Source organism: Pelodiscus sinensis, chromosome 1, assembly GCF_052426305.1.
Source record: "Pelodiscus sinensis isolate ZL-2025 chromosome 1, ASM5242630v1, whole genome shotgun sequence".
Taxonomy (NCBI): Eukaryota; Metazoa; Chordata; order Testudines; family Trionychidae; genus Pelodiscus; species Pelodiscus sinensis.
The window spans coordinates 186169082-186274162 of NC_143052.1; the positions used below are offsets into that span (position 1 = coordinate 186169082).

General features: G+C 41.6%; 1 protein-coding gene across 1 annotated transcript; it reads left to right on the top strand.

Moving 5' to 3' along the window:
- The first annotated feature begins 10855 nt into the window (after positions 1–10855).
- On the top strand, positions 10856–71617 carry MAP3K7CL (MAP3K7 C-terminal like). Its single transcript, XM_006126076.5, has 5 exons — positions 10856–11255; positions 14624–14732; positions 36360–36421; positions 53437–53552; positions 69585–71617. Exons 2-5 carry the CDS (start codon positions 14663–14665, stop codon positions 69763–69765), a joined length of 429 nt encoding a protein of 142 aa, XP_006126138.2. The 5' UTR covers positions 10856–11255; positions 14624–14662; the 3' UTR covers positions 69766–71617.
- The last annotated feature ends 33464 nt before the right edge of the window (positions 71618–105081 follow it).

Here is a 105081-nt window from a genome sequence, read left to right on the forward strand (position 1 = left end):
GTCCATTTATCCAATCTATACTCCCTTAACTTGCTGGCAAAAATATCTTCCTCTCCTCCCCCTCTCTTGCTGCATCTTTCTGATAGAGGCAGCAAGGAGGTGGAGGGAAGTGACTAGTCAAGTAGCCTGTCGATTATTCAATAAGCATTTACTTATCGGATAGTCCACTAGTCAGCTAGTCATTCACATCCCTAGGAAAAATGGTGCATTTATTGCTTAAGAAGAAATATGACTGTTCATTATAAGTAAAGACAGTAGGCATGAAGCATTGTGACAATCTGGTCTATAAATCACATATGCAACTGTCATTTTCACCTATTAATGGTACTTACCTCTGTAATGGAAAATGACAGCCATTTAATAGTGCAGAGCTATAACTTAGAATAACATAATTTAGGACAGAGAGTGATGAGTATATTAATCAATTAAAATGAAAGGGACATTTTGGAAGGCAGAATGTAACTGTCTAATTGGAAATTAGCCAAGCTATAATGTGAAGCAGTGATTTTGAGGAACTGAAGTGTAAAAAGAGGAGCAGATATTCATGTATTTTATTATACAAAACAAGCAACCACAGTAAAGAAAGAAATCAATACAATTCAGAACAAACTAGATAGTTTAGGAACCTGCAGTTCAGTACAGAAAAAATACGAAATAAAAATGAAGTATTAGGGTTGATATCTGTGGAAATACTGTCAAACTGTGTTTAAGAATTATAGACAAAATCCTATTCTATGATACATAAATGAATTTATTAAATTGGAAATAATTTGTAATGAATAATAATAAAAAAAAAAGCATTGTGAAATATAAGTTCAAACAGAGAGAGCTACAGACTGTAGAAGGACTTCACATATGGGAAATGATATGCAGACTTCTTGCTACTGAAAGTAGCAAGAATAGGATAAATAAGACAGATTAGCCATGATAATAATTGGTGTAAACAGGGTTTTGTTCTTCTATGTATATTAAGGAAGTACTTTATTAGAATAAAAACTGCTAAATGAGGTGGTTTAGCTTCCTCCTGTTTTGCATTTTTTTTGAGTTATTGTGTTGAAGAACTAAGTAATTCTCTATTCAGCTGATTCTTGTAGTCCTAAGGTAATATAGGTATATGTTGGATAATTAGAATCACAGCCAACTCTGGAACAATGGAATGAACGATGAAAGATGGAGCACATGTTGTAACTGTGTGCTATATGTTTTTACCCCCAAAAAACCCATAGAAATTATACAAAATTATTGATAAGGCTTATTTAGTAATTCTACAGCCATGCCAGTTGCAACAAGGGCTATCATTAGAGTGAAAACAAAGGTACTCTCAAGTTTGAAGGTTTTGGTCATTTTACACTATGGTCTATAAAAATGTTCTGATTTTCAGAGGTTCTAAGCACGCACCGCTCTTGTTAATTATTCGGCATTCGTGAGATTCAGGGCACTTTTATGAAGGTGCCTAAAATTAGAAATTAGTAAGTTTAAAACTTTTGGTCACTTTAGCTCCCTAACATATGCTAAAAGAAATGGAGCCTTGGATACTAAATAAAATTTTATAGACTCTTGGAAATATGTTATTTTAACCCTTGTGTCTATTTTTGCAAATTTTAGGAGGCAAAGGTAAGATTAGGTGAGTAGTCTAAGTCAAGACAGTATGATAGGGTGTGTCTACACTGCACCATAGCTTGAAATATGATACACAATTTAAGCTATGCAAATTGCATATCTTATTTCAAAATATCTTATTTCGTAATTTGGCACTATCTACACAGCACCAAATTTCAAAATAACCCGCTATTCCAAAACTTCCCTTACTCATCGTGGAATGAGGTTTACAGGAATGTTGGGATAGAAAACCCATTATATTTCAAAATAATGAGCTTTCTCTGAAGACGCAGGATAGCTATTTTGGGATACTCTGGTATCCCAAAATAGCATTGCAGTGTAGACGTAGCCAATGAGAATGAGGAAGGAATTTATAGCAGAGGGGAACTAACTGGATATCTTAATTGTTCATTTCCAGACATTGAGTGACATTTGTGTATTTTAAAGATGTAGCATTTGTGGAAAGAAAGTGTAACTGTTTTGGGGCATTAAGTTCATTGCTACTTAACTGACTCACATGCTCAACCTTTATAAACAATTTTTGTTTGCAAATATGACCTTCAAAGTTTAGTTTTTTTACAAATGAATATTTAAAATAGATTATTTCCCCCATTTTATAATTTCAAAACAGAGTAGCAATTATTTTTTTTAAAGTCTGGTATTTTGTGTACCACACTGTTAGACTGTAACTCCTAAAAATAGTCATTTATAATTGAAATACCAACACTTAGCCACGGTGACACAAACAATCTTAATATAATAAGCAGTACTCCATAATGAGGTTCACAACAGAGTTCCCTGTAAGTTCAGCACTTCGGTGGTCATCCACTATCTATTCAAATTCTAATTACACTGCTTATAATGTTAGAAAGCATTAATTTTATTTTTAATATACTGGAAGTTGATTTGGGGACATAAGGTTTTCTTCTTTCCAGAACTGTTGAACCTTTGTACAAATTTAAAGCTTCAAAAATTCAAAATGGTTTCATTATAAGTGTAACAGGATCTGTTCCTTTTCTGTGCTTGCATGCAAATATAAGGCCTCATGCTGCAAAATAGCCTGGCTGTGCAGTTCTATTGAGTTCAATGAGGTTCTGCAAAGGTGTGGAGATCCACCTATACAAAGCTCCTCCCAGAATCAGGGCATTATACATTATGAATGGGTACTTTCCTATCTGTTTCAGATACTTAGAGACAAATCTTGCTTCCATGTCCATGTGGACAGGGAAGACACCAGTTGCACCTGCACTACTGTGATATCATTACCATCTCCTACACAAGAGAGGCAGAATTTGGGGAACATATGTAGAGACTGTACAACACCATCATGCTACAGGACGTGGTTTATAAACAAGTTCATTTTAAAAGACTCAGCAACTCTTACAAATTATATACACAGGTTTAGCTCAGAGATTTTATTGTGTTGCTATACTACTTTCTTAATGAGTACAGGAACAAAATAACTTATCGGTCAAAAACTAGTTTTCATTAAAAAGTGTAAGTCAAAAGTGGGAAGGAAAATCAAGTTGATGCACCAAACCATAGGAAGAAATTAAGCAAAGGCAAAAAATTTTTAAAACAAGTGATCTTATATGAGTAGTTACTGTATATGTGAACTTTCTTTTAAAATGGTCCCAAACCTACATTGTGCCGAGAAACTTCAATTTTTGTGTTCTTCAAGGGTCTTCCTGATTTGCCCTTTTGATATAATGAACTTCTAAAATGTCCTCTAAGGGGCAGCATTGGGGAGCAGATATGTTTCGATAAACACTATTTATGTACATGATTCAGTGCGGTGTGTTTAAGCAACCTATTCTAAGTAAATAAATTAGCACTCAAAAGAATGATGCCTTGTGTTAAATGGTGAGTTTTCTAAGTGTAACTGTATATATTTGAGGATTATAATTGCTGATGTATTTAATAATGTAGTCAACTTTATTAAAAATTGTTCACATAAAACTCTAAAACCATTGAAACCGGAATGTGAGAGCACATAGGAAAACTGCTTTTTGTGGACCTCCCTAATTGGGAAACAGTGCACTGGTACCTTGCATTACTTTTCTCCAGGAAGCATCAAGATAAGTCATGTCTAGAAATAACATCACAGCTCACTAGTCTGGCACCCTGGGGATCTGACTGGTCCCAAAGGAGGGAGTTTGCCGTACCAGAGAAGGTCGGCTCCTCTGCTGACAGACTCCAGGCTCTCCTGGGCTCTCTCAGCAAATCACCAAGCTCCGTTGCCCCTGGGCCACCAAACTCCCAGCTCCTTGGCCAGTCCCAGAGCTACAGGGGTTCCATTGCCCCATGGCTGCCAGACTCTGCAGCCCTGGGACTGCTGGGGCTCTGCTGCTCCAGAGCTGCTGGAGCTCCATGGCCAGCCCCAGGGCTGCCAGCACTCTACAGTCTCGAGGATGCTCCAGGGTGCCAGGACTCCATTGCCCTGAGCCAGGGCTCTCTGGTCCAGGGGCTTTCTGGTATATATACACACACACCATCTAGCATTTTATTTTATAATGATGCTCTATTAAGAATTGACTTTGCAACTTTAATACAGTAGACTTCCGATAATCCGGAATTTATGGGACCAGGATGGTGCCGGATTATCAAATATGCCAGACTATCAGGAGGTACTATTAGCTGGTTATATATATATACTGTATACATTATATACTGTATATAAAGTGTTCTTAACCCTTTTTATTGTACATACTGTATACAGTATACTGTAATGTTTTAGGGTTTTTTAAGCTTTTTTTACCCTTTTTGCTCAGTTCAGCTGCTGCTGCTGTTACCTTGTGACTCATTTTTTGCCGAAGCTCACTCACTAGGCTCTTGCCATTTTGATGCCAGACTATCAGGAGTGCCGGACTATTGGATGCCGGACTATTGGAGTTTTACTGTAGTATGTTTATAATAATTTTAAAAATAACAAATCTATAGCTATCTTTATTGTACGTGTCACTTTATGGTAGTTAGATGCCAAATACAAGAACTATAAGCTGCTGTATCCTTGGACCATCTTTCCTGTTCTGCTCTTGCTGGGGGAGCAGTCTATATGTTGTCTTTTCCTGGGGGAGGCAAGAGAATGGGTATATACAGAAAAGGCAAAGAGTTTGCTGGGATGATAAACTGCATTTTTTCAGAACAGACGTTTGCAACTAGATTAGTCTCACACTTGCCTACACTATGCTTTCCCCCTTTACAGTTCTGACTGGTGCAGAAGCAGTTCCAGACTAGTATTGGTAACAATAGTGGCAGTTCTAATGTAGGCAGGGCACTGGCTTCTGCTGCTGGTTGTCTCTTTTGCCTTTGTGTCCTGAAAGAAGGTGATTACTTCTTTCTGACAGCAGGGAAACTTACTGACTGCATTTTCTGTTTAAGATTTTGTGTGTTTGTGTGTATACATTTGCTTGTTATCAGCATAATGTATTGAGTCTATAATATCCAATTCAGTGCAATACCTGAAAGTAGGAATAAGAGATCCTCCGGAAAAGGGCTTTATTCCGGAGGATCGCGCCAATCTAGACGCTTTTTCCGGCTTTTCCGCAAGCCGGAAACAAAGCGGCGGACATGTTTATTTAAATCCGCGGGGGATATTTAAATCCCCCGCAGATTTCCCTATTCTGACTTACCTGCTTTGCATCCCTTTTCCAGAATTTGGGGCCAGTGTAGACGTAGCCAACATGAAAATGGATGAGACCAAAGGTCCATCTAGCCCAGTATTCTGTCTTCTGACAGAGGCCAATGCCAGGTCCCCCAGATGGAATAAGCAGAACAGGTAATCATCAAGTGATCCAACCCTTGTCACCCATTCCCAGCTTCTGAACAGAGGCTAGGGACACCATTGCTGCCCATCCTAGCTAATAGTAATTGATGAACCCATCCTCCATGAATTAATCTAGCTCTTTTTTAAACTATGTCTTCACAACATTCTCTGGCAAGAAGTTCCACAAGTTGACTCTATATTGTATGAAGAAGTACCTCCTTTTGTTTGTTTTAAACCTGGTGCCTATTCGCATCATTTGGTGACCTCTAGTTCTTGTGTTATGGGAAGGTGTAAATAACTTATTTCTTCAGCTAGGCTGAAAAATCCAGAGGCGAAAGAGAAGATACTTTGTCTCATGCTGCCCATCCTTATTGAGTAGCTTGTTAGGGAACTTGACCTACTGTAGGTTACAGTTTCTCCCTCAACCCAGTCTGAGTGGTTTCATCTCAGTCTTCCACTCCCTTAGTAGGAGAAAAGCCAGACAGGATTGAACAAGTCAGCTTTGCTGGAAATTTGCAGGCATTGTTTTAGTAGCCCAAGTCGGGTCAGAGGTTCAAGGAGAAGAAGAGGAAGCACATCACAGGCTCCTCCTTCAGTCAGGAAGGGAGCCACACAGGATTGGGAAAAAAACCTGGCACTGTAGCCAAGCAGTCCCCTTCTTCCATATTTATGAGGGGAGTGATCTCAAAAGGATCCATCCAGTGGATGGAAAATCCCTAATTCAGCCACCCCTCTGAAACTGGAGCTCAGTTGCTTCTTCTCCCTCTGCTTCCTATGGGTCGTGGCTGGAGAGCACAGGACACAGCATGGACACTGGTAACATCAGATGGAGTAGTAAGGGACCTTTAGGCCAATCTTCCTCTTTGATTCAGGCACAAGCTAATACCAACTGGCAGAGGACATAGGGATGCATAGGATTACAGGAATCTCCTAGGTCTGGTCTTTGCGTAGTAGATCATCAAAGGATATCATGTAACATCTCCAGTGAAAGCCTGTGGGCACTGGATAGCATAATCACTGTGAAAGGTGTGAACAGATAGTATGTAAGGAGTTATGTATCTATACTAAAAATCATGCTCTTAAAGTCTCTGAATTGGGGTTGGGAAGTGATAAAAAGATTTCTTAGACAGGAGGGACACTTATTTACCTGTTTGGCTGTATGTAAATTAAATGACATATATACCATTTTATTGATCTAAATATATATTCATTTCACACCGAGCACTGACACTATTTACAAATTAATGAAGTTTTAAATGTTGTAAGCAGAAAAGTTGTTTATGAATGTTTTCATCAGTAGTATCTTGAACAGTTTTCATTACAACCATAAACTTCTTAAAGTTAAATTGCAAAGCTAAAATAAAAAATGATGTAACATCAAAGTATGTGCTAAATGCACAGCTTAAGTTTTGAGGGCATTTAGCACAGAAATAATGCAAGTTTAACTTTCTTATAATGGGTTGCATCAGATTAAGTGTCAGAGAGATCACAAAATAATGCATTGTGGGATTTCTTTAGTGAACTAGAAAAGGATTCATTGATACAAAACAACGAATTTATAAAATAGTGAATATAAATGTATTCAGTGTTTGTCCACATGGAAGAGTGGAGGGAGATTTGTCACAAATTGCTGGCTATAACCCAGTTTTCCTATGAATTTGGTTGGTTTTTTACTTCTGTAGAAATTTCTCTAGAGTATTTTTTCTTACAAATGCAGTTATAATGTCTTGTTGCCATTTACTTCTTCAGCATGCAGTCCTGTGGGGTATAGCACATCCTTAATTTCCATCAACATCCATTAGAAATAGAATCAGAGGTGCTCTGCACTTGCCAGGACTGGACTCAACAGTTTTTTGCTATTAAAACACAAGTTAATTGCTGTTTGTGTTCTCTTTTGTATTCTTTTCAGTGGAAACAGTTAAATAAAATTTTCAATTTATTTCCTGTTAGGAAAAGTTTATTTTTCAATATCTTCTTTGAACACCATCCATGTGTTAGAATATTTTAAGTATATTTTTAAATAATGACTGGCAGCTTCTGAAACACCATTTCAGCTTGAATGAGATCATATGCTACCAAAATACTGTCATATTAGGAAACTCAGATGAATTGAATGTAGCATGGCTATAAAAGGGAAGGCAGGATGTGTTTTTTAGGTAGAAAATACTGATCATTTTACTGCTGTTTATACATGTATAAAATAATTGATACTTCATATTTAAAAAATTACAAACTTGTACCACATATCAATAAGGTGCAGCGTTTCTAGTTTAAGGAATGATGACTTTAAAATCTTTTGATGACTAAAACATGATATACTTTGTGTCACTCTTCTAGAGAAGTTCAGGTTTCATAATGTGATACAGAATCAAAAGAATTTTGCTTGGGTACCAAACATCTGTTGACTAACACCAGGCTGGCAGGAAAACAGTATAGAGCACCCTACTGTGCTTCTATAGGAAAAACTGGAGGAATTATCAGCATTCTGAACTTTTCGTTGCTGTAATGTGTATATTCAGTCTGTTATGAACAAGTATTTACTGTACTGCACCAAATGGTGGAGTAGTTTTCTTGGGCGCAATGGAATGTGAATAAGAATTATGGAATTGGGTGCAATGGGATATGAATAAGAGCTATGGCAGGGTTTTCAAACTGAGGTTTGAGACTCTTCATGGGGTCACCAGGTTATTATATGGGGAGGGTCATGGGCTATCAGCCTGAAAACCAAACCTCACTTTGCCTTTAGCATTTATAATGGTGTTAAACGTATAAAAAAGTATTTTTAATTTATACAGAGAGTCATATGCAAAGGCTTGCTATGTGAAAGGAGTCACTAGTACAAAAGTTTGAGAACCACAGTGAGCTATGGGATTGAGCCACTAGTCTGTTCCCAAGTTTTACAGTGCATTAATAGGAATTTAAGTGACCTAATTTCACTAAGCCTCAGTTTTCCATTTTTGTAAAATAAGGATAATGATTCTTGCCTACCTTTATAAAGTGTTTTTGTGAACTTTACATGAAAATTGCTATATGAGTGTGTGTTGTTGTTTGATTTCAGATTTAATTGGATGTTCTGTAATGTTATATCCCCAATAGTAAATGGGTTATAATAATAATTACAGAATGATAGTAATTATTCAGCCTAACAGTTCAGATACATGTTTATATGTAAAACGCTTTAATGTTAAGGTTTGAGAAATAGGGTTTCAGAAGAACCAGGGAATACTCTTAAAATATGACATCATACATTTGAAAATGTATCTAGAAATCAGGTTTGTTTACAAGCTCTTTAGCTGGATGAGCACATGACACCAAATCAAGATCACTGCCATCACAGAAATCCATGTAATTGTGTGTTTGGTTTCAGTGGAAAAACTCACACGAGTAAGAGCTGGAACATAAGGCCCTGAATTCAAGACTCCCACTGTTGTATTGAAACATTTGGACAACAATGTCATCCACACAGTACATACGGCAAGTATTCTGGGAGACTAATCAATGTCTGAATCACTGAGACTTAAATGTAAATGTGGGTTGATGTAGTTTGTATAGTTTGTGTCCCAAACAGTGACTTGCAATCCTACATTGTACGAAACTGACTGAAGGAGATGGGCGAGTATTTAATGTGGTGAGAGTTAAGCACTGATAAGACTGCCTTCTTTTGAAATGTATGAAGAGTAATATGGGATTTTATCAGAAACGCTGAGATATAATAAATTCAGAAGATGATATAACATGCTTACAATAGGTAGAATATACCAAAATATTACATATTGAATTTACAGATATAAGTGGTAGCTGTGCTGTGTCAGTCAACTGTTTTGAAAAGTATCCATTTGTTATTGATGTTTCCACTTTTGGGCATGCCAGATAAATTGTAATTGTATGATCTATGTCAGTGAATGATAAGGAATCCAGCTGTCTTGGTTAGTGAAGGTAAGTCTTGGTGCTTATAAACTAAGGTTTTATGCATCTTAGAAATACCTTATATAGGGACCATTCATCATTACATTGCACTTGGGAATTCACTCAGACCTATTTTATATTTGTTTTACATCTGCTTTCGAAAGGTTTAAATGACTACACATGATGCAAAATAAAAGAGAGTCAGGCTCTGTGAGAGAAACCCTAGTATTGAAGTCCATGGGAGTTCCACTATACAGTTCAGTGGGGTCAGGATTTCATCCTATGTTCATAAACCAAATACATCCTTTAAAAATAATTAGTTCAGTAGCTGGAGAAAGATTCTGTCATTGAGATCCATAGTAAGTGGTGGTACTATTTTACCATAAAATTTCAATAGCAACTGTAGTTGTAAACAAAACGAATTCTTCCTCTAAAATGAGAGAGAGATTATTATAAATATTCTTTCAGAAGTATATTTACAGAAGGAAGGAAGGAAGGAAGGAAGGAAGGAAGGAAGGAAGGAAGGGCATGTTCACACTTTGAAATTATTGACTGGATTCCCTTGGCCAGATTCTTTTTCCTGCTCTGGTGGCACAGTGAAGCTAGAAAGTAGGCTTAATCGCTAGCAGGGGAATCCCTAGGTAATGTAGGACCTGTGTGGTGCTTCCACCTCACCCCTTCCTACACCCCAATACAGGGGTCTTTCCTGGAGGAAAGGGAGTATAAGCAGGAAAGCTCTAATTTATGCTGAGACTGGTTCAGTTCCTGGCCAATGCCAGGATATATATATATAAATTTTGTTGTAGCTGTGTTGGTCCATGGGTTCTAGGATATGAGAGAGACAAGATGAGGTCATATCTTTTATTGGACCAACTGCTGTTGGTGGAAAAGACAGACTTTTCTTAATTTAAAAAAACCCACAGTATAATGATAAATGCAGCAGATATACTGCTAGTCAACTTCCTGTCCTGTAATACCCTTTGCAATTTCAAGGATCACACTCATCTAGAAGAAAACATACATCAAGAAGGGTGTTTAAGCTATACTTCTTGTAATTGCGTCAGTCTGGATAACTGCTGCTTTTTTCACAGCATTTATTCCAGATTCAGTTACTAATTACCTTGTTTATAGTTACAAAAATGACTGGGAGTGGAAGAATCTATAAGCTCTTTGTTTTGAGTAAACTGTGATTTCAATTCCTCTCTAAAATATTTGTATAAATACATCTGCCTTCAGAATGTACTTATACTGAAAGCTTATCAAGATTCTAATATACTACTAAAATTAATCCATTGCCTCTTTCGTCTAATATTTCTATCATTTGTTGTTAGTCTGTTTTTAGATACTTTACCAAACCCACTACAAATCTAGCCTAAAACATCAAATCTCATCTTTGTTGTTAGCTTTGATAGTTACTTCTATCATTTAATAGTTTGCGTGTAGCCAGTCCAAGTTGGCAATGTCACCCCAGGCTGATTCGAGCCACAGACATTTTTGCTGACTGGAGTCATGCTATCTTTGCCAGTTTGCTGGAATAGACACAGACACTGATTGGGTCATGCTGAAAACATTCCTGTCCTGTGAAGCAAGTCTGTTTGTATTTTAGGTTTGCCAGGACTAATGAATTAAAAATCTTGAACTCTCCACAGTTTGCTGCTTAATAATGCCTCTGACAGTAGGATTTTTTTCTCTCTGAAGCATGACAACATCATAAATCTCATAGCTGGAAAGGAAAGGAAGGGAGAGTGGAATTGTGAAGAAAAGCGGAAAAGGGTGGTCTTGTGGGACAGCAAAGCCTATGGGAAGTGCAGGTAGCAGCATGTTGCCTTAACAGCTGTCTCAGCTTCTCAGACTCTTGTCAGTTGGTTGCTATGTAGCAGGTGCAGCCTTTTCTTTTATTGAATCTTTACTCCATAAAGGCAACGACAAGCCAAGGCAGTGGCTGGCCCTGGATTATACAAGTGCAGACTCTCTACTAAGTGAGGTAAGGCAACAGGTGTGAAAACTGAACTAAACTGATAGAGCTGTAACACAGTTAATCTCAGTTCTGCTACAGATTTTTATAAAGAAACAACAGCTAGTTCCACCGACAGTCAGCTTTCTGGGAACCTTTTAAACACCTCATTATACTCAAAGTTGCCCACTTCCATACCCTTCTAGCTACAGAATGATTATCTTTTTTATGTGTGAGGAAATAAGTGGGAAGTTTGTACACAGTTGGTTTATTTCATTTCCAGCAGATGATAGGAAATGTATAATCCTATTTACACACACAGCACTGAAGTGAAGGTTTCCCTATCTTATTGTTATCTTTATTTTCTTTTTGATGATGGAGAGCATTGAGGAGTCTGCAGAAAATCTGGGGAAGAAATAATTTTAATACATAAAACTAGTTAACGGGATAACTGGTTGATATACAATATGTATATTTGTAGATGGTATTTTCTTTCTGTAAATTAAAACAAAATGAAAACATCTTTTGTGTTATATATTTTCGTTACTGAAGGGAGTATTTATTTTTGGTCCCAAATTGGTGGCTAAATAATGGTAATTTGTAAACTTTGTAGACTACACAGTGTGACTGGGACAAGACCACTGATTTACTTCAGACAATGTTCAGTTATGGCAAGCATAAGGCTTCCAACAACATCCTATCACATTTGTTGTTCATTTTTGGTATTAACTTCCATGAATGTTTTTTCTCATTTCTTAGTCTGTGATATTACATATGAAGCATCTTATTATGTAGAAAAGCTATCTGATGATGGTTAACAGATGTGGTGTGTGTGCAATACAATATGCAATGATGAATTGTCTTGTTTTCAAAGCTGTGCAAATTTGTCTCTTTTGTTCTAGGTTTGTTTGCAGAAAAAATGAACACAAACCAAAACAAAAAAATCCCCAAAAACCTCATGCAAGGTCTCAAATACTTTTCACAAAGGCTACGACTAGACTACAATGTTTTATCAAAAAAAGGTACACAATTTGCGCTCCACAATTTGCATACCTTTTTCCGATAGTTTTGTCAGAAGAGGCTTTTCTGAAATTTGGCCCATCTACACTGGGCCAAATTTCGGAAAAACCTCCTCTTTCAGAAGAGCCCTTCTTCCTTGTGGCATGAGGGAGACAGGGCTTCTGAAAGAGCGCGTCTGCTTTTCCGCAAAAAAAAAAGCGGAAGAGCAGATGTGTTCCCTGGACACAGCATAGTTTTTCCGGGATATCTCTGGTATCCTGGAAACCCCCCTGTAGTCTAGATGTAGCCAAAGAGACTATGGAAGAGGGATATCGTTACTCTAGAAAAAGTTGTTACAGAAACATTCTGAATATTAAACATTGTTATTTAATGTGGAATGATGCATTTTAAAGTGAACTACCTCCATACACTACAGAGTGCTTTGGAAAAGACCCCCAAAATTCATTTTATCTGTTTAAATGACTATGTGGTCTCTCTTCCAATTGATGCTGTTTGAGTATGTGCATGTTTTTTTGTTTAGTAAATAATAGGGAAAGATGTGGTTCTCCATGAGAATCCTCCAAATATCAATATGAAAAGAGACTGCCAGCTCCAAAGTAAGGATTTTGAAATAATTATTCTTTTTTTAAAGAAAATTCAAGCACTGTAAGACAACAATTATATGACCAGCAGGCACATCAATGGATTATTGTGTAACATTGCCACAGAGTAACAGTATCTCTCTGTTGGCTAAATGCTGAGACAGACAAAACAAATAAAAAATAAATGTTGAAGTCAGTGGGCCAAATTCATGCTTGGCATTACTCTACTGCCTGCAAAGGATTGATGTCAGGGATGAATTTGCCTGAGCTTGTGCATCACCAAGCAAGACCTTTCTCTTGTAATGATGTTCTGTTGCAGTGTTTTTATTTGGTGCCCTAGTAATAAAACAGAACATAGAATGGGGTGATGCAATTATAGTGCCAGAAAACAACCACTGCTTTCTAAAGTATTATGGAGAAGCTGCCATGTGATTATCTGTCTTTTCCCTTTCCACAAACTAAATGCCACATTGTCTACAGAAGTATAGCGTAGCTTTTAGCATTTTTTGCTGTACTTTACAGAATACTTTGATCTCTAATTTTCTGTGGGTGTTTTACACTTCTATGTTTATTTAAATTACATTCATGTAGTAATCTACATAGGTGATGTAGGTACAATTCACTGCTGGATAATGTTTGAAGTTTACTTAGTTCTCATACCCCAATCCTATATTGATTCCTGCTTGGGCAGATCTTTCACCAATGTCAGTCCCATTAACTTCATTTAGGCTCCACACAAGGACAAGGCTCAGTGTAGGATTGAAGCCTCAGTGTATACTTTTTCTAAATATTTAATACAGCAGCTTTATATGAGAGATACAGAAGTTTAAGTTGGCTTTAAATATTTAATAGACTGTTTGGCCAAAAACATTTATTTGCAAGTCTAAATATACTTAGTGTAACTATAAGTGCAATAAGCTTGATCATGCTTTAAGTTTATTCTAAGTTGGTGGCAATTGAACACAATTACTGGAGCTATTTGGTTTTGTCCTATGTAAAATTAATTGGGAGTTTGGGGCTTTTATTTTTATTTTATTTTATTTTGTGGAGAGAGATCCATCTAGTTAACTGGTATTTGGAGTTGGGACACTCAGGTGTGTCTACACAGTAGGGTTTAACTTGAAATAAGCTACACAAATTGAGCTACGTTAATTGCATAGCTTATTTTGAAGTGGCTTATTTCAAAATTGGGAGCATCTACACAGCACTTACTTTGAAATAGAGCACTCTTCTGCTGACTTCCCTTATTCCTTGCACTATGAGGGTTACAGGACTCAGAATAAGAAGTCCTCCAGCTTGACAGTATTTCAACATTATTTCGAAATAACTGCCTGCTGTGTAGACACGGACTAAGTTATTTCGAAATAATGTTGCTGTGTAGACATACTCTCAGAAGAAAAGCCTGGGCTAACTAAGGCTCTGATACTGCAGCTGACTCCCTCTAGGCAGATCCTTAACATCTAAATGAAAGGGTCAGTGACAAGGCTTAGAGAGTTAAATGTGTGACTGTCAAGGTCAAGTCTGAGAGATGCTGTCATGGCAATGTGGAGAAAGTTTGCTTCGTCACTGCCTGTACCTGAACTGTGGCTAAATCAAGTATTTAGTTTCTATCACTGAATTTAACTTTAAAAGATTTTAAAACAAAAGTCAGATATAGGCCTGTGCATGTCGCTGTAAGTGTGCTTTATTAGAATAAAAAATGAAAATAGTGCAGCTATAAGTATGTGCAAATCACTAAGCGGAAGATGTAATGGCTTCATATGACCTGTAATGTATGCAATATTTATATAATTGCAGCTGGAACACACAGATAAACGCGTAGGCTCAAGTGCCCACATGATCACCACAGCAAGAGTACCTGCTGATAAGCCAGTACGAATTGCCTTCAGTCTAAATGACTCTGCAGGTACAGTTTAATTTTATGGAATAAATCAAAATGAAATGTTTCTCTATTTTATAAGTTCTTGCTAGTATTATAATAACAAATAAAGTCCAATATCATGTATGGACTTTTTCCATGTGTGTGAATAATCAGTTTTTCCTAATAACTACAATATTGTTAAAGGAAACTATCAATAAATTAAAATAACTTGTCCAACAGCTTAGATACTATATAAAAACGAGAGATTTATGTCAACAGAATATGGAATAAACACAAAACTGCAACAAAATTACCAAATTATTTGCATGTAAAACTGAGAAATTTCAGGGAAACTTTAAAAAAAAAGTTTTAATTTTTTTTTGATAAGGCGGTCAAAGCTGACATCTAAGGAAAGGACAGAACAAAAAGAGACTTTCTCATCGGTAGGAAGATTGAGAAATATCAACAGAGCTCCCAGGTTGAGGGAAAGATTCAGGAAACAGAGGCTTAACATAGCATGTTCTCCAACAAAGTACCACAAATTCCATTGCTGTTTGTCCTGTAAGTTAATGCTGACTGAGTATCAACTTCTAGTATGTAACCTGAACATATGTTAACCCTTGGATTAGGTACACATTACTGATTATCTCTTAATTTTTGAAAATGCCTAGGAGGTATTGATAGACAGTTTGAAATTAAGAATGAAATAAAGTACACCAGCAATAGGGAAGTAATGACAGCATCTCAAAGATGGAAAAGTTACTGCCCTGCTGCCAATTCTAGAGGATGGCCTAGAGGCAAGGCAGACATCTATAAGCAGAATCTGAAATCCCAGGCTGTGTCTAGACTGGCAAGTTTTTCTGGAAAATCATCTGCTTTTCCGGAAAAACTTGCCATCTGTCTACACTGGCAACTTGAATTTCCAGAAAAGCACTGACGATCTCATGTAAAATCATCAGTGCTTTTCTGGAAAACTATGCTGCTCCCATTTGAGCAAAAATATTTTTCCGAAAGACTTTTGTGCAAAAGGGCCAGTGTAGACAACATAGTACTGTTCTCCGCAAAAAAGCCCCGATCGTGAAAATGGCGATCGGGGCTTTTTTGCAGAAAACCACGTCTAGATTGGCCACGGACGCTTTTCCGCAAAAAGTGCTTTTGCAGAAAAGCATCCTGCCAATCTAGACGCACTTTTCCGAAAATGCTTTTAACGGAAAACTTTTCCATAAAAAGCATTTTCGGAAAATTATGCCAGTGTAGACGTAGCCCCAGAGTTTGTTATCATTACTTGTAAACCCACTTACCATGCATGTTTGTAGACTACTCCACTACAGTACTATCTGTCTTCCTTTCACAATGTGGATGCAATAGCTCATTTTCTGCTCTCAGGAGTCACAGAACTTTTCAGGTAAGTTACTCCATTTTGTGTATTCTTACGCAAGAGGGTAACATGGATGTTTCAAACACCATTCAGAATATGGAGTGTTATTATTCCTACAACAGTCTTAACTCTGGTCCATGATTTTGGTTTTCATCCTTGTTTTTTTTCTGCATGCTCTCTAATATCAAACTGTCTTTGTGTATGTTTTCACACACAGAATTACATTCAGACCTTGTATAAGTACATACAAGTCCACAGATATACATGTAAGCCACATTTTAATTGTATTATGGAGCATAGTTAAGTCTGTTGCAGGAATAATAATGCTTTGTTTCCTGAATGCTGTGTGAATACAATCTTAATTTCAATGTTGTCATCTTTTTTCTTTTATAATATCTTAAAAAACGTTTGTAAATAATCTTCCTGTATTTATTACTACTTAACATTACAGTAGTACATAAAGGTCCACATTACAGCCTTGAAATAATGTATAACTATGTATGGTAACTTAGTCCACGTTTGAAAAAACATACAATTTACAAAGGTAAGTGACATATAAAGGTTTTGAGAAAGATACAATTGGGAGGGGGGGCACATCTATGTAGGCTACAGGTTGAACTTCTTTAATCTGGCACTCTCTGGTCTGGCAAAATCCATGGTCTAGAATTATTTTAGTTAGCCAGATATTCACTTATCATGGCTGTGGCCACGTTTCCCATAGTCCCATAAAATTTGTTTACAGCAGTGGTGGGAAACCTCAGGCCTGAGTGTTGCATGCAGTCCCTGGCTTGCCTGGATCCGGCCCCTAAGGCTCAGGGCTTTCTCCCAGCACTGGGGAGCCTGCATTGGTACTCCAGCCCCCCCCCCCCCCACCCCCACAGTCCCACCACAGGGCTGGAGCACACAAAATCTACTAGCCTGGGCCCTCCAAGCTCTGGTGTACAAGGGGAATGTGAGAAGTGTCTTTCTTCTCAGTTGGGGGCCATGACAGTGAGGGTTGTTTTTTGCTTCTCACTTGTGTGTGGCCCCTGACTGATTTTTCTGTGGGTCAGTGGCCCTACCCCTGGTTTACAATCACCAGTCCTGGTTCTCAGTGTTTTGTGCTGTTATTTATCTTTAATTTACCCCTAAAATGTCTTTTAAAATCCCAATAAGCAGTGGAAATGACAATATGGACATCTCAAAGAATGCAGGTACTGCACCAGGTGGGTTACTATCTCATCTGCTGATTCAGCTTCTATCATCTTTGTCCATTTTATATTTAGAATTTCTTCTTTTTATATTCCTCTAACCCTTTTTTCAGTTGAGGAGAGTTGTTTTTCTCAGTTCAAGACAGAGTTCCGTGTCTCAACTCTGAAAGTTGACAGCATTTGAGAGATTTAGTATTGTGGTGGTATGTAAAAACCTCACCCAGAGCAAGGTGGTGAGGGAATTACATTCATTTAGTTTTTTTCTTAGATTTTGTCTTATTTGTCAGGCATGGTAGTGTGAGTGACACCCAGTAATACAGAATTATCCTACCAAAATAATGTAGGCAAGTATTCTAACCAGATATAAAAAGAGGAAAGGAGTGTTTTCTCTGGATGGTGATTATATTACTAGTTAGGACTGCAACAAAGCTTGAGAAATATTGAGAACAAAGATTGTTATCAACTTAAGAAAAGAGAGTTATTTAGTATGATTGATCTGCAAGAAATGATATGGCTTATGTTATCCATACAAAAATTGTATTACTATGTTCAAAGGTTGGCATTTTAGGGCCTGATAATGACCACAAAAACAATTAAAACCAGGCCAATCTTGTGCTGTATTTTTATTGGGACTGTGGGAGGTCCATAAAAAGGGTTGAGGGTAGTCTGACTAACAGTGATGCTATGTAATGCTTGTAAGAAACACACAGGACCTTTTTAGGGATATACAGCAATCTCCTGACACCTTTATGTCTGTCCTCGGCTCTTCCCTAGGACATCTGGTCCAGTGCATGCCTTCACACTTATCCTCTAACACACATTCCTCATTCTGTACACAAAAAATTACATAGTTGCTTCTGTAAAAACAAATCCAGTACAAAAACCATTCTTACACTCTTAAATTAAAGAAGAAACAATCTGAATGGTAAAAGAGTGACAAATAGATCCTTTTGGTCTATTCCTGCTTTAACATTAATAACAAACACAGATTGCTTAATGCTTTTTTACCAACAGCACTAGGCTGTTGGCTGGTAAGGTACATTGAGTGACATTACATTGCATGCAGGTACATTTTAGCTGCATGGCTACATTATCCCCCTTTTGACCTCTCAAAAATACTTCTGGGCTGTGTCTAGACTGGCAAGTTTTTCTGCAAAATCATCTGCTTTTGCGGAAATATTTGCCAGCTGTCTACACTGGCCGCTTGAATTTCCGCAAAAGCACTGACAATCTCATATAAGATTGTCAGTGCTTTTGCAGAAATACTATGCTGCTCCCGTTCGGGCAAAAGTCTTTTTCCGAAAAACTTTTGCACAAAAGGGCCAGTGTAGACAGCAGAGATTTGTTTTCCGCAAAAAAGCCCCGATCGCGAAAATGGCGATCGGTGCTTTTTTGCGGAAAAGCGCGTCTAGATTGGCCACGGACGCTTTTCCGCAAAAAGTGCTTTTGCGGAAAAGCATCCTGTCAATCTAGACGCGCTTTTCTGAAAATGCTTTTAATGGAAAACTTTTCCGTTAAAAGCATTTCCGGAAAATCATGCCAATGTAGACGTAGCCCTGGAGTGGGTCACACTTTATATAACTGTTTCAAAGCAAATTCAGAATAATATTAATATAATCAGCAATGAGTGAATCATGATAGATAATATGCCCTTAAAAGTTGGGGACCAGCCTATAAAAACATCATACCAGTGATAGGATGTCATTTCTTTTTCAAATTTAGCAGTTCTTAACTCATTCCCATTTGGATCTAATATATGAATGACACAGAATCATAGAACAATAGAGCTGGAAGAGACCTCAGAAGGTCATCAAGTCCAGCCCCGTGCTCTAGACAGGACCAATCCGAACTAAATCATGTGGCCCTATATCCTTCTGTGTCTGTTGTAAAAACTGCATAACCTTTGTTCCTTTTAGTAAATGATCAGTTAAATCATGCCAATCCAGGCCAAGGGGAACAGAGAAATTAGCCAAAGTGACAATTATAGTACAAGTGCCCTTTTAATCTTTAGTAAAGAGTAAGTGTAATTGTTAATATATAGCTCGCTGGCAATACATCTACATTCCTCCACTGGTGGCTGGCTGATACTTCCATCTTCCCAAAATACATTTTCCCAGGACATAACACATATATATTATCCATTATACAAGACACGAGTCTTATTTTCCAATTTGTCCCAAAAACATATTCCCAATGATGTATTCATACTAAATGATTCTGTGGTGACAGACAAGGATAAGCATACCCATTTCTGAGGGCCCCATTCCGTACAACCTTGAGTGTCCAATCATTTCTTTTCTTTCCCAGCCTACTGGCCTATAACCTAGGGTAGCCAAAAAGATCCCATGGTCAGTTTTGGAAGTGGGCTTACTTTCTATATTTCTGTCTCCATAGCCTGTTGGAAAGCAATCTTAACAACAATTTATCTAGTAACAAATCAGGCTTAACCATGCTGGAGACATATTGCAAACAGTCATAGCTATAAGTATCAAAGAGTGACCTTTTTCATTGTTTTTAAAAGATGTATACCTAACATTTCCAGATATTACCCATAACATCTCATGTTCAAGAGATGCTAAGCTAAGAATCTGCATGTCAGCACATCATAAGGACAAGGCAGTTTTATGTTCCATGTTGCTTTCAGGTTCCCCCAATCCATATGAAGCAAGTCCATATTAGTATGTGCTTGCTTGTGAATGAGGCTATCTTGCAGTTGTGGCAGAGAGCTTAGCTTATGCTTATGCTTAATAAACTTTAAGTCATGGTATTCATAATCCCTGTTCCATAACCAACTCCTCCTAATATAGTGTCTGCTACATCTCATTTTGCTCGGCCATTGTGGTATTGATGTATTTTTATCCAGGCCATCAAAATAGGAAGGGAGTAGGGTAAATATTTAAATTCCATTTTTAACACATTTAGCTAAGTCCAGTCCATACCAATTTTTATGTGTACTAGTAGTGGATTTAACTAGATTCTTACTGGATGACTTTGGGTCACAAATAATTTAGGTTTTTTTTTTATTTTAATCAGGGTACTTCTTTGAAATGCATAGTCTTTGATCCAGGTTTTGGTATAGGTGTCTGGGAACCATTGGTTCTATTCACCACTGGGTATGGGGCAGTATCCCACAGTGACTGTTAGTATTGTTCCTTATTTAACAAGCTCATCCCACTCATATGGTGATACTACATGACTGGTAGTCCAAAAGAACCTTCTATTCTAACCCCAACTTTTCAAGTGATTTTGTATTTCTGTAGTATTTATGAGGTGAACCTCAAGTCCAATGTCACCTTCCCAGGCATATACATTGGTATTTCCTAGTAGTCTTAAAATTTGGCTGGTGTTTTTATCATACCATTTCATGATGATCACTGGGCCACTGACTATTTGATTCCCCTCCCCTTGCTGCCTGTATCTGGGGGGGCGAGAGGGGAAGAAGGAATACTTCAAAAGGGCAGCGCTGCACAGCTGAGCCAGGGATCAGCTGTGTGGAGCTGCAGTACGTAGAGCCCGGGGTCAGCTGTGTGGAGCTGCGGTGCATGGAGCCCGGGGTCAGCTGGGGACTCCTCAGCTGATCCTAGGCTCTAGCGTGGCATTTCAAATCGGAAGCGCGGCACGAAGTCCGGCTCCATGCTGCGCTGCCACTTTGGGGACTCATAAATTTCAAAGCTGGCACGCGGCATGCAGCCCAGAGTCAGCTGGACTTCCCGGGTGGCACACAGAGTTCCATATTCCTCCTTTGAAATGTACAAGAGCCCCATCAGACTACTTTGTTCTAAAAGTTCCCAGAAACAGACCAAGGCAGACCTTACACTGGAGTTTCATTTTCTGTGAATTAAAAATTGTACGGTTAAGCAGCGCCTTGTGTTTAGGTTCCAGGAAGTCCTTTTTCTGCAAAGAATTCAAACACTGATCTACATGCAAACAGCTTAATTTGCGAAAAATGTACCCATTTCAGTTTACCATTCTTGTTTATGCAATAGACTAACGGGCTCAAGCAATCCACTATGGAATAGGGGTCAGTCCATTTTGATTCTAACACAAGGTTTTTTCTTGCCCCATTTTAGGTATATTACCTGATCTCCAGGTTCCCACATATTGGATTATATAACTTTATCCTTTTACAATTTCTGGTTCATTTGTTCAATTGCCTGAGAAATCTTATATTGCAATGTAGTCCAGTCATCTTGTAACTGTTCAAGCCATTTGAGATAATTTGGGTTATTGCAGGTACTCCCAATTAGCTGATTTAGAGTCAATCATTAACCACATAGGTTGTCCAGACAGAATTTGATATGGCTGAATTTTTGTCCTTAGTTTATTACTGCTACGGATAGCAGCCAAAATAAGTGTCAATTTATCTGGCCAATCTTTTGCTATGTGTTCTCTACTTCGGAATGTCAATAAATATACACAAAAAGGTAGAAAAATAACTAAAATTGTCACCAGTTCACAATTTCAAAGTACCATATCAGTATTGCTTTTTTAAAACATGCTTTTACATATTGAAATTACAATTATTGATCATTTATGAATTGATTTATTTTCACTTCCTCAAATATGAAATATTTTTATCAGATGCTTAATCAACAATCAGCATATATTGATGATTAAGTATCTGATAAAAATAATATTTCATATTTAGGGAAGTGAAAATCAATCAATCAATTAATTTATAATTGTAATTTCAATATGTAAAAGCACATTTTAAAAAAATATAGCATGCAAAAAGAGAGGGCAGGCAAGCAGACCAGGGATAAGTAAAAGCATTACTAGAATGGAATTCCACCCTAAGTATTTTAAAGTCACAGAGGTGTGTGTGTATATATATTAATATATACACATTAATTATTACTATATACACATATATATCAAATATGCAGCCATTAACCTAAAGAAAAAGCTATTTAAGGGTACCTGCAAAATGGATCAGCATTGCATGCTGAGCACACTACATACCAAATTTAAAGCAGTATGAAGGCTCCCTCAGAGGGATGTATGTAGGCTAATTAGCAGCCAGCCAGATGACAAATGTCCTTGACTCATCAGGAAAGCATAAAACTGGAGCTGTGACTTTAAAATACTTAGACTGGAATTCTGTTCTAGCAGTGTTTTTATTTTTTCTCTGGTTTACTTGCCTGCTCTTTTTCTCTGCATACTAAACCCACAACCTATGTGCGCTTACCTGGGTTGACTAAGGAAGTTGACTAAGATTTGCCAATTGTTTCTGATTTTGGTTTTCAATAACAAATATTTTTACGTGTCTTTCTTTTATTGGTAATTTTAATTCTGAAAATCTGTCGTAGTGGTGGGTTTAAACATCATGCACAACAATGTTGGTAACAAAATAAACAAAACACAAAATGCTCCAAACACAAATACAAAAAGCACAATACAAAACAGATTGTTTGTTGTGATTGTAGGTTCATGGTATTCTGAATTGCTTCTCAACTGGCAGGATACCAGTTGTTTTCCCCCCTAAAGTTCTGAGAAACTATAAAAATATGTTTCTACCTCTTTTGGGGAATGGAGGTGGCAAATTATTGCTTAAAATCCTGCTTTCCTTTTGCAAATGTTCTTGCTGATTACAGGCAAAACAAAAAAATTACTCCATACTCTTTTGGGTTTTGTTTCATAGGCAGATCATGTTTCAATGGATTCTACCTTTTAAGGTTTTAAGATAAATTATCCCACTGTTCAGTTATTAAATTAATGAGGCAGTATATCTCAGTTTCCCTTCCACCATGCTTGTCATAGTTTTTCTGCTGTGGTAAGCTTCAAATTTATTTACAGGCAACTGCTAAGAACCATTATTACAATCATTCTTTTTTGTTTTTGTTTTTAGTTTTCATGTACTTTCATTAGAGTAACAGTCTAATTGCTTAGCCACCTGAATGTGTAGTGTTTTTTAATATTACTTCTTTATGCCCCTTACTGCTGCTTATTCCTACTCAAAAGTTAGGATGCTTCAAAGTAGGAATAAGAGATCCTCCGGAAAAGGGCTTTTTTCCGGAGGATCGGGGCCAGTGTAGACGCTCTTTTCCGGCTTTTCTAAAAGCCGGAAAAAAGCGGCAGACATTTTTATTTATTTTATTTAAATGTCGCGGGGGATATTTAAATCCCCCGCGGATTTCCCTATTACGACCTGTCAAACTAGCATGCCCCTTTCGGAAAAGGGGCCAGTGTAGACGTAGCCTCTATGTCTCATTCTTCAGTTGTAAGCTCTTTTGGGCAAGGATTGTCTTTTTGTTCTGTGTTTGCACAGGACGTTCTACAAAGGGGTCCTGTCAGTGATTAGAGCTCCTAGTGCTATCACAATACAAATAAATAAATATAATAACAAAACTATGAAAATAAACTGGCAGTGCACTTTAGGGCATGAGAACATAAAACAGCCATATTGGGTCAGACCAAAGGTCCATCTAGCTCAGTATCCTGTCTGCCGACAGTGGCCAATACTAGCTGCCCCTGAATTATGTATTATGATTTTAAATAGTTAAACTAGCTAATTGCACAACCTGATGGTTCCAAATTATTTTAAAGAATAGGCCAATATTTGAAAATGTGAGAGCTCACAATTAGCCTCCTTAAAACCCTGTTCCTCATGAGAACTGGCTCCCACCTTCCCTGACACTGCTGCCTCTGATACAGAGGCAGCATCATGGGTGGCAGGAAGCTCCATGGGAGCCAGTACGTGCAGGACACTGGCTTTTTAGCCAGCTCCCCACATGTACTGGCTCCTGCCCCCTCACGCTGCTGCCTCTCTTTCAGAGGGAGCAGTATGGGGGTCAGGCAGATCCGCAGAAGTTGGTGCTCATGGGGAACTGGCTTTTAAGCCTCCCCTCCCCTCCAGAGCACAGGCTCCTGCCTACCTTCCCTCCCTCACCCCCTGCAGCTGCTGCCTTTGAGGGAGTCAGTGGGGAGAGGCAGCAGGGAGAGGGAGCTGACCCGTGCAGGGAGTGGGCTTAAAAGATACAGAGGCAGTGGGGGGAGGGAATGTGTGTGACTATGCAGGTTAACCAATGAGCCCAGGCTTATTGGTTAAATGTGTACATGAGTTCACGTTGGTATCCCTAGGAGACATAGGTTGTTATCTCCTTAGGGTGGGGAAGTACATGATCCTAATCAGATCTTTGGGAACAACGGTAGAACAAATAACAGTGAAAGTGAAAACAGACAGAGCAAAGTAAATTACAGAATTAAAATGAGAAGAAAATGCATCGCTAGTTCTAATTCACTAAAAAAAAAACTTATTACAATTAGTTCCTTACCCTAAAACAGGACTATGTAGCACTTTACCTTACCCTAGAGCTTGTTCTTATTTCAGGCCAATCTTCAAGTCAAAGATGATGGGTCTTGGGTGGTTCCTTTTGTTTCCTTTGTATCTTAGCATGCCAGGCCCTTCCCCAGGCCAGCTGAAGACAAAAGAATAGATAACTTCCCATTGTTTGTATATGTAACCCCCTTTTTCCTCCCCAGGTACTCGAGAGCAGGTCACACTCACAGGTGTGCCTGGTGGTTTTAACATAAAAGGAGATCCTGAGTACCCCAGTGGTGATGTTGTTAAATTAAAATAAATTAATAGAGATTGCCTATCTCCTAGAACCAGAAAGGACCTTGAATCCAGCCCCCTGTCTTAACAGCAGGACCAAGTACCATCCCTGACAAACTTTTGTCCCAAATCCCTAAATGGTCTCCACAAGGATTGAACTCACAACCCTGGGTTTAGCAGGCCAATGCTCAAACCACTGAACTATCCCTGCCCCCTTCCTGCAGTCCCTTGCTCATGACTATAGAATGGTGGTGCCTCCACCTGGCTGGCCCTGTACACACTTAATGGTGTGCCTTGGGAGCCTCCAGGAATAAAATTATTCCAGCAATAATCTGTATCTAACTCCAGGACAACAATTATAAATAATATACATCTAATTGATTAAATTAAAATGAACACACCTTTACTTAATAACTTAAAGACACAGGGTTTAACAGTGAATAACAACAATTAACAAAGCATACAGAAGTAATAGGAACTTATCTAGCTGGCATTTGCACTGTCACCATCTATCCCACCCCAGAGCGTGCACTACTCTGGACTCAGAGTCCCAGATGCTTGCGTGGGCGTGCTTGAAGTTCTGCAGCTGAAATGTGTGAGTCCAAGCTATGCAGCCAGCTGCTAAGTCCCTCTGCCTCTGAACAGCTTCCACCAAATGCCCCTTCACTGGGCTGGCCTCTCTGATTCTCTTTGGACCCAGAGTTAGTCTATATCTTGGAGGTCTGTCCTGGGCAGCACTTTCCCAAAGAGCCCATTTAGTTATAGCTTCCTTCTGTGTACTGGGTGTAGAATAGTCCTTCTGAGCCACAGCCAGAGAGTCTCTCTCCTCTAGGGCAATCAGAAGCAGCCTGCTATATCCCAGTTCCAAAGGCTCAGTCCCAGTCTGTAGCTGTAACATAACAGCTCCTGAACTAGATAAAGCTCCTCCACAGCAGCTTGGCTCCCTTTTGTTCCAAAAAACAAAGGAAAGCCCCCCAGATTGCTCAGTCCTTCTCTCCACATGGAGAGCCTCAGACCAACAACTTCCTTCCTGGTTTCCTCAAGGGCTCATGGGAATTGTAGTCTTTAGAGCTAGATTGCAGCACACAGGAGCCTCCCAGAAAAAGTCAGAGGCACCTTTAGTAAGGGGACTACATATAGATTCTCCTTCAGTGGGAAAGTTTTGTTCTCTACTTCCACGTTCTATGGAAAATTACCTGGTCAAACTGGTACCTCTCTACCAGGCGATATGATCATATGTCTTCCTAAGACCAACAACTGCTTAGACTTAAAAGACAAACAAGGCTGTTCTCAAGTCATTAAGTTGATCACTCACTAATTAAGGCTTCAGGGAGCACCACTGAAGGCTAACATTTGCACATTTAAAACCATAAACAATTTCATGCCTCATATTTCTAACCTTTCATACCAGAATGATACATGCACCCAAATAAGATATATAGATTGAGCAGATTGTAACATTAAAATTCATAGACTACGTATACCATGACCAAGAAATATGAACCTTGACAATAAAATTATCGGCTACCTTAGTATAAGGTAAAAGCACACAAGACCCATATTTCATGTTCCATGATGGGTTTTTCATAGCTGTGAATTTAGTAAGGCCCTGATCTACACTATTCTAAAAGGAGAGGTGTTCGTCATGCCATCTGTCATCGAGAACATTTGAGAATACACTGGCAGACTTGAGAAGTCTAGATCTGGGGTGGGTCCTCCAGTGGCCTAATGGATAAGGCATCAGCATTCAGAACCTGGTTTTAAGGATTATTCAGGGATATTATTATTATTAGCATAACCCATCCAATTGTGACAGTAGACATTGGGTATGTCTAAACTACATCCCTCTTTTGAAAGAGGGATGTAAATTAGGCAGATCGAAAGTGCAAATGAAGTAGGGATGAGGAGTACAGGATCTTTGAAAAAAGAGTTTTTCTTTTTCCCCAAAGAACCGTGTCTAGACAGCGGTTTCACTTTCGAAATACCCTTTTTCAAAAGAACGCTGTGATGTGATTATGCAAATGAAGCACGGGATATTTAAATCCCCGCTTCATTTGAAATTTTGATCTGCCTAATTTACATCCCTCTTTCGAAAGAGGGATGTAGTTTAGACATAGCCACACACTCAGGTTGGTCTGGCACAGGAGGCCAAAGCAGACCTGGCTGCCATCTTGCTTGTGAAGGACTTGCTGCTGCCATGGACATGTCCTCTCTGATCCACCCTCACCTCATGACATCTGGACGCAGCGTGCACTCACACCCATCGGAGAGTGCCCTGGGAGTCCATCCTCCAGATTCTGGTGGGCTGCATCCTGGCCTGCCTGCCTGGACCTGCTGGCCAGATTCCCTGAGCTCCTGGCCCGTGGGCTACTATCTTATTCCACACTCCACCTCTGGGCCGCTAACTTATTCCCTGTTTGGAGCTGCATCTGGAGCTGAAGTGGTTCCCCCCAAGTGCGCAGGCCGCTGCCTGGGCCAATTGCTGCTCCACTTGCTGCAGCCAGAGCAAGCTGTTTGCCTCTGCTGGCTTCAACCCTGGGAAAACTGGTAAACCACTTCCCTACTGTCAGCTGGTGCCAGCTTTAGCCTGGGGGAAGCTGGAAGCAGCTGCCTGGCTGCTCCTGGGGCAGAACTCAAACTCATGACCCCAGGTTCTGGAGCAAAGCAAAGTTCATAGGCGTATGTGGAAATCGGTCACTATAAAAACAGGCAAGAGCAGAAGTACTTTGGGTTGTTTTGCAATAACAATGGAATTTCAGATACAGCCAGCTGAGGCCCAGCTCCCCTACTCTTGCTCAGTTTAGCTGGCCACTAGGCTGACTTGTGCAATGGGTAAGGATGTAACTATAACAGCAGCAGCAGAACTTTTAGTTCATGTATGTATGTGGTGTGTGAATGTATACATATGCTGGTTTCTGATATCTATTTTGTACTTTAAATAAACACAACTTTCTGCCTTGTCCCCTGAAAAAAAGTTCAGTGTACTTTTATAAGCATAACACTGTGGGGGACTTTCAGTCTCACGCCCTTTAAGGGCATTTCTCATAAATTCCTATGAAATCTTTGGAAAAGTGGCATTACCAATGTTTTTGCATAACTTAATTTTTGGTAATTTTACTTTGTATTTAAAATTTATGGTTTTTTTATTTTTACTAATAGGTAAATGTTGTGTCCCTTGCATAGTTTGCTTTTAAATGTGCCTCTTCCACTTGTGGAGATTGTTTCCTCTAACAAACTACAGGTTGGACCTCCCTGGTCCAGCACCCTTGGGACCTGAGCTGTCCTGAACCACGGAATTTGTTGGACCAAGGGAGGTCAGTGCTCCCCTGTTGGCTACTCCGCTCCCAGGCTCCTCTCCCTCAGGCTCCCTGCCCTGCCGTTGGCCTGGCACAGGCTCCTAACTCCTGCTGACTGCATACTGCCCTAGGGTCTCAAGTTGCCCTAGGGTTCCCTATTATTCCTGGGCTGGGGCCACCCAGCCACTGCCAGCCCCACTGCCGCTGGGGGTTCCACATCCAGCATCATCCGGCCACAGCGCGTCACTGCTAGGGCCGGCCCACTGCTGCTGGGAACTCTCTGGGGTTCCCCAGCCAGGGCCACCCACCTCTGCCAGCCCCACTTCATTCTGGGGTTCCAAGCTGGGTCACCTGTTTGAAGCCCCATTGCAGCTGGGATTCCTCAGCTGGGGCCAGGATTCCCTGGCCACCTAGCCCAGCTGATGCCAGGGGTTTCTTGGCTGGGGCGGGAGCTTCCCCAGCCACTGCCTGGTCCAGCTGCTGCTGACCCATCTAGGGCTTTCCAACCCCGCGTTGTCTCAGCCGGCTCCCACTCCCAGCTCTGGAGCTCTTTGGTCCAGGAACATCTGTGGCCCTGCCAAACCAGAGAGGCCTGGATTTGGGAGGTTCAACCTGTAGTAATCCTTGACCTTTACCCTTCTGCAACATTTGTTTTTGTAAATACAGTTTAAATGCTTATTATTTTTTGATTAATGGAGTGTTTCTTTAAAAAACACAATATACAACAATGCTAGCAGCAAGACCAGCACCACAAAACATAATTTTCATCACAAAAGTGGATCAATCATATTCTCAGATTGCTCCTTAGCTGGCACCATTTTTTTCTGAAGCTCTGAAAGACAAGAACTCTTTTCTTACTCCATTTTTTGGGGGGAGGAGGAGGCAGATTATTGTTTAAAATACCTTTAAAAATGTTGCTGATTGCAGGCAAAGCAGAGGAATTAGTACCTTATTTTCCTGTGTTTTTGTTTAATGGGCAGGCCATGTTTCAATGGCTTCTACTTTTAAGCATTTAGAGTGAAATATTCTACTGTTCAGTTTGAATTATTCCACTGTTCACTTACTAGGTTTATGAAGTAGTTTACCTCAATTGTTTTTCTTATTACAGCAGACCAGGCTTGTTATAGTTTTTCTGCTCTACTAAGCTTTAAGTTAATTCATAGGTAACAGCTGAGAAGCATTACTACTATAATACTTTTGTGCTTACAGAGTTTTTGTGTACTTTATTAAAGTGACAGTCTGATTACTTAAAGCCACCTTAAGGCTCAATGTTTCTAAAGGGGTTTTTTTTTTTTGTATGTGTAACCCCTGCTGTTGCTTTAGGACAGTGGTCTCCAACATTTTAAACCACAAGATTAATTCTTCAATTTAAGTAAGATCTACCTCAAACCCAAATACCTTTGCCCCTCTTCCTTCTCACCCCTTCTTTGAGGCCCTGCCCTGCTCCACCCCTTCTGAGGCCTCACCCTTCTCACTCTAGCCTCCTTCTTCCCCCATATTCACTTTCACCAGGCTGGGGCAGGAACTGGGGTGCAGGCTCTGGTCTTGGGCCAAGGAGTTTGGAGTATGGGAGGGGCTGCAAGCTTAACGCAGGTGGGGTATTGGGTCCAGAAGAGTTTCAGGGTACAAGGTCTAGGAAGGAGTTTGCGTGCAGGGGGACTCACATCTGGGGCAGGAGGTTGGGTTAGGAGAAAATTCAGGGATTCATGAAGCAGGTTCTGGCTGAGCACTGTTTAACTGAGACAGCGTTTAGGTGGTGGAGCAGTGGGGTTAAGGCAGCTTTACTCCTGCCCTGGTCCTGTACCACTCCTGAATGCAGCTGGCATGTACAGCAATGGCTCCATGGCACCAGATACTGCCCTTCAACTACAGGCACTGAGCCCACAATTTCTACTGGCCACAATTCCCCGTTATTGATCAATGGGAGCTGCAGAAGCAGTATCTCCAGGCAAGGACAGCATGTGGAGACCACCTGCTTTGCTTTTCTCAGGAGCTCCAGGGACATGCCAACCACTTCCAGGAGCAGCAATTACCTCAGGGATAATTACTCCAATGCATCAGGTTAAGCATTTTAGAACAAACTACTCAAAGAATGAAATTTAAGCATAAGAGAGAAATGAAAATGATGAAATGCACAGACCAGTCACAAACCAAAAATAACACATGTTGCAAGCAATAAAAGAAGTAACAACCTCCCCCCCCCATATATGTTGGTTCAGGAGATGAGAGTGAAGGACAGTGTGTGTGTGTGAGTGAGAGAGAGAGAGAGAGAGAGAGAGAGAGAGAGAGAGAGAGAGAGAGAATGACATAGACACACAGTGTGTGAGAGTGACAGAGATTTGCATTGCCAAGCTCCCTCTGTCCCCTTCTGTCTGTGTGGAGATAGGGTACAGGAGTGGGCGTAGGGGAGACACCCTGCCATCAGCGCCCTCCCTTCTCCCTCCCCTCCCCTCCCCTGCACAGCAAGCAGGAAGCTCCTGGGCAGGTAGCTCTAAGGCAGAGGACAGGAGCAGCATGACAATGGGTGAAAGGGCAACTGAAGTGCCTGCGCTTGTTAGCTTCCCGGCCAAACCAATCGGGATCACCTGTCAGAGGCTTCAAGATCTAATGGTAGATCCTGATCTACTGGTTGGTGACCATGGCTTTAGGATATAGTGGTTTTTAATTTTTTTATATTATTATTTTGAATTGCAACTTGTACTTGTCCCTTATTGTAATAATAACTTTGATCTTTATAAAGTTCAATATATTTTTAAATAAAGTATTGAGGTACCTTAAGGATTAAATCCTAAACATCAAAGCCCAACAATATAATTACTGGTGTCTGGCAAAAAGGGTCTGTCAGTTTTGCAAGTTTGAATGAAAAATTCAAATGTATTTTAGTGGAATAATTTAGAAACCCAAACCAATTCATTTTAAACCTACAAAACAGGATTTTACAACCCAGCTTTGTTGTTTTAGGTCTTCATATCCTTACATATTTATAATATCCACATGCTCACAGGTATATGTGCATACATATTTTTAACATTCCTTGCACTGCTTTATTTTTACAGAACTGTATATTGATGACATTCTCTTTTCTACATGTGCGGGCCACTAAATTCCAATAGAAAACACTTATGTTCTTTTAGTGAATTTGACTATCTTGTCCATAGTCAAATGATTTCAGTTAGATTGTTTCTTTGCCTGTAGACTATTCCTTTAAGAAAAGGACAATTTTTCTTCAGAATCACTGCAAAGAAACCAGGATTTTTTTCCTTTTACATTTTGCCTCTAACACTTTTACAATGATCAACTGCTTAATTTCTTCCTTCCTTTGCAGAGTTAACATTTTACTTTAAAAAAAAATTACTTTCTTACTTTTCAAAATGACACTTTTCCAACTATTGTCCCAGATATCGAAATTCTCTGTGCCGCGACTTACTACTTTCTTTACTTCCACCACTATGCCTCTCAGCGCTCCCAACCTGTTTTCCAATTTCTTTATCTGTTGTTTGCCTGCTTGTCTGGACCTGGTCTTATTTTACTCACTGAGCCATTACTTTCCATGGGTACAGATTTTGTTCCACTACCAGTTTAGCAAAGAGGTGATCTTCTCAATTAGGCTATGTCTAGACTGCAGGCTTCTTTCGGAAGAAGCTTTTCCAGAAGAGATCTTCTGATATAAATTCCAAAAGAGAGCGTCCATACTGCCAAAGCGCATCAAAAAAGCGATCTGCTTTTTCAACAGATAGCGTCCACACAGAATGGACGCTATCTCACATTTAAGCTGCGATTACTATGGGCAGAATGGCCCCCAGGACACCTGTGCTTTTTCTTCTTTCCTCTTCTTGTGAAAGAACTTTCTCTTCCCTGTCCACACACGCCTTTTTCCAAAAGAGCTCTTTCAGAAAAAGGCTTCTTCCTCGTAGAAAGCGGTTTACCAATGTTGGAAAAAGCCCTCAGTTCTTTCGATTTTTTTTTTTGAAAGAATGTGATTGCAGCGTGGACATAATTGAAGGGGTTTTTTTAGAAAAAATTCAGTTTTTCCAAAAAAACTCTGTAGTGTAAACATATCCTGATACCTCCTGCTGACTTTTTCCATTTGCTTTCTTTTTTGTTGCATTGGGGTAGTTATTTTGGCAGTTAGATAGCAATCCTATCTGACAGAAGTCACAGTATTTTGCTATTCATTTACTATATTAGGCTTTATTAGTTTAGTTTATGGGCTGTGCTCAAACCCCTGTAAAACTTGTTTAAACAAAAGGTAATGTTTCCTGATCTTTAGGGGCATCTTTAGTTTGCCTTCTCTTAAACATTTTCTCCAACAATATCAAATCACACAATGATGCTCAAATTCTTTATATTAACCCTATTTCTCCAAACTTCTGTGTTCTTCAAAGTTAGTTCTTTCACTTATGAGAGTTTATGTGCCAAAACAGAGCAAGACACTCTAGGTTATTTTCTGACATAAAAATAGTATTTGCCCAAACTCCTATATCCTTCAGAGTTGGGTCTTACATAGAAAATACTAGCTGAAACACCTATATCCTTCAGAGTTTACTCCAGAACCAAAACAGAGAAATTAGCTCTACGTTCTTCTCTTTACTATTTGCTCACTATGATGAGTATGTGCACACCAATTTTACAATAAGCATGGTCTCCGCCATGTTCCCTTTCTACAATTCCTGTAGCTTAAGGAGAGAGTGTGGTGGGCAGGAAGATCATCAGTGCTGTTAATGTTTTTATGAAGTCCCTAACCTTATTATTAAACAAGTCCCTCATATTCCTGTCCTAAGGGAAGGTAATTATTGTCCTCTACCCTTTTGCAAATAAGATAACCAAGAGTCCTCACAAGGTCATTTCAGGCATAACTGGGAATAAAACCTAGAGCTCTCATATGACAGAGCCAAATTTCATCCATTTAGCCACAGTGCCTTTTAGTAAGCAATGTCTGTACTTGTCTCTCTGTAAACACTACCCTCCTAGAGCCAGGATTAGAAACCAGGAATCCTAAGACACACAACATTCCACTGCTGTCTTACAAAAAATAGTTGTGTAATGCACTGGCAAAATGCGTATAATCTCCTTCTTTAAAGGCTGTTCCACATCCAGGTAACATAAGCAGATATCTTTCCTGCACCTGGATCAGCCCTTCAAGAAAAATATGGCACACACTTTGCCAGGGCACTACACAATTATTTGTAAATCAGTATTGGAATGTTGTATCTTCCACTTCAGTTGTAAGAAGAATCCCATCAACATTAGTGGGAATTGTAATAGGCACTCAAACTGGGATTTAAAAAAGAATGCAAGAGAGTTAGGCTACAATTGAAATTCACTGAAATTGGGAACCTAACTCCCCTTAGGTACCTTTTTATATCCCAGACTTATATGTGGGGGTGGGATGAAGTGCTGGGCTTTTTACATTGCTTTAGACTATGAATATGTATGTATGTGTATGAATTTCTGATTCAATAAAATTCCTGACACTTAAGTTCTTAGTTTATGTGGTATGTTAACAGCACAGAGAAGTTGATTTTAAGTAGTCTTAAACTAGTGTGAGTTTAAAAAAAAAAACAAAAAACCCTTGCAGCTGTTAAGTAGATGCTAAGGCAGGCCCATTATAAAATGTACTATGGTATGCTTTAATGATTCAGATACCAATAAGTTCTATTTTTAGTACCATTGACTCAGACAATTTGTGTTCAGATAATAAGCCGTGAACATCTGCTTATTGAAAGAATATCCTCTGCAATTATTTCTTTTTAAATTTCATCCTTTTAAAATGTATTTAGGGAATTTGTTTTATTTTTTTGATTTGCTGTTTCTATTTATGCTGCAGTTAGTAGTGTAACATTTCTAATAATTTGAAAGTAATAAATATTCAAAGAAAATATACTTAAAAAAACTAATGCAGTTGAAAAATAGCAGCAATTCCTGATTTACTTGTTCCTGGTTTCTTTTGCAAATTAAAATAATGACGGGTCTTCCTTACTGCTACTGGTACAGTATGTTGTACTGCTGGGATTATCAAATATTACTTTAACTGCTCTCCACAACTCTGATCCAATATTGCAGTCAAAATGTTTTACAACTATTTGTCCAAATGTTTGTAGAGCAGCTGTACTACTGGTCTGACTGAGTCATATTCCTTCATTCCATTTGGCTGTGCAGTATGATTCGTCTTTCTTCTTTTAGAATATTTGTCTATTTTTAAAATTTTGCACAAGAAGGCAACAGCAACTCAAAATAAACACTTGTACTCTTCCATGGAGTAGCTTTATGCAAGTAAAAATCTTCAATATATTGCAGGAGAAGCCTTGTGAGTAGATGATGGAGAGATGTTTTTAATAATAATGCAAACTGTGCTCTTGGAATATTAGTACTTGATTTTGGTACCTAAACTTTGTTTTACTTGTGTTGCCCTTTTCTTAACTTCATTTTTCATTAGCATAGTCCTCACGTTTGTTTATTTGTTTACATCCCTTCCCCTGTGCAATACAGTATGAGTAATGGTAAGGCCAGCTCATTGCCATGGATGTCCAACTCTTTCTTAGTTAAAGCAAGGCTTTGAGTGTATACTAACAAGACAATATACACTCTGCATATTCAGTCTGAAACAAGGTTGCTCATTTTGCCTATCCCCCACCACAATCTCTGTGCTCCATGATCATTGATAGCAGAATGTGAAGGTGCAAAATACCTGGCAAGATACTCTGTGTAAGCAGACCACTGCAGCCCCTCAAAACCCAAGATATTCCATGAGGCTCGATGGGAGCACAGGGGGCTGCCAGCACAGAGCAGTTTGCAGGCTCACAAGTTTTCTGCTGCGTAAACCCTGATTTAATTGTGCCATTGCATACGACAGACTCTGAAAGCTAGCCAGTAATGAAGATCTGTAACATGCAGCAAGATACATAAAGAGTGCACTCCGATCCAAAATGTAGTGCGATAATGATTATGACTATGAGTAATGAATATTTTTCTTTGAGTGATTGCTCATGTCCATTCCAAATAGGTGTTTGTCCATCATAACAACAGGTAACTGTTTTCTTGCCACACAAGTATGCTTCACATTTCTATTCTCAGTGCAGTTCCTACTGAGCAGGGGTTTTCACCTCAAAACTGGCATACCTGGCATTCAAGGATACCTGCTTGACAGTCTATGTTAAAAAGCCTTTGATCTGATTGAGCCTAATAGGTGAATTAACCTCATCCTTGCAGGTGGATCCTTCCATGTCAGAGTAAAAGATACATAAGTAATGAGACATGGAGAAACTTGCCGTCCTGTTGTCTGTATTGTCTCTGTAACAACACAAAGAACCTGTGGGCTGCGTCTAGATTGGCATGATTTTCCGGAAATGCTTTTAACGGAAAAGTTTTCCGTGAAAAGCATTTTAGGAACAGAGCATCTAGATTGGCACGAACGCTTTTCCGCAAAAGCACTTTTTGTGGAAAAGCGTCCGTGCCAATCTAGACGGGCTTTTCCACAAAAAAGCCCCGATCGCCATTTTTGCGATCGGGGCTTTTTTGCGGAAAACAAATCTCAGCTGTCTACACTGGCCCTTTTGCGCAAAAGATTTGCGCAAAAGGGACTTTTGCCTGAATGGGAGCAGAATAGTATTTCTGCAGGAAGCACTGATTTCTTACAGTAGGAAGTCAGTGCTTTTGTGGAAATTCAAGTGGCCAGTGTAGACAGCTGGCAAGTTTTTCCGGAAAAGCGGCATTACATTTACTACTGGGGGAAACTTTCTTGTATTTTTAATTTTGCCTTAGTAAACCATAGCAAAAAAAGTCATTTTCAAGACTTTAGAAGTTACATTTATAGTTAGGCCCAGCTATGTGATGTGCTAAGTATCCCCTGCAAGGTGATGAACTCTCTTCACCTTTTAATGAGGTCACATGCCCATTGAAAGCATGGGTATGGCAGAAACCTGAATTATTTGTACTGTAATTTGGAAGCAGGAGATAGAAATTGTCTGGATTTATCGACTGATTGATTTACTGTGCTATAACACATTCTAGAAATGTGACTCTCAAAATTATTATAACACAAAGTAAGGCTCCAGTCCTGCAAAGACTTAACTTTACACCCATGAGAAGTTCCACTGAGTTCAATAGGACTGTGCAAATGTTCCAAGTTAAGTGCATCCTGTGTTTGTAGGATCAGGTCATAAGGGCCAACATACATGCCATACCATGTCAACTGAGCATGTGAAATGCCTTTATAGCAAGTGTTGTCTTTCATAATGTGTATTTACATTTCAGATGATACTCCTCCTGAAAACAACTTTCCCTTGGCTTTTCCAGAATTAGAACAGCAACTTCAGGTAAACTTCTATTTTAATTTTAAACTGATTCTATTTCATGTAGACTAGATTTTTAAAAAAATCTTGAAATAGTATATTTGTGCAGCCAGAGTTAAGTTACTGTGAGTGTTTCAGTGGTGTGCATCTGATCTCTAAAAAATTAATAGGACTGCACACTTGCATAGAGAGAGAAACTCTATCAACAAGGAAATTGGTTTGAATTTTCAACCAAGTGTAGGGAAATGTGGCTATTGTAGTGGTTTCAGGGTTGTTGTTTTTTAATTTACAAATTATTCAGGCGCAAACCCCAGCAGGGCCCATTCTGCCACCATTAAACTAAATAGGAAGGGGAGAAGGCTTGTTCCTATACTCTGTAAAATGGTGTAAAGTCCATAACCAGTCCAAGCTAGGCTCCAGGCAAGATACCTCAATGGGGCTGCAACAGTCTCCACTGCAGCAGTCAGAGATCCCAAGGATGTAAACACCTCAGCCATGCTCACATAGAATCAGACCATTTCTGTTGCTCCATGGAAACTCAAAGGTTTAGCAGGCAAAGAGCTAGCTCCCTGTTCCTGGGGCCCGTGCCCTCTACGGTAGCTGCAGGATGATGACAGTTTCACTTCTGATGTCTGCTTCAGAATATATCTTTCTCAGGAGCACTGAGGCTCATGTAAATGACATTATTTAAATGCAAAGGCAGTTTTTTTCCTTATTGGGAAAGATTTCCAAAGGCGGTATGTGATTCAATGATATTTCCTTAGTTGTTTTCTGTCAACAAAGGAAATGATGCCAGGCAGTCACTGGTCTGGAAAGTAAGAGGGATGAACTCAGAATTCAGAGTTCTGGTGCAAAACTTGATGGGGTGTATAACAGCATATTTGCCTTTCTTCAGATTGCTGCCCCTCCTGCTATCTCAGAAGGCTGTGAATATTTTCTGCATAGAGCCCTTATTTGAACAAGCCAGTAGTTTTGAATGGCTAGAGCACTCAGTGTGAGTCAGGAAAGCTGGGTTCTATTCCCAGCTCTTCAGTGACTTTCTGTGTGACCCCGAACAGTGCCTTTCTGTGGCTCTGTTTATCCTATGTAAAAATGGAAATAGTGAGGGTTACTTCTCTATGTAAAGCACTCTGAGTTCTCTGGATGAAGAGTGCTATGTATGACTATGTTTCCTGCTTGTGATATTTAAAAACAAATGTTTACGGTGTTGTAGTACCTCTTTTGGTCCCAAGGATATCAGAGACAAGGTGGGGGAGATCATATCTTTTATTGAACAAAATTCTGCAGGCGAAAGAATCAAAAAGCACACTATGTCCCATTGATGAACACTTTTCACAGTGTGATCAGATCTGACCTCTCAGTCCTTGTCTGCAAAGGAAACCTGCACAACACCGTCAAAAGATGAGCTTGGACACTTAAATTCAGAAGACTGTCACAAAGTCACCACAGGTGGCAGCTCCTCCTGGCTTCTTTGGGAGCCAGCTCTTTCCCAGTCCAAGACTTCTTTCTGCTGCTCACTGCACACCCTGCTGCTACTCTCTTATGCTTTTGGCCACTCAAGGTTCTCCCGCTTCGTGACATAGACCTCCCACCAGCTCACTATCCACGTTTCCCCCATCTGAGGTACCAAAATCAGTTCCTTACCAGCGGTCTTAGCCTTCTCATTCACTGCCCCACTGATGCCACTTCTACAGTGGCTGGTATGGGTACCGAGGCCCACCCACTACTCTGGGCTCTGGCTCAGGAACCCTCTAGTCACAACCAAGGTTGCACCATCCTGAATCTTGTTGCCTTTTTTACTTGAACCTTTCATTCTCCTCCTGGCTCTGATACCCATCCCCCTGCAGGTTTGCTAGCCTTATCTCCTCTTAGGGAATAATTGCAGGCTAATTTCTACTGCCCCAAATACATATCCCTTTCCCCCAGGGAGTGACTACAGATTACATCCCTCAAGCCGCTCTCTGCTATTAGCTTTATAGAACCCATTCCTGTTCCTACACAGGTGAGCTTCCTCTAATTAGGCTTTCTTCTCAGCCTTAGTTTCCCCAGTTTGCAGCATCATATGTTAATTGGCCCTTCTGCCTGGTATACATTAACCCCTTTAGGGTAAGTGTGGGAAACACACAAAAATCATGGACCCAATGAAGACATGATTTATGGCTGATTACAACAATCAGTAAGTAACCCACTAACTTTCCTTTGTCCTATGATTGCACAAGTGTTAACTGGACACTTCACCTTGAAACATGTTAACTTTATGCTTAACAGTACTTCTACCTTGTATTTAGCTATGATGTTCTGAGTACCTTTCCTAGACATAAGAACTGCTCTGTTTACGCTCTAAAGATTGTCTCTGTCACCAACAGAAGTTGGTCCATTAAAAGATTATCTCACCCACCTTGTCTCCTAACCTTTTTTAAGGCTTTTACAACCTACTTCTAGGTCATAAAATACACTCCCTAAATTTATACTTTCACAACAAACTGAAACTGCTCCTCAGGAAGCATTTGAGTCTGTTGCATAAATAATAGCCCTTTACAAAATATTCTAAATACACAATGAAAAATTCTACAAGGAGCCCTGCTGGTCTGTTTAGTCCATAACATTTTTTAAAGGACTGCCTAAATTTTTCCTTCTCCCTCAAGATCTCAGGATGCCATAGACAGTGGGTCAGACAGTGGTCTTTTTTATTATCTTTCAGAAATTTTTTTTGTAATGACAGGGAAGCATAAATTATGACGAATGTCTGTCTGAGTCTGCCAGATTAATTAATGCTGGTGCTTCATTCTTTGGCCATGATACTTCAAACAGTTACATACATGCTTAAATTTATACATGTAAGTAAACATATTGAATAAATGGGCAAGTGCTTGAGGGATTGCCAGATTGGGCCCTATACTCATACTTTTGTGCCATGTTAAAATTTAACAGTGAATGCAGCTCAGCCGTGATTTTCCTTGCTATTGTCAGTTTGTTTCACAACTATATGTAAATGGTTTTTTTTATTTTTAATATCTTAAACTTTATTTGTAACTATTGTAAACTAGCTAGGAAATTTTATTTTGATTTTCCTCTGAATCCAAAATGCTATATTAATTGAAGCAGAACAATGAGAAATCCTTTAACCTAAATATGCTTGTGTATATCCTCATAGTAAAAATACCAACATTTCAGGCTACAAGGCTTTCCTCACTTGGTCAGTTTGATAAGCAGAGACACTGATATTTTATGAAGAGAAACAAAGCATAGGTGTAAGTGCAAGGTAAATATATATAATGAATATATATAATGATTGATATTCAGTTTTTCTTAAGAAGTAACTGTCCTGTTGTGAATTCCCAAACTCCTAGAGGAAGACTTTGCAATTTGTAATAACTAAGAGCACAAATGACTGGAACCCTTGGGGTGGGATTTTCAAAGCCACAAAAATAATTTGGGTGTTCTAAAAGTGACTGAAAATCTCAACTTTATAGTTCGGTGCTTTCAGGCCAAAATCCTGGGCAGCAATCCATAGACCAAATATCTGTGTGTGCTAGTCTCTTTTTTGTTGGATGAGTGGCCTTTCTGCCTAGATGTCAGAGCCCCTAAGAGATACTGGGAACCTTGAGATGATCCCACCTCCACTCATCACTGCCCAGGTCCCCCCCCCCATGTGCACTTTTTTGTGGGACAACACTGCAGGACTGAGTGTGGTACTCCACAGCAGATGCTCACTTACAGAGAATTCTCCCCGCCCACTGAGCAGTGAGCTTTGCTGGTCTGCTATAAGCAGAGATTCTGCAGAGGTGAATATAGTATTGGTTCCAGAATAAATATTTCTAGATAACTAATTGCAACTATTTAATACTTTATAGCCACTCTTACAACAGAACACTTTTGACAATTCGGAGGTGCTTTTTCTGAAAAATGGAAATCTTCATTCCAGTGTTCTATTTGGTGAAGTCACAGCAAAAACTTTGTTCCATAAATGCATTTCTGAAAGTTCCATTTTCTATTAGGGTCTAAACTACACCTCTCTGTCGACAGAGAGATGTTGATTAGACATGTCGAAATTGCTAATGAAGCAGGATTTTAAACATCCCACGCTTCATTAGCACAAACATGGCCACCGGGTTTCTTTTCAAAATGGCGCTTTTTTTTTAAAAATGGCAGTCTAGACGCAGATCTGTTGAAAAATAAACCCTTTTTCAAAAGATCCTGTATTCCTCAAAAAATGGGGTTTACAGGCTCTTTCGAAAAAGGTTTTATTTTTCAACAGATCTGCGGGTCTAGACTGCCTTTTTTTTTCGAAAAAGCTCCATTTTGAAAAAAGTGGCAGCCATGTTTATGCTAATGAAGTACAGGATATTTAAATCCCTGCTTCATTAGCAATTTCAACGTGCCTAATCTAATCTCTCTATCGACAGAGAGGTGTAGTCTAGACACAGCTTTACTCTGCAATGGAAAATTTCTGAGGACTATTAATTGCTTTGTATTAAAAAAACCTACTACCCACCTTTGATGGGTTGCATCAAGAAGACATTATTTGTGGCCCTCTAGTCTCAGAAAATTTACTGTGTACTAATTATGCAGCAGGCAAAGCGAAATATAAAAGTTGAATCATTCTGACATATTACAGTTAATGAAATAAATAAATCCGTATGCAGAAATTATCAGACTGCTCAAGTAAAGCATAGTTGATATAAATAAAACTCCCTTCCACTTCCTTTTGTGTGCTGTCCTTGGCCTCAGTTCAGCAAAATACTTAAGCATGTACTAAGTACCATTGAAGTCTGATGCTCTCTGAATACAGATGGACTTGTGCACATACTTAAGTGTTTCGTTGCAGTGGGGTCCTGGGTCCAGTCCTGTTTCCCACACACTGGATTTATGGATTCTGTGGTAGTGAGGACATGCTTTCTGCATTTAGGAGTTTGCTATGGGGAAGTAATAGCAGTTGCCCCTCCCCCTCAAAGATTTTTTTTCTGACAGGGCTTTCTTGATTAATAGTCCTATGAAAGGTGACTCCATTGATTGAGATCCAAATTTTTAAACTTAGGTGTCTAACAGATATGCACCATATTTAGACGTCTACTCAGCACTTAATGCTTGAAATGGATTTTTAGATTCCTGACTACAGATGAACATGTCCAACTTTAGACACCCAAGTTATTGGTCTCTGTACTATGCCTCTCCAGTCTTTGCCACTGATGTGTTTTATTCCATCTGAAACTCCTCTCTGTTATGCTTTTCACTCTTGTTGGGGGTTCCTCGGAATGTAGTCATTGAGATTGTTCTTATAAAAATAATGTTATATATAATATAAAAAAGTTCTTATAAAATAATGAAATTGTGGTCCATTGCCTTACATGAAATCATGAGCTTGATTCTCAGCAGTTCCAGATTAATGCAGAATAACTCTGTTGAAATCAGTTGAGTTAGAGAAGCATAAAATTGATGAATCAAGAACATTTGCCTCATTTATAAAGTCACAAGTAAATTTGTCAGATTTTATAGGAAAAGCAATGAGTAGAGAAGTTCACTATTTATGCAACTCTTCTGCCAGTCAGCAGCAACAAGGGCCGGATTCAGTACTATGGGTTCCTTTTCAACAATACAACTCAAAACCGCTTGAGCCTTCATGCAGTGCTCTGGGATAATTATACATCACCCACTGGGTACTTGAAAAAAGCAGTACTTCTCCTTTTGCAAGCAAAGAATCTGAATATAGCAAAAACCTTTTAATAAAAGGAGGGAAGTAACTCAACATCGATTTGGGAAAACATGACAAACAGAGTTCATAAACATAAGTCATGAGGGGAAAGACCCATGCCAAGTAAGTTGGGCAGTGCTCCTTACCCCTGAGTTTCTTATGTCCAGCAACACAAAAATTCCTTTAGTGTGCCTGTGCCTTCTCTACACCCCTCACAGTTGCTGTCTTTGGTCAATGCAGTCCCAGAGTTCAGAGGTCCTCTGCAAAATTCTCCTCCCACCCTGAGTGAAAAGGTGTTAAAGTGTAAGGAAGCACCTTACTTGCTCCACTGCTCAGAATTCACTTGCTGCCCATCTCTGCCAGCTGCCCTACTGCTGCACCTCCATGCAGGGCTCTGCTCTGGCCCTCTCTGCCAGCCACCCTATTGACCGCTCCTCTGTGCTTCTCTACCAGCCACTCTTCTGGCTGCTCACCGTGCCTCTGCACTAGCCACCCTGCTGGCCAGTCACTGAGATATCTTCAGGGTCCATCACTTAACACAGTGACTTCAGCTGTTAATATGGGAGCCTCACAGATGGTGCACACTGGGCAGTCTCTTGTATCAGAGATACTATCCCAAAGCAGATCTAATACTTAGACATAGGTATCGGTGATTTCAGCTCTGCAGCATATAATGAGACTCTCAACTGTGTCTAAATTAACTCTTTTATTACACAGTAGAGAGTAGGGATGTTAATGGTTAACTGGTTAACTCTAAGCCTCACCTATTAACAATGAGGCTTACCAGTTACAGTTAACTGGTAGGGGCTGGAGCAGCCCCTGCCCGCCATGGGCAGGAGGTTGCTCCAGTCCCACAGGGCCCACTGAGGACAGGGGTGCTCTAGCCCAGATGGAGTAGTCCCCATCTGCAGCCGGGGGGCCACTACAATTCAGCCCCCCTCCCTTTAAATCAGTTAACTGGTTAAACTTTAACATTTAACCAATTAAGAAATTACACAGGATTTTACATCCGCAGGAGAGGACAAGCCAAATAATGTCTAAGACCATTAAACAGGGCCAATACCACCAGGTACAAGTACCTGTCTCCATCCTCTCTTAATTCACTGGGCTTTGAAACCCATGTCCCCTGCCTAGCAAATGCCATTTAGTTCAGGGTAAGTCCCTCAATCAAGAAATGCCAAATATAGTTTTGCTGCCTTGGATTCACACAACAAGGATAACAATCCTTTATTACTCCTGCCCCAATAAGAAGGAGACTGGGCAGGAGTAACACCAGCCAGAAGTGAACATTTGGCCAATCAATTCCATCATTCTGAGCCACTAAGCAGGGTGGGTATGCCCATGCAAACAAGATCAGTCCCTGAAGTCCACTTCCATAGCTTATCACTAGGGGTGTGTCTAGACTACAGGGTTTTGTCGACAAAAGTGGACTTTTGTCGACAAAACTATACCTGCGTCCACACTACCACTGAGTTCTGTCAACATAACGTCGACAGAACTCAGCAGTTTTGTTGACGCTGGTAAACCTCATTTTACGAGGCATAACGCCTTCTGTCGACAGAGTTTCTGTCGACAGAAGGTGTTATTGCATGTAAACTGTCCTTTGCGTCTACACTACCATGTCGACAAAGCAGCTTGCTTTGTCGACAGAACTCAATGTAGTCTAGACGCTCTTTGTCGACAGAAGTTTTGTCGACAGTATCTGTCGACAAAACTTCTGTCGACAGAAGCCTGTAGTCCTGTCGACAGAAGCCTGTAGACGTACCCTAGATGTCAGGAGAGAGCTCATTTAGACTTTGCTTACATGTAAGAACAGAAGAATGACCATAGTGGGTCAGACCTATAGTCCATTTAGGCCAGTGTACTGTTTTCCAATAGTGGCCAGTGTCCGAGGCATCAGAGGAAACAAATAGAAGAGCACAATTGTCAAGTGATCCATCCCCTGTTGTCCAGTCTCAGTTTCTGGCACTCAGAGGTAGACAGAGAGGTAGGGACAACTAGAGTATGGGGATGCATCCTGACCATCTTTGCTAATAGTCATTGATGGACAGATCCTCCAGAAATGTAACCAATACTTTTTTTAACTCAGTTATTCTAATGGCCTTTACATCATCCCCGGCAACAAGTTCCACAGGTTGATTGCATGTTGTGTGAAGAAGGACAGGTTTGACCTTCCTGGTCCAGTACCCTTGGGACCTCAGTAGATCCAAATCAGGGAATTTTCAGGACCAGGGAATGTCAAGGTTCTCCTCCCAGTCATCAGCCCTCCTCCTGGGCACAAGCCCTGGCCACTGAGCTCCACTCCTGTCCCTGGCTAGGGCTGCACTCCCCAATGGCAGCCCCATTGCCGCCAGTCCCACCCTAGGCTGTGCTCCTGGCCCCAACCAGGACTGCGCTCTCAGCTACACTGACCCTGCTGCTCCCAGGCATGCTGGATCCTCTGCCGATAGCCCCGGCCAGGACTGCACTCTTGGTGACTGGCCCTGCTGCCACCAGCTGTGCTTGTGAGTCTGGCTGCCCCCACTTCCAGTCAGACTCTCTGGTCCAGCAATATCCATGGTCCTGCTGACCACAGGTGTTGCCGGACCAGAGAATATCAGATTTTAGAATTTCAACCTGTACTTCCTTATCTTTGCTTGTTTGTTTTAAACTTACTACCTATTAATACCATGTGTTGTGAAGGAGTAAATAACAATTCACTCTTCACTTTCTTCACACCATTCATATTATAAACCTGTATAATATCCCCCCTTAGTCACCTCTTTTCTCAGCTGAACAGTCCCCATCTTTCTAATCTTTCCTTACATGGCAGCTGATTCATACTCCTGATAATTTTTGTTGCCCTTTTCTGTATCTTTTTAATTTCCAATATATATTTTTAGGATAGGATGTCTAGAAATACATGCAGTATTTGAGGTGGGAATATACCATAGATTTATATAGTGCCATTATGATATTTTTGATTTGTTATTCTTCTCTTTCCTAATGGTTCTTAACACTGTTTGCTTTTTTGACTGCTACTGCACGTTATCCACAATGACTCCAAAATCTTTCTTGAGTGGTAACAGCTAATTTACAATCCATCATTTTGTAGATATAATTAGGATTATGTTTTCCAAGGTGCATTGCTCTGTACTTATCAATATTCAGTATCATGTGTCATTTTGTTGCCCAGTTATCTAGTTTTGTGAGATCCCTCGGTTTGTAACAGACAAGGTTAATAGCCAATCCTGTTTGATCTCTATCTTTAATAATGACATTTTAAATGGTAGTGATGTTGAGTAAAGATGTACAAATTATCTTGCAATGATATAAAATATACAGTATTATAATTTAAAACATTTAATTCTAAAAAAGGCTTAATATCCTATATTTGGACTTTATGGTCCACAAATGTATCAATTTGTTCTGTAGTAATAACATTATGGCTATTATGTTGTTGTTAGCATTTATAAGACATCCTTACCAACAGTATTGGAGCACCTTCCTAGAACTAGAAAAGAACCAGATCGTTCACTAGCTGAGGCCCAAACTCTTTCCACTCCCTCTTGAGCTGCTTGCTTTGGAGGAATCAGAGCCCAGTTGTACAGTTCCTAGACGGTGAATCTGACCCATCCTGTTACTTTAGAAGGAAATTAATTGAAGGGCTGTGGTTACACAGTGGAAGCTACCTACCACACTCTGAGAATTAGCACTTACCTAGATGTCAGTGTAGTACCCATAGTTGCTATTGTTATGGAGTATGTTGCAGGACATTGTAATCAACACGGCAAATGCTCAAGAGGTCGTTGCTGGGTTTTCCAAGCTATATGGCATGCGTAGAGGGAACACAAATACCCATTCTGCCCCTCCACGCCAAGGTACATCTGACAAAAAGGGCTATTATGGTGATGCTATCTTAATGCATTATAGAATATGTCTATTCTGGAGCTGGTAATATAATTTTTAGTTGAAGTAGATACACTTGCACTAGTTCTGATTGAGCTACTGCAATAAAAACAGTAGAATCCATAGTGGTGTTACCTAGGGATGTGAAAAGTTAACTGGTAAGCATCACACTTAACAGGTGATGCTTACTGGTTCTCCGGTGGGGGCTGGAGCAGGGGCTTCTCAGGCCACCCGTGATGTTTAACTGGTTAACCCAGGGGTTCTCAAACTTTGTGAAACCGCGACCCCCCTCTAAGTTGCTCATGATCCCCCAGGGGGCCGGGTCCCACAGTTTGAGAAACGCCGGGTTAACCAATTAAGTGGGATTTTACATTCCTAGTGAGAACAATAGGACTGCTAGCCACTACAAGTATGATCCCATTCAAGACTCTAGGAACTTAGGAACATAGCATATTGTGCTGCTGCTGCTGCACTTCTATTATGACCTTACTAGCTCAAATTGAGGCAAAGCTACCTGAACTGGAAACTACACCTCTAGCTCTGTAGTCATATCCAGGGTAGCTGATCTTATATGTGTACACAGGCAGACTAGATAAAGTGTATGATGCAGATATTTTTGTGAACTCTAGGCCTCAAGAGTGGACACATCTATGCTGCTGCTATTCAACAACATTTCCATTAATATTCGTCCCCACATATATTCCCAGGGAGCATATATATTCATTGCTGCCTTGACACTGAGACTCCCTATTGTCAATTCTCATGATGTTATCATGAGTCTCGCAGTATTTAGTGTTTTTCTTTAAGCCTGGAGTCATGGGAAGTTCAGTTCTTATATTATTATGAAAGTTTCTAGGCCCCATTTTCCTGGTTGCAGAGAAAAGCTTGAAAACATGACATGAGTGCACTCTAGAGGCCCTCAAATGGAAGGTAAATAGAAAGAATCCGAAATTTTTATTTTATTATTACCATATTTTCCGGCGTATAAGACGACTTTTTATACTAAAAAACATCCCCCAAAAATTGGGGGTCGTTTTATACGCTGGGTATAAACATACAGGGAGTCCACGACTTGCAGGTACGAACGGGGCTTTTCTCGCCCTGGAGGACACGGACTGCGGGACCTCGCAGTCCCGCCGCCCATGTACTCCGGGGCGAGAAAAGCTGCTCCGCGTCTCCCTGGTCTGCAGACCAGGAAGACGCAGAGCAAAGCCACAGAGCAAAGTGTGCCTGGGCTGCCCCGCTGCCCAAGCCCCTCCGCGGCTTTGCAAAGTCTCGGGGGAAGCTGGCAGCGGGGCAGCTCAGACACGCTGCGGCTGTCCCGCTGCCGGCGTCCTCAGAGGCTTTGCTCCCGGTGTCCCTGGTCTGCTGGAGACGGTCCCCAGCAGACCAGGGACACCGGGAGCAAAGCCGGGGAGGCGGAGGGGTCCCGCGCCTCTGAGGCTTTGCCAGAGCTGCTGCAGCTTTGCTCCCCGTGTCCCTGGTCTGCTGGGGGGGCGCAGCTAGTGCGCCCCCCCTCCCCCAGCAGACCAGGCTTTTGTTGTGGACCCTGGGGCAGAGCAGCTGGGGCACTGCCGGTTGGCCTCTTAAGGGGGGGTAGTCTTATACGGCGAGTATAGGTGAAAACCTATGTTTTAACTAAAAAATTAGGGGGTTGTCTTATACGGCCAGTCGCCTTATACGGTATTGATTTCATGTTTTTAAGCCAGCCTCATGATTTTTGGAACACTTGAGTTTGGCAGTGCTGCCATTTACCCAAACCAGGACAATTCAGTTACAAACTTGGTGGGTATAGGATGGTGAGGTATTAAAAAGGTTCGATACAAAGGGCAGGTTGACAGGTGACAATGACGAACAATCATTGAAAGCTGCTTTCTTCAAACACCGAATACAGATTACCAGCATAAAAAACAGCCTAATCCCTTGCTTTTCTATGGAGCTTCTTTCTAAACTCTTCCTCCAGGCCCTACTGGGTGGCATTGTGTTACACTGAAAGAAACAGTGCACGTATCCTCACACAGAAGGACTGCTGACATGCAGTTATATTACAGTGTCTCTTAATATCTGATTATTGCTTTTTGTATAATGTTAGTGGAAGCCTGACTGAGTGTTCAATAAACTATGGAGGCTTTAGGCCTTGCTGCAAATTAAGCACAATTAGACAGATGGTTTAATGTCACCTGAAGTAGTGAGTTTAGTTAATGCTGCTTGTATTAGCTCGGTGAACCAAATCAGAACAGCTTTGGGCACATATTTTGGCAGTGCAGCAGAATGATGTTGGATGACGCTGAAATAAAAAGGATTAAATGTTGGCAACAGTGACTATTAAATGTAACTGTTTATATTGGTGGAGGCTTTTGTTTTGTCTTTTGCTGTAGATATGCTTTCTATATTAACTGTATGGCACAGTAAAAGTGATAATGTATTGAGAATAAACCAAAGTATGCCTGTTGGATTCAACATAAATCTGGTAAAACTCATTAAGTATACTAATATGCAGGCCAGACACAAACAGTAGCCAGTGCAACCTAACAAAACATTACTAAAGAATGCACAGACTTTCAAGACAAAGGACAAGAAATGTATGTTCTTGGAATCCCCAGTCTTTTCTGCTTTTTAGTAGTTTTGGATTGCTGTGGAAATGGATTGTTGGGGACCAACAGGACACTAATAATTACATGTCATTATACTGTGAAGGTGTGATGGTATATGCTGAACCACTGCAATAGATTCTTTGAGATAATGGCACTTCTGGCTTTTGCTCTTGCATTTGTTATTTCAGGAGTTGCCTCTGCAGACTCATTTCTTGGTGGTGATGGATTTATTCCCATATTAATTTTCTGTTTTCTTGCCTAAATCAAAAAGGTTTTCTCTTCTCTGCACATTAACATTTAGCATAATCCCTCTGCAATGCTCGTCAGTAGGTCAAGAAAGAGAACTCTTGTTTTTCCATTTCTTTCCCCAGAGATGGCACTTTTGACTCCAGATGCTTAGCATTTCTCCTGCCCAGTGATGGATTCGGTGGCCCGGTCAGCCAGTGGGCTAACTAATCCATCCATGTCCTAAAGAATACACTCTAGCTACAGGATTCCAGTCCTCCTTTCTTCAGAGATTCTCTTTTATTTCTTCAAAATAACACAAGTTTTGTGTATCAGGCTGTCCTTTTCCTCCTTTCACTCAGATTCCTTTAGAAGAATTTAACTTCCTCTACAAGATCACACTCCACAAGCTGTTTCTCTGGGAGTTATGGCAAGTCCCCCTGCTTCTGACGGGTATTTGCCTGAGAGTCTTACATAAACCAGGTTTTTTCCCCTGACCCCAGGACTCCCATAAGACTCCCCTCTCCATGTAACATTCTGGTATAACTGTGCTACTTGCATATTTGTTTTTTGTTTGTTTAGTTGGGTGGTTTTTTGTGGGGTTTTTTTGTGAGGACCAGGTGATCTTCAAGATTTCACCTCATCCCATGCCTCACAGCATCAAATGGGAAGCAGCTAATTTATTACAAGGGGTCGAACCTAACTCTCTTTAAGGAGACAGCCTATAATATGACCACTACAATGAGAAAGTTTAGCAGCTGGATTTTAAATTTTAATGGATTTTGAGGGGTTAACTTGGCATTTTATGAAAAAAGCAATGCTTTGGGGAGGAAACAGCAAGGGAAGCAGTTTTGAGAGTCAGCAACTGGTTTGAAGTGAGAAATAGCTACAAAGTCTCAGAATGACTAGATAATTTTTAGCTCTCTAAATATATCTTGAGTGGGAAGCTAGAATATGGAAACTGAATGCTGCTCTAATTTTCAAACTTCTGTAAACTGGGTAGAGTTAAAGAAACTAAACTTTTTCCTTTAAGGATCATAGTTTTAGGGGCTCTATCACTGAGTCCTTTTCAAAGACTCTGTTGTAACACACTTGTGCACTGGTTACTCTGGTGAATAGCTTTGGCTCACCCTTGCATTCCTGGAATAGAACACTGCAACTTCTATATTTTTATCTTGTTACATGTATACTCATTATTTGGGTGACTATATGGATGGTGCTGTGGCTCACCCACAGTGAAATACAATTAAATCCCTTTCTCAGGAAGCATTTTCACTGCCACCCACTAATGTAATAACTAGGAAACATGATTGATTGGCTCCGCTAGGTAACAGATGGCTTTAGGATAAAATGGGTATATATACAGAGGTAGGACCCTCCTCCTCTGAATGCTCCATTGCCTGTTGGCCAGTTAGAGGGATGTGAGCTGATTGGCTCTGGCTTACTATAGTCATTTATTTTAAAACCTAGCCTGGGGATTATCAGGCTTCTAATCCATTTGTAGTTGAACCCACTTTGAACCCACTTTGCTTCCTTATATTTATATAATACTAGAAGATTTCCCTGGCATTGCTCAAATCCTTAACTCAATTTTTGCTTTTTTTTTTTTTGAAAATAAAGTGAAAATGTACATGCATCATTTAAATCATGTCCCCCCAGCTGGGACAGATCCAGGTGTCCCCTTCACTCCCTAGCCAGAGTAAGGAGTGCAAACTGTGCACTTCCCTTTGCTCCCTGACAAAGGGAAACAGCCAGCATTTTCTGTATGTTTTTCTGAGAAGCAATCCCATTCCGGGCACATCCCATTTTCCTGGCACAGCCAAATCCTGATCTTACTTTGAGTTATGTATGATAAGAGAAAGCTGTATACCGAATTTGGTGGTCCTAGTTCTTACTGTTTAGGAGGAGTTCTTGAACAAACAGAAGGATGAACAGGCAGCAAACTCACATATATAGTAGATAAGAACTGTGGGGGTTTTTAAATTTGCTGTAGATTTTGGTCGACCACCTGTTTAAGGGGCCAGAAAGGAATTTTTTTCCCATTGGGGCCAAATTAGCTGAGATCTAGTGGGTTTTTACATCTTCCACATAGCACATAGCATGTTGGTTTAAATAGGTATAAGATTTAAGAATTTAATTGAGGAATTATAAGCGTGTTAGTTCAGACCAATTTCCAGCAGGTGTATCCAGGGCAAACAAAAGAGATATGGGATTTCACTGGTGGACCCCAGGTCTATGGAATAAGGAGGACTTAAAGTTATTGCAGACTGGAGTACCTCTTTGGTCCTTCTGTCCTCTCTCTACTGGGGAAGTGTAGGGAATTCAGCAGAGCAAGCTGAATCCATGGGATAGGCAGTGGGACATCTATGCTGAGGTATGAGCTATCTGATAGATGCCCTGTAAATCCCGAGATAGGCCCTCCTGAAATGTCTGGTATGAGGTGGGTCAGAGAGGGCCTCTCTCCAATGTTAAATTTTAATATAAGTTTTGGCCTGCCTTTTAAAATCCATTCTTGTGTCTGTCCTCATTCCCTTGTGTGTCTTGATGAATTAGAAACTCTGTCTCTGAGGCTCTGACCTCTCCTGGACTCAAAACAGTTTCTTGCAAACAACTACTCCATAGCAATATTGTTATAAACCTCTTAATTTAAACCCTCAGAACCCGTGTATTGAAAATGAATGTTTGTACATCCAAATTTCTTGTTACATACAATTAATTCAGATGACCTGTATCACACATTTTTCTTCATTAAAGTACATCTGGAAGAGACTCGCTGTTAGTAAATACCCTTTGTTCTGTCTGTGTACGTAGATTTAATGAAAACTATGTTTTATAACTTTAGCTAGAGCAAAAGATTTCAGAGACAGAAAAAGGAAAAACCCAAGTACTAGTGCTTGCCATTCCCACCATAGTCACTAAAAGCATGTTCCTCCCTAAATAGAAGAGTCTAAATAGAGCTATGAGGGGTAGAAATAGATTCACTTTTATTTCAGAGGGCAATTGGATGCTCCTTAGCTGAACAGTAGAAGAATTATTTTTAAGTGTTTCCTTTTGATTTAAACAGGTGGCTTAATCATGCTATGTGGAGTTCATGTGCAGTTGATTGATTCATGGCTACTAATTTAAAAAATATTAAATTTCCTACAAGCAGTATGGACAAAGTGTGAGGCTCATCTCTGATGTCTGAATTAAGGTGCTTTTTTTTTTTTTGAAAGAACCATCAACTTCGACTCCCCCAAAACTGTACTTTCAACACATTAGTTGTAATTAATGAAATCCCAGAATAGGGTATTTTTATGTGGTGTATTTACAATAGTGGATTTCCAAAGTTTACAACTTTACATTAGTCTTTTAAAAACAATGTGTTGTACTAGCATAGGGACAGCATACAGTGAAGTCATATAGTGCCAAAACTCCTATTACTTTCAGTGGTGAAAGACTGGATCCCTATTATCTGAGTACTGTAAAGTAAATGTTTTCATTGTCCTCATCATTTTGCACTTCTAAAGCACCTTCTATCACAGGTGCTTAAAACACTTTACAAATACTAGTGATTTAAGTTTCCCTTCACCTCACCCCCAAGGTAAGTACAGTAAAACCTGTGTTATTCAGCATGCTCGGGGATTAGGGCATTCCAGTTACCGGTATCTAAAAATTCTGGTTATCTGAGGGTCCCATCAACCTAGGAAAAGCCAATGGACAATAATAGTAAAACTCAAGTTTTTAATATTGGTAGTTTTGTAGTGTGAGGCAGTTGGTCTCACATTTCTATTTTGAGTTAAAGATGATAGTACTTCTTAAATAAAAAATTGTTAAGCCAATCATGGTAAACCAAGCCATGGTTAACAAAGTTATCTGGTTAACAAAATTCCGGATAATAAAGGTTTCACAGTACTACTAGTTTCCTTTTGCAGATATGAAAACTGAGATGCAGAGAGATGTACTTGCTCAAGGTCACATCAAAGACCTGCACATGCAGAGCTGAGATAGAGGATAGGGTTGAAATTCTGGCTCCCTTGAAATCAACTGCAAAACTCTTCCCTAGATCTTCTGGCTAACTGTCATGTTCTTTAACTATAAGACCATATTCCACAAAGAGGCATGCTAGCAATAGAGGGGAAAGCATGCATTTGAAAACAAAACTATTCAGTCAATGGTTCCTCTGTATATCATTTTATAGATTTTTATGTTTGAATTAGAGCTCTTATTCAAATCAAATTAATTTTCTGCTTGATTCTGCTGTGAAAATATAAATACTATGTTTTATATTGTGAGATGAATATAACTGGAGACCGAAATTTAGCATGATCACTTTACTGTATCTGACAAAGCTGTCATATAAAAGAGAATATTCTTCTATAAACACAAATTTCACAGATGGCTTGCAAAGGCAGCAAGGAAAATTATGAAAATACTTGGAAGATCAAAAGGCTTATGTTTACATATGTTAGATGGAAAACAACAGTAATAATATTTGGTCAGTCCAGCACTCCTTGAAATAAACAGAAGTTTTCTCTATGTAAGGGCAACAGGATTGGACCCATAGATCATATCTTGGTTTTTAAATAGGCAAGATTTTACTTTATAATATTTCAGTCACATGCAAAATAATTATATTATGTTTTCTTTTGTTTATGAAGCCTCTGCCTCCTTGTCATGACTCTAAGGAATCTATTGAGGTGTTCAAACAGCACTGCCAAATAGCAGAAGAATATCATGAAGTCAAAAAGGAAATTGCACTGCTGGAAGAAAGAAAGTAAGTAACTGTTTTTCCAGATAAACCTTAGTATATACTTATACATTAATGCAAATCACACTTATTTTCCTTTGAAGAAAAAAATTCATAATTATTTAAAAACCATTTAGAATATGATTTGCAGGCTATTGAAGGAATAGTGGAAAATGCTGCCAGAAGTAACTATTAAAGAAAAACAGCATTTTTTTATTTGAGTAAAGAAACTAAAAAGAGCAAAAGCGTGAGAGTATGTCTACACATCAAAGTTAATTCAAAATAACAGCCGTTATTATGAATTAACTTTACTAGCTTCTACACAGGCAAACCGCTATTTCAAAATAATTTCAAAATAGTGGAGCACTTATTTCGAATTTGGTAAACCTCATTCTACAAGGAATAACGCCAAATTCGAAATAGCTATTTCAAAACAAATGCTGTGTAGACACTTATTTCAAAATAGGGGGCCTCCAGCCTGGTGGCCACTCCAGCTTCAAACAAGAACACTCCTCTCCCTTCCCTCCCTCCCCAGAGCCCTTAAAGGGGTAGACTCTGGCCACAGTGCCTGTGCCAGCTCCAAGCCTGCCAGCCCAGAGCCAGCAGTCACTGCCCCCGACCCAATGGCCCCAAAACATGAGCCAGCAAGCCACTGGCAGCCAGCCCTCCACCGCTCTCCTGGAGCAGTCTGCCAGCTCCCAGGAGACTGCCAGGGCCCAGAGAAGGCGGGCGCCTTCCTGGTCCAGGGTGGAGATCAGGGTAGACCTTACTCAGGTTTAGGGGGGATGCCCCCAACGTTCATAACCTCCACACTAGACTGAGGAATGCAGCCATCTATGGCAGGATAGCTGCCAGCCTGGCCACCAAAAGCCACATGCGAACCCAGGAGCAGGTTCGCATGAAAATCAAGTTGGTCCAGCAAGACCCCTGAGCCCTGAGCTTCCCCTCCCCCTTCTTCTCCTTGCTTCCCCCTTCCACCTCCCTCCTCCCAGGTTTTCCCCTCCCCTCTCGCACCCTATTTCCTCCCCTCTCCCACCTCCTTTCTCCAGTCTCACCAGTTTCATCCCTCCTCTCACCCCCCAGTTTTGTTAAATAAAGAGAGTTTGTGTTCATGAAAATACGTATATTTTATTTGACATCAGGAAAGGGGGCTGGGAGGGTAAGTGGAATGATCTGGGGGAGGAATGAAGCACGAGCCCACAGTGGGGCAGACCAGGGCGACTCTTACGCTGTGTCTAGACAGGCAAGATTTTCCGGAAAATCAGCCGCTTTTCCAGCAAAACTTGCCAGCTGTCTACACTGGCAGCTTGAATTTCCGGAAAAGCACTGACGATCTCATGTAAGATCATCAGTGCCTTTCCGGAAATACTATGCTGCTCCCGTTTGGGCAAAAGTCTTTTTCCGAAAGACTTTTGCGCAAAAGGGCCAGTGTAGACAGCACAGTACTGTTTTCCGCAAAAAATCCCCGATCGCGAAAATGGCAATCGGGGCTTTTTTGCGGAAAAGTGCGTCTAGAGTGGCCACGGACGCTTTTCAGCAAAAAGTGCTTTTCTGGAAAAGCATCCTGCCAATCTAGACACACTTTTCCGAAAATGCTTTTAACGAAAAACTTTTCCGTTAAAAGCATTTCCGAAAAATCATGCCAGTCTAGACGTAGCCTTAGTGTTCCTCAGGGTGGAAGCTCTCCCACAGGGCCTCCTGGATACTGACAGCCCCCCGATGGACCTCCCAGATGGCAGCCTGCAGAAAGTGCAGCCAGGCTTGCATCAACGCGTTCACGAGAAACACTAGAGTGCCCAGGGGCAGCTTCGACTCCATGTTGCAGAGTGCTGTGGTGTCCCGAGTGAGGGCAACCAGAGCATGCCGAGACAAAAATGCTTTGCTGTCCCTCATCGAGGTAGGCAAGCAAGCAGGGAAAGCTGAGAAGCAGCTGTCCGGGTTGGGGGTCCCTATAAGCACAGGCCTCAGATAGCATCAGGCAGCAGCCACACAAACAGACTCCTGACCTGATGCCCTGCTGGACCTGGCTCCGGCCGGCCTTCAATGCAATTCAGTGTCCACTCAGTGTGGACGTGCTATTTCAAAATAGAAAAATGCAATTTCAAAATGCATTTTGTGTGTAGATGTGTTATTTCGAAATAAGCTATTTCAAAATAACACTGTAGTGTAGACATACCCTGAGCATGGAAGCTAACACTGAAGATATTAACCTATAGAAACCCTTCATATTCTAGGCCAGAAGATTTTTTGTGACCCCATTGTCCTGCCTGGGATAACTGCAGTTGGACAGAGCAAGCTATGTCTCTGTCCTAAGATTTGGCCATGACCAGGATAAGGGCAGAACTTTAACTTTTCAGGGGTTTCACTTATGCAATTGTCCACTGAAGGTCATCTACCAGAATCCTTTTATTGGCTGCCTTTAGGACACTGAATGGTCTTCTTCACACAAGCTTGGAGCAAGTTAGTTAAACTGGTGCAATCCCCTGTGTAGACACGAATGGGCTGGACCCCTTTGGATGTCACCTGATGAGCTGACACCAGCTGGTGTGTCTCCTGTGGCCTCCTGTTGCTTGGGGGTCCCCTCATGGTGGCCTTCTCTTCCTGCCCTCAGAGCTTCTTCTTTTGCAATGTGCTTCTCACTGCAGAATTTAGGGGAAGGGAGGAGTACAAAGCTATAAGGTAGGGGGTAAATAGGACTAACACTGACTGCTGTACTCCATAGCAGGAGCCTTTTTGCCCCATTTTCTTTGTGGGTGAAGCAGAGAGTAAGAGCACATACACCATGGGTATGTCTACACTACAAAGTTAATTCGAACTAACGGACGTCAGTTCGAATTAACTTTGATAGGCGCTACACTAGCAAACCGCTAGTTCGAACTTAATTCGAACTAGCGGAGCGCTTAGTTCGAACTAGGTAAACCTCATTCTACGAGGACTAAGCCTAGTTCGAACTTACTAGTTCGAATTAAGGGGTATGTAGCCCCTTAATTCGAACTAGTGGGAGGCTAGCCCTCCCCAGCTTTCCCTGGTGGCCACTCTGGCCAACACCAGGGAAACTCTACTGCCCCCCTCCCGGCCCCGGACCCCTTAAAGGGGCACGGGATGGCTACGGTGCCTGTGCCAGGTGCAAGCCTGCCAGCACCCAGCCAGCAGACCCTGCACCTGGCACGGCTTGAGCCAGCCACCCAATGCCCACCAGCCCTCCCCCTCTTCCCAGGACCAGGCTGGCGGCTCCCGGGAGCTTGCCCGGGACCGCAAGAGGCGGGCACCCACATGGTCTAGTGTAGACATCGTGGACCTCGTCCACGACCTCCGCACTAGGCACAGGAAAGTGGCCGTCTAGGGCAGGAGAGCTGCCAGCCTGGCCACCCAGGAACAGGTGTGCATGAAAATCAAGGTGGTCCACTGAGACCCCCGACCCTGAGCCCTGAGCTTACAATGGCCGTCCTGGGTCAGACCAAAGGTCCATCTAGCCCAGTAGCCTGTCTGCCGACAGCGGCCAACCCTAGGGACCCTGGAGGGGATGGACTGAAGACAGTGACCAAGCCATTTGTCTTGTGCCATCCATCTCCAGCCTTCCAGAAACTTTGGGCAGGGACACCACTCTTACCCCCTGGCTAATAGCACTCCATGGACCCAACCTCCATCACTTTATCTCACTTCTCTTTAAACTCTGTTCTAGTTCTAGCCTTCACAGCCTCCTGCAGCAAGGAGTTCCACAAGTTGACTCTTCGCTTTGTGAAGAACAACTTTCTGTTACTAGTTTGAAGCCTGCTACCCATTCCTTTCCTTTGGTGTCCTCTAGTCCTTCTTTATGGGAACTAATGAAGAACTTTTCTTTATGTACCCTCTCCACCCCACTCATGCTTTTATAGACCTCTATACTGTCCCCCCTCAGTCTCCTCTTTTCTAAACTGAAAAGTCCCAGTCTCTTTAGCCTCTCTTCATATGGGACCTGTTCCAAACCTCTGATCATTTTAGTTGCCCTCCCCTCTCCCATCCTCTCTCTTCCCCTCTCCCACCTCCTTTTCCCAGTCTGCCCGAGTTTTGTTCAATAAAGAGAGATTCTATTTTTGACCACACATTTTCTTTATTTGGTACATCAGGAAGGGGGGCTAGGGAGGGGTAAGTGGAAGGAGGTGAGGGAGGAATTGGGTACGAGCCCCCGATGGGGAGGACTGGGCTGGCTCTGCAGGCTTCTGGGGGTGGAAGCTCTCCTGCAACCCCCCAATTGCCCCCTCTCCCCAGATGGCAGCCTGCGGCAAGTGCAGCCGGGGTGATGGCAAGTGCAGTCTGGGGAGAAGGGGCAATTGGGGGCTGCAGGAGAGCTTCCACCCCCAGAAGCCTGCAGAGCCAGCCCACTCCTCCCCATCGGGGGCTCGTACCCAATTCCTCCCTCACCTCCTTCCACTTACCCCTCCCTAGCCCCCCTTCCTGATGTACCAAATAAAGAAAAGGAGGGGTGTGGGCACTCAGGGCACTCCAAGCCAGGACTGCTTTGCAAGCGGGGCACCCCTGAGAACTGTCTGTCCGGGGTGGGGGTCGGGTCCCTTTAAGCACAGCCCTCGGCTAGCCTAAGGCAGCAGCTCCACGCTCTAAGTCCTCATCTGATGCCCTGCCAGCACTGCTTCCGGCCATCCTTAACCCTGGTTCAGGGTCCACTTAATGTGGACATGCTAGTTCGAATTAGCAAAATGCTAATTCGAACTAGTTTTTTAGCCTGGATGCGTTAGTTCGAATTAGCGCTGTAGTGTAGACATACCCCATGGGAAGTATGGGAGCAATGAATACAGTTACCTCATGAGGAAGAGGGAGTGAGAGAGATGGATAGGGAAATCAAAAGTTAGAATTATAGGATAGAACAATGGCCAAGTTTGGTGGGAAAACATGCTGTAAATTGGCACAGCTCTGACTTCATTTGAATTCTGCCTATTTACAGTAGTAGTTCACATGGGGCAAAATCAGCCTGAAAAGGAAAAAGAGATCGAAAAGGAAGAAAAGGATGTGAAGGCAAGAATACAGCATACTTAGATCAGTGAACATAATTTAATTTATGTTCCTGTAACTTCTTATATTTCCATGACAGATGTGTTAGATCTCTAATTTTGGGTGAAAGGGATAGGATAACTGGTTATTTTGGGAACTTATTATATTACTATTACAAGCTAATGACCCTGGATTATGTAGTTAAATATTAGAGTTGTCTTGGTTGCTAGCTACACTTTATATTATTAGCTCTGAACAATTTTATCTTTTTTCCTCCCCCAAACAATTCTAAAATATGTCTGGAATAAATGTGGTCTAGGATTGTTCCTTTTTTGTGCCATGAATACCTTTTCACTTCCTTTCTTCTATATGAATTGTCATAGATACTTAGTTGAGGGTATATTTACTTTCTTGAGTCCTTGATTTACACATTAGTTTGTTCTCTTTTTCTACCACCATCTCCACAGCCTCACCAAAAAGAAAAAAAAAGGCTGACTGCTTACACAAAAATTTTGTGTGGTGCAAGCATTCAGATGAATTGGAGATGGGGGATTTCCATGCTTCTATTAAGAGTTCATCCGCATCGCTGGGTGCTGCCAAACCATCCTTGAAATAGATGACTTATTACTCGCACATTAAGAGACTTAAGAAGCAATATTTAACAACTATTTTCAAAACCAATTTGCCAGGGAAACATAGGAATTTCCATGTTGGATCACCTTACTTGTCCATGTAATTCAGTTTTTTTGTACTCTAATAATGGACAGTACTAGCTGCTTAAGAGGAAGAAACTTCGCAAGCAAGTATTTATGGACTAATCCGTCATTAGGTTCCTTCTGATTTCCCATGGCTAGAGAAAAATGCATGCATCAAAGCATCAGGGTTTCCTCCCACAGATCAAGATTTAAAAAAAAAAATTGCTGTTGTGAGTTTTGGATCTTTTTATTCGCCATGTGATGGTTTTATCTATACTGCAGTAAAATAGCTGCACCTAGCTGGTGTCAGCGGATTCAGGCTCAGGGCTATGATATTGCAGTGTAGACATTCAGGCTGGATTCTATATTTTAGGACCCACCACTTGATGTGGGGTCCTGCAGCTTCAGCTCCCAGCCCGAACTGCACTGCAATTTTGTAGTCCCTGGCTAGAGCTTGAGTCAGCTGACACAGGTCAGCAGTGGGTGTTATATTGCAGTGTGGACATACTCAAAATGTCTGATCCTCTTAGTGTTAGTGATAACAAAGCGTTGCACAGTACACCTATGTGTTGTGTATTTAAAAAAAACTGTTTCCTCTGATTAGTTTTGTATGTCACCCTTTCAGTTTAATTTAATATTCTCTTATGCTTGTGATACAAGAAGGGGAGAACAGATCATCTGAGTTATATTCTTTATGCTGTTCTTTATTTTATATGCTTTTTATCATGGCCCCATTTATTCATCCCCTTTTCAATCTGTCCTCATAAAAGAATTTTCCTGCTCATAATCATTTCTGTCACTCATGTCTGTGCCTCCTCATACGTCAGTCTCCATTTAAAGATGGGGGTAGCCAGTACTGCGGTGTTTCAGACAAGCCTACACTCTTGATTTATAGATGGAAGTATAATTTCCATTCTGTTTCATATGCATCCTAACATCTTGTTGTTTGACTGCTGGTGCACATTGAGTGGAGGACTTCATTGAATTGCCTTAAGTGATATCTGTGGACTTTCCTAAAAATGCTGTGTAACCCAAACTCCACCAATTCTCCTATTCTGCAGATTGCTCAATTGACCTACTTTAGGCCTTACTCTTCACTGACTTGCATCTTGTGTAGATATTTGCACATGTGCAAAACGATTGTGAAATATGAGCAAAGCAGAGTGATACACTGGCTTCATTTAATCCCCCAAACCCTTCAGCCTGTCCTGCCATGCCAGTCAGTGCTCACCTCAGATGTGCTAGGACTACACAGCTGAAGCACACTGTAAGTGGGACTCTCAGAGGCTCTGTATTTATAGCTTAAAAATCAGATTATTATTTATCAATGTTAATTTTTAAACACAGAGTAGCTGCTAACAGAAAACACAGGTTACACAATGCTAGAGCTATTTATTAAGTATCCATAACTAAGGCTAGATGGTGCAAGAGCTTATTATAGTATCTATCAAACTCTAAAAGCTTATTTCAAATCCAGGGGTAGGTCACAAGCAAAAATCAGTAGATGGTCTCAGCATTAAGTGGACATTGTAAACCACACCATTCATAACATTTAGCAGTTCCCTGGTATTCTAATCTTAGGCCTTTGTAACAGGCTCTTAGTGTTTGCCTGGAACATCATCCTACTCTGTTAACAGGTGTTGATACCAACAATAAAATAATAAGTACATTCTGCTGACTCAGAGGCGGGCAATTCTGTATGCTACCTTTAAATAATAGAACAGGAGCAAGAGGCTTTCTAGGAAAGAAGATGTGGGCTGAGCAGTGAGGGAAGGCGCATTAGACACAAACTGTTTGTGATCTTGGGTGATCTTGATTACTTGATTTTTAATTACTTCTTATTTAATAAAGCCAAACCCACAAAGGGGTTGTACTATATAGCAGGGGTGGACAATAAGCCAGAGGCAAATCATATCTGGCCCATCGACTGGTTATTGTTCACTGCTGCTATATGGGCTCTGTTTGTAGAGCAAGTAAGAGCCTTGCTCAGAGTCTCTTTTGATCCAGGTTTTGCAAATCAGGATTGATATTCATTTACAGATTTATGCAAGTTTTATAGTGTCTTCCTGTACTGCTCCTGGCTTGAATCCAGTGTTTTTGGTGTCTGACTTTCATTAATACTAATATTTTTTCCCTAAAATTTGTAATGGCTTTAAAAGTTATTGATTGCTTAGTTTATTCTATCTCTGTTTAGTGTAACTATTTAAGTAAAAGAAAGATAATGAAGACCGACTCTGAAATAATTTACTTGGAAATCCAGATGTTAGGAAGTGGTAGCCTGAAAAAGCTCAAGCCTTCATTCCATTATTGCGCCCAATGGAAAAAAGTGAAAGACATTCAGAGGAAGCTGTCAACTGGCCCCAAATGGTGAAAAACATGGACAGGAAGTTTCATGTCACTAAATTAATACAAACTGATTCCTCTTAAACAGATTGCATAACCCATGTAGATTTTTTTTAAAGCTACTACTCATTTGCACTTGAACTTGCGGTCCTTGGGCAGGCAAAATTCCTATTGAGAGCAGGCTACTAAGAAATGTTCTCCAACTCAGCTTTGCCATTAAAAATGGTTGTTCCAGCATACGATAAGAAAAGAGGAATGAATCAATCAATAATTTCCTGCTTCTGTGCTAGTCATTGATTGACCTGTCCCCAAATTTGCTAATTGTGTGGGAAAGCAGAGATTTCCCATCTCTGTGGATTTAAGATGTATAGTGCACAAGGCATGTGCAATATGTGTTTGGGATCCCAAGATTGTCCCCTGGTTGGCCTTCAGGCCAAATTCTTCTTCTTTTACTTGTCTGTGCAAGCCAGGATTTTACACTTACTAGGCACTCAGAAAATCTAGACCTATAATAGAAAAGCTAAGCAAATCTAACTTATTAGGAAACCAAATCAGAAAAACTCTTTAACATATGTTTAAAATCCTTTGCTGCGCAGGAAGGGCACTAAGCATGTGCTAAAACTTAAACATATGCTTTAATTTAGTGAACAGCACTTAGATGATGTTCTGAACCTGGATGCTTTCCTGAATCAGTGCTTACATCAGTAGTGTAACTGATTTGGAATAATCCAATACAGAAGTCATGTTATCATTATTAACATATAACCTTACCCTGCCACTTCAAAGATAAATTATATTGTGACATTATCCAGGGTACAATCTGGACTGATGAACAGCTGCATCCTCTCAGTTCTCCAGCCAGGGGTACATTTTAGACAGACAGCTTCACTGTAAAAGCTATCACTCCTGGTCTGCTCACACACAGCTTCTAGCATTTAAGTTACCCCCATGGCAGGTGGGGAGCTGCTCCAGCGCCTGCTGGTTAACCAGAACTGGTAAGCATCACCAGTTAAGAGTGATGCTTACTGGTTAACCTTTCACATCACTACTATATTAGTCTACAGGACCTTAGTTTAAAGTTTGCTTTAAAAATATTTCATTAGTGTGTTGCTGAAGATTATAAAAGCATATCTTTAAAATGTCATCCTCTCCGTCATCTAATGTCAGGCATAGAGGAATCAGTTTAATATGTGTAGGGTCCTGTAAATCCAAAGGATGGCCTTGTCAGCACCCATTAACTTTTCTCCCTGGGTGCTCCAGCCCCCACAGACCCAAAGAGCTGTCACCTCTGGCATCCACAATTGATGATTTGCCACTGAAAGAGCGAGAAAGTGTTGCACTGTGGATAGTCATCCCACTGTGCAAATGATCACCTTCTCCCACCAGGAGTGCTGGGAATGTGTCACAGTACACCAGCGATGTGATCCCACATCATCCCATGATTCAGTTTCCTCTGTCCATGATTTCAAGAACGTCTGACGGCATTTCACACCGTTTTTCAACTGCACCTGTAAACTTAGCATCCTCTGAGTCTACCTGAAAGCATGTATTCTGCACTGTTCATCTGCCTTATGATGAGCTTTATGAACCTAAAGAGGCTGCTCCTGCAGTATATCATGAGCTGCAAATCTGAACAGGAGACCATGGTCCCTGCCTTGCTGTGTACCATAGGGTATGTCTAGACTACATGGCTCCGTTGATGGAGCCATGTAGATGAGTTTACTAGACATAGGGAAATGAAGCGGTGATTTAAATAATCGCTGCTTCATTTACATCAAAATGGCTGCTGCGCCGTGCCGATCAGCTGTTTGGTGGCACAGCAGAGTAGTCTGGACACGGGAAGCCTTTGTCGACTGCCTTGGTATACCTCATCAAGGGCTTGAGTTGTTTCAAAAGGGGATCAGTATAAATGACATGGGATACTATTCTGAATACTGACACTGTTTTCCTGCAGATACACTGCAATCCTCTGCTCCACATTCCTTATGCAGTTGAAGATGAAATTACATTACTCAGGGTAACTGAAGATGCAATGGTGCATCTCCTTCATGTGTGAAGCTTCAGACGGAGTGTGTACGCTGCTCACCTATAAGCAACTTTGGTTCTTCCAGAAGTAATTGCCAAATTGTCACAGCAAAGAGTCCTACAATGGGGGAAGAAACAGAGGAGCACTGTCAATGAATCTTCAGCAGAGGATTGCAGTGTATCTGCAGGAAAGTTTCCTGGAGAGCTCTATGGAGGAAATGTCGGTGTGTATTAACACATTTTTCCACAGGGCCCCCACTGCATAGTTGCACAAGGAATGTGAAACAGATGCAAATAGCATCTAGTATTTAATTTTCAATCCCTTCTCCTGTGTGCATTATGTAACAAAATAAAGGACACCCACCTCATAACTGCTTAGTATCAAAACAAAATGAATAATTACCAGCAGTATTGTCTGTAAGCTGTGCGCATTTATGGCCACCCACGAGAGATTCAAATGCTGCCCAGCTAATTAGTAGAGTGCCCACAGCTCAGTTTTGTTTCTACTGGTGGTACACATTCACACATACCGCAATGCACATAAAATTATTCTGCACATGTTCGGAAAAGGTTAGAGGGAATATTGCTTACCAGGGCTCCCCTCTCCTGTGTCAGGTACACCAGAGGCATGCTGCTATGACTGCCTTGATCATCTGGAGTCAAAAAGAGGTCCTGGCTTGCCTCCTCATGCTACTGGATGAGCCTATTGCCTGTTCCACATCCTCCTCAAACTCAACATCCTTGCCCACCGTTTAAGTCCTCAGCAATGATTCTAGTGGCCATAATCTCCAGTCTCCCCAAAGTATCCATGGGGATCTTGGCAGTGGAGGTGGGGTTGCCACAGAAGATGAAATGCAGCTCCTTGTAGAAGTGACATTTTCGGCAATGCACCAGAGTGACAGATGACCTCCTTGCTATGGTGCATCTGCCTCAGCTCCTTAATCTTAGTATGGCACCACTACATGCCCCTTGCATGCCCCTTCCCACCCATGACACAAGCAATCTTCTTGTAGGTGACAGAGTTCCTATGTCTGGCTCTGGTTGCAACTGCACAACCTCTTCTCCCCATAGAGGCAACTGATCCAGCAGCTCCTGTGTACTCTGGGCAGTAATGTGTTTGCTGCTGAAAGCTGACAGTCAGATGGGAAGATGTGATGTGAGCTGCCTAGTCCAAGCAAATAGGAAGTGAAATTTCAAAAATTCCTAGGCTTTAAATGGGGAGTGGTGCATGCCTGTGTACCTGACTGCAGGGCAGCAGAGTAGAAACTGCTTACCAGAGTGGCTTTGTGGGACACCGTCTGGAGGCCACGTAGGGTGACATAAGCAAGCACAGTGTCTATCCTGACATTGTGTCACTCTAACTTTGTCTCAGAAACCTTTATGTTCTTCATCAAGGTGGTTCTATTATGTCAGGGAGGTAGAAAAGTGAAATCAGTGGGAGCATTGTGTGCAGATCTCCACTGTTTTGTCAATGAATCCTGACTTTTGTTGACAAAAGTGCATAATGTAGACAAAGCCTTAAAATGTCATATAGTAGAATCTTATAACTTTATATCAATATTTCCATGCATACTTTACTAGGCTAGAAATCAAGTAATGATCAGCAAATTATCATAGAATCATAGAGCTGGAAGAGACCTCAGGAGGTCATCAAGTCCAGACCCCTGCCCAAGGCTTTGTCAAGCTGAGGCTTAAACATTTCTAGGGATGGAAATTCCACCACCTCTCTAGGTAATCCATTCTAGTGTTTCACCATCCTCCTTAGGAAATAGTTTTTCCTAATATCCAACCTAGACCTCTCCCACTGTAACTTGAGACCATTGCTCCTTGTTCTGCCATCCGTCCCTACTGAGAACAGCCTCTCTCCATCCTCTTTGGAACCTCCCTTCAGGAAGTTGAATACTGCTATCATATCCCCCCTCACTCTTCTCTTCTACAGACTAAACAAACCTAAAACCCTCAGTCTCTCCTCATAGGTCATGCACTCCAGCCCCCGCATCATTTTGGTCGCCCTCTGCTGGACCCTCTCCAATGCTTCCACATCCTTTCTATAGTGGGGGGCCCAGAACTGATCACAATACTCCAGATGTGGCCTCACCAGAGCCAAATAAAGGGGAATAATCACTCTGGATCTGCTGGCAACGCTTTTCCTAATGCACCCTAATATGCCATTAGCCTTCTTGGCTACAAGGGCACACTGTTGGCTCATATCCAGCTTCTCATCCACTGTAATCCCCAGGTCCTTTCCTGCTGAACTGCTACTTAGCCATTCAGTCTCCAGCCTGTAACAATGTTTGGGATTCTTCCGACCCAAGTGCAGGACTCTACACTTGTCCTTGTTGAACCTCATCAGATTTCTTTTGGCCCAATCCTCTAATCTGTCTAGGTCACTCTGGACCCTATCCCTGCCCTCCAGCATATCTTCCTCTCCCCCTAGCTTAGTGTCATCTGCGAACTTGCTAAGGGTGCAATCCATCCCTTCATCCTGGTCATTAATAAAGATATTGAACAAAACAGGTCCTAGAACAGATCCTTGGGGCACTCTGCTAGAAACCAACCAACAATCTGACATCGAGCCGTTGATCACTTCCCGTTGGGCCCAACAGTCTAGCCAGCTTTCTATCCATCTTACAGTCCATTTATCCAATCCTTATTCCCTTAACTTGCTGGCAAGAATATTGTGGGAGACCATATCAAAAGCTTTGCTAAAGTCAAGTTTTATCACATCCACCGACTTCCCCATATCGACAGAGCCATCATAGAATCTAATCAGATTGGTCAGGCATGACTTGCCCTTTGTGAATCCATGTTAACTATTCCTGATCACTTTCTCCTCTTCCAAGTGGTTCAAAATGGATTCCTTGAGGATCCCCTCCATGATTTTTTCATGGACTGAGGTAAGGCTGATGGGTCTGTAGTTCCCTGGATTGTCCTTCTTCCCTTTTTAAAAGATGGGTACTACATTTGCTTTTTTCCAATCATCTGGGATATCTCCCGATCTCCATGAGTTTTCAAAGATAATGGACAAAGGCTCTGCAATGACATTTGCCAACTCCCTCAGTACCCTCAGATGCATTAAATCCGGGCCAATGGATTTGTGTATGTTTAGCTTTTCTAAATAGTTCCTAACTTGTTCTTTCCCCACCAAGGGCTGTCCACCTCCTTCCCATACTGCATTACCTAGTGCATTTGTCTGGGAGTTGATCTTGTCTGTGAAGACAGAGGCAAAGAAAGCATTGAGTACTTCAGCTTTTCCCACATCATCTGTCACAATGTTACCTCCCTCATCCAGTAAGGGCCCCACACCCTCTCTGATCACCCTCTTATTGCTGACATGCCTGTAGAAACCTTTCTTGTTACCCTTCACATCCCTATCTAGCTGCAATTCCAGTTGCGTTCCTGATACCTCCCCTGCATTCTCGAGCAATATATTTATACTCCTCCCTAGTCATCTGTCCAAGTTTTCACTTCGTGTAAGCTTCCTTTTTGTGTTTAAGCTCACCAAGGATTTCCCCGGTAAGCCAATCTGGTCACCTACCATATTTGCTTTTCTTGCTGCGCATCGGGATGGTTTTTTCCTGTGCCTTTAATAAGGTTTCTTTAAAATACTAGCAGCTCTCCTGGACTCCTTTCCCCTTCATGTAAGCATTCCAGGGAATCCTGCCCATCAGTTCTCTGAGGGAGTCAAGTCTGCTCTTCTGAAGTCCAGGGTGTGTATTTTGCTACTCTCCTTCCTTCCCTCGGTCAGGATTCTGAAATTAGGAGTTTTCAGATGATACCTCACAAGGCATACTTTGTAGAAAGTGTATCATAATCCTGTAAAAGGGGTGAACAGTAGGGTACAGACTGTCACACCTCACCCTGACAAAGCTGTAGGAGTGATAGCCACTGGCTGGCCTGGAGGCAACTGGTCAGGGACCTCTTTCCTGAACAGGGTATCTTATGCCATCTTGTATTTTCTCTTTATGTACACAATTTTTATATTAAATTCCAGAAGTATGATACTCCAGTGTACAAGCTTGGAATTTCAGCCTTTATGTTTGTTTAGCCAAATCAATGATGAATGATTTGTTAAGACCCTGCATTTTCTATTGAAAAGGTAAGGCCTTAGTTGTTTAACTAAGCTTAGCATTCCTTGTCCGTGACAGACTAATTATGTTCAGGTGGTGTAAATGTTTTGCTTAAGAAAGCAATTGTGTGTTTTATGTTATTTTCCTCTATCATCAGCAGCACAACACCCAGGCTAACGTCTGATAAATCTCTACAGTTTAAGCATTTTGTCAAAATCAAAATAGCCTTTTCAGACAAAGTTTTCATTACCTTATCAAATCTTTCCTGGCATGCTTTCATCCAAATGACTTTGTTTAGCTTGTTCTTTTTACATAAATCTAGTGATGGCAGAGACAATGTCAATGGACTCCCACACAAACCTTCTATAATAGTTTACCAGACCTACAAAAGATTGGACTTGTTTTTAGTTTGGGGTATATGCCAATTTATAATGGCTTCAGCTTTCAAAGGCTGAGGGATATTTGACTTCCCCTTTCCCAGTGTCCCAAATAAGAAACTCTGGATGCTTCAGTCTTATGCTTACAGGCTTTTATGGTTAGGCCTGTGTGACAGGGTGAAACTCACTGACGCTGTGCCTCCTACTGGTCTCCTCAGGAATTAGCTCTTCAACCCTGGAGCACCCCCGGTTGGCCAGTGTTTTGTCCTCAGTTACCCATCTTCTGAGTTACTGCAGGCCACGTGTCCCCCATGGCCCACGGTGCCCTTCCCTTGCGGTACTGCTTTATGGCAATGCCCCTGTACTCTGGGGCCCTCCCCTCTCAGGAAACCCCAGGCCTTATACCCACCTTGGCTCAGTGACCAATCGTCACTAGCCTCCGCCCTGGGGGTGAACTGCAGTCTGAAATAGCCACTCATTGGTATGGGGCTGGACCTGATGCCTTCTGCTGCCCTGGGTACCTCCCTGCAGCCCTAACACCTTCAGGTGTTGAGAGCAAGTACTCAGCCTGGGAGTCTGCCTGGTCAGAGCCGCCCCCATCTCTGCCTGCCTTTCCCTAGTACTGCTGTGCCTCAGGAAGCCTGTGTAGCTTCCCTGGTAGCCAGGTCCCTCCCGATTCACAGTGGCTTGCTTTGTCGACAGAACTGGACGTAGTCTAGATGCTCTTTGTCGACAGAAGCTTTGTCAACAGTATCTGTCGACAAAACTTCTGTCGACAAAAGCCTGTAGTCTAGACGTACCCTTAATTACAAAGGAGAGCAAAACCAATTTTTAAATGCACAGACCAGATCCCATTTCCCAAACCATAAAACAATGAAACCTAACGGATTTATCTAAACTTTATCCTACTTACAGACTGTGAAGAGTATTTTCTTAGAGGGAGACATCTTGTCCCCTTCAATAGCTGGAGAGAAACTACCCAGGGACAAAGGAGGGAAAAACCCAAAAATTCCTTTGTCCCAGTTTGAAATTCCTACTTACATCTCTATTGGCTGCCTGCCACCTGGTTTAGGTAAGAGACATATTTAACCTCTTAGTCCCCAGGAGGCTGGCCATCTCTCATGATCATGACAAGGTTATTCACACAAGCTCTTGCAATGTTCTGTAAACCATTTAAAACTTGATTGACCAGCTTCTGGAAGGTGGCTCCAGCATTAATTAAAATTGTGAATTCGTACATGAATTCATTATGAATTCTATATTGGTGATGAAAGCAGATTTTTTTTCTGTGCATGCTCATCCAAGGGAAACTCCTAATAACTTTGAGTTAAATCAAAAGAACTGAGATATTTAGCTCTGCTTAAAATGTCCTGTATCTCATCAGTTTTAGGCATAAGATATACATCTGGTACTGTAACAGCATTACATTTCCTATAATCAACACAGAACCATACAGTGTTGTTTTTCTTAGGGACCAGGACCACAGATGATGCCCAAGAGGATACCCCGGGTAATGGCACATGCACACTTCAACTTTTATCTTCCTGTTTTCTTAACCCTCAGAAAGGAGCTGATTGCCAGGCTGGAACAGGCGGAAAAGGAGAGTATGGATGCTGCTCAGCTGACTAAGGAGTATGCAGAACTGACAGAGGAGAATCGGACATTGAAGCTGGCTCAGGCGCAGTGTGCAGAGCAACTGGAAAAGCTTAGAATACAGTACCAAAAGAGACAGGGTTCTTCATAACTCTCAGCTAACCAATAAGAGGCCGTCAAATCCAGTGTTTGTTCTGTGCTGGCCAAGAAGTTTTAAAAAAAGGTTCTGTTGTAACACTTCACTAGAAATACAGAATATGTAAAAGTCTATATTTGATTTAATGCTTGCCAGCCGGTAGCTTAATATAATGGATACTTTGTCCATTATATAATGGATATTTTATTTCAAGTAACATAATTGAAGCTAATCTAGCCCCATTATATGTTCTAGTTCTAGTAGATCAGGTTTCTTTTCTAAAGATATTTCTTCCAATTTAAGAAGATACGGACACGCTAGAAACTGGTATAAATAGTCTCTATGTTGGGAGTTGGACCATACTAAGACATACAGCAGGGGCAGTGTTAATATATGGAACACTGGAACACAATCATGTGCTTCTAATTTTAGTTTAGTTTTCTTTTATGTTTTTATTTTTCATGCCTAATGATTGGAAATTGTCCTAAGTATAATCTGGCTCTGGCTCAAAACTATATTCCAGTTATCTGGCATGCTGATAATGTCAACTTTTGATAGTTTCATAAACTCAGAGATTACACATTTTTTAAAAAGAACTTTTGTTAAAATAAACAAATTATTTTAATCAAAGAATGATATTACCAGTATTCATTTTCAAGTTATTGAATTGTGAAGAAACATATGCAAAAGTTTTCTTTCCACCACCATAAACTTTGCTTGAAATTCTTTTTTTTTTAAATTCATTTGTACTTTTTGGCATGCAGGAAATGGAAAAGTAATATATTGACCCTACAGAGGTGACTAAATAAGACTTTATGATTGTTAATGGAGAATATTTCAGTAAAAGTACCATAATTATATTTTGTTTTTATTCTATAGGCTGTTTTGGAACATAAATAACTGAGGGTAGGTACTAAGCAGTTCAGTGATACATGAATAACTGGGAGTTAAAATGTTTGTTTTCCTCACTGTACTTATCACTGTATTTTCCTAAACCAATTGAAAATCCTTTGTTATACTTCCATTTCTATTCATACAGTATTTTTTTCATTAAAAGTGGTTATACAAAAAAAAACCTATTTTGTACCCTTCAGTTCCTTAACCTTTCCTGTATTTTAAACTCTGCTCAACTGGTTATATGTTACGGTTTTGTGAGATTAGAATTAAATGTACACATTTGATGATAAGGTTGCAATTTAAAAATTGAAAATGTTATGAATTGATAATGGGGTGGCAAATAGATAGTTTCAGAGATCCAATCCCCCTACAACATGGGTCAGCATATCTTTTACTGGGTCTATACCTGGGCAATTTCCTCTCTCCCTGGAACAGCAGAAAAACAAGGAGGAGAACCATCTTTTTTCCTAGGATGGTTAAGGGGCATGTGATAATGTGCTGCCCTTTATTTAGGGCACATAAGATTGTCCTGTTATATAGTACATTTAAATTCAGTGAAAAAAGGTAAGGCAGAAAAATCTGAGGCCTTGAAGCCTTCATTTCACACACATTGTGGTTTGGGGTAGTCCAGGAATGTGACCCTCCTAAACTATATTCTGATCAGTATGTAAATTACATGGATCTTGGGAAAGGCTCAGATGCCAAGATATTGTAAATTCTCTGTTTCTTACTGCCCATGATACTGTGGTACGATGGTCCTGCCCCTCTGGGATAAATCTAGAATTATTTGGATAAAATTCTTATTCAAAGCTGAAGTCAATGGAAAGCTCCTTTGACTTCAATTAATTTGGAATGTTTTATTCCACTGATCTGTTCTTTTTCCATTTAGCAAATGCTGCTTGTTCCACCCTTATATTCTTAATTATAGTGCACAATCAAAAATAGCTCTCTCTCTCTCTCTCTCTCTCTCTCTCTCTCTCTCTCTATATATATATATATATATATATGGGTACTAGCATGCACACACATGTTCTTGAGAACAGCAGCTCAAAGAAATGTTATCACTAGCAAAATGAGCAAAACCAAAATAGAAATAGTTGGAAGAGGAAAAAATAAATCAAGAAAATACCAAATAAAAAAAGGGGGAAGAAAACTAAATAATCAGACAAGTGAACAAAATTAGATCCACTGAACTTTGCAAATCCATTAAAAGGAAAATGAAACTGCAAAAATTTGTGGATGACAAAGAGGCTACTCACAATTTATAAAGAATGACTCAAAGTTATCTTCTGAAAAGAAACTGTTTTTTTTAATCAATGGATATTTTAAAAAATATTAAAAGCATGATATAATAAACTTTTATATATTCAGAATAACTATGTAGTCTTGACACCCTGTGTTTTTCTTAAAGCAACACAACACTGCTAAATTATTTAATACCAAACACATTTTTATTAAAAAAATTTTTCATGATTTGTGCTCTTTTTTCTCGCTATTTAGAGGTTCTGCTAAAACCAAACTATTCTGCTAAAAATGCATTCTAAATGTAATATATATATATAAAAGAAGATCTTAGGCCCTTATTTTAAAGATGATTTTGTGTTGTATTTCATCTCAGAAATTTTAAAGGCAAAGTTCCGCCTCTGAGCATACATACCCAGATGCCAGTGCGACCGTAAACTTTATGAACTTATTGGCTACATCTAACAATGACAATTTTAAATTGGAAAGAGGGTAGGCTGATCTAATTTTGGCTCCAGTGAAACAGGGTTTGTTTGTTTTTTAGTGCAACCCAATGCAGAATCAAGGCTCAAGGGAGAATATGGGCAATTAGGATTAGCTAACAGAAGGAGAATCTAAATTTATAAAACTGTGTATGTGCGTATGTATTCTGTGTCTCTAGATTATTCAATCTAAAGATATCGAACATACCAGTACAGTGATATAAATGCAATTATTTCCTGTCAGGTCCCTACAGAGAATGGTGGGAAAAGAAAAAATGACACTTCAAAATAATCTACTTTTTCCATTTCCAATTACTATTTACTCACTTCTGTGCAAACATACCTAATGCTGAAAAAGCTTAAATATTCCAGTTAGCAAGGATATGACTCATACAGTCTTGAAACTGCCAAATTCTTGGATGATTTTATATTAAAAAAGCTAGGGAAAAAGAAGCTGCAATTTTATATTGACATAAAACTGGAGAGCAGAGATATTTAATAGCAAAATTATGCCCAATCAATTATACTACTGATCTAAGCCCTGATTCAGGAAAGCATCCACGTTTACAATGCCGACAAAAGGCTGAGATCATCTACTAATTTTGCTTGTGACCTAACCCTGCATTTGAACTAAGCTTTTAGAGTTTTAAAGATACCACAATAAGCTCTTGCACCATCTAGCCTTAGTTATGGATACTTAATAAATAGCGCTAGCATTCTGTAACTTGTGTTTTCTGATAGCAGCTACACTGTGTTTAAAAATTAACTTAATTGATAAAGCATTTTCTAGCATGTTGCTGAGACATTGAGACTATGAGGGAATCTGTAGTGTCCTTTTTTGATGTCCACTTCGTTTTTCCTACGAAAAGTGTGGTTTGCATGGTAAAAATGTAATGAAATGTAAGTCTTACAGTAGCAAAAATACAAATTAAAGAAACTGTCAGAGCTTTAATGGAATGATTTCCAGTCCCCTGGTAAAGTAAAAGCAACTTTCAAGTACTTTATTTCTACGTATCTAAAAAAATAGTCTACTGTGACCAGATGTTGTTTTCTGAATTCATATATCTCTGAATCTAGTTTCTGCCAAGGACTATCTGGTAGAGGTGTTGTTATTAAATGTTCTTTGTCTTGTATTGGTCTGTCAGATCTGTGGTGTTCACATGCAGATACTTCATTCTTTATGTCCCTTCCTGATGCCTGGCCACGACAGTAGTTGGTCTATTCTCGGCATGTAGTTAATCCTTGATGTCCTACATGGATGAGATTTAGGATTTTCTCCTCTCATTTCATTTGGAATTACAATGCCATTACCTTTAATCATGAGTCTGTATGACTTGTGTAGTTGTCTATTCACTGAAAAGTAGTCTCTTGTCCCTGTATTAGTGTCTTTTAGGTACTTGGGCTAGCCCCCCATAATGTAAACAGAACTTCTTGAAAATGTGAATCTGTCAGAGTTGCTCCATGTACTCCTTCATGTTGTTTTTGAGCTCATGAGTAATTGAGTGTGATGCTGGGCCCCATGACACAGTGTCTGCTACTACCAAATTTTCCCCATTTTAGCAAATGGGCTAAAATCACATTAACCTTAGCAATAGATATTGGTATTCATGGTGCTTGTTCCAATTCTTTTCCACAGATGAGAGTTACAAGCAGTTTATGTCCTGTTAGCAGAATAAATTAATCCAGTCCACATAGATATCTGTAAAAGTCCCTACATGCCCATGTGCTTGGTAGGCAGTCCTTTTCAATCTATGCTTATTGTTTTTCTGATTCTGTGAGTGTGCAAGAGCAAAATGTGTCTGGGTTCTATTCAGAGCCATGTTGCTGCAACAATACACTACCTAGGTTATAGCTACATGCCTCTACACTGACCACTGTAGGTTTGCTCATCTCATAATACTTGAGAACTGAAGCTGTTGATATAATTTTGTAAAATCTTTTTGAAGGCATTTTCTTGATTTGGAGCTAAAAGTTGTACTTTAACAGTTTATTCAATGGTTTTATCATTCTACAAAAGTCTTGTAAGTGTCCACTAAGGGAATTTACCACCAGTATATGTTTCAGTTCTAGCACATTACTATGTGTATTTAATATTCAAATGGTTTTTCCTTTCTCAGAACTAGGGTCGATGCCCTCTTTGTTTGTCCCAAAAACTCAGTTTGGGGTAGGTGGAAAATACATTTTTCCTTCTTCAGCTTCAGTCCATATTAACTGATTAGTGTTGAGACTCTGTTGAGGGTTTTGTTTTATTCTTTCATTGAAGATCCATATATCAAAATATCATCTATGATAAAGCCACTTGTGTTCGTTAATCGTTCTGCCATCTTTCTTTGGAAAATTTCAGGTGCACTGGTAATCCTAAAAAGTAATCTACAAATGCAATATCCCCCAAAGTGTGTGATAAGCGAATTCACTTTCTTAAGATAAAGAAATTGCCAGAATCCATGGAAGGCATCCAGTCTCAAGAATAGGGGGATATATTTTGCTCTCACAACTGCTTCATTAAGTCCTTTAAAATCTACATGGATTCATATGTTTCCATTTTTCTTTAGAACTGGTACCAATGGGGTATATCATGCCCATCATGCTATTGTTTCAGAGATTTTTCTGATTGCACCAGTCATCTACAGCTTCCATTTTATGAAGTAATGGGATAGAAATCCTATGAGTTATATGTACACTGTCTGATTCAGCATTGTCTTTTAAAGTTATTTGTACTGAATCTCCTTTCAGAATATCACCATCTATTCCTGAGAGCTTCCACCTTTCTCACTGGGCCCACCCTGGCTGCCATGCTGCAGCTGAGAAGACTGTTGGTCTGTTCTCTTTTCATTAAATACAGTCTGAATGCATAGCTTTTGTCTTTGTTATTTGTTTCTGTGGTGAACTAACTCATGCAGTTAAGGTACTCCCAGGGCTTGGTGACAGCTGACTTCAGCTGTGGGAGGGTGTGATGGGCCGGGCCCATCCCCTCTTGTGGAACCAATGCGCCAGAGGCTCCTGGCCCGGAGACTGACCGACGCAGCCCTCCCCCGCCCCCACGGCGCTGTTGTGCATACACCTGGAGCCGCGTGCCACATTTAAAAGCGGCGCCGGCTCAGCTGATGGGGGCAGAAGCGGCAGGAGACACCGGAGCCGGCCAGGAGACTGCCAGGAAGGTGGAAGAGGTGGGAGACGCCAGCCAGGAGGCTGCCAGGGAGGCAGAAGCAGCGGAGGCTGGAACTCGGGAACAGGGGCGATCTCGAGTTCCCCTACCTAATCTGATCTGACGGCCCCTAAGGTTGGGAAGACTGACCCTTGAGAGAGACTTTTTCCTTTCTACTGAACTCTGGGGAGTGACGGGAGTAGGGATGCCCAAAGCGGGTGCAGACTATATCCCGTCGGTCAATAACCAGGGTCAAGGGACAGTCGGCCTGTAGGGGAGTAGGCCACCGTGCTTTCGGCTTGGCCTTTGTGCACGGATGAACGCCTCCCCTGGGACTTGCGGGCCCAGAGCAAACTCAGGTTCGGGGCCTCCGTGCCGCCAATGAGGGCGTCCCGATCCTACATACCTCATGGGTGGGGGTGCGGGTGTGACAGAGGAGAAGAAGGTAATTGTAAGTCCCTTCTGAGATTACTATATCAGCTCTTGGGTCAATTTCAAAGTCAATAGTCTTTCTATGAGTATTCATTTTCACTTTCTAGGCAGACGCTATGTCATTGCAAATTACAGATCCCGGAAACAATGGGTCTTGATTGTCTGCAAGATGAATCAACTATCTGCCTGCTTTGTTACAGCAAACAGCTGCAAAGAGTCTATATTTCATGCATTTATTGCGCCCTGTGCTTTCGACTGGCCTTGCATCATCTCTTAGGGTGTAACTTTTTTCCACGCCTTGTAGATGAAATTTGTTCCTCAGCCTGACAAATCTCTCCCTTTATCCCAAGGATTTTTTTATAATTACTTTCAACAATCATCTGTTTATAGTTTCTAAGCTAGTTTCACGTTTTTCAGGTCTAGTTTCTGCAGGTTTTGCTGTTTCATCATTTCAGAATGTTTTGCTATTTGAATATCTGTGGCTAGGATTAAATTTGCTCTTCAGTTGTTGCTGCTTGCAATGGGGTATGTCAGCCCTATCGTGGAGCGACAGGGGTTAACTCTTCTCTCTGGGCCAATGAAGTCTCACCCTTTCAGCTCTGCTAGGCACGTGTCAACTGGAGACAAGATATAAAAGGCAATAAAACATCTCAGTCTGTGCTGACCACCGGTGAGGAAGAAAGTGCATTGCTGATACCTGAGGAAGGACTGCCTGCACTCCAGAATATGGAGGCCAACCAGATGGAGAGGGACCCCAACTGCCAGGCTCAGAATGCTGCAGAGAGAGGAGAGGCCGTGAAGCAGTGTTCCCTCTAAACTGAGATAGGGAGGGGATGTGTCCCTACCCGCTGGGAGAGAGTCGCTGCTCTTGCCTCAGCATGCAGCTGCTGCTGTTGCTGAGGGAGAAGTGCCTCTCCCCCTTGCCACGCAGCTCCATGCACGAGTCTTGAGCCCCTGGCTGGGAAGGGGGAAGACCTGAAAACAGCAAATTGCAGAGAACCAAGTAGGAAGCAATCCAGGGAAACTCTGTGAGGAAGTAATTGTGGACGTGTAGACAGGCCTGGTGTGTGCTGGTAGGATTAGGTTTGAACCTTGTGGAGAAGGCAGGCCCAGGTGCCCCTATCTTGCCACAACCCACCCTACTATTCAGGATTGCAGGTAGAATTGTCGGGCTCCTGACCAAGGTTGATGGGGTTAGTGCTGCACTCCTGGGAGGGGTGGAGCTTTGGGCAGAAGAGGCGGGACTGGGGCTAGCCTCCCCCAGCTGGCCCTCTGGAGTCCTGGACCCTTTCGAATTGCCAGGCCTTCAGGCAGTTGCCCCCTTTGCCCTACCCCCACCAGTGGACCCAACAGCACTGTTGACAGTGGTCATTGGATCATAGTGCCGCTACTGACTCTGACCACTACACCACAGTGCCCTGATAGCAAGGCAACAGGGCCACACAGCCCCAAGACCAGGGGGCAACCCTACAGACTCGACCATGGGGCTGTAACGAACGTCACCCCCACCCCAAAAAGGTGACAAGGTTAATCAGTTCCGTAACACTGACGTGAAAGGTATTCATCTGTTAACCCAATAACCAACACACCTCTGATATTTTAATTTCAAAATTTTCAGCCAATATGTGCCCAGCTCTTACAAAATATTCAGTATTTCCCCCTGCTTCTTGAACTCTCTGGGGGAAACATGTTTTTTATAAACCACATTTCTCGGAGATATAAAATAGTCAGAAGCTCTTCATAGTCATCTTTGTGACTGTTTTCAGTAAAATCAAAGGAATGAAAGTTACACTTTCCCTGTAGCCTAAATTAAAAAAGATACCAGTATATTTCCAGTTCCTTAGTAGAGCTTGGTACTATCAATTTGATATCTTGCAATATATTGTTTCCGCTCTATCCATTCTGAAGATTTGTCAAAGCTGAAGTTCTCTGAGGCATTGAAGAGTGTCATGTTGATGAGATCCTGCAACCCTTGTTGCGTTTCCTTCTCTGTCTGATCTTGGCACTATGTCCCATACTTCAGCACCAGATATGGACTGGTCACAGAGCTACCTCTTGACTAAGATACACACCAGATATGTTCATCATAAGATCCTTTAATACTCTGCCAGGTATAGGTGAGGATCATTTAGATAAGGTATTTACCATATAGTGCCACCTAGTGGCTGAATCCTATAATATGGTCTAGCAGCATCTATTACACCGGGATTTGATTCTTATGCTACCCCTTTATTTGGTAAATTTCCTGTCTTCCCGCTCCAGACTTGTTCCCCCACACCCACCCAGTGCTCCATTTTGCAAAGCCCCACACTGTCTTTAGATAATTTGAATGATCACTCTGCTTTTTAAAGTGCACAATTAGAAGTGAGCAAATAATTCAAAAGATTTAAATTATTATTGGCTCAAACAAAACCATCTCATTTGTATTAACTTTCTGCAGAATGAATTTAAGCAAATCTCAAAGAAGATTTAGGGAAAGCAAGATTCATACTAAAAATAACCATAAACAATGAAAACATGATCGTATAAATATTAGGCTCAAGCCATCAGGGAATTGAATATTATATTCTGCATCTGATCAAATCTAAACAACAAAATTTGAATTTCACATATCAAATAATCCCAGCAAGAGTTCTGTGAATAATTTACAGAATAAGAATTATCTGCAAAATTATTTGTCAAATAAGTTCAAATAGGGAATATGCTGAAAAAATCTTAAACTGCCTCTGAACAGTTCACAACCAGACTACCCTTGCATCTATCTATAACCCTTTAAAAATCTTTCATTGGTTTACCGTAGATGGTATATTTCTCTTATTTATTAGACTGTATGTGTTCTGTCTGATGGTTAATTTAAAATGTAACACTATTAGAAATATTTAACAAAGCATGTTGCCTATATGTTTGTCCAGAAAATTAGAGGTACAAAACCAAATGGATTTCTGATTTTCTTTAATATTTATACTTATATTTAAATAGTTATGGACTAAAATGTTTTCACCTAATAATTTCTGTACGTAACTATAAAAAGTAAATGAAATAATATCTAAAGGTCTTAACATATTAAAGACAATTGTAGAAAAACATTTTCCCCAGTTTTGAAAATGGCCAACAATTTGAACATCCAGGCATGCTGGATGTAAATTGATATCCAAGAGAAGCTGCAAAGAATTAACAATACTAGTTATAAAAGACTGTCCTCTGATACCCTTACTCGTGATGACTGATGAGTAGTCTCCTGCACCATGAGTACCTTTATTGAGTTCTATGTGGATTATTTGTTGAATTCAACTGAGGAAATGCATCAAAATCTGGGCTATAGTGGTTTACATTTTTAAAGTATTGTTCGAACATTAACTGAGAAGTAATTGTCACCCACAAACACTTTAACTACATTTGACATATTTTTTCAAATAATGCTGTAAGAACTAAAAAAATCATCAATAGGCTGTTGTACATAACAGGAGAGCCTAGATTCTGGTATATGTGTAGATTTTGTGCATGCACATAAACTGAGATCCTTGTGTAAGGTTAATTTAGACAGGATTATCCTTGCAAAATTCTGAAATACTTTTCAGGGGTATGACAAGAACGTTGTAGTGAGAACAAGTGTGGGGGAGGAAAGTGCCTATAAATTCCCTTCAACTTTTGTTTCAATCCAGAATTCCCCTTTAAATAAATGTGAGTGGTTTCTATTTGCTCTTCACAGTTGAAACCTAGATAATAGCCAGAACATTATGTACGTAGTACAAAATAAGAAGCTTGAAATGGAAGACGACATAACCAGGATTTTACCAAACAAAATACGATATTGTGTTGCAGAGACATTTCATTCTAAGTTTGACATAGTGCTGTGAAGTAAGGCTGATACAAAGCAAATCTAGCACTGACTTTTTTTATCATAATAGGATGATGTTTAAATCTGTCTAAAGTGTATTCGGAAATCAGGGTATCACTATCAAAGCAAGTGAGGCTTGACTGGTCTGCAAGAGTAAGAACCGCAAAGCCTAGTGAAACTGATTGTCATGAATCAACATAGCATTTAAGGGTTCAATCCTGACATGTGCTAAGTCCTCTGTCTCTGATCCAACAAAGCACTTAAACACATGCTTAACTTTAAGCCAGTGAGTGAGCCCATTCAATTCCCAGTAGGACTGCTCTGAGCCTTAGAGTGATCTCCATATGGCTCAAGGCCAGAATGCTCGCCGTCTTAATTTTAATGTTGAATTCAGCTTGATTTTTGCATGTGGTTGGACTGCTGAATCAGGGCCTTCCATAGTCATGCCAGTTTTGGTTGGGCATATTTCTGGAGGTTTAATCACATGACAAACTTTAATTAAATATTAATCTTTAACTCCTGGAGACTCCTGGACAACCCTGGATGGTTGGCAACCCTAGCTTTCCATCTGAATTATCAGTAAATCAACAAAACAATTAACGGACCATTTTGCTATTTGGGAAGGGTCTTCATATTGTGAAGGATATTAAGATACCCTAGCCTGTGCTGGACACGAACCACAAAATTCAACCATCTGGCTCTGGTGTTTTGAGTTGAGCCCTGTTTCAGTTCTAACAGCAAAACAGCTCACATAGATGATAGGTCTCTTCTTCCTCACTTTAAATAACTAGGAAAACATTCTCACTGCTTGTTCTTCCAACAGTCATGTTGACTTTCCTCTTAACGGTAGTTGTTCATATCCACATGACCTACTGCCCATTTTAGCACAGTGAGAAAGTTAGAATTGTGATGGGAATTGGGGTTAAAATAATAAGTAAAGAGATAAATATGGCAAATATTTACAGACCCCTTAGATTGTATCTTTAAATTGATCTTGGAGTGTTAGCTAAAGGAACAGCAGCAAAATACCTCACAAGTAATTTATAAATACCTGGCTTGATTACCTTTTCACAGAAAAACCATAATGGAGCTGGCTGGGTGGAAAGGAGAGAGGAAAATTCCATGAGGGATCCCTTGCCTAATTACTTTCCAGTTCATCCAATGAAGGTAGGATTTGTTTTCTTTGAATCCCAAAATAAAAGTAGGGGCACCCCAAGATCCATATGGATCTTGGAGTGTATGCTGAAGGTGCAGAATCATATATGAAAATCCTGCTTCTCTTATGTGCTGGGCTGCAGGAGCCCTGTCTCCGTGCTAGCTCTCTGCAAGTACTGCACTGCCAGGGCTTTCTCCACCCAAGGCTGCCCAAATCCCCCAGGATTCCCTGACAACATAATAAATGCTGCTTAAGGCCCTCATCCTCTTAGGCAACATCTACACTGAAGAGCTATTTTGGGATACCTCTAGCTATTCTGCGTCTTAGGAGCAAGCCCATTATATGGAAATATAACAGGCTCACCATTCCAACGTCCCTGAAAACCTCATATAGATATAGTGAAATATAACCTCAGGCAAATGACAATCATATTAAAAATACTATTACTTAAGGTACAATTTTCAAAAGGCCCTAAACAATTCAGAAGCTTAAATCCCATTTTCAAAACTGATTTAGTCTGGGTTTATACATAACATTTAGCTGTGTTGACTAGGAGTGTGGGGGAGGCGGGAGAAGGGGCGGGGAAGAATCACACCTCAAGCCAACACAAATATGCCGGCAACCCTCTCTGCCCCAGTGTAGACAAAACTATGCTGACAAAATATGCTTCTGTTGGCTTAGCTATAGTCACTTGGAAGTTAGTGTCATGCTGATAAAACTGCTTCTCCTGGGGTACATTGCAGCTACATTAGGGGCTCTCTGCCAACAAGGCTCTATAGCACAAACAAGCCCTTAGATACATCAATTTGCAGTCAGACTTCCAATAAAAGAGTCTGTGTCACTTTTGAGAATAGAATTTAGGCTTCTAAGTTATTTAGGCCTGGTCTACACTAAAGGGAAGTTCAACTTAAGATATGCAACTCCATCCTTGCAATGGATAATCAGCACATCCTCTGCAAAGGGATTCTTCCCTCTTCTTCTTCCTTCTGCTTAGTATCTTAGGTTACGTCTAGACTGCAGGCTTCTTTCGGAAAAAGCTTTTTTCAGAAGAGCTCTTCCGAAAAAACTTCTTCTGAAAGAGAGCGTCCACACTGCAAAAGCGCATCGAAAAAACGATCTGCTTTTTCAAAAGCTAGTGTCCAGACTGAATGGACGCTATCTCACATCTAAGCTGTGATTGCTATGGACAGAATGGCCAGTAGGGCACCTGTGCTATTTCCTCTTCCCTCTTCTTCCAAAAGAGCTCCCTCTTCCCCATCCACACACCCCTTTTTCCAAAAGAGCTCTTTCGCAAAAAGGTTTCTTCTGTGTAGAACAAGGATTACCAAGGCTGGAAAAACCCCTTTGTTCGTTCAATTTTCTTGTGGAGGAACGCAATTGCAATGTGGACGTTCCTCAAGTTTTGTCAGAAAAATGGCTGTTTTTCCAACAAAACTCTGTAGTGTAGAAATACCCTTAGAATGCATCGACACAGTAGGGCTTAACTCAAAATAAGCTATGCAAATTGAGCTACGTTAATTGCGTAGCTTATTTCAAAATAGCTTATTTTGAAATTGGAAGCGTCTACACAGCACTTATTTCAAAATAGAGCACTCTTCCTCCGACTTCCCTTACTCCTTGTACAATAAGGATTACAGGAGTTCAACTTTATTTTGAAATGACTGCCTGCTGTGTAGTTGAGGACTAAGTTATTTCGAAATAATGTTGCTGTGTAGACATACCTTAGAGATGCAGGGATGCAATTACACAGCAATTACACAGTTAACGTATCGTAAATCACTGTCTGCACAGTGGGAGGTCGACGGGAGCACTTACTCCTGTTGGCTTCCCTTACTCCTTGTGAGGAGCAGAAAAACCAGCGCTGATGGGGGCGCCCTCTAAGCTTGAATTAGCTGGTCCTCACTAGACCCGCCAAATTGAACACTGGAAGATTGACGGCAGCAGCATTGATCTTCTGTATAGTGTAGACATGGCCTTTGATACTTATGAAAATGTTAATAGTGATTCTCACATAGTACTTTTTATCCACAGATCTCAATGCACTTTAAAAAGGAAGGTATGTTATCCCCACTGACAGATGGGAAACTGAGGCAATGTGACCTGCACAAGCACACACAGCAGGTCAGCAGCAGAGGCATGAATAGGTCTCCTGGTGCCCTAACCAGTGCCCATCCACGTGACTCCCTGCATACTGCATCTCTTTTTATTATAGGTAAGATTGTCTGAAACTACTATTATAGGACTGTAGTGGTTCGTGTCAGTAGGAGGGCATACTGACTCACCACTGTCCCCAGAGTCCAGGGCTCCAGGCCTTACTGCAGGCCTGCTCTCAGTTCTAAAGACCTTGCCCTTATGCGGGTAGGGTGACGAACAAACAAACCATGCAGTCTCTGGTACCCTAGGCAGCGGTCTGGAAGCCACGCCCTTAGTTCGGGTGGCCTGGTAAAAAAAAACCACTCGGCAGTCTACACACCGAGTGGACAACAAACAGTCTAGCAAATAGTCTATAAAGTAAATTGTAAACAGTAAATAGTCAACCAGGTTTAATGGCACCAGCCTATGTACAGGCAGGGCCTGGTATCGGGTCTCCTTGCTGGCAGAGAGCTAACAAGCGCAGGGGTTTTTGTGAACAGGGTTGAACCTGCCATCCAAAGGAAGAGTGGGGGGGAGGAGGGGAGGACACACAGGCCCTCCCTACTCCACCACGCTCCAGCCCAGGGCCCTAATAGTGGCAAGCACTGCAGCCACTGGACCGGTGGGGCTCCAAGCCATAAAATGCTGGTCCGGGTCACTGGGTCAGCGGCCCTCCAAGCCGCAGCATGTTGCCCACCTTCATGTCCTCAGCCTCCTCAGAGTAGCTGGGCCACTTCCCCATCCCCCTTAGTGGGGGGTCTACCTGGCTCGGGTGCAGCTCCTTGGTGTTGGTTGTGGATGGAGGTGCTGGCAGCATGTCCGTAGGCTTGGGATCCATGGCAGGTAAGGATCCAGGTGGTCCAACCCACTCGGCTGGACCTTGCATGGGTCCAGAGTGTCCAGGTAATTCCATGGGTCCAGGCAGCAGCCTCCACAGGTGTGTCCCAGGATCTAGGTCCAGCAGCAGCCGGGGCGGTCTAGGCCTGGGCGGTCATAACCAGTCATCCAGCAGAGCATGGCTTGGCCAGGCCTTCCTCCACTGGGGCCAGGGGAGAGTCTCTGCCCTGCTTGGCAGCTGGGCTCTGACAGAGCTAGGAGCTTCCCCTCTTATACTCCCAGCCCTAGCTCCCTGTTTCCTGTGGGTGGGGCTGGATGGTTCTGATACCGCCCACCAAGGGGTTTTGAGGAGAGTTTCCTCCTCTGGGTCAGTGGGAGGCCATGCTGACTCATTACAAGGACCTTTTCTCAGTTTTCAACTTTTCCAAACAAACTATTTGGAGTGAAAATTTCCATGCTGGTTGTCTACTTCAAGCTGAATGTATTAGGATAGATTCTGCTAAATCTGTTAAACAATTTCTGAAAAGGTGTCTAAAGAAAAATATAAGTTTGCAGTTTAAAAACAAATATGGCAACCTTTCCTTTGAGATGATGTGGACCTCCTTTAGTTTGGCATAGGGACTTGAAATTTGGCAGTGGTGTGGACTGTATGTTAAGGTTGTACCGTTTGTCCTCCTCATGAAAATCTGGCCGATTTTGGTCAAGTTATGAGCCTTTGAAAAATTTCAGTTGGTACAATAAAGACATTTTAGAGTTTAGCAACTAAAACCTCTGAAGATTCCATCCTCAATGAGCATGCGGCATCACCTCACAGATCCTGTGCATGATGTGATCTTCCCATTACAGAAAATGAACATGCTCTTTCCTTGCATAGCTACTGTATGTGATTAGCCTGCACTTGTGCCATCCTTCTCAGAATGACTGAGCATGCTGCATTCTTCAGCAAGAGAATCAAAGCTGGCTTTTTTCCATAATGTGCAGCTCCCAGCTGCTCAGGGCAGGGTGCTAGAATTTGGACCCTCCCTCTCCTGTACTCTCAGTGCCTCCTTGGTGACACTCAAGCAGTGTGAAGGAGGACGCCATTTGATTCAAATGCAGACGACAGAAGAGCCACAGTGAGGGGAAGAGAATGAATTAATTTGGGACAGGGAATCTGCTGAGAGTGGGCCTGGGGGTAGGTGGCAGAAGAAGACAAACTGTGACTCAATTGTGGGGAGACAGCTGGGGCTGACTGGATAAGGAGACTGGAACTGAGAGCTGATGTGGGGAAAGGAGAGGCTGTGATTGAGTGGACAAGGAAACTGGGATTTGGGGAAGGAGAAGCAAGTTGATACTGGTTCCCCAAGGAGACTGGGAGCTGGTGAGGGAAATGGGAGCCAGTTTGTAGGAGGCAGAAAGGAAGAAAACATTTAAATTGGACAAGGAGCTGGGGAAAGAAAGGGAGACTGAGATTGCCTGGCTAACAAGACTGGAACTGGAAACCAGTAGCCAGGACATGGAGCTAGTGGGAAATGGGTGATGGGTGAAAGGGACCCAGAGGCAGACAGGGCAAGAAATAGAAGCATAAGGGAAGACAAGTGGAGGTTGGAGAGAGGGTAGGGGCAGATCAAATGAGGATCCTGGAGGGGAAAATGGAGACTGACTGGCTCTGGCTGAACAAGGGGAACTAAGAGTGGGGAAAGACTGGGATTTGGATGGGCAGCCAGGAGGGGGAGATAGGACCTGATGGGCTAGTAAACTGTAAGTGGAATGAACACAAATAGTATGCGATCACAACTGAAGACTTTTATTTATCATAATGCAAATGCAGGATGGGGTTGAATTATGGTTGCACTAACCTTTGAGTGCATTGACATTGCAATCTTACTGTGCTCTTGAGTAGGTTTTTGTTTTATTTCATTTTTTGTTTTTTTCCAACGACAAATAGAAGTTACCATAAAAACCAAAATATGACCCTGAGCTTGTCTGGTGCAGAGTGATCTCAACTCCCGTTGATGGTAACATGAGACAAGCAATTGATCCCTTTCACATCTCTATCTAAATTCTTTAGCTGTGAACAATTTTTTATCATCCATGTATAATCAAGTTTGGAAAATAATGAAGTAATCAAGACATAGTCCATTAAATCAAATAAAAATTCTAATGACATGATTTTTTTATTTTTAAAAGAAAATAAATACAAACCTGTCTTTAAACCTCAGAAGAGCATGTGGAAACTTCCCCTGACTGGTTTTAGAATCCCCTCACTAGTCACTGAATGCTGACTAAAACTTTAAAAGAATGTTCTTTATTCAGGATTATTAACACAAATGCTAAGGAAAGAAAAGTAATTTAAGTGGAGTAATTTTATGAATCCACCAGACATTCAGGGAGCTTAGAGTTAGACCTACAGTGATATGTGCAGCTGAACAAACAAAATGACTGTGTTAGTATGATCTTAAGCATTTGGAGCTTTTTGTCTAATGACATGTTTTCCTATTTAAAGAATACATATTACTTAAACCTTTTCTAACTTCAGACACATATTAATGAAAAATTTAGGTCTTAAAATAGTGCTCAAGTAAAGCTATAATTGTGAGACACTTCATTTATTTGTTAGAAGCTTCCAGAAAATACCACATTAGTTAAAGTAGCAAAGCCAAGCAGAGCGAAGGGAAAAAAGAAGACAGAAACATTCCATGCACCTTTAGGCTGACTGTGATTCATTAAAATAGAATTTAGGATGAAATTTTCAAAAGCACCAAGCAATTGTGGGTCCCGAGCTTGTGGGAATTGAAGGGAAAAAACCAAGGAATGTTACCTGGAAATCATGCGGGAAATCCAAAACAATGATTAAAAAAAACCAGGCATCCAACACAAAAACAAAAAAATGGAACCAACTACTCTTCCACAACCCATAGAAAACCATCTCCAGGAAAAAACATGGAGCATGGGTGTTCAACATAAGGGCCACCAATACAGATGAAGGAAAGGGGGCAGTTGTTCTGGGGCCGATTGCTCTGGGGCCTGGAGATTTAACCAGGAATTCTGGGTCCTTTAAATCATTGCTGAAGCCCCTTGCAGCACGATCCTGTCAGTGCTGAGGCCTGGGTGATGGAGGAACGATGCAGTGCATTGAGGGCTGGCTGCCCCTAGCACCACCCCTTCCAGTGGGGGAGGAGGAGGCAGAACGGAGCCCCCTCCCACACACACACACACACACACATTGCCCAAGGCCCAGCAATATCTGTCGCCATCTCTGCTCAACACTTTCAAAATTAGGCTCCGTTAAGAACTACAAATCAGTACTCAGTTTTGAAAACGTAGGCCTTAGTAATGCAGTAGGTTCCAAAGACCCCAGCGTGACCCACTGGAGTAAGTGGTATACAAACACATAGACAGACAAAGATCTTTCTCCAAAAGAGTTGGAACCTTGAAATACAGTAAACTTCCGATACTCCGGCACCTTTAGGACCCAGGGGGTGCCAGATTATCAGATATGCCGGCCTATCAGAAGGGGGGGCTATGAGGGGTCTGGGGTGGGGTGGGGTGGGGTGGGGGGATGCCACCCCAGACTCCTCATAGCCCCCCCTTCCGATAGTCCGGCTCTGCCCCAGGCATCCCCGATTCAGCCGCTGCTGGTCAGTTTCAGCAGCGGCTGAATCGGGGACGCCTGCAGCAGAGCAGCTGGGGTGCTGCTGGGTTGGTCCCGCAGCTCCGAGGAGCAGCACTATGGGACCAACCCGGCAGCACCCCAGCTGCTCTGCCCCAGGCGTCTCTGAGTCAGCTGCTGCTGAAACTGATCAAAAACCAGACAGTCTGGGGAAAGAGATACAACAGTGGTGGGTAACCTGTGGCCCGAGGGCCACATGCGGCCCATCGGGATTCTATGTGTGACCCATGAGACATTTTGTTTACCATTTTGCATGCACAAGGTTTTCATCTGTGTAATTTTTTCTTGCTGCTATTACTAAAGTGACACACGTAAAGTAAGCAAGTGAAGTGAGGTTTGTGCTTATTGCACACAACATTGTGGGATCCATTTGCTGTCTGTTGTTTAATGTAAAATTGCTGGGGTGAGGATAAAATGTATGAGTTTAGTGAGGTGTTTGGGATGGATATCTGAAGGTTGTCTATTGTCTTGTAATTATTTGAGGCAGGCAGATATGCCATCTTTGTGCGGGGATGTTGATGTGTAGGGAAGTTACATCCATTGGGACAAACATGATGTTCTGAGGGAGGTTATTGATATTGCAGAATCTATGGAGGAAGTCAATTGTAACTGGGAAGAAACTGGCCCTTTATGTGGTGAGTGATTTGAGGATGGTTTCTATGAGTATTCCTTCTGTGGGAATGATGTGGACAGATATGCTGGCTCTGTCTGGGTTCCCTTGACTTCATATCTTGGGAAATATGTAGAAGGTTCCTAATTTGGGTTCATGGAGTATGATTTTATATATTTCCTCTTGGAGTTGTTTGGAGAACTTCATGATGACGTGGTGTCTAGTCAGATGATATACTAAGTTCCTGAGCAAATTGTGGGATGAGGTATTTTTTGAGCTTTTTATAGAAGGTGATGTTGGAGAACTGTTAGTTGTCCAATGCAACAAAGCCTACTCTACTCATTAACCAGCAGCACCTCCTTGTGGATCAGCTTGGGAATTAGCTCACCACTAGGTCTGATGTCCCTTTCTGTGGTTACTCAATCTGTCATTTCCCCTCAGTTAGCCCATCATCTTTCATGTGCCAAGAGCAGCAGTGCTGTCTTCTTCATAGCTGAGACCTCCAAATAAGTCACATTAAAACTTCTCCCCCCACTTCCAGGGTACTACAGACCCTCTGAGATAAACTGTTCCAAGCAGTAAGTGCTCAGTGCACGAAAATGATTTAACAGCTTTACAACTGTGTGAGTTGATTAGGTAACAAGATAGTAAACTGCACACTAGGAGTGGGATCCATGGACATGGAGTAACTTCGGTGTGGCAACTCTAAGCATTATGATGCCTAACTTTTAGGCACCTAGAAAATCATAGTAACAATACTGTAATCCACAAAGGCTGAGTTAGGCAGCTATGTTCCTAAACTATGAATGGGGATAGACAAGCAGCTCAGAATGAGTTATGTAAAAGCCATGCTAGACAGGGAGATACCTAAGCAAAATAATGGGAAATGCTGACAAGAAGGGTGTATGTTAAGTCTTTTCTTTCTGATGGAGATAGATGCCTAAGTCTGGCTATATGGAAGAATCTAGTAATCAATTAACACAAACCAATAACGTGGAATCAGGCAGTTTAGGTGCCAAAGATATACCCCAAATATGCTGAACAATCTTGCAGATGGACATCAGAGATGGACACTTCACAAGGGATCATTGCACACAAGAAATCATCACATGCTCCCACACACTGAAGGAAAAAAAACAAGGAATGTTACCTGGAAATCATGCGGGAAATCCAAAACAATGATTAAAAAAACCCAGGCATCCAACAGAAAAACAAAAAAAATGGAACCAACGACTCTTCCACAACCCATAGACAACCATCTCCAGGAAAAAACATGGTACTAGTATCAACCACAGTGATGCTACATGACATCCAAACATCATCAATGTATCAAGGCTACCCCTTATTGGAACTGAATTATCTACTCATTAAGGGCAAGTCTACACCATGCCATTATTTCAAAATAACAAGATGAGCATCCACGCAGCAAGACCATTATTTCAAAATTATTTCAAAATAACAGGCTTCTTATTCCAAAACAGTAAACCCTCATTTCACAAGGAACACCCATTTTGAAATAGCTATTTCGAAGTAGGGGGTGTGTGGATGGCACAGCTCTGCATATTTCGAAATAATTGGCCTCCAGGGCTTCCCACAGCTGCCCTGGTGGCCACTCTGTCCACACCCCTCAAAACTCTATAGTGCCTCTTCCCCTGCAAGCTTTAAAGGTGCAGGCAGAAAGGAAAGTGCCTAAGGCATGACACAGGCCCTGTTTGTATCATAACACACAGCAGGACCCTGTACAGCCTTCCTTGCTGCAATACCAGACGCCGGCGCTCCCACTGAGCCTCGCAAGGCTGCAAACATGCTGACAGCCACCTCGGAAGCCCGTGGTACCAGTCCAACCTCCAAGATCTCTGCAGCAGATGCCAAAATGAGGACATCAAAATGCTTCCAGCCTGGTCCAGAGGGGGCACAGCCGCACTCTGGACCAGGTTAGAATGAAAATGAAAGAACCGTGCCAGGCCTACACCAAGGGTAGGGAACAAAAGTTCCTGATCAGGAGCAGCACCCCAGACTTGCCGCTTTTACCAGCAGCTGGATGGATTCCGGGGGAGCGAGGGGGACGACAGGTTTCCTCCCCTCCCCTTGTTGTCATCTCCAGCCTGGACACTCCTGTTGTCTGCCTCCGGGGGAGGTGGAGCTGTGAAGGAGGAGGAGGAGGCGGCAGCCAGCACTGACACCATGCCCACCAACCAGGAGTGGTCATTACTCTTGAGCTGGTAACCCCCTCCCAGGATGTCTCCCAGGCCTCAGACAGGCCATCAAGTGAATTCCATTACTTTCCCTATCTACACATGGAGGGGAGGGGGTGGGCTGGGAGGGGCTCCTTCTTCGACTTTCTCAGCCTGGGGATCGCACAGCAGCCTGTGCACATGGGTGCATATGCAGGGCTGGATTATCCAATAAGCAGACTAAGCATGTGCTTGGGCACCAGCAAAGCAGGGGCACCAAAACAATGAGATTTTTTTTTTAAAATTTGATATTTCAAAAAAGGCATCGAAGTTGTCATTGTGGGAAAAGTCAGAACTCCGCAGAACGCTCTTTTTCTCAGCTGAAAAGAATATAAAACCCTCAGAGAACAACAATGTGTCAGGACAGACTGGATACACTTTCCCTATTGTGTAAGGAAACGGACGTGCTTCGTCAAGTCAGCTTCGATGAATGTATCCAGAATTTTGCAATCAGAAAATCTAGAAATAAGTTATTTTAATTTCAGAAGACATGTCAGTTTTGTGTCATTTCAGAAAATACAATTTTATTTTACGGTATAGTATTGTTTTTATTTTGAATTACATTTGGGGAGCACCATAATCTTCTCAGTGCTTAGGGCCTCTAAAAGTCTTAATCCGGCCCTGTGCATATGGTATGCCAGTCTGGATCACTGAGCCCCGTGAAGCTGCCACATAGAAACCCGTCACTTCTTCTCACAAGGTTCCTGGACAGGCCTGCTTTACTCTGGACTCCATGGTGGGAGACCTTCCAGCCACAAGCCACCACTGAAGACGCTGGGGTCAAAGAAGCACATGGAAGGGTCATGCCCACACTTTCAGGCAGCATCCACTCCCGGTCAAGCACCATGAGGTGGAGGATACTGATTCCGACAGTTCCCTTTGGAGGAAGTGGAGGGGACCTCAGTACCACCTTCCCAGGCAAGCAGCATCTGCCACTCATACAAACCTCTCCAACACCTTCTCCTCCAACAAGCAGGGATAGCAGTTCTCTCCCTGTGGGATGCCACCACTGCTAGACCCGGCACGTACAAAGCACAGAGGGAAGCCAAGCCATCCTGTCCTCCCTCCTGCCTGCAGGCTCCTGGCCTGGCCAGCACCTTCTCATGCTTGCTTGTCTCCAGGACATGGGGATCGTGAGTCTTCCCTGGCATATCTATGCCGCTGCAGGAAAGTACCCGCTGTCTAGGCCACAGTTGCCTTGCTCAAAGCACATCAGCACAGTCTGAAATGAGACCTTTTGGTGTCGGCTCAGAGATTAGGGGTGGGCTTCATGCACAGTGTCTACTGGAATGACTTCCCTTTTCACTTTTTTTCACAGCTGGGCCAGCTGCATGTGGGACATGTTCAACACCTCTCTTGCCATCCTCCCAACCCCACAAGGACCCACTAGCAGAGGCAACCCCAGGATGACCTGGCAAGTGAACACCTCAAGTGCCTCTATTCCCTAAACAGGAACTTCGAGGATGACCACTAAGAGTACCATGCTGACCGGGAGCTGCTCTGTACCATGTGGGAGCAGCTCTGCCAGCAGCACAAGGCGATATGCACAGCGTACACCAGCACTGTTGAGTGCATGGTTGCCACCATGGAGTGGTTAGCAGCCACCCCTCAGCACTTACTCCCTTTCAAGTCCCCCCCACCTTACCCCACAACCCAGAGCCACCAAGGGCCCCACATAAGGTGGTGGGACTGCCTGAGGAAGGCGCCAATCCCATCCCCCTCCCTGAGCCCCACTTCCAGGTTCTTTCTCCAGTCATATATTCCCCAAATAAATATTACACAGTTTACTGTTCCAAAACAAAGGTTGATATATTTTATTTGCAGGGGAGGACAGAAGGCGGGAAGGGAGGGGTGGGGGAAGAAAGATACACGGAGCAATTCAAAGGACCATTGTAGGGAAGCATCATAGGTAGACTTGTTTGGTGCTCTGCCTCGAGCCCTCCTGGATTCACACGGCCCCCTGATAGGCTTGCCAGATGGCAGCGGTGCATGGCTGCTCAAAAGCCCTGGTGAGCTGCTTGGCTTTTGCCCCCTATCCTGGTAGGAACATTTCCCACTTATTCTTGCACAGGTTGTGGAGCACTCAGCAGGCCACCACCACCAGGGGAATGTTCTGGTCACCGAGGTCCAGGCAGATGAAGAGGTCAAAGGTGCATTCTACCATGATGCAGCACCTGCTGAGCCTGGCATTAAACTGTTCCTTGGTGGGGTCCAGGTATCCCATGTAGGGCTTCAGACAGGGGAATAAGGGGCAGGCTATGTTGCCCACAATGCACATAGGCATGTCCATGTCCCCAACCCTGATAGTGTGGTTGGGGAAAAAAGTGCTGACGTTCAGATTTTGGAACAGGCTGGAGTTCCTAAAGATGAGGGCGTTGTGCACCTTCCCCGACCACCCGATATTAATGTTGGTGAACTAGCCCCAGTGATCCATGAGAGTGTGCAGGACCATGGAAAAGTACCCCTTCCTATGCAGGGGCAGCCTGTGGCTATAGGCCAACTCGGCTGTTGCCTAAGGTTCCGCCTTCAACAGTGCCCAATGATGACATCACGGGGCATCCGGGGTGCCCGATGATGACGTCACCCCATTGACAGCCCATTGACAGCCGTTCAGGCGGGGGCACCGATTGCGTGTTCCGGCTGGGGCGCCAGCTGCCACAGCCTGCCTCAGGCTGCTCCTGTTCCTATGGATATAGTCTGAGGCCCAAATGGGGATGTGGGTGCTGTTAATGCAGTTATGGGGTCCACATCGTCCCGGGTGACAATCCTGCCCTCACCACCTGTAAAAACATAGGAACCTAGAATCACAGGGTTGCCAGAGCCCTTGGGAGTGCCTGAACCCAAACCCCTTCCCACAGGAGGAGAAATCCCAACTATCCCATCCTCAGTAGGGCTTTGTGAAGGCAGGACTGGAAAATCTCCAGGGAGGGAGATTCCCCCTCTCCTCAGGGAACCCCATTCCAGTGCTTGACCACCCTCGTGGGCCAATAGTAAGAGAGCCAAACCTACATAAGCACGGCCCTGACGGTCGATCACCCCACACCAAACTGGTTCCAAATGGAGCAGTAACTGTCTGGCATAGCAATCTTCTAAAGTGCAATGGTGATATACTTCAGGAGGGGGATGGTGATTTGCATGCAGGTGTTGAGTCACCAGAGGGCACAGATGAGCCACTCACAGAGCTCCAAGAAGGTGTCCTTCTGCATGAGAAACCACTACTGGTCATCTGGAACCACTACTGGTCCTCCCACTACTCCAAGTGGGGGGTGGGGTGGGAGGGACTGTGGTACATGAGGAGTGCCTGCACCTGGCTGAGGAGATCTCTCATTCCAGGCTGGTGGTCTTCTTCAAGCAGTGCCATGAGGGCAGCCTGCATACATTGCACCAGGAAGTGCAGTATGAGGTCTAAGAGCTGGTGACTGCTTAGCAGCAGGTCTGGCTCCATGTTGAGAGTGCTGTGGCATCTGCAAGGGCAACAAGAGCACATGATGTGGTGTTTTCTGTCCCTCAAAGAAGTAGGCAAAGGTGGAGAGTTTAAGACAGCTGTAGAGGGGAGACCTTTTAAGCGCACAAGCCTCAGCTAGCCTCAGGTAGCAGGAAGTGACTGTCCAGATGCCCTGCCTGGAATGTTTCCAGGAGGCCTTAAATACAGTTCAGCCTCCAATGAGTATGGATGTGCTATTTCAATGCTATTTCAACACCTAGGGGCTACGTCTACACTGGCCCCTTTTCCGAAAGGGGCATGCTAATTTTAAACTTCGTAATAGGGAAATCCGCGGGGGAGTTAAATATCCCCCGCGGGATTTAAATAAAGATGTCTGCCGCTTTTTTCCGGCTTGTAGAAAAGCCGGAAAAGAGCGTCTAGACTGGCCCAATCCTCCGGAATAAAGCCCTATTCCGGAGGATCTCTTATTCCTACAGACCAGGGATCTCTTATTCCTGCAGACCAGGGAGACGCTGAACAAAGCCGCGCAGGACCTGGGGCCGGACCCCCGGCGCTTCCAGCTGATCTGGAAGCGTCGCGGGTCCGGCCCCGGGTCCTGCGCCGCTTTGCTCAGCGTCTCTCTGGTCTGCAGACCAGGGAGACGCTGAGCAAAGCCGCGCAGGACCCGGCCGGACCCACGGCGCTTCCAGCTGATCTGGAAGCGCAGCGGGTCCGGCCCGGGTCCTCCGCTGCTTTGCTCCGCGTCTCTCTGGTCTGCTGGGGGGGGACGCAGCTAGTGCCCCCCTCAGCAGACCAGGGAGATGTGGAGCAAAGCCCGGGGCCTGTGGTAGAGCAGGTGGGCGCTGCCGGTTGGTCCCACAGCACCGCTCCTTGGCGCTACTGGACCAACCCGGCAGCACCCCAGCTACTCTGCCCCAGGAGTCCTGATTCAGCCGCTGCTGATCAGTTTCAGCAGTGGCTGAATCAGGACGCCTGAGGCAGAGCAGCTGGGGTGCTGCTGGGTTGGTCCAGTAGTGCCGAGGAGCGGCCTCGCTACTGGACCAACCCAGCAGCACCCGAGCTGCTCTGCCCCAGGCGTCCCCAAGTTAGCCGCTGCTGAAACTGACCAGCGGCTGACTACAGGAAGCCCGAGGCAGAGTTGCTCTGCCCCGGGCTTCCTGGAATCAGCTGCTGATCAGTTTCAGCAGCAGCTGACTTGGGGACGCCTGGGGTTCTTAAGTTGAATCTGTATGTAAGTCAGAACTGGTGTCCAGATTCAGCGGCTGAATCTGGATGCCAGTTCCGACTTACATACAGATTCAACTTAAGAACAAACCTACAGTCCCTATCTTGTACGTAACCCGGGGACTGCCTGTAATTCATTAGAGTTCATGGGTCCCAAGCAGATCCCCACTGTATGTTGTTCTGTGCTAACTCAAAGGCTGAGTCCCTTCCTTAGTTCATAAAAAAAATATATATCATTTACTTTTAATTGCAACGCTGTCAATTTACAACACCTGTGAAGTTGTTCCAGTTTTGCACCAGCAACTAATGCAACTCAGTATTTAGTTTCTCTGCATAGATCCTTTTGGCCATTTCTCTTACTTTAGGTCACTGAATCTTATCTAGCCTCGTCAAGAGATGATAGTATGGTAAAAAAAAAATAGATAAAAATATACATCTAAGGAGTGTAATTATGAACATGAATGAAACATTGACATTAAATATAGTTTTCCATTTAGTATTTATTCCATTTTGTCTTTGAATAAACTAAAAAAAAAGTGACTTCCTAAATGTTAAAAGGCTTTAAATTTGACACTTTTTCTTGAATGTGAATTTCTTTATTCTTAATTTCATGGACAGTGTAAAATCTAGGCTGGAAGTTAACTGTACCATGCACAGTAATTGGACAAAGCTGGTGTTTCAAAACCAGAAAGTACCTGGAAAACACAACTGACTCTCCAGTCAGCATTTTTTTGTGCTGTATCATTTCCACTGCTATTTGCAAATAGCAAAAAACCACATGCAAATCTTGTGTCCTTACAAAAATAAGTTTTAGTTTGTACTTGTTTAACTAAATCAGAAGCTTCCTTTTTATTTTAAAAAGAAACTCTATAAAAGTGCCTGCTGGTTCATAAGTTTTCATCAGAACTACAGCATTTCTCACTTCATGTAACAGTAATTCTCGCAATGAGAAGTTTCAGAGAGGTTACTGTGCAGTCTTTCAGCAAAAACAATGAGGAGTCCTGTGGTACCTTAAAGACTAACACATTTATTTGTTCACAAGCTTTTGTGGGCTCTCAAAATGGTAAAAACTTTCAGAGCAAATCTTGTAAACGGGACCACCATATATTTCATTAGTAAACTTATTTGATTGTGAGCACCCTAAAAGTTGCTGTCAGTTTCCTGTCAGGACAAACTTAGGACCCAATCAAGTAAACACTCATATGCTTGATTGCAGCTGTTAGGGCTGGCAACAGAGCACTGGGGCCACAGCTAAATATAGGTAATTGAAATTTCAAACAACATTTACTTGAAAGATTATCATTTGGATGATAAGGTGAGTTATATCTGAATTAGGAATGTAAAATCCCATTAATTGGTTAACTGGTTAAACTTAATGTTAATGATTAAATGGTGGGGGGGGGGACAGGCAGGGGGCTGCTCTAGATCACTCAGACTGGAGTGCCTGCTGCAGATCATGGTTGCTCTGGCTGAGCTGGAGCACCCCTGCCCAGAGTGCACCCTGGACCCACTACAGGCAAGGGCTGCTTTGGCCAGGCAGGGTGCAAGTGAGGAGCTTCTCCAGCCCCTACTGGTTAACCAATAACATCCCTAATCTGAATGAATGCTGAATATCTCATTATGTGAATAGAAGAAAAAACAGTAATTTCATAATTATTTAGAGCAGCCATAATGAAACTGATAAAAGTTCTACTGAAATGTAACAGGATTTTCTTCTGAAAAATCAATTGCAATTTTTTGCTTTGAAAGATCAGTGGTTTTTAAACTTTTTATATGACAATGCTGTATCAATCTAGACTTCTTAGTCATACTGTTACCATTTAATCCACAAACAGGATTAAAATAACTTAAAATGGCTAAAAGCCACTATATATTTTATAATATCTGAACACAGTGGGACACGTTTTCAAACTAGTTTTAGGAGTTTGCTCATTCAGACTAAGAATATAACTTAGTCTCATTGAAAGTCATTTTAAAGTTAGCAGGAAGCTTTGCTGGATCAGGACCTCATACAAATACCTATCTTATATTGTTTGGGGACATCCAGCATACTACCCCATAGAAAACTGTTATCTTTAACTTTTAAAATTAATATTTAAACTCCTGCTAAGAATCCTATGTAGTTAACTGAATTGTTTACTCATTTTCATTCTCGAATAGTCTCTTTCATGTACTACTTTGTTCCCACAAACTTTTTAAAAGTTATTTGTTGTCCATGTTTTACATATGCCTTATTTGTTGGTCTCCACAGTAATTGCAGTCCATTTGCATGTATTTTCTTATATGTTTTAAATATCTGATTTACTCAGAGTCCCAATTCATGAGCACAATCTGCAACATGTCTCCTTGATTGTTTGATCTAACATTAGTAGTAAATACACTTTTTAATAATCAGTTCACTGTCAGACTTCAGTAACTGTACACTTTTTGCTTCCTTTTTTTGTTGTCTAAAGAGGACTTATAATGTAGTATGTGGGCTCATCATGCCATATAATCCCTTTTTAGAATAGTCATTAATTACCCCAAGCTACAATATGTTCATGCACAAATTTTCTAAAGAGCAAGATGATGAGTGTTAAAAGTTAATTTTGTTCTTCTTTGCAGTTATTCATAGACATTTTAACTAGAACATGAATATCTTCCTTTTTTCTACCTTTCAAATGAGACAGTTAATCTCCTGAACAATAAAATAGCTTCTGTGATTTATAGTCACTATTGTGTTTGCATGTACTTTGAATTTTGTAACATCTTGTCTTGTTTTCTCATATTTTCTTAGGGAAATAGGAATTGCCATATTGAGTCAGACCAGTGAGTCATCTAATATCCTGTCTCCAGCATTGTCAGTACCAGCTGCTTCAAGAGAAAAAGTGCAAGAAATGGCAGCAGTCACTAATGAGATAACCTCTCCCCTGGGAAAGTTTCCTCCTAACTTCTAACAAGTTAGTTTACTTCACAAACTACAAGAGTTTACATCTCCTCCAAAGCTCTTGTCAGTAACTATTTAAAAACAAATTATTATGACTCTGGATAGTCTTATTATCTATTTACATTTCTACTCCTTTTTTGAATCACACTAAGTTCTTGGCTTTAATGGTATCTTCTCACAGTGATTTCCGCAGGGTAATTAATTCCAGCAGGAGACTCAAAAAAGGTATTAAAAACTAAATGGGTCTAAAGTGGTGCCAGTTTGAATGCTGTGTGTTGGGAGGATTACAAGATGACAAGGCCCCTTACATATCCCTATTAAGACAAGGGATAACTAGCCTTTATATTCAGGAAAATGCAGACACACAGAAGGGGAGAGGTAAGACCAAAGGAGGCAGGAAGGCTGAGAAAGAAGCAGGCCAGCAGAATTAACCATGGAGTTGCGATTATTAGCATCTTCAAATCACCTGTGCTCTCAGTTACCCTCAACATAGAAAGCAATATAGAAACTTAACATTTACAGAAATCATCACACCCCTTTCCACATTTCTGCTTCTGAAAGTGATAAAGACCCTCTGTTGCAGAGCTCATCGGCAGTTGTCTTTGAACTTCTTGAATATGAGTCATTCCAATTTCATCACTTTGAGCCATTTACAGCATGATTACTTAAGACAGATCTCTAAGGTTACTAAGAAAGCTGTTTCCAGAATTTGATTCACAAATATTGCAGAGTTACAGCACAGATGTTTAGTTCATTTGACTAAAATTACGATTCAACTCCAAAGGAGCCAGTGATCAAGTCTTCTATTGCAGTGTTTCTCAACCAGTGGTATGAGTACCCTTGGTACTCAAAAGACGCCTGGGGGTACATCAACAACTGAAATTTGGAGAAAACTGAATTTTTGTTTTAAGTTTTACAGTGATTTATTTGTGTACTTTTTACACCCAAAAATTTCACTCACCTGGCTACGATTAAGTTGGTTAAACAAATGTGTTGCAATGGTAGAAAAAAAATGTGTCTGAAAACTGTAGGTAGTGGGGGTACTTATGGCTTTTTTTTTTTTAAAAGGGGATCCTTTTAAAAAAAGGTTGAGAAACACTGTATTCTAGTCAGCTCCTGAAAATAAAGACGAGTCCTTTGGAACCTTAAAGATTAGCAGGTTTTAATTTGGGCATAAGCTTTTGTGGGCAAAGGCACACTTTATCAGTGGGTCTTTGCCCACAAAAGCTTATGCCCAAATAAAAATTTGCTAATTTTTAAGGTGCCACAGAACTCTTCGTTGTTTTTTGCAGATACAGACTAACATGATTACCCTTCTGATACTCCTGAGAATAAATACTCTTTCGTAATCATGCTATCAAAATATAGCACTTTATACATTCACTTCCAGCATTTCTGCACTGAATTACATGTAGTTTCAATGTTTGTGAATACACCTTCCTTTTAATACCACATGCCAACTCTGAATGATGATTAATGCTGTATGTACCAGCTAATTGTTCATATTTTGAGCATAGTGTGTGCATTCCTCTCCAGAACTTCCCTTTCCTACACTGGTCTTTGCTTCTTGCTCCTTCTTTACTCATTTATTTGTTCACATGATTTTTAAGGGTCTCTGAGGTGTAAGTAGGTGCAAAATTCAAATAATCCTAATTTTGCTTTCAGTGTAAGCCAGTACATTTAAATTACAATTCATTATTTTCAGTTACATACAAATGAGTACATATTAACTGGCAAGTCACTAAGCAAATGGAAAATTATAGCTGAACTAAGAATATATCTATCTGTTTACCTACTGAATTGTGGCAGTGGTATGCAAGCTAAAGGTATTTACACATCTAAGTTCCATTTTTATGTTCCACTGCAATCCTCCAGCTTGGCTTTGCCTAACCTTACAGTGGCCGAATTCATTTGCTGCCTAAGTTTTTGCCACAAAAATTCCCTTTGCACCTACATTTCTGCACCTGGCATATGCACTGCTATCTCACTGTAGACATCTACCTGCTGACTAAGACCTAGAGTGAATTACAAACAGGGTAAGACAGGCATCTGGCAAATTAAATTGTAAGTGGGAGCTAGGAAGCAATCTGGTAGATATGCCCAAAGTAAGTCTATCAAATCAGACTTTCAAGTGAGTTTACATAAAGCAGCTATGGGAGCAGGACAACCCTTCCCTCCCTCTGCCTTGTAATCTTTAGTCTAGTAGTTTGGGGAATTGACTTTGTGGGAATGCCTGGTTTGAGTCCATACACCTACTAAAGAGGGAGAAGTAGCATGTTCCTTCTTAAGTGAATGCTCTAACCAATATAGTAATAGAAATGTAGCCGTGTTAGTCTGGTGTAGCTGGAGCAAAATACAGGACTATGTAGCACTTTAAAGACTAACAAGATGGTTTATTAGATGATGAGCTTTCGTGGGCCAGACCCACTTCCTCAGATCAAGTAGTGGAAGAAAATAGTCACAACCATATATACCAAAGGATACAATTAAAAAAAAATGAACACATATGAAAAGGACAAATCACATTTCAGAACAGGAGGGAGATGCGGGCGGGGGGGGGGGGGGGGGGAAGGAAGGAAGGTAAGTGTCTGTGAATTAATTATATTAGAGGTGGGGAGAGTAATACCATTAACTCACAGACATCTGAGGTGATAATTGAGGAAGCTATCTTGGTAATGGGTAAGATAGTTAGAGACTTTGTTCATTCCTTCTCAGAGAGTGTCGAATTTTAACATGAATGACAGTTCAGAGGATTCCCTTTCAAGTGCAGATGTAAAACGTCTTTGTAGCAGAATGCAGGTGATTAAGTCATTGAGAGAGTGTCCTTTCTGGTTGAAATGGCAAGAAACTGTTTTTTCTTTGTGATCTTGTCTGATATCTGTCTGATAATGCCCACAAAACAGATATCAGACAAGATTACAAAGAAAAAACATAGGTAGTCCTATGCCTATTTTCCCTGTCTCAACAATCACAATCACAGCTAAGCATCTAGCTGCAGCCTAGACTTAATCATCCATCTCCATTAGACACACAGCACTTGGAATACTTTCCTGACTTCAGGCCTTGGTATCTTTAATTTATATTTGTAAATATGTACCAATAACTAGATCCTTCAATTAACCCAAGAACAACATAAATGCAACACGCACTAAGGCTGTATCTAGACTGCATCCCTTTTTTGTAAAAGGGATGCAAATTAGACATATTGCAATTGCAAATGAAGCGGGGGATTTAAATCTCCCCCGCTTCATTAGCATAAAAATGGCTGCCGCTTTTTTCCAGCTCGGAGCTTTGCTGGAAAAAAGCGCCAGTCTAGACTCTGATCTTTCAGAAAATAAAGCCTTTTCCGAAAGATCCCTTATCCCTCTTAAAATGCTAAGATAATGAGGGATAAGTGATCTTTCGGAAAAGGCTTTATTTTCCGAAAGATCCGCGTCTAGACTGGCGCTTTTTTCCGGCAAAGCTCTGAGCTGGAAAATGCTAATGAAGCGGGGGAGATTTAAATCCCTGCTTCATTTGCAATTGCGATAGGTCTAACTTGCATCCCTTTTCTGTAAAAGGGATGCAGTCTAGACACAGCCTAACTGATCTCACATGGTCTCTGTCCATTTCTGCTCAATGCTCATCTCCTCATAGAGCAGAGAGACAAGGTTTTAATATATTCCAAAACCATTGTGATAATCTAACCTAGTTTGACTTCCTGTATGACACAGGCCATAATCTCTCCCCCTCCCCACCAAAAAAATAATTCATAACCTATCTCTTTTAGAAAAACACCCAGTCTTAATTTAAAAATAGTCAGGAATAGAAAAATCTACCACAACCCTTGATAAATTATTCTCATGCAGGCAGGGGCACTCAGACACAGTGTGTGTGTGTGAGTATGTGTGTGTGTGGGGGGGGGTCGTACTAGCCCAGCCCCCCTTTAACTGGTTAACCAGTTTTACATTCCTATTGGGAATATTGGTAGATAACATGCCTTACTAATAGATATCCCAATTTCAACTTGAGCTCAGGCAAGGTAAATATTTTAGAGTCTGATTCTGCTTCACCTCTGAAGCTTAAATGTTATTGGAATTACTCCTGGTTTACACTAATATAAGTCAGAAGAGACTCAGTCAGGTCTAAAGAGATTTTATTGTGGCCATCCTGAGGCTGGTTCCTTGTAGTAGCACACTGTTAGAATCAAGATCTAGTGTAACTTTCTTCTGGAGAATTTATCAACTATATTTCTGTGGGTTGTTGTTCCTGTGTACAACAAAGGAAAGGGGGCAGGCAAAGATATGTTTGTCACCTTTGCAACACCTTTTGTTGGGCTGTGCCAGAAGCCCTACAGCACACTATGCTGAGTTGCAAAGGTTCTCTTAAAGTTATTACACCAACACAGACTAAGCAGGGTACAGTGCAATCCAGCAACATTTCCTCTTTCTCCAGCCCATTCTGACCCATCTTCTGCATTGGAAGCAGGGAATGGGACTAGCACAGAGCTGTTATATCACTTCTATGCCAGTTACAGAAACAAGGATATTCTGTAGGGCTCATGTAAGTCCCTTTTATACTTTTGTATTGGCAAAAACAAGTGCATGAATCAGTAAATGGGTCATTAGTTTTTGTTTAGCTTCCCCCTCCCCCCCCCCGTTCTTAATGCTAATTTAGAGTTTTCATTTCATGCATTATTAAACCTGTCGAAACCACAGCATTACTCATATGGGAAGGTCTGCTTCCCTATTTTCAGCTTAGCTCCCAGATCTCCTTTTTGGTAATTTCACTTCTCATTTTTAGGAAAAAATGGGACTATTTTTTTTCTTTCCGGCAGTGCCAAATTACAATAAAGACAGTATTAGGTTCTTCAGTGTATCATTTGTAAGTTGTGTTCAACATCATAACACCTCCTGTTGGCTATGTTGGGAATTGGCTCTGTTCATCATCAGGGCATCCTCCTCTTATGCTCACTCTCCATCACTGCTTTTCCACTATTTCTGCTGTCTGTGGGGACCTGCATTGCTCCCAGAACACACTGTCCTCTTTTCCAACTCCGTTGTTCTCTTGCACCCCCACGGAGGGTAATCAGCATTCCTTCATCCAGCATCTTGTCACAGTGGCAAATTGCAGTCCCTAGTCCAGTGCCTTACTCGGGGCAAACTGAAGTTCTTTGCCTTGGCCCCTTTCTCCCACAGCCAATGGGACAAAGGGAGGGGCTCCCAGGCTCACCTACTACTCTGGATCCCAGCCTAGGGACCCTGTAGCTGGCAGCTGCTCATTGCCTCTCCCCTTCCCTCTGCCACCACCTACTCTCCCTGGGCTACTTCCCTGTAACTCCAGTACTCTACTCAGCCCCTATATCAAGGCCTCAGTCTGGTAGCCAGCCAGGCTAGAGTTCTGCTTGTTCCCCTGACCCTGCCCAGCACTGCTTTGGCCCAGATATTTCCCACTATAGGGAGCCAGTCCTTCTCCCTCAAGTTCCAAGGAGAGATTGAGGGCCTCTGTCTCACTGCTCTTCTTATAGGGTCCAGCCCAGCCTGATTGGCTGGGTTGCTGCTATTAATCCTTGCCAGACAGTGAGAGAGTACCTACCTTGCCACAGTCATATGGGAAACAAGGTATTACAACATATTTTCATTCTGAGTTAAGGAAGTCAGCATAGCTAAAGGTGATGCACCGACTAAAACAATAGTCAAGAATCGCTTCCTAGTTCACATTGGGCAATATTTTGCATACCAAGTATCAATCCAGAGTAAGAGTTCTTTTTATTTTGATTTGCTTTTTGCCTCCACCTTCACACCAAAGAGTTATAAGAGGAAAAGCCATAAAACTTGTAACAGTACTTTATATTTTATGTCCTCTTTATTTCATACTTCTGAAACAGTTTTCTCCTTCTCATTCTTGGTTTACAAATATGAACATTACAGATTTTGAATGAGTTCATACACTTGAACTTTCCCAGTTAAACCGTCCCCATATAGCTACTTGCCTCATATCTAGATTTTAGCAGTGTGAAAGTTATGACAACTACCAATGTGCATGGAAGTGGGGGGGGGGGGGGAGAGAGAAGAGGGAACATGTCATAAATGAAGAGTTATCCTATAAATTAAGACTCAGAATAGGAAGTTGTCACTAAAAGCATTAGTAACCCATGGCCAAATTTCAAGCAAAGACATAATATCCTGGTGTCATTAAATTAACTTGGGGAAATTACTGTCCTTATTTTCACTGTCTATTGGGGAAAGCTCGGTTTGCTAAGCCAGGAATTACTTGTGTTTATGGCCCTATCAAATTCATGGCTATGAAAAATTCGATCACAGACCATGACATCTTGTCTTCTCCATTGAAATCTGGTGTAGTGTACATTTACCCTAAACTTTACCAATACTGTGGGGGAGACAGGTCAAAATTAGAGGTCCTGACCCAAAACAGAGTTACAGGGTTATAAGGGGAGTGCAGTACCCTTACTTCTGCTCTGCCTTGAAGAATTGGGCAGCTGAAGAGTCGTGGCTGTTGGCGAGGTGCCCAGCTCTGTAGGTAGTGCCGAACCAGCAGCAATGCAGAAGTATGTGTGGCAATTCCATACCATCCTTATTTCTGTATTGCTGCTGGTGGCAGCTATGCCTTCAGAGCTGGAATTCTGGCCAGCAGCCGCCACTCTCCAGCTGCCTACCTCTGAAGGTAGTAACTCAGAAGTAATAGTAGCAATATCACAAACTCCGACCCCACCATAATCTTGACACACTGCCTCACAAATCTTGGGTCAAGACCAGTTACCACATTGTGAAATTTCAGATTTAAATAGCTGAAATCATGGAATGTATGATTTTGAAATCATATGACCATGAAATTGAGCAAAATGCACTGTGAATTTGATAGCGCTCTATTCACATTGTTTTGTATTGAAACTTTGATTATTCCTGTGAGATGCACTAGCCAGCTAAAAAGACTATCTATACCCATGCTGTCCAACCAGATCTGAAGCAATAGCCACTATAGTGGCTAGTGCTATAGCGAACTAGCCACACTCAACAGGCTAAATAGCTGCACGTGGCTAGTGTCTACCATGCTAGACACGACAGATCTACACTCATTT

Coding starts and splice junctions, on each gene's coding strand:
- MAP3K7CL (XM_006126076.5), top strand. CDS start 14,663: ATGATCACCACAGCAAGAGTACCTGCTGATAAGCCAGTACGAATTGCC. Junction 14,733..36,359: donor CAGTCTAAATGACTCTGCAG/GTACAGTTTAAT, acceptor TTTACATTTCAG/ATGATACTCCTCCTGAAAAC. Junction 36,422..53,436: donor AATTAGAACAGCAACTTCAG/GTAAACTTCTAT, acceptor TTGTTTATGAAG/CCTCTGCCTCCTTGTCATGA.